The 109,805-nt window shown below is 37.3% G+C and overlaps 4 protein-coding genes and 1 long non-coding RNA gene across 7 annotated transcripts; 2 read left to right on the top strand and 3 right to left on the bottom strand.

The window, feature by feature from the left end:
* Nucleotides 1-3,566: 3,566 nt before the first annotated feature.
* Nucleotides 3,567-6,943, top strand: LOC121727506 (dnaJ homolog subfamily A member 1). The gene is made up of 8 exons (XM_042115396.1): nt 3,567-3,754; nt 4,170-4,374; nt 4,477-4,724; nt 4,828-4,986; nt 5,213-5,368; nt 5,473-5,644; nt 5,757-5,884; nt 6,567-6,943. Exons 2-8 carry the CDS (start codon nt 4,176-4,178, stop codon nt 6,714-6,716), a joined length of 1,212 nt encoding a protein of 403 aa, XP_041971330.1. The 5' UTR covers nt 3,567-3,754; nt 4,170-4,175; the 3' UTR covers nt 6,717-6,943.
* Nucleotides 6,944-14,098: 7,155 nt separating this feature from the next.
* Nucleotides 14,099-15,799, bottom strand: LOC121727504 (U3 small nucleolar RNA-associated protein 18 homolog). The gene is made up of 2 exons (XM_042115393.1): nt 15,654-15,799; nt 14,099-15,397 (listed from the first exon to the last, which is right to left on the bottom strand). The coding sequence occupies exons 1-2, from the start codon at nt 15,692-15,694 to the stop codon at nt 14,125-14,127; spliced, it is 1,314 nt and encodes a 437-aa protein (XP_041971327.1). The 5' UTR covers nt 15,695-15,799; the 3' UTR covers nt 14,099-14,124.
* Nucleotides 15,800-18,732: 2,933 nt separating this feature from the next.
* Nucleotides 18,733-82,043, top strand: LOC121727488 (mucin-5AC-like). Of its 3 annotated transcripts, XM_042115367.1 has the most exons (9): nt 18,733-20,403; nt 43,062-43,185; nt 65,304-65,442; nt 70,652-70,764; nt 71,166-75,353; nt 78,512-78,617; nt 78,981-79,289; nt 80,631-80,991; nt 81,570-82,043. In XM_042115367.1, the coding sequence occupies exons 1-9, from the start codon at nt 19,481-19,483 to the stop codon at nt 81,781-81,783; spliced, it is 6,477 nt and encodes a 2,158-aa protein (XP_041971301.1). In that variant the 5' UTR covers nt 18,733-19,480; the 3' UTR covers nt 81,784-82,043. The 3 variants fall into 3 exon arrangements, with proteins under 3 accessions (XP_041971301.1, XP_041971302.1, XP_041971303.1); XM_042115368.1 differs by lacking the exon at nt 80,631-80,991 and having other exon boundaries at nt 81,570-81,680; XM_042115369.1 differs by lacking the exons at nt 80,631-80,991; nt 81,570-82,043 and adding an exon at nt 79,810-80,099.
* LOC121727507 (putative nuclease HARBI1) lies at nt 46,308-48,224 on the bottom strand. The gene is made up of 6 exons (XM_042115397.1): nt 47,853-48,224; nt 47,534-47,730; nt 47,314-47,446; nt 46,989-47,133; nt 46,595-46,896; nt 46,308-46,506 (listed from the first exon to the last, which is right to left on the bottom strand). The coding sequence occupies exons 1-6, from the start codon at nt 48,081-48,083 to the stop codon at nt 46,402-46,404; spliced, it is 1,113 nt and encodes a 370-aa protein (XP_041971331.1). The 5' UTR covers nt 48,084-48,224; the 3' UTR covers nt 46,308-46,401.
* Nucleotides 82,044-83,232: 1,189 nt separating the features above from the next.
* LOC121727523 lies at nt 83,233-103,393 on the bottom strand. Its single transcript, XR_006035689.1, has 3 exons — nt 103,382-103,393; nt 88,709-88,713; nt 83,233-83,316 (listed from the first exon to the last, which is right to left on the bottom strand). It is a non-coding gene; the product is annotated as an uncharacterized LOC121727523 (long non-coding RNA).
* Nucleotides 103,394-109,805: the final 6,412 nt, after the last annotated feature.

Genomic DNA, 109,805 nt, shown 5'->3' with positions numbered 1-109,805 from the left:
TTCACGATGTTTTGTTTTTGAAGAAAACTCTTGCATGTTTTTGTCGGAGTATTAAAACTTCTTCTTTAATACTTACCGTACATCATGAAATATATTAGAAAATATAATTTAAACAAACAATTATCTTCATTTTCTTGAACTAAATTGTCCCTACTGTTTGTAAGTTTAAATATAATTTGATTTAAATGTTAAGTCAGCTGAAGTTCGAAGAAAACACTGTACAAATAGTCCGAAACTGTTTCTATCGTTTAAAAATAATTTACCCTATCCGGTAATATCTTACAGAAGACCTTAGGAATAAACTGTGTGAAACATTAATACTATCTAAATTAAATTATATATATATATATATATATATATATATATATATATATATATATATATATATATATATATATATATATATATATATATATATATATATATATAGATGTATACAGTATAGGTACAATATAATAGAACAAAAGTTATGATAAAAATACGTAGTCTAATTCAGCTATATTTTAATTTAACGAAATTATAAATAGCTTCTTTTAAAGTTTAAACACATTAACTTATAATTAGTAAGTTATTATATCGCAAAAGAAACACAAATAAGTACGAAATTTTGTACTTCTTTGCTACATATCCACCAATAAGAGGGCGAATTTGTGTACGAATTCCGACATCTACCGGTCCCTAGCACTCGTATGACTCGAGCGATCTTTACACGAAACATTTCTAGTGTGAAGTTCTGAGAATACACAAACTCACAGCAACAAATTGTATCGTGCAGAAACCGGTTTCCAATCGAACGTCTATCCACCAATAGGAGTGTAAATTGGTGTACGAATTCCGCCATCGTAGAAATAACCGGTCCTACTCGTTCGACTCGAGCGATCTTTGCACGGAATATCTCGAATGTGAAGTTTTGAGAATACACAAACTGTGTTACGTTCGTAAAAATCTCATAATTGGGTAATTTTTTCGAAGGTGAGATTTTCTCACGTTCTGAGAATTGGCTTCCTGTTATATATTTAACGGACCTCCCCAGCAGGAATTATGTCGGCTGTACACTCTCGCCGAGAGCTCTCGGGCGAGAGTCTCGTGCGAGCGCCCCTTGCCCGAGTGCGATCATGTACATTCTCGCTTAGTTCAATCGCAGTTATGAACTCAGAGAAGATGGACCATTATTTTTCTCTATGCATCGAAAGATATCATTGTAATCCAAAGATCTTTAATCAAATTTTATTTTATTTCTCACAGATAATGACTGATAATAACGTTTATTATTGTTATTTTTCTGTTCTGCCCCCGTAGACAAGTGGCAAAACGCTTACGCTAACGTTAACGCTAGCGCTACAAAATGTATGGATTTGACATTAGTATTCGCTAGCGAAGCGATGACTTATGTCAAATCGCATACATTTTGTAGCGCTAGCGTTAGCGTTAGCGTTAGCGCTTTGCCACTTGTCTACAGGCCCTGCACTGTCTAGCGGCGCGACTAGTAGTGAAAAACGCTAGAGTGTACAGTAATGCGCTCGCTTTCCTCGCGAGACCCTTTGTCTCGGGCGCAAAATACCGACACCGGACCGAGAGGGTCCGAGACAGGCGAGACGAGGCGAGCGCACCCATTTACACTCTCGCACTCGGGCCGCCTCGCTGTGTCTCGGCGAGAATGTACAACCGACATTAAAATTTAACACCGTGTTAGGCGATTTGACATGACATTAGCGTATGGTGGAACGCTCGATAGCTCTAACAGGCCGTTAACTGATTTAACAAGCCGTTATTTATTTAACATTGCTTGATGAAACTGGGTCTAAACAAGGTACCAAAGTCAAAATTTCTGCTTTCGACTTTTCCAAGCAGAATCATTCGTTTACTAGGGTATAGGGGGATATTAGATTATCATATATATTGGATCCGAGATCATTGAGTCAATGATATTGGATAATGTAATATAGACATATGATTCATTTCTTCCTTGATCATAGATTTTTGACATTTGCTGAGAGATTGAATCCAATAGGTACCAATGAGTTTCTAAAATATATTCGTTATGTCATTATGTATGTGAGATATGCCTGCAGGCATCTTCGAAGTGGCAACGCGTTGCTACCGTAAACTTCCAATCTAGTTACGTTAGTAACATAGAATATCATTGTCCAATACGGTCATAGAAATAAGTGTTGCCAGTTATTTAATATAAAAAAGAGTTTTTAATTTCTTGTTCTTTAATATGTTTCAAATAATATAATGTAATTATTTTTCTAATCATATACTTGGATAATCTTGCTGAAATAACAAAAAACAAGCCACATTTAAAATGACGATGCCTTATGACAAATCGAATTCTCTGAGATCTAGTAACCCTGACGTCAATACCTGTCAGCGTTAGCGCTCTCCATTGACTATTGAAACCACATATGACGTAAAATAGGATCAATGAAATATGTTAATGTAATACGCAGATATGATCAAATGATCATATACATTGGATCCTATAATTATATGATCATAGAAATGATCCAATATAAATGATAATCTAATACCCCCCTTATAAAGGTGTACAAGTCAAAAGCGTGTAATGTTATGTCCTACTTACTAGGACATGACAGGAGAGACAGGAAAGGAGTCGGTCTGCATATTTCATGTAATAAAAGTGTTAATGAAGGTTTTAGTGAACATTGAATGCTACATATTGTTGAGTTTTGTGGTTTCGCTAAATAATAAACCATAAGAATGGCCAAAGAATGCCTCAAACACGTGGATTTAACATTAAATACGTAAGTTTTGAACAACGTTTTTTGGGCTTTTCAATCGGTATTTTTGTAAGCAAAAAAGATAATTTATAAGTTTATTAATCCCTTATTCGTGCCATAGAAGGCATTAGTGCTAAAAATGTCACATCAATTAATAATTTGGCTATAAAAATTGCATAGCTTTTTACGTGTGTTTACGGATTCTCATCACTTGAACTATAATAATAGTAATCGATATCATGAACTAATTGTCTTTCTTTCCTGTATCATAATGTGCTTCGAAATAATCGACATATAGAAATATTCAAGAAAATAAACGCACACGACTTGTATGAAAATAAGCACAAAATGGCCACGCGATGACGGGCTAAGACTACATATTACTTTATCTATGGTCCCGACATTGGTCCCGACCGGGGTCCGGGACGAATCAAAAAAAAATTAAAGTAGTGATGTACCTATCTAATTAATATAAAACGAGTAGCGTATAGTCTGTCAAGAAAGTGAAGAAATTAAAAAGTGGCAACATCGTGGTGTCATCCCTTTCGCATCCTAAGAAAAAGGGATGACACTACGATTTTGCCACTTTTTAATTTCTTCACTTTCTTGACGGACTATGGTGATGCAGTAAAACGTTAAGCTAAATATAAAATACAAATAACATTCATGTATTATTTTTCCAATATTATGCAACATTATTTATTTAAATATATTAATAAGCATGCACGCTACTCTACTATGTCACTACTCAATCGTCTGAATATCGATAATAATCGATATCGACAAAAAATTAGACATCCCTAATGGACTGGAGAACGGAGAACCAGAATTTTCTCGAAAAAGCACGTTCTAATTCATTTCGACGTCATTCTAGTGATTCTACACTTGCCGATTGTGTTTCGCTGAAGTTGAAACGCGCTACTCAGTGAAATCTTGTGAAAAATAATACTTGAAATAACTTTTTGAATTTTGTAGCAGAAGAAAAGTGTTTGCATTTATTGGTGTGAAAGGTAAGATTAACATTCTATTTTAACCTTTTTGTGTGCCTTTCTATAAATATTAATAATTTGAATTGTAGTTTTGAACACGTCTAACGCATCAATCTTTCCACAATTTATATGCTCCTATAGCTATTTCGTTCTTTTTTGTGACTAGTAAGCAGTACGCCATTGTTAATTTAATTCATAACCCTGTCCGATTTCCTGATTTTTGTGAATAAAATAAACTGCTTGTCATTGTCACGCATTGTCCTAACATTAATGATGTTCTCAAATACTCAAAATAATTAGAATAGTCCTAGTTACGGTGAAGAAACTTAGGGACAACAATTTGAAAGATTTCTAGGTCTCACCATAGGCTTCACACTGTCATGCGCTAATGAAACTATTATATCAATAGGTTCATAACTGTTTTTTGTCCTTATAGGTAAAAATGGTGAAGGAGACTACCTTTTATGACATTTTGGGCGTCAAGCCAAGCTGCACTACAGATGAACTGAAAAAAGCTTACAGGAAATTAGCTTTAAAATACCATCCCGACAAAAATCCCAATGAAGGGGAGAGATTTAAGCAGATCTCTCAAGCCTATGAGGTGCTGTCAAACCCAGACAAGAGGAGGATTTATGATCAAGGTAAACATTTTTCTTTATACTATTGCTATTTAAGCAATTTTTAAAATGTAGTCAATTATTGTAATGTGTGAAAGAAAAAACTAACAAAGGAACTTATTGCAGGAGGTGAACAGGCTCTCAAAGAGGGAGGTGGCGGCGGTGGTGGCTACTCCTCGCCCATGGACTTGTTTGACATGTTCTTTGGAGGTGGATTCAGTGGTGGACGACGTGGACGTCGAGAAAGAAAAGGCAAAGATGTCATCCATCAACTCTCTGTCACTCTGGAAGATCTTTACAAAGGTGCAGTCCGAAAGTTGGCTCTTCAAAAGAATGTAATCTGTGATAAGTGTGAAGGACGAGGTGGAAAGAAGGTATGTTGTGTTAAGTTTTTGCAATCTTACTTTTTTTCTTTATAAAATATTTTAATTTTAATGAGAATTGTTATATAACATATTTTTATCTTGTAAATTATAGGGAGCAGTGCAAACTTGTACCACCTGTCGTGGTTCTGGAATGCAAGTGCAGATTCAACAGCTCGGTCCTGGTATGCTTCAACAAATCCAAACTGTGTGCTCAGAGTGCCGTGGTCAACGAGAAATTATTGATCCCAAAGACCGCTGCAAAGTTTGTCAGGTTGGTATCATATTGCTTTTGTAAATAAAACTTATACATGAAAATCAATCTACATACAATGTTCAACAAATCTAAAAACAATTCTTGTTAAGAGTAAATCTTTCTTGCACATTTTTTCTATAATAATTATTCTTGCTATCACACCAATTAGAGCATAATATATAGATTCTTATCTTTCACAATGTATTTTATTTTCATTTATTAAAACAATTTCCAAACATTACAGGGACGCAAAACTGTCAGAGAGCGTAAGATTCTAGAAGTGCACATTGATAAGGGTATGAATGATGGTCAGAAAATAGTATTTAGTGGAGAAGGTGACCAGGAACCGGAGCTAGAACCTGGTGATCTTATTATTGTCCTGGACGAGAAAGAACATGAGGTAAATATCATCTGATTGATATTTTTCCTATACTATCTCAAAAATCTTTCTTACTTATCATCACAGGGGGATTTTTACTTTACTGAACATTTTATGTCTTCTAGGTATTCAAGCGATCTGGAAATGATTTGATAATCAGAATGAATATTGAGTTGGTTGAAGCGTTGTGTGGTTTCCAAAAAGTAATAAGAACTTTGGATGACAGGGATATAGTTGTAACTGTATTACCTGGAGAGGTGACCAAACATGGCGATGTCAAGTGTGTTATGAATGAAGGTGAGCTTTCTATTACTATTAATTTTAATTAATTATTATTTTAAAAGAAAGAATCCCTAAAAACAGAGCAATAACTTTTTTTGTGAAAAATACTCAAACGAATTTTTTTCAGGTATGCCCATGTACAAAAATCCATTTGAAAAGGGACAACTCATAATGCAATTCTTAGTTAATTTCCCGAACCGCATTCCACCTGAAGTCATTCCAGCATTAGAAAATTGCCTTCCACCTAGACCTGTGGTAAGAACCATATTTAAGATATTTTAAATTCATCTTTTAATTTTAGATAAAACTCACCTTTCATTCCGTTTTTCCAATTTAAGAAAAGTCAACTAGAAGAGCTTTTTTTTTAATTTTTGAAGAGGCTTATAAATGCATTTGGCATCTATGACAGCCTCATAGTATTATTCAAAATTAGTTTAAAAATTAAACTATGCGACCCTTCATTGACAATAAATAGAATTTGATTATAGTATGGGCCTCTTGCGAAAGAGGCAACACCAAAATAATTTTCTGGCGTCACCTCTTTCTCAACTGGCTTCTGCGATCACGATTTTGTCCACAATCCACCAACAATTGCATTAAGTCTTCTGTAACCCTATAGTGAATACAATTCTTTTTTTTTTTTCAATAAAACCCTTTCTACTTGTTGAGTGGAATGTGTCCTGATCGCATCCTCATAGCCGCAACCAAGCTAGTCCTAGAAATATTAGCACCCTCAAACCATGGGCTCAAGGTTCACAATTTAATATCCTGTACCAGATACCTTTGAAGGAAGAACAATCAATAAAAAATTTGCTCCACCTATCAATACAAATTTTCTACTAGAAGAGATTATAGTATATTATCTTACTACATATTGAATATTCATTTGTTTTTTTTTTTATTATATAAATCTTACCAAATGCAATTTGTGTGGCAGGTCGAAATTCCCGAGTTGGCTGAGGAGTGTCAGCTGATGGACTTGGATCCAGAAATGGAGAACAGACGACGACGCGCCCACGCCGGGGCAGCTTATGACGAGGACGATGACCAGCCTGGCATGAACAGAGTACAGTGCGCCACTGGCTAAACTACTTACATCATATTATGCACCTTCTATGGACCTATGTAACAGGATCTTTGGCTTCATTCCTAGAGCTGTATATTGGTTTACAACTGTTGTAATGTGTTTCATGTCACTTGCAATTTACATAGTTTATTTTGTAATCTTACTCATTTGAGTATAACAAAATATTCTGTAAACTGTTCATGCACTGGTTCTGTATTTCTGTCTCACAATAAACTTATTTATTTTAATTTCATTGTCGTATTTTTAGTCTTATTAAAACACATACAATTACTGTAAAGATAATGCTGCGTTTCCATGCATGCCAAGGCTTGATTAGCGTCCTCAAGCACAAGCCTGTAAAGAGAGTATCTGGCTTGGCTTGCGTGAGCTTGTGGACGCTTGTATCTGATCTGGTGTAGTGTCGGTTTTTGGACACATCAAAGGGCGCTTGCATGGATGTACGTACACATGCGTGTAAACGACTTCCAAATGCCAAGTGAGATTTGTGGTCGCTTGTGCCTTGTGGATGCTTGCCAAGCCTTGGATGGCAGCATATTATCTGTTATTTCAATAGAGAAATTAATGTTGTCGAGAACTACATAGTAGCAAATTGGTTTTATGTGTGAGTTCCAACATGTCTGAAATAAATATACAAAATTATTTTTAGTCAATATAAGATACAATTAACATGGTTTTATGTGTGAGTTCCAACATGTCTGAAATAAATATACAAAATTATTTTTAGTCAATATAAGATACAATTAACATTAATGACGATTTTGTATCAAATATGACGTAATTTTGTTGCAATAAAACCCCTGGGTTTAGAATTAGAATATTGTCAGCATCAGTTTATAATTATTTGAGTTCTACATTGTCTGTCACGCATTGATATCATCATATTAATTGTGCTTTTAATTGAAAAAAAAAAAAAAACATAATATAATTGCTACTCAATATTAGCTCAGGTCCATACTGAATGCTTAGATAAAACAAAGTACCTAAGTACATAATATTAATATGCAAGTTGCAACACCTGTGATTATGTTATAATCATATTTTGTTTACTTACATACTTACAGAACATATTTTATTACTGTAGTAGTGGAAACACAAACAAATGTCAGTTATTTATTTCAATTTTCAATAACAAAATTGTACAACAGTGATAACTAAGTTTTAACTCAATATTATTTATACATAGGTCATAGCCCCATAGGTACTGGTTATAGAAACTGTAGTAATAATTATTATCCATGTAATACATAGCTTCAAATTTTCATCATAATAAAAGTTTTGTCTCCAATTACCTACAGTGTTTGATTTATAAAATTACTAGCTGTTGCCCGCGACTTCGTCCGCGTGGACTTCAGTTTATAGCGCGCGATGTCAACAAAATTTGTGTCAAAGCTTTTAAGAGCCAAAAAAGAGTTAAGAAAGCTTTAATAAATGTCATTTCCGATTAAAATTAATCAGCGACATCTTTGGGAGAATTTTGCAGTTTGTGAACGTGTTTTAAAAATAGTCTACTAGATGGTGCATTTACTTGTATTTTTTATTTGTTAGGCTAATTTGATACACTCAACGCCATCTATCGTTCAGGTGAGAACTAAAAGCTGCAGACACGCTGGTTTTTTATGGGATTCAAGAGTTTTATGTATAATTGGTCTGTGGTGTGATGGTAGTGATGATGATGATGATGAATGTAATTTACATAGTTGCATAATAATATGCTTTCTTCGTAAAACAACGCCGGAACCCCCAAACTTTTATCTATAAGGAATCCGGAGTTCTCTTATTATCTTCGGAACCATAGCATACCTTGGTGCAAAATCTTACTTTTTGGTAGCATATGCTTAGGATCATAGACTTAATATATACTGTCGTATAGACCACCTGACAACCCGAAAATGCGTGACCATTTTCGATCTGTCAATGTGTGCGTGTGCTAGTGATGTACATTTTACTATCGATAGTATGGTATTTTGCTATCGATAGTATAGTCCGTTCGAGTAATTATTTTACCTGAGTTTCTATAAGAAATAAATAATATGCAACTTTGACAGATTTGTATTTCAAATTAGGTATCATAAATTTTAATTGGCAAAAAAAGGTGACGATTGAAAAGTAGATACATATTTTCTTTTGGAATGATTTTTCAATCGTCGGATATGTTATGACATGAGGTTCTTAGAGGGGTAAATAATATACACATAACACATTATAAAGTTACTTATTTATTACTCAGGTAAAATCTATCTGGTAAATCAGCCCTTACATTGAAAGTAAACAACACACTATACTAGTATATTATATTTTATTCTTATTATCATAATATTTTTTATTACAATTATTTTTAACCGACTTCCAAACAGGAGGAGTCTAGACGTTCGGCTCTGGATATATTTTTTTTGTATGTTCAACGATTACTCCGCCATTTATGAACCGATTTTCAAAATTTTTCTTTTGTTGTGCATTGTATTGTTTCGAGTAGGTATCATGTTCACAAAAGTGGTGGTCTCTTGACTCCTTGATATTCAAATGGGAACATATGGTCCCAGAAAACGTTCAAAATCTTTCGATTAATAACCTTCTTGGGATTCCAACCAACACGCCCAATTAATTTCAGCCATTTTCCTCTTATTAGAGGATCTTGAGGGAATCTGTAAAACAAATGATTATGATATATAAATATAAACCTTTCTCTAGTTTTAGAGTCACTCTATATTATAGTAGTTATATTATATTAGCTATATTATACTATACTATATTATATTAGTTAAAATAAGATAATATGTCCTTTTTAGTCCGGCCGCACATTATCCGAATTTCTGATATCAAAAATTCGGACGCCCCGCCCCGCTCATACATTTTGACACGTCAGAAATTCTTTTAGTATGATAGGTCTACAACAAAATGTATGAACAGAGTGCGTTCCGCCGGGCGTCCGACGGGCCGTCCGTCGTGACCATTCATGTTCAGACTTGACCGTGCCCGCGAAATGCGATCTCGCGGGCAGGCTGCGGGCTCGGGCCAACGGGCATGTCTGTGCCCGTACCTAGGAATTGACGAGCAGACATGCAACAGACCTGCCCCTGGCGGGCGGCCCGGTACCTACACAGTGGATCGAAAATCGAGTTTCATAGACATAGGAACTTGAGTTTCCAGATGTAATTTTTTTGGGCTGAAATATGTTCTCCTAGTTGTTATTACATAACAAAATGTAAAAAGACTCAGCTGTGTGTAATAATAAGGGAGCTATAATTTTTTAAGAAATTTTTGTATGGAGCCGACAGGAAAAATGAGCATATCTCTGGAATCGCATGGTTGGCCGTTGTATCCTCACACACTATTATAGTACTAATTATTACTCACATTTTGGCATATTTTGTATTACGGCACCATTTGCGATTTTTTTTTCTAAAATTCATAAAAATTAAAATTATTTATTCTATTTGTATTTGTTGCAAAAGTTTATGTTGTGGTTAAATGAGGTCTCTTTCATAATATTTTAAAACCATAGGATCACATAATTGGCCAAGTGCGAGTCGGACTCGCGCACGAAGGGTTCCGTACCATTATAGAGCAAAATTAGGCCATAAATTGTGTTTCTCTATGAGAGTCCCACTTAATTTTATATTTTAGTGTAATATTATAGTTAAATATGAAAGTACACATATAACTAAGGATTGTGTAAAAAATTCAAGAACCTATCTTTTGCCATTATTGATATATCTAAGAGCAAAAAAGCCCAAAATTCACGTTTGTTGTATGGGAGCCTCCCTTAAATATTAATTTTATTTTGTTTTAGGGTTCCGTAGTCGACAAGGAACTTTTATAGTTTTGGTCTGTCCGTCCGTCTGTCCGTCTGTCTGTCTATCTGTCCGTCTGTCTGTCTGTCTATCCGCGGTTTTGCTCAGAGACTATAGCACCTACAAAGCTGTAATGGGGGCTACCGTTTTCTTGCTCATTAGATGGCGCAACTGTCGACTAAGGTCCGAAGTATAGCTATTAAAGTCGACTTTATAATAATCTAAAATCCTATTTATTAAATAATATCTCCTTTACTTTTGCTATTTTTAATAACCATAAGGTTATTAAAAAAATAGAAAATAACAAAAATATACATTTATTTTCTTAATTTCACTCTCAAAGCATTTACATTTATCGCTAAATAATACTTTTTGGGATAATTTTACGAAGGAGATCACTTTTCAACAGGTAAATTGCATAAATAATAATTTATGTCACGAAAACCTAGTACAAAATAGACGTTTTTGGACCTCGCGCGACACTAGCGCCTCTAGCGGAAAATTCACACGCGGTAGCCCCCATTTGGCATGAATGCACATATTAATGATGCCGACAAAATGGTACCTACATGAAATCTTAAAAAAAATAAATATTGTCTTTAACTTCCCTACACATCAAGCGGGGATTTTTTTTCGCGTCCACTCTATCGTATGGATAGGTTTTTTTAAAATATTATTAATATTCATAGTTTTTTTTCCGATTTAGGGATCCGTTTGTGAAATATTAAGTTTTAAAGTGGAAGAAGTTCTAAGAAGACTTCATAAGTTATTGAGTCGATCAACTAAAAAAAATGTATTCGGCGAAGTATAAAGGAACTTTTCGTTAAAATTTCTTTGGAAGTAACTGAGATGATGTTTTTAGTATGTTAAGATTGTACGTTCACTGACCATACAAAAAATTTCAAAAACTAGCGGTACTACGGAACCAATTACGGAACCCTATATTGTGCGTGGCCCGACACACACTTGGCCGGTTTTTCAGTATTTGTTGTTGTAACGGAAATAGATATTACATATTAAATAATTATACACTTTCCTTGCACTTATTCCACTTTATTTTAATATATTTATTACACACCTGATGATGATTTTTTCGAAACCGGTCGTGAATTTAACAATTTTGTAATAGGTAAATATATTAAAATAAAGTGGAATAAGTGCAAGGAAAGTGTATAATTATTTAATTGAAGATGAATTTCCACCAAGAAGTGACAGTAGGTACATTCAATATCATAGATATATACATTCAACTATCTAGCTATATTACCGTTCCTGAGTTACAGCCTGGAGACAGACAGACGGATAGACAATGAAGTCTCAGTAATAGGGTCCCGTTTTTACCCTTTGGGTACGGAACCCTAATAAATAGTTTAAACGGTTCAACAACACTGTACTTAGCTTTATTAATCATCTACTCTTTGAGTATAATATAGCTAGATACCTAGTTGAAATTTTCGCAGGACGCAGATTATGTAATATCTATTTTCGCTACAACAACAAAATATACTAAAAACAAAATAAATGTAATATTTAAGGGAGGCTCCCATACAACAAACGTGAATTTTGGGCTTTTTTGCTCTTAGATATCAATAATGGCAACAGATAGGTTCTTGAATTTTTTACACAATCCTTAGTTAAAAGTGTACTTTCATATTTAACTATAATATTACACTAAAATATAAAATTAAGTGGGACTCTCATAGAAAAACACAATTTATGGCCTAATTTTGCTCTATAATGGTACGGAACCCTTTTTGCGCGAGTCTGACTCGCACTTGGCCAATTATGTGATCCTATGGTTTAAAAATAATATGAAAGAGACCTCATTTAACCACTAGCCCCGCGTTCCAGATGACGTTAAAAACGCTCACGCTCAAGACCGTAGTTTTTCCCGTTCCACTAGCATGTGAGCGTCAGTGATACAAACCCAAGTGGAACGGATTATGGAGCGTTTTGAGAAAAGTTTAAAAAAAGAACTATAATTTTTTTTATACATAAGTACTTACATTGAACAGAACTTGGATATTCATCCTTTTCTTCAAATCGTAAATAAAAGTAATTGTTTATACTTAGTTACATTTATTTTACAAATAAAATACATAATATAATATTTGTTTCGTTTTTAGTATTACATTTTTTTTACTGAAGTAATCATATTATTTTTTATTTAGTTAAACTTTTATTTTATTTCAGTTTCCACATTGAATCATATTTTAATGAAAAAACCAAATACTTTGAATATTGACTATTGTCACATAAACGTTAGGTAACAATACCGCGTAATGCTAAGTCAAGTACGAGTAAGTCAACAGGTACAGGAGAAATGAAAATTAGTAATAAATTTTATAAGAAATCATTTGACCTTTCATTTAAAACAATTTCTTTTCCAATCAAAATATTTTATTAAATCTTATTTAATATAATATGTATTTCAATTAAAATATTATTTGTAATGAAATAATATGAAGCTTTTTTGTCTCTACTCTCTCTTCAATACTTTCCGAACATGGCTTTCGCGATAAATTACATTAAAATTAAAAAAATAACTAGAACGCCCACTTTGACCCATCTTCGTCGAGGGTCGTTTTGAGCGAAAATGATGACGTCATGAGTGACGTCATAGCTGCGATCAAAACGACCGCGGTCGTCAAATGGAACGGCAGAAGAGGACGTTTTGAGCGTTTTGGTCAAAATTAACGTCTTCTGGAACGCAGCCAACATGAACTTTTGCAACAAATACTTAGAATAAATATTTTTAATTTTGATGAATTTTAGAAAAAAAATCGCAAATGGTGCCGTAATACAAAATATGACAAAATGTGAGTAATAATTAGTACTATAATAGTGTGTGAGGATATAACGGCCAACCATGCGATTCCAGAGATATGCTCATTTTTCCTGTCGGCTCCATACAAAAATTTCTTTAAAAAATTATAACTCCCTTATTATTACACACAGCTGAGTCTTTTTAAATTTTGTTATATAATAACAACTAGGAGAACATATTTCAGCCCAAAAAAATTACATCTGGAAACTCAAGTTCCTATGTCTATGAAACTCGATTTTCGATCCACTGTGCGGTAGCCAATTCCCCGCTTTAGGTTAAAATATGGTGTCCATTTTTTACTTTAACCAAAGATTTGACATTTTGCATTGTAGTTATTGTTAAAGTGTGTTGGTGCAACCCACCCTTGAAGCGCTTTGCGGACGACGGGGCGGACCGAGTAGACAGAATCAGAGTAAACGTAGTTATGTCTATTGTGGGGCGGGGCAGGCCGGTCAATTTCGCCGCGTACGCCCGTCGATGTCTGCGGCTGCCCGCGCCGCGTACACAAAGCGCACGCCGTCTGCGATACTGCATGTAAACTGGTTTGTGTGATCCACGGCGGGCAGCCGTGGACATGCGCCGCCAGTGCCCGCCGGGCACCAGCGGCGCGGTCTTTTTGCCCGCCGTGTGCGTTTGTAATTGTACGATCGTCCGCGGCGAAATTGACCGGCCCGCCCCGCCCCATCGTCTGCAAAGCGCCTAATAAAATACAGTTCTATGTTTAAAACAACTTTATTACTTAAAAATTAAAATCATAATGATTCAATAAATGATGATAATATATTATATATTAGTAGTTTTTGTAATGCTTTAATCTGTAAAGGTATGCACTACCCTTGTTATTACCCAAAGCCAAATATCCACTATTAGGTGAAAAGCTTACTGTTTGGATTTGATGCAAATTTTCACTGGGAAAATTAGAGAAAACAGTATATGATGGAATGTGAATTAATTTCAAAGCGTTTGGATACACATAAGAATTTGCCGATAATATTTCCGTTGTCGGATTAAACTTTAAGTGGGAAACCTTTGTTCTCAAATTTGAAATAATTTTCTGTGGTAGTGGCTCTTCTGAATCAATTTTTGTGGTATCATATATATTTACTATGCCTTCGCCGCTACCTGTTGCTATTAATCTTCCACAATGACTAGTGGTAATGCAAGAGGCTGTAACACACCCATGATCAAAAAACTTATTCTTTGCTCTGTAAGTTGATAGGTCCCAGAATGTAACCTCTCCTTGAACACCATAGGTAAACAGCTGGGATGAATCGTTACTGAAGCATAAAGATTGAACCTTACTGTTGTGTTTTAAAGATCTTATGAGTTCCCTAGACTCTATACATACAATATAAACTTCATCAAATCCATCACTTGTTGCAATAAGTTTGCCATCTGGTGACAATGTAAAATTAGTTGGTTTCTTTACTACTCTAGGTAGCTGCACTAGTTTAGGTTCCGCCTTGACTAAATTGTAAACACAGTAATCATGGCTTATGTTAGAAGCTATGTATGCCTCAGTACCGTCAGGGTTAAACTGAGCAGTTGTAACTTTCCATTTCTTTAAATTGAAGCTATGTAATTTATGGTTAGTTTCTCCTCCAATTGAAAATAGCGACACAATTCCTGAATGTCCAGCAACTAGAGCAACACTCATTTTTGGATGAAATTCTGTGCAACTTATTATGGCACCCTCATTGCGAGTTTCAGAATTGATTTTGGGAAATGATCTTACTTCTAAATATTCTTTTTTAAGACCCTTGGTGGTCGCACGTTTCAAATGACCAACAGATTTAAGCAATTTGTCTTCTTCAGTTCTTTCTTGTTTCTCCGATTTTAAAATTTTAGCCCAGCTTGGAGTTCCAACTAAAGTTTCATATCTCTGTTTGAGTTTTTGTACATAGAGGCCATCATTTTTAGCTTTAGGGACAATACTTGTTTTCAAAGTTTCATCATCTTCATCAACCCATACCGGTTTTATATCTATTTCACATTCAATTTTAGTTTGCTGGGCTAAGTTATTTGATAATTTTTTAGATTTATTGAACAGAATTGAAGATAAGCTGAAAGAAATAATGCTTTTATTATGATTACACTTAAGCATTATATTATGGTATATACAAATTATGACAATATGTTAATACTAGCTGTCCCGGTGAACTTCGTGTCACTTTAAAACCTTCCCTGGACTTCTACAAATATTTTAAGACTAAAATTAGCCCAAACCGTTCAGCCGTTTTCGAGTTTTAGCGTTACTAACACATTTGAAAATCCATTTTTATATAGATAGATTTAATAGTAATAAGCAAAATGTATTACCCTGCCTCCTCTTCATCAATTGTTGAAGTTTTTCGTTTCATTTTTAAGTATTGTATTGTTATCAAAAGCACTGGTTACAGTTATTATAAAATTTTGTATAATTATTTAAAGAAATATAAAAACTTTAATAACCCCACATCTTAAGCACCAAACATGTGTTTATATTTTTGACATTGTGATTTTTGACAGAAATGACAGTGACTGTTTAAATACTTTATCTATGGTTTAAATCTATGGAGCCCATAGATAATACCGTATATATATTCTTTAACTACTAATCTAGTGAAGTGAAACACACACAATCCATCGACTAAAGAGATGCATCCGTTCAGCCGTTTTCGAGTTTTAGCGTTACTAACACAATTGAAATTCCATTTTTATATATTATATAGATGTTCGCACAGAAATAAATCAAGATAGAACGGCTAAGCGGGTGGAGTACGCGTGTTTCAATCTTGCACAAGTGAGCAAGATTTGTTGAACGTTCATTTAGTCAGCGCGCACGTCTCGACTTGATTACACCGGAGCGGTTGTGCAAAAATGCCTCACTGTGCAGTGTCTAATTGTAAAAACAGAAGTACGAAAGTGAATCAGTCAAAAGGAGGTATTTCTTTTCACGGGTAGGTAAGTTATTTGTTCTAACTAAATGCAAAGTAAAAATTGACACGATCGATTCCTTAGCAACGCACGCACGTCGCCGTTCTATCTTGATTTATTTCTGTGGATGTTCGTTTATTCGATTACATGCATTGAAGATTTCAAATATTCGATTACATGCATTGAAGATTTCAAAAACTGGGCAGTGGGCACTGGATAAGCTTTGCTGTTTTGCTAAAAATACATACTTACTTTGAGGGTTAATATGAAGGCAGGGAGATTGATTTATAAGTACAGTGAAACCTGGTTAAGCGGGACCTGGCTTAGCGAGAAACCTCTATTATTGATAGTTGCAATGAGGTCCCGGCAGTATTTCATTAAATTACCTCTGTTAATGGTTTTTTTGAAACTGATTAAATGAAATTTGAATTCTAAGACTTTTTCGATATTTCACTTTATAATTAAGACTCTGTAGCTCATTAACCTGTATAAGTGAGACAAATTACGATCAAGTTTGTTTGTTTACATACATTTCGCGTCGCATGCGTTTTTGTCAGTACTATCTCAGTTTTTGATCTCAAAAAACAAAAGAAAACAAAAGCACTCTGACATTGGCAACTCACTGAGGCCGCCATAACTTAAAGAAGAAGAAAAGAAGAAGAACAAAAGAATTAAAGAGTAAAATATGTTGAAACGAAAATATAAAACGTTATCAGTATAAACGTCTATCAGATTAAGCATAATCTGGGCAAATTGCCCAGGTTCTGGTGCCAGAAAATTAATAATTTTTTGTTGTAAAAATATTGTATTGCAAACAAATAGCAAAAATTCGTTCTTAATTTTTTATTTTTATAGATAAAAGTACTAGATAATATACTTAGTAGGGACGTCAACATGATCCAGGGGGGGGCGGCTGCCCCCCCCCCCCCCCCCCTCGGTACGCCCATGACTGGACTATTGGGAGCCCTTAATAGTTGGTATAAAAGTCTTGGTCCCTTAAGATCCCAATTAACCAGGTTTCACTGTAATAAGTAATAACAATAACATCTGCGGACGCTTCACACCACGTCAAGTCATCAATAATGTAATGGAATTCTCAACATCTGGAGGGCAGCCCCCCTGGATCATGTTGACGTCCCTACTAAGTATATTAGATAATATACTTAGTAGGGACGTCAACATGATCCAGTACTTTATCTATGAAAATTAAGAAAACAAATTTTTGCCATTTGTTTGCAATACAATATTTTTACAACAAAAGATTATTAATTTTTTATTCTTTATAAACACCTAGCTTATAAAAAATCTGATTTGCCCCCCTCTGGCCCAGAACCTGGGTAATTTGTTAATTAATGTAAATTAAAGTAAAATTAATTAGTGTGTAATTTTACTTTAATTTACATTATTAATTTTTTTTTATGAAATAAGGGGGCAAACGAGCAAACGGGTCACCTGATGGAAAGCAACTTCCGTCGCCCATTGAACACTCTCAGCATCAGAAGAGCTGCAGGTGCGTTGCCAGCCTTTTAAGAGGGAATAGGGTAATAGGGGAGGGTAGGGATGGGAAGGGAATAGGGGAGGGTAGGGAAGGGGATAGGGTAGGTGATTGGGCCTCCAGTAAACTCACTCGGCGAAACACAGCGCTAGCGCTGTTTCACGCCGGTTTTCTGTGAGAACGTGGTATTTCTCCGGTCAAGCCGGCCCATTTGTGCCGAAGCATGGCTCTCCCACATATAAAAAATTAAGTTTATTTTTTGTACCTGAAACAGATTCAGAAATTGGCATAGGCGCAGAGCTGAAACGGCTCAAGTAAATAGCCTAGTACCTGGATGACCGAGCTTTGCTCGGTATAGCAAACACTTATTGACTTCGTGTTACTTAATAACGCCATCTGCTGGTCGTTAAAACATTTAGTTGCTAACAAAATAGTATTATTATTCGCCAATAGATGTCAGGAAGAGTCATATTTTTCAGTTTATCAATTATCGATAAAACACGAATATAAATACATTTTCTGAAAATGATCGATTTATCACCCCCGAAACCCCCTATATACTAAATTTCATGAAAATCGTTGGAGCCGATTCCGAGATTCCATTTATATATATATATGGAATCTCGGAATCGGCTCCAACGATTTTCATGAAATTTAGTATATACAAGTTACGTAACTTAAAAATATTTGTAAAAAGGTACACATTTTTTCCATTAAAAGCTAAGGTGGCGGCATCTACGAAAAGTTTCGACCGGCCTTCCCCATTGCTCGTTTAAAGATATAAGATAACATTTTATGAAAATAGTAACTTCTCGATTTTTTTAAGATTTTAAATCGATTCATGTGTATCGGTTTAGTTTTCAATAGCTCGCGTAGCACATCACTAGATATCATTGCTTCTCTTTTCTTCGCATACTCTTCTATCTCGTTCTTCCTGTACAATAATTTACAGCGTCTTATTCATCCCTGTGTAGTAAATCTAACCAATCAGAGTTACGAGTGTATCACAACAAGAACTCTATTATTGGTCGAATACGCTAAAAGAGTAGGCTAACTTTAATATAATCCGACTGAACGTAAGATCCATTAAATATCATATAAAGAAACAATTTTAAGAACCTCTATTATTTTGTCGTTTTAATAACAGTTTAGTGATTTCGTTCGTTCATCGTTGTGCTGAGAATTTCACTTGGATTTGGAAAGCTTCTCTCTCTGGAATAGATACTCGAGGTTTTAGGCAGTGAACAAAACAATTAAAAATATACTAGGTGCATTACGTTGTATTTGTGAGATTTCCTAAAAGTTGAGTGGAACGTGAGTGGAACGATTCAAGAGCAAAGATGAAGAAAACATATTTTAATCGGTGACCTTTTTACATTAGAAGTGTCAATATGGATACCAAATAAAAAATATCCTGCACTTTAATTGCTGTGCAATTAACAGGAGCATTTTAACAATGGGATACAAAAAGGCACCGCCATAAAACTACCGACCTACCATTTGTTTTGGTCGTCATAAAACCATTAGCGATTGATGACTTCCATACATAAAAAACGAAGGGCCGAGAATGGTGCATCTGTTCCAGCACATAGCGAGGGCATCCAGCGATGATCAGGTGGGGGAGAGCGATGCAAGGTGGAGATTCCCGTGGCCAGCTGGTGGATCGGCCTCGATCGTCCCGGCGGCGTTCAGCTAGTGAGCACGTCGCTTATGTGGCGTGTGATGTGTTTGCGAGATGTCCGGCAAGCCGGCGAGTGTGGGCGCGGGGCGAGCGGGCGGGGCTGGCGCGCCGCGCGTGCTGGTGTACGTGGCGGAGGCGCGCCAGCTAGAGGCGGCTGCCGCGGGGCCCGACCCGCCGCCGCTCCCGCATCCACCACTTGATGCGCGTTACCTTCATGATAATCTACCCCAGCAGCTCTCGCTCTCTAGGACAAGCGTCTATAGATCACCACCTGATGCGGCTGACCAACGCGGTGCATCTGGTTTTCATTATAAGCATTTTAATGATATTGATAGCAGAGTGAACGCATATGGCGCATCCAATAGTATATTGGCTTCTGCCACCGATGTCTACCCCCAATTCCTGAAGGAATCTCGTCTCCAAAGTGAAGATAACATTGACGAGGTGTCGAGTGACACTATACTGAAGAGGGAGTGCGGTAGTACATCAGACTGGGACAGCGGAGATGCATACCATGTCACCATACCAGATACGAGGGATGTGGCCTCTTACCGAGGTAGATGTCAGGGGAATCCAGATAGTATGTCATCTGTGCAAGTAAATCATGGAAGCAGCCTGTATACTGAAAACGGTGTAGTGCAAAGTGACGGGGAGGGAATTGATTGCAATGACAGGGAGTCAATAAATAAGAGTTTTGTGAATTACCAATTGTTAGAACAGAGTGAATCGCATCAATCTATAGTGAATCAAAGTATAAACATATTGAATCAGCAAGTGGGTGTGAGTAGGTCTCTAGTGAGTGAAGCTAGTGGGGGAGGAGGTGCACAGCTGGTGAGGACCGCTGAGGGTGTAGTGCTGGCTGTGCTGCCGCCCTCCAGTGAGACAGAAGTTAGGGCAGTGCAGTGTGAACCACAAACTATTACTGTACCGCTCGGCTGGCGGAGGATTGTTAATGGCACCTCTGTTGTTTACATAAGGTAAGAATCACTAATTTCATAAAATTGAATTTTAAACTATTTTAATTCAGTTTCTTGTCTGCAATAATTCAAATAAAATAATAATATTCATAAATACAAAAATCTTATTGTATGAATTATAATAATACATGTACAAACACAACACTGCTTTTTGGTATTGACTTTGATTTGCTACATTGTGAGGCACAGTAAAAAACAAAACTACTGTTACATAGACCATAGTAAATTATGGTCATTCCTTAATGGTAGAAGTTTGCCTATTTACTTTGCATTGATGCATTACTCTGATGGGAAGTTAGGACCACCATAGACATAGTTTGACTAATCATAATATATCATCATCATTGGCCTCTTCATCAATTACTGATGATTTAGGTAGGGGTCATATGGGTGCAGACTGCAAGCTTCTGTTTCAGACACTTCTTTTGATGACTATAGAGTCCAATTCTCGATCAACAAGGCCATCCGCAATTTGTACACAAGAGAGCTTTGTTTGATGGATGAGGTTGTGAATTATCTAGTTTAGCTGTTCTACCATACACACTCTACATAACATCACTCCCACTCTCAATAGCGACAAAATCACAACGATTGATTAATAAAAAGTACCTTTTAAGTTACTAAAATTAGTTAAAAATGCACAGCTATGCACGTTTTTTTGTCGCATTGTTATCCTAGCCCGCAATAAACTCGACTTTCGGCATCATGCATTCCGAACTTTCTAAGAAATTCGTTCTTTTGTTTACAAATTGGGATTGCTTGCATGTGTAGGCTGTTTTTGACCATAACTATTAGGAGAAGGAGTCATGGCTTATTATCTGTCGTGTATGGTAACTTTTTGGCCACCCTGTAGTTACATACTCATAAACTTTACTAAGTTCTGAATCATTTCGGGTATGGAATGCTATATCTCTAAAATCCAATGGTGGGTTTTCAGTAAAACTTAAAAAATTTAAAGTGTCATCAACTTCGGCTTCTTCTGGCAAAGGTAAACTTGATAATGCATCAGCATTTCCTAACAAGGTTCCCTTCCTGTAGACAATATCATAAGTATAACCAGACAGCAAAAGAGCCCTCCTCTGAAGTCTGGCATTAGCAGTGACTGGTATTCTTTTTAAAGGATCAAAAATAAACTTCAAAGGTTGATGATCAGTTACTAAAATAAAGCTTCGTCCATATAAAAATTTATGGAATTTTTTAATTGCAAAAATTATGGCTAATGCCTCTTTCTCTATGCTCGTAGCAATCTAAAATACTGTTTTCTTTAATTACCTTACCTAAATTACATCGTCGATAAAACATTTGACATTTTTCAATCCTAGTAAAATTTGGTCCATGGCACATTGCACAGGCCCGCTGGATACCCCAAATTGCAAATGATTTGGTCTAAATAAACCCAGATGAGTATTTATAGTTGTAGTAGTAAAAGTAACTGTTGGTACGCCCCTGTTAAATCTAAAACACAAAAAACACTACCCCCGGTCAACTCAGTGAAAATGTCCTCTGGTAGAGGCAGAGGGTAATGTTCGGTATCCAGTACTTGATTTAAAGTTACTTTATAATCTACGCACACTCTTAATTTCTTATCATTCCTATGCACTAATACTATTGGACTAGCCCACCTACTGTGCTTAACTCTTTCAATAATACCTGCCTTTTCTAATTTTATAATTTCTTTTTCGACCTCCTCTTTTTTTGAGTAAGGAATAGTATAAGCTTTATGAAAGATAGGCTCTGCCCCAGGTTTTAGCTTTAGATTTGCTTTAAAATTTAATATATGGGAGGACCGATCCTTCTCAAACACTTTTTTAAAATTATTTCTTACCTCATCAATCAATTTCTTAATTAAATGTTTTTCATTTTCATCCCCTACAATTTTCTTAATTTCAAAATACTTTTGCCAACTTGGAAAAATAATCTTTAGCCAATTTCTACCAATAAGAGGTTGAAAATACTTATCACAATCTATAACTGTCAAATACAATTCTTTCCCGTCACTCTCTAACTTGATAGATCCCATAACCCTTAATGGCTCTCCTGATACAGATTTTAACTTATAACTACATTTCCTGAGCACATTTTTATCAAAATACTTTTCAAAATCACTTTTATGTATGACTGTTTTGCAGGCACCAGTATCCACTTGTACTTTGATAGATTTTCCATTTTTGAGTGATAATGTTACCCAGGCAGCCTCTTCTTCACCCATAATATGCTGAATACTGCCCAGAACTACATCCTCCTCCTCAGGTTGTTCTATTTCCAAATTCTTCACCACATTTCTGTCCCTCGGACGAAAAAACACTTTGCTGCTACATGTCCCTGCCTTTTGCAAGTGTAACACGTCCAAGTCTTCTTATAACATTTGTCAGCAACATGGTTTCCCCCGCATCTACTGCATTCAGCCTTTTCCTGTCTAGATGGGGAACGCCTCTGCCATGTAACTGTGGCATTTGTCCTTTTTTCTGTACTATCTGAATTTCGCGCTCTGCTACCTTTGGCTGCATATTCTTTGATTCTCTTTCAGCGGTCTCATATGCTCTGGTTATTTTTACCGCTTCCTCAAACGAAAGAGTATCGCCCTCCGTTAATAACTTTTTTATAACTTTTTCATCCGACAATCCACAAACAAGCCTGTCCCTTAGGGCTTCATCCAAAAAGGATCCAAAATTACACAAAGCCGACTTCTTTTTTATTTCGACGATAAAATCATTTATACTTTGATTTTGCCTTCTTTTAAAATTGTAAAACTCGTATCGACCCGCAATGGCTGACTTCCTCACAGTGTAGTGCTTTGATAGAACTGATATAATTTCAGTGTAACTTTTCTTCGCAGGTGTTTTCGGCGACACTAAATTTTTCAGCACGTTATAATATGTTTCCGGCCCGATTAACGTGAGGAGCATGGGTACTTTCATTTTCTCTTCGACAGCATTCACGATTAAGAATTGTTCCATTCTTTCACTGTAATCATTGAAATCCTGTTTTTCTGGATTAAATTGTTCCATTTGCCCAATTGGAGCCATTTTGTCGTTGCCTTTTTTCTCGTCGCCAGTAATATATACTGTGTTAGTAATAAAACCAATGTAAATATATTTGCGTTCTTTATTTTATAACCAATTTCAGATTTTTTCTGTTCACTTGCACACTTTTATCTAAACGTGTTCTGAACCAAAGATTACAACTGTCAACGTGACTTAAACCCAAAAAGTTGCCATACACAGCATTATCTATCCATTATCATATTCTCAGTTGAACATAAACTTTCAAACTGTAAATTATGGTTAGTAAAAGAAAATCACTATAATATATTGACGAAAAAGTTTCGATTTTTCTTCTCTCCATTTAACGACAACTCTATATAACGTCATAAAATGCACAGTCCTTTCAGTGTCGTTATATAGAGTTTACACTGTATATAGCCTTCCTCAATAAATGGACTATCTAACACTGCAATAATTTTTCAAATTGGACCAGCAGTTCCTGAGAATAGCGCGTTCATGTTAGCCCTTTCAAATAATTTTACCCGTTTTTTCCAAATTTTCCTTTATTTCTTCGCTCCTATTAGTCTTAGCGTGATAAAATATAGCCTATAGCCTTCCTCGATAAATGGGCTATCTAACACTAAAAGTAGCATCAAAATCCTTTGCGTAGTTTTAAAGATTAAAGGGAACAAAGGGACATGAAGGAAAAAAGCGACTTTGTTTTATAATATGTATAGAAGTAAAAGAAAAGAAGTGTTTGTTTGCTTTTTGTAGTAGGTATGATAAGGTAATTTTAGTATTAACTTTTTTTACTTTAAAAGAATGTGCTCGGTTCCGCGGGCCACAAGGTAACAGATGGCGGGCCGCATGTGGCCCACGGGCCGCGTGTTGGCCACCCTTGATGTAGTCTGTAGACTAGAGTGTAGAGTATAGAACCAGGATTTTGCCTTTTGATGAGCCACTGGCCAGTTTCATCTGTTGATTTAACTCTCATTTAAGTGTTATGGTGAATTCTGGTGTGTTTCTGCGACCTGCGACCTGCGTCCCTGAGCAAACCCAGTAGGGTTTGCTCAGGGACACAGGTCGCAGGCTCGCAGCCACTATGTTTATTTAGATTGTCCATTATGACATAACATTTTTGGAGCTGGTAGAAAATCCGATAGATGTATCTAGGTAATCTTACTAAAATGCAAAAATATTACATAATATTATGCCAATATATATATATATATATATATATATATATATATATATATATATATATATATATATATATATATATATATATATATATATATATATATAATATGGCTATGTATAAAGGCACCTGAATATTGAGGTTCTTATTACAAATCCTACAAGCTTGAACTTTCAAGTCTTCTTATTGAAGTGATAAATAGATTGATCAAATAATAATAATTAGTAAAGGATAAGATGCGAGCTTAAGGAGCTGTGATCTCGCGGTTGCGTTTAATCAATCCTGCGCAAGTGGATAAACCAGTCGGGCAGCTGCGCGGACGCATGTATCGCCAAGTGACGACACCAAATCACTATATAGTATATTGAGTATTATTTGTTTGGATATCATTCATTTTTATATATCATATCCTTGTTTAATATCTAGGCACTGCCATCGCGCAAGAAGTATTAAACATTCGAGGTTTTAATAATTTGTAAATGAAATCAAAAATTCCGTCAAAATTGGTGTGATCAAATCTATATATTCTATAATATACTATATATTAATACGTGAGAGAAAAACTTTGTAACCCTTTTTACGAAAAATGGGGAAACGTAGGTGCATGAAATTTCGCACAGTTATAGTTTATATGGTGAAGGAGTGCATCGAGCTAATATTATTTTAAAATTGTTTTTATCATATATATTTTTAACAAATAAAACGTTACACACACTACTCAAGAATCTGTCATGTTCTAAGGAAAATGACAGATTCTTGAGTGACAAGCCTATACTTACGAATTATACTCTTTTATTTATGGATGAAGTCTGTTGACAACAAGTTGACAAATCGAAAATGGATTATAGTTTTTTTTATTGAATTTAAGATACTATTAGACAATGCTTAAACGGCCAGTATGAGATCAGATGAGTCCCAGAGACAAGAGTTGAAAAAATATACTATGATAAAGTTAATATTTTTTTACAAAATATAGGTAGTTATAGTCCTAATGTCGTTGCAAGTAAGGTCGAATTTCGACCATTGGGCGATCTCTAGTAATAATAAATCGGTATTTCAGAATTTAATATTTTGGTAATAATAACCATTCCATATTTATACTCCGTGATAGTTGGTTATCTTGGTTAATAAGAAAAATATTGGACCGCAAATTCTATGCTACCTATATACTATAATAGAATAATATCTCGCTTTGTATGAGGAATACAGTAATTTCAATTGATCAGTTTATCCACTCACAGCGAATTACTTAACATTGTTGAGTTTAATACTGTTTACGACTCGGTACGAATGAAATGAAATAAACCTTGAAGAATTATTTGCTCAATGTTAAATATTAATATAATTTTACTCGACACTTTCCTGTTACTTTTTGTACTAAGAATAGACTGTCGGACTCGGAGCTAGCAATTTTTTGCAGCACATAACTAGTAGCTGCCATCCAATATCGACCTAAAATTAACTTAAAAGTTCTGGTTTTAGGTGCATTTTCCATAGTTTTAAATTTCGGTCTATCATTTAGAACAGTGGTACTCAACCTTTTTTAATACGGGCTATAAATGCGTTTTGATTGTCGTATCGCGGGCCGCAGCCCGCAACCAACATTTTTCAGAATAACGTTTTAAAAGTGGAAAATTGTCCACGACTTTCACAACTAAGTTTGCACCATTTTGCCGGTGATAGTACGGGAGCCTTAGAACTTTTTTTTATTACTATCAAGCTAATTTTTTGTGAGTAGCTTCATTTTGACAATTCGAACAACATTTTTATTTGCGAAAAATCTCGAAAGTGGTAGCTAACAGAGATAGAAAGGATTTTATACTTTGAATCGATGGTCTTAAAATATGGACTGTTTTATTTGTAGGACAATGTTACTCTTAAATTACATGACTATTAATCTATCAATATACAAAAGATCAGCTCGTTAGGGTTCCGTTATATAGGGTTCTGTAATCAACAAAACTTGGTTGACTTGGCTAAGCTTGAATTTCAAATTGGTTTAACTTCACGCGGGCCACTGAAAAAGTTCCAGCAGGCCGCAGGTAAGTATAGCTCTGCTTTAGAATATTCATGTAACATACTTTTTTGCGAATCGCAGCATTTTTTGTGACATACAGTACGAGAAAACTTAATATCCTACTTAAAATTATCACGGTTGAAGGTACTTAATAGAGAAAACTTAATATCCTACTTAAAATTATCACGGTTGAAGGTACTTAAGCCTTTTGACAGATATGTAACATAAGGACTGACAGAGGACGAAGTCTCAATAGGGCTGTTTTTTACCCTTTGCGTAGGTTCCGTACCTTTTAAACAAGAATTGCTTCTGGGTACCTATATGTAGAATGTTCGTGCTCATTACCTCGTGTCCCTTATCTGTCATTGGCAGCACAATATCTCACTAAACAATGGCGTTGCCCGTTCCGTTAGCAACCGCCTTGGGTGGCTTAAAATTTCCCCATAATTTACTACACGGTTAACAGCTACGCGATAACAGAGTTAATACCTGAACTTACATACGGCACATCACGATCCCCGTGAACTCGCCCTGGTCATTGTGACGACGAAAAAATTTGTAAAGTAACCCATATATTTACGGCCGACTGTTATTCGTTTATTGATTTACAACTAAGCCGACGTGCCGTTCGCTCTAAAAGGGATTTTATTTAACAGAACTATACCGTCTTTTGTCGGAGGTTGCATAACACCGGCTCGCAGCTCGCAGCTGATTGTTTCGACGTATTCGATGGGCGTCGCCGGCCATTCTGATCCGATTTACAATTCGTTCCGACTTTCTTTACAGACCTCACAATGGATCGTCTGCACTCTGCAGTTTTGTTGCGTCCACCACCCGCCGACACATTCTTCTCGCTTGCGTCCGAATTGCGGAACAGAAGGCGCAGATATAAGCTATTGTTCTTTATGGACGGTTACACTTCGAATTCATCATTTTTGAGAGGTCGTAAATTATTAAGTAATTTATTGAAATTTTAAATTGACTTGAATATGTAAGGTAATTACTAATTATTCTTAAATAGATTCAAATCCAATATTATATAATTTGCCGAAAATCCAAAACAGGATCTTTACATTTCAAAGAGTCAATAAAAAAATAACAATGTTTCTAATTTGAGTTTTAAAACTCGGTCCCATGATGAATGGCTATTGTGAAATATTATTATGTATACGGTATACCCAACAAAACAAAAGATGAATGTCGAATGGACCAAAACAAAACCACATTAGTACCTACTTATCGGCTTCAAATTTCAATGTCTTTATTGTTGTATTTGTTTACCGCTTTTCTTTATTTGAATATTGTGTAGGTACTAGGTACCTGCTCTATAAATATTCCCATGAACCTGCTGCTGAAGCATGCTTATTATATTCTAGCAAAGACATTAGAAGAACTTGAGAAGAATTCATAATTAAGAAATTATGAATATTGTTGCATCTTCTTTGAAAAACTGTAAGGATGCAACAAGAATTATAAGGCTTTCGTGGTTGAAAATTGATATGCGTTGAACATTCCTCATTTTCTACCTAGAGCTACGTCGATGTAATAACGTTTTAGGAGAGCACCAACGAGTACAGACAAATACTTCAAAGACAAGATCATACGCTCGTTGACCCAAGAGCTGCTGTGATGCGGAAATAATATGGAGGATTACGTAAGCGAAGTCGAACATTTTTTATTGCCCCATTAAATGAGGCACACCGCCCACGCTGGGTGGAGAGACTGTAAACACGCAGTGTAAACGATCTCTGGAATACGATTAGCTGTAGATGCAATTTGTCTTGAAATTTATAATCTATACTTTTTAATATTATTTATGATATTAAAAAGCGGCCAAGTGCGAGTTGGACTCGCCCATGAAGGGTTCCGCAGCAGTAACAAGGTTTATTTTAATTAAATTAAAAGGTTTTTGATTTATTTTTATATTTCAGTTGATTTAAATGAAAATTAATTTAAGGTTTACCATATATGACGTATAAAAAAAACTACTTGCTAGATCTCGTTCAAACCAATTTTCGTTGGTAGTTTTTATAGTAATGTACATCATATATTATTTTTAGACTTATCATGCCCCTACTTTAGAAGTTAGAGGGGGGCGGACACACATTTTACCACTTTGGAAGAGTCTCTCTCGCAAACTATTCAGGTTAGAAAAAAATGACATGAGAAACCTCAATATGATTTTTGAAGACCTATTCATAGATACCCCACACGTATAGGTTAGATGAAAAAAAAAATTTTTGTTTCAGTTGTACCCATGGGGACCCCTAAAATTTTTAATAATTTTTCCACTTTTGTATCAAAATCTTAATGCGGTTTACAGATCACATCTAGTTACCAATTTTCAATGGTATAGCTCTAATAGTTTCGGAGGAAAGTGGCTGTGACATACGGACGGACAGACAGACAGTCAGACAGACAGACATGGCGAATCTATAAGGGTTCCGTTTTTTGCCATTTGGCTACGGAACCCTAAAAAGTATAGATTATAGAAGCTTTAGCGGAAGAGTTTTTTAGTTTGTTTGTTTGAACGCGCTAATCTCAGGAACTATTGGTCCGATTTGAAAAAATCTTTCAGTGTTAGATAGCTCATTTATCGAGGAAGGTCATAGGCTATATTTTATCACGCTAAGACTAATAGGAGCGAAGAAATAGAGGAAAATATGTAAAAAACCGGGGAAATTGGCTTCCCAGTTCGATCCTTTTTTCACCTTTTTGGTACCACGGAGTTAGAGATTAATTTTATTTTTAATGCCTTTTGTAGTGTAACCAGCCTATTTCAGGTCCTAGGTCCTTTTGTTGCTTTTTTATTTTTAAAATGAACCTTACCTAATTTTCGTATTATTTATCAGATCATGTGTTGTTTTTTACTGGCCATTATGATTATCTCCATCTATCATGAGTCATGACCATAGAGAAAATAGTAATCTAGGCCAATTTATCAAATCAAAAATAAATAACTTTACCTACCTCAATTCATTGCAATGCATTGCTATGAAACCGGAGTCGTAACTATTAAAACATAAGCCGTGCAGATGAGCTTCGTATCAGCCGTTTAATGTTTTACATGTGCCTTTAATTACTATTTAAATGTCTACTTGACACATTAGTCACAATGTAATTCTGGTAATGTTGAGTGTTGAGAAGTACTTAAAATAGATGAATCAGGTTTCAGTTAGTACCTATAAAAACATCCATACTCGTTTTAATCTTGCGACTCGCAAATTCGCAATCAACATACACTCAATTAATTTATCATGATGTAATACATTTTTAAATACCGCAGCATCATTTTAACACAGACCGTACAGATTTTGACTCGACAAAATGAGTACCAGACTCGAAGTTCAAACCTTAGAATCAACAAAAAGGACCCCATCGTCCATGAGATCCATACGTAATGATCCCAGAATTGTTAGTTTAGTTTAGTAGACATAAGAATTAAGTGCGGTGTGTAGAGGGCTATTAATCATGTAAGTTACAGAGCTTGAGAAATAAAGTGTGTAAAGTGAGGGATAATACACGAATCTGCCGGATGCGCCGAGCGGCGCACTCACATGGCCCCCAGACGGACACAACGAAATGTGGCGATCTCGTTCGTTCCCACACGTTACAAAAGGGAATGAGTCAAGGCTGCTATGCGATTCTAACAAAAAGTATTGAAACTTGCTCCCTCGTATTGCAACTTCGATGATATCTCGATAGTCGATAGTCGATAAACTGAGCCTCGGCAGGTGTTATTGAAAAACTTGACTAGACTGCATTTTTGAGTCACTTTATTGATGCTTTATGAAATGAAGCGAGCTATTTAAAGACGCGTTGCACATCGATATGCGCCTATCTAATTGGTTTTTGTCTCCACATATCTACAAGTCTATCTCGGTGTTTTGCTAAGACGCTAATTAATAATCAATAATTATTATTGATCGTTATCGATATCTCGGCGTGGAGGGCCTGTGGGGATCGGAGCCAATTCGATTTGCTCGGTGCGGACTGCGGAGTATAGGTGTAATCGCGTTGCGGATATTAGCTCTATTCGTGCTTTGATTGAGCATTCCGATTCAGTTGAGACAACTGCCACAGCCCACAGTTACGTATCTCGTGTGAGATTTCACGACGCGGGAAGACATATGGTTCACCAGTTGCCACATTTCAAAACTCAAACTCAAAACTCAAACTCAAACTCAAAATTTTTTATTCAGAATAAATTTTTTCAAATATTCTCTGAACGTCGGGGCTACACAGATGCCTACCACCGGTTCGGGAACTAACCCGGCGAGAAGAACCGGCGTAAGAAACTCGCACGGGGCCATCTTTTTCTAAAAAGATGGAAAATTACAAAAAATATATTATAAAATAACAGTGTCATTATGACTAAATAAAATACAACGAGTGTACAATTATTATACATATTATAATGAAACAGCTCTGCAGGGGGCGACCTTATTCCCATGGTGTACTATCATTCATGAAATCAGTAACTTTATAGTACGCTTTGGTACACAAACGTTCTTTAACAACTTTTTTAAATCTATTAATTGATAGATTTTGAACGATTTCTGGGATCTTATTATAAAGGCGTATACATTGACCTTTAAAAGAATTTTTGACTTTAGTAAGTCTAGTCACCGGAATTTCAAGCTTATGTTTATTACGAGTATTTCTCCCATGGGTATCACATTTTTTCGTGAATTGATATATATTCTTTTTAACATAAATAATACATTTGATAGGACATATTGAGAAGCAACAGTTAAGATTCCAGTTTCCTTAAATTTTTCTCTAAGTGAAGTATTATGGGCCAACTTGTAGATCGCATCAGGCTATTATGCAATCACAGATTCTGAACTACATAATTTAAAGAGAGTGGCAAAATTGCTTCAGAATATTTCAGGAAGAATGAAAGAAATTCTATGACCCCTTAGGTCATAGAATTTCTTTCATAATATTATAGTTTGTTGTTTTGCAACTTTGTGTAGGTATTTTATGTTACTTTTCAAATATTATATTTTAACTAATTATGTTTTGACTCGATGGACAGGAACCGACAGTGATATATTATATTAAATATGAAAATGGATTTTGACTACAAATTACCATTTGTATTAAATTAACAAATGTCCAGGGGTTCCCAATCTTTTTATATATACCACAATATTTTATATTATAAATACCACGTTCTCACAGAAAACCGGTGTGAAACAGCGCTTGCGCTGTGTTTCGCCGAGTGAGTGAGTTTACCGGAGGCCCAATCCTCTACCCTATTCCACTTCCTACCCTCCCCTATTCCCTTCCCTTCCCATCCCTACCCTCCCCTATTACACTATTCCCTCTTAAAAGGCCGGCAATGCACCTGCAGCTCTTTTGATGCTGCGAGTGTCCATGGGCGACGGAAGTTGCTTTCTATCAGGTGACCCGTTTGCTCGTTTGCCCCCTTATTTCATAAAAAAAAACACCTTTAATGATTATAGTTAGGTTAAGCAAGTAAATAATAATAAACAAATATTTAATCATCTGCCTGCTTTGTACAATTCACAATATTATTATTTTATTTTATAATATTTGTGATTATGGATAATGAATAATGATGGAGGATCGACTCACGGCGCCCCTCTTGCCTTTCCACGGCGCGGCACCAGGGCGCCGCCGCGGCGCACAGTTTGGGAACCCCTGGTCTAGACTCTAGAAATTAGTTTCTAGATATTGGTTACGTCTAATTGAAACAAGACTTAAATCAAGTAGTTATCAGTGTTTTACGGTCGTAGAATGTGTGATAATGTGTGAATGAGTGTGGGTACAGAAGACATTAGCGAGTGTATGTAAGTTGGCAGTAGTGCAGCGCGGCTCGCTCGGTCTAGGGCCATTCACCTGAGCGATAACTGGCCTGCTTATTACGTTAACGTGTATTTAGTTCACAGTTATTATGAACTACTTGTCGGTTATTCTAAATTCATCAGCCCGCTCTATTTTCTACTGTTTTGTGTCTTTAGAACCAAATTTTAAATTGGTAAGAGCAAGAAAAATGCACATAATATAATTTATTCTATTTTATATCATATACATAGTATGGTTTTGTCAGAAAATTTTATTATACATCCGCACTATTCATCTCAAATCTTGCCTACCAGGACTTTTTTCAATAAGTACAAAATATACAGTAATGAATCAGCAATATTAAATGTAATGAATAATGATGGATGTTAACGCCTGTCAATCGTCATAATAGCACTACATAGTGATGTTAATTCTCATCGAATGGACGTGATATATTTCTCTAATAGGTGTAACCAAATAATACCGAGTGTTTACTCTGAATGGTGTATTTATCGTTTGATTGGGGTGCAATTCAATATGTTGCGGGGAAGCGATACCTTTGCTTCTCCCCTATTTAACTTCCTTTAATGCCTATTTACGCTGCCACTCGGTTTATACACAGACAATTTATTATGATAAACAATTATCTTTATAAGCCTTCTATTCCCCTATCTTGTAAATGATTTGTGTGCATTTAAGGCTTTATTAATTGTCTTGAGGTTAAATGGAACTTCGTTAATGCGACGCCTTGATAATTTGACTGTAGCGATATCGATTTTTCTCAACAATGACTATAAAGCTAAGAAATTTAAGTCGATTGTCAGTATTCATCATGTCTTTGTCTTTGAATTACCCTTAGCATAACACGATTGGTCAACTTTTATAACATAGAATAATCAATCAAAAAGACCTCTGTAAAAAAAGGGATTCTAATAATTTTGCCAACAGAGGAAGGAGAGTGATTTAAGCTTCCAAAATTTTTACATAGATTATTCCTTTAATTTAGAAGCTTCCTTTAATTTGCCCAGCTTACATGAATTATATTTATTATTTATGGTTTTTACGCTTTAAATTACGCGACAAAAACCATTTTGTCGCTTATGTCCTTTCCATTTCTTGCTGTTCAATTTCTATCATTATACTACAGTACAATACAGTCATTTTAGTGACACTGTAGTGTCGCATCCACGCCTCAATGACAATATAATTATTCCACGTAACTTACTAGTATCCTTGATTTTTAATAAAATCGAAAAAACCAACTGCTTCTTGAGTGATGTGACACAGCGTCACACTCACAAACCACAATCCCCTCCATAATGATACTCCTCAAATGCCAACATACCGTATGGCTCTAGCTAGAGTTCGAGATAATACAGCTTGTCGTCGTCGTGTGTTTCAACTTTAACAAGTTTTGTAAAGTTTGATATGCCACATTCAGTTTGTTTTAACCGCCAAACTATAAAAAAATCACTAAAATTGCAGCCAAACTTTCCGTGTAGACTGTAGAGCTTTTTGTGATATACTTAATTATTTATTAAAAGTGTTGTGGTATATTATCAAGTACGCCATTACTTTAGCAGTTGTTGTACATAAAAGTTTAATGGATAGTATGGTTATAACCGGGCGAATACAAATTGAGTCACGGAAGGGTTTCCCTGCGTGAGTCACTCGCTAGTCGCTGGCCAGCCGCGTGCCGGGGACTCGATAACTTTATCGAAAACAACAGTAACCTTGTTAAAAGAAATGGTTTTAATATAATTGCAAACTTAATGAGCGTCTTAAAGTTATTGATGACTTAAGGAAACCTCAGAGGCAGATCAAGCCAATATCCAATATCCATACTTAAGGCCTGTTTCACCACTTCTTGATAAGTGCCAAATAGGCTATCCACCAGTTAGCTTGACAGGTAAAGTATGGAGAATCTGTTAAAAGCCTATTCGTCACTTTATCAGAAAGTGGTGAAACAGGCCCTTAGGTAGGTTAGAAGAGGTAACAGACATACAGACATACTTTCGTTTGTCTGTATGTCTGTTACCTCTTCACGTCCTAATCGCTAAACCGATTCTGCTAAAATTTGGTATGGAGATAGTGAGATTAGAGTTACTTTGAGTCCCGAGATTAGAGATACTTTTGAGTTTTGGTGCACAGTGCATGTTGCAACGGAGTTGCGGGCGTCAGCCGTCATCTAGTATGATTATAATTTTATCTTAATCCATCAAGCCCCATAAGTTCACCGGTGAGCGAGACACGATAGAATAACAATAGATTTCCAAGAATCCACGATCGAACGATTAATGCCTAATGGCTACTGAGACTGACGCTACTGTCTATGAAAATTTAAAACATCGCATAGTTAAAAATTAAAGTTTGTCTCGTCTTTTATTGTCATTTGACGTCGTGCTTTCTCTCGACCCTGAATCCCTGGCTCGAGATCAGTAGGTGTTTCGATTTCAATTCTTTTCATCCATACAACCCAGGTCTTGTCATAATATCTGCCTTTCGGAAAATTAAAGGTTTTCAAAGAAACTAAAAGATTAACACAGAAACTTAATTGGTACCCAATCCACTTACGCAACTTAAAGACTAGTCGGAACATTAAACAAATTTAATAATGGACGTCTAAAACAAATTGATTAATAGTAGGGAGTTACATGTCAAGTAGAAGGACAGGTCACGTCATCGCTAATTCCCCCACGGTAATGTGAGTAGGGCGACATGTATCGCGGACCTCTGTCCTGGCTGGTTATCTTGATACTTACTGGCTTGTTCAAAATATGTTTCTACAATTATATGTTACAATGACACATGTTTTTATCGCCCCCATCGTTATTTTAACGATGCCTTATTGAGTAAGAATGCCTACTTGAAATTTTGTTTAGTGGAGGTAGAGCTAAGTCCTGGCAGTTGGCACCAAGTCCACGGATTCATAGTTTCGTATTTTCGTTCGTTCGAAAAAAACCCAACTTTAAGCAGATCCTTTATACCATTGTTTTTCAACCTTTTTATGATGCGACCCCCCCGTTGCGTCAATCAGAACAATGCACCAAGTTGTGTTAACGGGTAACACTACGTACTAGACGTCAAAAAAACGTATTATAAGGTTAACAGATAACCAAAATCACGTTACATAAAGCCTTTAAAGCTATCGTGATGTCAAAGAATTGTTCAAAATCGATTATCCCTTTGAAGTTTGAACAATCGCAAAGTCAACATTCTGTCGCATATCGGAGTATATCGGGGAAGCTCATTTAAGTCCGGGCGGGCTCGCAGCGCGGCGTTATTTAAGCGCGCGAGCTACAAATTGAGCCTTTATTTATTCATACAAGGGGAGCGAGGTTGATATGGGTCGGGGTCGTTTGATAAAGAACGCTCGCCGGCCCATCGCTGTATTTCCAGACCCGTGTCAAACGTTCCGCCAAGAATATCAATCAGCGTATACGTGGTCACTGGGCAATAATCGTCACCCTTCACTAATGCTATTCAGTGTGTGATTTTAATCTTTGTCATGTAGATGTCTCGTTCGCGAGGTTTGTTGTTGTAAATACTTCTATTGCTTTTAGGTAGGTAATACATGATTTATGAATGCGTAATTATTTTATTTTTATTCAGCTGTGGGGGATATAAATTACTCAGAAGTAGACAAAACAAACAAGAGTAAGTTCGAGTGTGAGCGAGCATGTTTATAAATTAAAATAGAATAAGAATCCTGGAACTCGAACAAGGAAACAACAAACAATATCTTATTATGACATACGTCTACTTTTTTTGCAAAATTGGGCTTCCACGGTAAATGAATTCGGAGAAGAGCGACACTGAATCATCAAAGCCCGAGTTTTTAATAACTTAATATTATAATTGTGGTATGGTAGGCTGCTAGGAATTCTTATGTTCTCTCGTTATTCATTAAAATTCATTGAACATTCTTGTTAAAATAACGTAAATATTTTCCTGGTCTTAAATCATTAACAGTGGCCAATTCTTTAACAGAGCTCAGTAATCGGTTTTGTGAAAAAATCTACCACATATACTCTAAATACTTTTAGTGGGCTTTCGTTACGAGTAATAACCAATAACACTTCAGGGTAGGGAGATAGCGGTTGCAAGGTGCAAAAGAGTTGGCGTGCTAAGTAATTATCACCACCTGCCTACACAGTACACAGTACACACGCTACCCCAAACGCGGCGAGCAGAACGCGAATCGCGCTAACCGATATCGGGCTCGGTGCTCAGCGGACGAAACCGCAGCCGCGTGTATCATTAAAAAGCAAACAAAATCTGTTTGCGGTCGCGGTCTACCTTAGCGGGCACCAGACCGTGAACGATCGCCGTGAATTATCATGTGAAGCGCTTATAGAGGAGGTCGTTTGCGGAGGCCGAGGTGTAGTAATGTTCCCGAGGCATGCACCACTCTGTCGCCGTAAACGGAATGTTTTATCTGCAAATTGAACTTAATTGCTCCCGGAGGCGCATTGACGCTTATCTTTACTCAAATCGCGTTTCCTACTGCAATGCGGCAATTTCAATCTATCGTTAGCGCACTGCGGATAATTAGATATTTTTACCTTTTCATTGCCGTGTTATTAAATTTGAAATGTGCCTCTGTTGATGTCGGTGTATAATTTTATTAGCTCGATAGGTCGTAACTAACTCGCTACTCGGTTATTATCGTAAATCGTAGCATATACACCTTTGTTAGGTATTAACGATTTTATTTATTTGCTTTATTTTTTGTCATCGTAATCTCACCTTGTTTCAACACCGCTGGGTAATTGTTATCCACCTAATAACATAATATAACAACATTGTACGGTAATAAAATAAAATTAAGAAATAAAAAAAAAACCCCGCCAAACAACATTAATCCTGCTGCAGCATCACCTGGATTCTATAGGTGACCAGCTTCGTATGAATCCAAAGTGGAGGTTTTATGTTTGGGCTCATATTAACGGCCTCATCAAAAAGGACATTGATAGAAATAGTAAACATGAGTATATGATTCTGTTGATAGGAATTATTCTGCGCTATGACCCACAAGTTTAAAAAGCATGAAATAAAATTACATTAAGAAATAAAAAAAAAACCCCGCCAAACAACTTTAAAAAGTAATGAAATAATATTTACTGCCTTTAAGTTCAAATAGGTAATTCTTAACTTGTGTAAAGTAATATTTTAGTCCTTAATTCTTGTCACGGTGTGTCGGGGGACCGCCAAGTAAACTACAACCTACAACTGCCAAGTCGTTGATTATCTCGATTCGGTTCGATCCTTAAACTATAATGTTATGTGAAATCAAACATCTACATAATAGCGGTCCCCCGACACACCTTGACAACCATTAAAGACTAAAATATTACTTTACACAAGTTAGGAATTACCGATTTGAACTAAAAGGCAGTAAATATTATATTGTACGAGGGCTGCTATTTATGTATCCGGAACTGGCCACTTACAAGAACAATATTTAAAAAGTAATTACAACATTTGAAAATAGAACTCTTTGGTTGAAGAATACATTTTGTTTCATGTGACTGTCAATTATTTTTCCATTGTGGCGTCATTTTGAAAATTGCGTGTCTTCATTTGCCATGGATTTAACGCGTGAACATTTTCGTGCAATGATTTACTACGATTTTTGGCGTGGGCTAAATCAACAACAGTGCTTTATTCAACTCACCGCAACTTTTGGAGATGAAGCACCATCAAAAACCACTGTTTATCACTGGTACAGTGAGTTTAATCGTGGGCGGTCTATGCTCACGGATGAAAATAAAGAAGGTCGCCCAAAAACAGCTGTTGTCCCACAAAATATAGATGCTGTGCGGGAACTAATAATGCGTGATCGTCATGTTACATATCGCGAGATAGAGGCGTCCTTAGGCATAAGTATGACGAGCATACATAAGATATTACACGAACATTTGGCTGTAAAAAAAATATGTTCGCGTTGGATTCCGCACAACTTGACAATCGATCAAAAACGGGCTCGTGTCGATTGGTGCAAAAAAATGATAAAAAAATACAACCGTGGTACGTCAAAAGCCGTTTATAATATCTACACAGGTGATGAATCTTGGATCTATGCATATGACCCCGAAACTAAACAACAGTCAACGGTGTGGGTGTTCCAAGATGAGCCGAAACCAACAAAAGTTACTCGTGCAAAAAGTACTTTGAAGCAAATGGTCGCCGGTTTTTTGGAATTAATGGACATGTGGCTACAGTGCCATTAGAGAATCGTAAAACGGTTAATTCTGAATGGTATACGACCATTTGTTTACCAGAAGTCTTCGAAGAAATAAGAAAGGACAACCGACAACGCAGAATCATATTACATCACGACAATGCTAGCTGTCACACCTCAGCTGAAACAACTCAGTTTTTGGATGGTCAAAAGATCGAATTGACTGGTCATCCGCCGTACAGCCCTGATTTGGCACCTAACGATTTCTTTTTATTTCCATACGCGAAGAACAAATTACGTGGTCAACGTTTTTCGAGCCGCGAAGAGGCTGTTGATGCGTTCAAAATGCACGTTTTGGAGATACCTCAATCAGAATGGAAAAAGTGCTATGAAAATTGGTTCCAGCGTATGCAAAAGTGTGTCGATCATCGCGGCGAATATTTTGAAAAGCAATAAAACCATATTAAATGATATATGTTTGTTTCTTTTTTTAATTCCGGATACATAAATAGCAGCCCTCGTATATTCACAAATGTCACGAACTAAAATTAAATATAAAACCCATCAAACGACTACAAGTTGCTAAGGGCATTTCATGAACCAGATAAATCCTGATTGTCCAGCACTGAGCAGGTTGATGATGATGAATTATAGCTAAGAAGACTCTCGATCATGTCAGCTTTCAAACAAAAAAAACTAGATCAAAATCGGTCCACCTGTTTGGATGCTACGATGCCACGGACATATACATACACACACAGACAAACAGACAGACATACAGACAGACACGTCAAACTTATAAAGTTGTAACACCCCTCTTTTTGTCGGGGGTTAATTATTCGAATTAATCCTTATTTATAGTACGTAATGAGGTAGTTACTATGCATATTGCATGTAGTGTTGTATCTGTAAGTGGCTGCTGTGAGCCTTTAATCAAATTAAATATTGATTGACTGAACAGCAGTCAGCGAACCAGGAGGCAGGATCACAGGCGGGCAGCGGGCTGCGAGGGCACGGTTGACTAGCATGCTCTAACGTTCGCTTTTCAGCAAATGTGCTTTCAATCGTTCTCACGAATCACTGCTCGGGGCCCCCGCCAGCCCTCGTCAGTGCACACTCTATTAATTGCTCCCTTGATTATCGACTGTACTTTATGCGAGAGCTCTTAATTTGCACACAGTCGGTATAAGGATTGTAATTGATGCTGCAGTTCAAAACATTTTGGACATTTCATAAATTGAATCTTTTTTAAGCATATTTCACCTTTTAGTTACACGACTTACGTGATATGTCTAAGTTAATTTGGGTTTATTATTAAGATTCTTTTTAACGGGCGATTGGAACACATTCCCAGCATTGCATATCCTGTAGCGCCAGGGCCCAGGATCAGCAGTGGTTCGAATATTCAATATGTCGACTGAATTTCTGGGATAAAATCAAATATGTAGCATGTTATGTAGCATTCAGGACTATCAGATATTATGTACCTCTACAAAAAGAAGGAACCTAATTATAGGTATCTCTTTTTTCTAGAGCTAATCCCCACTTGTTTCACATAGCTTTATTTGCCAAATTGCTAATTAGCTCTACTATAAAATGTTATAATTTGTTACATAGTGTTAATAGGTGGTAATAGGGAGAGCGGTACTGATAGACATTATTTTTTATTGTGGTTGTTTGCATTATAAGTGGGTTAACAAGCCATATTTAGCAGCAAATATGCAACGGTAAAACCGTTGTAGCCATATTTATTCAATTCTTAGTTTTTTTTTTGATATTATACCTACAACAGCTGACATGGTATTTAAATACAATACATATATCGCTGCCCTAGTTCAATAGTAAGATATCTTAAAAAAATCAAAATTGAGATAAGTTTTGTTTCATGTAATAAATATGCTCTTCTGTCCGGTTCACAAATCGGATATTTGGAAAACGCAACCAAAGTGCCTAAATTTCAAGACATTTCAACATATTTTTAGCGACCTTTAGTTCAAGATTCTGACATCTTAAGATATTTCTAAAGTCAGGAAGATTTTTACTTTTCTTTTAGTTCTACACAGAGACTTGTTCAAATGTCCTTATATGAAATTATAAAAATAATTCTATGTTGAGACATCTTAAATTGTATAGGGTGACATCAAATGTATCCAAGTACAAAAAACGGGCAAGTGCTAGTTGGACTCGCCCATGAAGGGTTCCGCAGCAGCAATGAGGTTTATTTTTATAAAATTAAAAATATTTTTGATTTATTTTTATATAGTTTCAGTTGATTTAATGAAAGTTAAATTAAGGTTGCTAGATCTCGTTCAAACCAATTTTCGTTGGTAGTTTTTATAGAATTGTACATCATATATATTTTTTAGACTTATCATGCCCCAACTTCAGAAGTTAGAGGGGGAGGGGACACATTTTACCACTTTGGAAGAGTCTCTCTCGTAAATTATTCAAGTTAAAAAAAAATGATATTAAAAACCTCAATATAATTTTTGAAGACCTATCCATAGATACCCCACACGCATAGCTTACATGAAATATTATTTTTTTTGTTTCAGTTGTACAGACTTAAAATTTTTAATATATTTTCCATTTTTGTATAAAAATCTTAATGTTGACCTACAGACAGACAGACATGACGAATCTATAAGGGTTCCGTTTTTGCCATTTGGCTACGGAATAACGGAACCCTAAAAAGAGGATCCATACAAATTTGGCTACAAATCTTCATTTTCAGAGCTTGCTTTTAAAATGGTGAATACTAGAAGGAAACCAAGGGGCTGCATCTCAGAAAATATAACTCTGGAACGTGCTTATGATGAAGCACCAGCAATGCCAAATCACAAATAGGAAATTGATTTCATTATGTACCTACTGCCTATTTGATACCTAAATGTCATCACAGTTTTTACGAAAGTGTTAAAATTAAGTACAAATAACCAGGAAAATGAAAGCGACAATAGTGATGATGAATGCCTGTAACGTACGTTCAATATGATATTAGAATTAATTAATTTTAATTTTATTTTAAAATTAATAATATAAAACAGCCAAAATTTACTTTTATAATAAAATTATTATAAAAGTTGGCTGTTTTATAAAACTTACCAATTTGTGCCACTATGATCACTATAACATTTAAATAACACCGACTGATTATTATAATAGTTGAACTGACTTGTGCAATAATAATAATAATAAGATTTTAACTGATAATATGAGACTTATTTGTGCAATTCTGATATTAGATAATAAATAATACATTTCTTTACCAAACGTTTCCCCGTATTTCGTCGGACAACTTACATTCTCAAACGTCGATGTGGTGTAATACTAAGATATCTTTAAATTTTGTCGATCTGTGTCTATTTTCCATAAATTTAGAAGCTTGGTTGAATAAATCATTAGTATTTCTTAAACAAAACGAAAAATAGAACTCTATGAGTTACGATATAGACATAATTTTTAAGAAACCATTTTAGAGACAACATTAAAATCACAAAACATTTTTATTTAGTCTGAGTTCAATATAAGGTTATCTCACTATTAAAAAGCCTTAAAACTATTATACAAATATTTTATTTAAATTTAAATATAAACAACTCCCTAAGACATTAAACTAAACTATACTTTTGAAAAATCAACCACATTTCAAATAACAACGAGTTGATTAATGAAAGTAAAATCATAAAAGTATGAATAACTCGAAACATACTTTGTTCAACATATCTTACTGTTGAACTAGGGCAGCGATATATTACATACTTAATTCGAAAATAGTAAGACATAAAAGTACTGTGAACATAGAGCAATTATACCTATGCCTTTTTTTTAATGTTGTGCGTATGTTTAAAGTGTATACTGATTTAAAACCATGAATAAATCGATGTAAAATTAATTTCAGAATAGAAATTTGAGTAATCCATTCAGTAGTAAGAACGTATACATATTTTTATCCTAAAAATATGGGGTAATAGAATACGAGCGCGTTGAACTCGTTTTCTTCGATTCTTGGTGAAAATCTTTTAAAAAATTACATCGCGAAGAATAAGCTAAGGGCGCATACATAGGAAGTTAAGTTAATTGTTTATATTATAATAAATATTTCTGTATGTTATAAACTTTATAACATACAGAAATATAATACATAGATATTTTTAGAGTACACATTTTCTCCCGATTCACCAGAAGAAAGGCGTATGTTTTAATGTCTATGTCTAAAGATCGTTCCAAAAAAACTATAATTAAGGAACTACAGCAAATGGATACAATGTTTTGTATCTGTCAAGGATGTTTGAAAAAAACGCTCGACAGACTTAACTATTTTATAACGCAGTCTAAAAGGGCCCTATTACATTTTCGTGAGTCAACTGGACACATGTTTTTTTTTGTTTTCTATTGTTATTATACTTTTTTTTATTAAAGAGTAGGTAGTAATAACTAATAAGATGTAATTTTGTGCAGCCCCAGCGGCACGGCTCTGAGCACGCTGCCGCAGCTCCGGGACTACCTGCAGACGGCGGGCACGTGCAAGTGCGGCCTGCCCTGCCCGCTACGACCGGAGACCGCCTTCAACTTCGACCCTAAGGTAAGTGGTAGTACCTGTTTTTTTGGTGGTCTGGGGTGGGCCACCAGGGTTTGTGGGACCCTGGGGGCGGTGAAGGCCGCGCCCGGCTACTCTCACTAAAACCCCAACGGTGTTCCTGCTCTTCCGCTTAAGGCAGAGCAACAGGATACGTGGAATACACAACCGCGACCCTGCCAATAGTAGAAACTAGTACCTTAGAGGTGTAAGACGAGTGAGTGGGTGTAAGAGAGAGTGAGTATCTAGAGAAGGAGCCAAATTATGATAACAAGTCGTTGGTTGGGCAGCGGGCTCTTCGTCAGCGGTGCAGTTCTATTGTTAAGACACATTATCAAATCAAATCAAAATACATAATTTTATTCAGAGTGAATTTTTTACGAAACCTTTTCTGAAATATTAATATAGTACTGCGCAGTTCAGTCATACTCACAGAAGAGATAAAAGACGCTTGAGGATAGATACTGCGACTGAAGCCACCGATCAGCGGGCCTAAAAAGGCCACATTACGCAATACTGCTAAAAAGAATTCAATTATCGAATTCTTAGCAGTTCCTCTAAAATTTCGTAAAATGGACGCATTCTCTATCAATACTGCTCCAATTCAATTCATCCGTAGATTCATATTTCTGGCATATGTTGCCACATAAAAATAATTTAATCGATTTTAAGCGACCTTACCGATTATCTGTATTTGTATTAAAATTGTGAGTCAAAAATGTTTTGTCATATAAAGTAATAATATTTCTTGTTAAAAATCGATGAAAGCGATCAAATGTACGGTAAAAAACTCGAGTTTAAAGTAAAAAATATCAGAAAAAGTTTCGTTTTATACGACTGGCAAGAAATAAACGTCTTAAGTGTCATAATCTTCTAATTGTCAAATGTCAACCATAAAAATGCAATTTTATTTGTTTACGTTGGTCATTGGTGTTGAGAACTAAAATTTTTTGTGAAAAAAATCTACGACTTCAACCACCAATGTTAAAACTGCATTAGGGCGAAACACTTGAGTTTTGAGCAATAAATCTCGGTTAATTTGGTGGCTCACACAAGCTGCGTTGTGGGAAGTTTATGGAAACTCACCAAGACGAAAAAAATTAAGTTTTACGATGGAATTCGATTTTAGCAAAGTTTTTTACTGCTCTCGTTTTGTTAGGATTGTGTTGTTCTTCAAATCAGTGGCTCTTTGCATCGCAAGGCGTAAAGTCTCGAAATTTTTGAACTTGCATAAAGTTTTTGGAATTACTGAGTAAGTACACTTATCTTAATTCATAAATAGGAAATATACATTTACTTGTACAATTATATTACTACATGTGGTAGATTAATAATCAATATTATAATTAATTTATATGTACTTAGTTATATTGAAAAAAAGAAGAAAATTATTTGTAATGAATTGCTAACATTTTGATATACGTAATTCAATTGTTTGATTTTATTACATTTGATAAGAAGAGTAATTGTTCTGTCTGTTACCTCTTCATGTCCAAACCGCTGAAGCGATTTTGCTTAAATTTGACATGGAGATACTTAGAGTCCTGAGGAAGGAAATAGGATAGTTTTTATCCCGAAAAATGTACGGTTCCCGCGCGATAAACGAGTTTTGGCGCAATGGAGTTGCGGACGTCATCTAGTAGTTATTATTTCTATTAAATGTAACATTTTAATGTTTTAGAACATCGGAGGAAGCAGTTCCAGTGGAAATTGAAGAGGAACTTCTAGTACTACCTTCGGAGATACCTAATAATGACAACAGGCCATTATTGCCTAGACAAAGAAGGCAAAAAAGGGTTCGCAGTAAGTTTTACCTTTTGATTGTAGGTATATAGTGCAAAAGAGATATTCATTTATTAGTGTTATGCAAAGAGAGATTCATTAGCTGTACAACCGATAAAAAATAAAATTTATTGTTTAGTTGAAAAAATGGCCAAGTGCGAGTCGGGCTCGCGTACGAAGGGTTCCGTACCATTTAAGAGCAAAAGTGGGCAAATAAATTGTATTTTTGTATGGGAGCCCCCTTTAAATATTTATTTTATTTTAATTTTATTATTAATTATTAAAATTGTAATACTATTAAGAACTTTGTAAAACTCAACTCTCTAGCTATTACCGTTCTTGCGATACAGCCTGGGGAGACAGACAGACAGACATTGAAGTCTTAGTAATAGGGTCCCGTTTTTACCCTTTGGGTATGGAACCCTAAAAATAAGAACAAATTGATAACTTTATAGCCATGATAAACAATACTTTGCTCTTCTTATGTGTTGCTAAGGATATTTTTCAGTCTATTTCAGTATATTATTAATCTAAACTCTTTTGTTTCAGCTCGGCCACTAGCTTCTTTAGATGAGGCACAGAGAATACTCTCCCAAGTTGAGATGCAGCGTGCTGCAGCAGATGCTGCTAGTGCTGAAGGTCTTCAAAATATAGGACTTAATTTAGGACGTTTAGCTAATATAGCTGAGCAATACTTTCAATACATAGTTTCTCTTAGACCTGCATAAAAGGTCTAATGATAAAATATGATATCGGCAGGTTTCTGTTTCCTTGATAATTAGTACTTAACCATTATATTTTCATAACGATTTTAAAATTGAAATGTTATACTTTATATTTGATATCTTGGGATTAAAAATATGGACATTACTTTACTTACTTTTTTCTTTTAGAACATCATAATTACAAAATTTTAACTTGTAGACGTGTATTTGTTTTCATAGTTGTATTTAAATATTTTTATGTCATTACTAATTAGTAAGTAAGTCTCTTTTATGATTCCTTGTGTTATAGTAAGTACTTTGAATATTATTATCAACCATTAAAAATAAAAACAATTTCACTCAGCAAATTCACATTTTTATTTAAAAAAAACCTGCACATAACTTTCTATAGAATAATTTATTGCATAAATGTGTTATGATATAAAGGTCTTACAATATTGGTACATACATGGATCCAACATTCTGCCTTTAAGTGGCGTGCAAAATAATTTAAAATTTTACAGGGCATATTAACAAAATACTAAAATTAAATAATAAAGTCATTACACAAAAGATAACATTATTTAAATCAAAAATTAAAAAAAAAAAAATTAAATTTTATCCTTACATGTACAAGTGAAATATAACAGGGTGATAAAATTTAAAAAATACTTAATATTATGTGAACAACAAGATCCATCCCTAATTAGTTGAGTAAAAGCCATTATAGATTATATTATCGCTCTGACCAAAGTCTCTCCACAAGGGTATTCCGCACTGATTCTCCGGCAGCTAAGTGATCTCTCCTCGCTGGCAATCTCGCTGGTGTTTCTGGACTTATCTAAAAACATTTACATATTGTATGTTTTTTATTTCATAAAATATGTATTAAGTTTTGAAATATTGTATCATAAAAAATAGTTTCATACTTGCATGTTGATTTCATTTTCTTCCTCCTGTGGTGTTAGTGGTGTGACAGGCATTCTAGCTGCATTACAAATATTGTGTAAAACTACACAAGCATTCACAATTAATCCAGCTGTTGTAGGATGGTAATGCAACTTGCGATCCACCAAAAGACAGCGCCAGCGAGATTTAAGTAGCCCGATGCACCTCTCCACAGTATTACGAGCTCGACAATGTAGATCAGAGTAATACCTTTGTGGAGAATCAGGCTCTGTGTTTAGAATTGGTGTCATCATGGTAGGGCGTAGGGCATAACCTGAATCACCTATAAGAAATTAATAAGAACATAATATATTACTATGTAAGTAAATATGTATATTGTATATAGCATACTTAAATATAATAATTTATACTGACCTAAGAACCATAAAGTATCATTTTGGACTTGATGTAGGTTCTCTAGATGTGATTTCAATGGATGGTGATTCCAAATAAATGAGTCATGTGTTGCCCCACCATGGCTAGCATCCACACTGAGTATATTTAACTCAGAATCACATATCTGAAAAATATGACTGTACAGAAAGAGAATAAATAAAAAGGGGAATGTAAAATTTATACTAAGTATCTCTTTTAAAAATAAGTAGTGACCTATACCCAAGGTAGGTATAGGTACCTACTTATTTTTACCTACAATTTCAACGAACTTAATAACTTAGTTATATTATGAATACCTACTTACAATTTGAGTATTCAATGAATGGTACCTCTTGCGATTGAAAAACCTTTCTTCATTTTGAGAAGGCCTTACAATGGCTATATGTGTACCATCTATGCATCCTATCACTCCGGGAATACGAAACTTTTGATAAAATCTGGAAAAAATTATTAATTAAGTAAGTATTTATTATGGACTATCAAACCCCAAATGCATCAATTACACATTATACATAAGTACCTACCCATTTTTTATTATATTTCGTTCTTCACGTGAGTGTGGGAAATGAATATATTTCCTCCGAAAATGCTCATTGTTAAGGGCTTGTGTCACAGCCCTCACGCAGTTGGATACACTCACTTGGTGCATCTTGTGATGTGCACTAGCACCTATAGTTCTCTGGTAAGATCCAGATGCGTAAAAACTTAATGTACTTAATACCTAAAAGTAATAAAGCAGATTATTAATTGAGTGTAGGCAGGTAGGTACAGTTACAACAATCTTATTGGAAACTATGAGTAGGTACTTCATAATATTCAGTTAATAAATAATTATTTACTTAACTTTGAGGAAGTACTAATCCCACTACGGGCTCCAGGCATATGAGGTTCCAATTCTTGTATGAGGTCACGACACAAGCTCTTGTTGAGGCGAAATAATCCCACAAACTCAGGCTCCGGTATTTCGAAAGCTATATCCATTTCCCTAAATATAGTGCTTTGCCTACGATATAAAAGACTCTCCGTAATACGGGCATGCTCCAAAAAGTTTTCATATAAGCCTAAATCAGCCATAACTATTTTTATTAATTAAAAAGAACAAAATACGAATTACGAGATGTACCACTGCAGTAACTTTTTATGAATCTGCTAATTGACACATGATTGAGACTAAAAGAATTCATATTTAGGGGCCATTTTAGGAACTCTCATAGAAAAGTGTCATATGGATGAATTGCCGAAAAAGAATTGTATCCGAATCAAAATATGAATTGTCGCTTATGCGGCCATTTTGTGGTTTATGATTCAATTCCTAGTAAGACTGTAATTAGAATTGCCAAATGTGGCCTTTTTAGGCCTCCTGCGCAGTTATAATGTTGCGTTGTATAATGCACGTCATAGGAGATTTGAGATTAAACGGTTGACCATCAATTGTAGAGCTATGTGCAGCTATAGGGTACAAGACCCTTAATATGTAGGAAGGAACTGCAACATTACACCTTTATATTTTTATTCCATTTCTTACCCTTTTTAACCGACTTCCAAAAAGGAGGAGGTTATAATATGTTCGGCTGTGGATTTTGTATGTTCAACTATAATTACTCCGCCGTTTGTGAACCGATTTTCAAAATTTTTGTTTTGTTATATTAGATTTCACTCCAATTTTGTCCCATTTTTACCCGACTACGGCGAAGCAAAAAGGAGGGTTATGATTTTAGCTTGTATGTATGTATGTGGGTATGGATGTTCATCTGTTCCCTCGTAACTTTAAAACTACATATCGTATAATAAAAACAAACAAATGAGGTGTCGTTAGAAGCCTCTTAATTGTCCGCTGGTTATAGGCTACATGACATCACGTTAAATTGACTGAAGCGCACTTATCACAAAAGTGGTGATCTGATGATGGGATCCATGAGTAATCGAGGGAACTCCTAAAAATTTATATGGAAACATATGGTGATTTTGGTTTTATGAGAAGTATCCTAAGCATATGCTACCAAAACGCAACATTTTGCACCAAGGTGTATTATGGTTCCGAAGATACTAAGAGAACTCCGGATTCCTTATTGTTTGGGGGTTTAGGCGCTGTTTTGAAAACTGAAAGTTTCAAATATTCTGCCAGATTGAAGATTCAGCTATCTGGAACCGACTTCAAAATGATGAAGATTGAGTACAGAAACAGTTGAGGCTTAGCCGAATTCGAAAAAAGGCACTATTAGATAGGAACAATTATTTAATACTTTTTAGTTCATATTATAAGGATGTTATTATTGTTTTTACCTTGGAAGTCGGTTTTAATTTTTTGTTAGAAATAATAATTCGTATCTTAGTCAATGTAACATTGTGATTTGTGAGTCATGGGCTCGCTTCTTAGTTCTTAACCACGATAGGTTTGATGACCAAGACTTTCCACCTAAAGTTGACTCATTTATTATCTTTGGAGTGATCAACAGCTACCGAAATCAAAGACAAAATGTTAAAAAATTCTGGTATTTGGGAAATATTTAGGCCCGAGATAACCACATTTTTTTTATATCATATGAATTTGTTTACATCTTAGAGATGGATCTGCAAAATGGTTTATTTTAGTATCCATTTAACTTATTAAAGCTAATTATTAAATAAAACGGAAAGTAAAGGTTATCAAAATATAGTCAGTTAAATTGTGCTTAATTATTTTCTTAATGGGACATGTTTTTATTTTTAAAACGTGAGTTGTCAAACATCATTTTTATTAATTAACTATTATAATTGGCGAAGAAATATAAATAAAGCAATAAAAGAGCTACACATAATAAGAATACATCATAACATCATATAGAAATTGGTTATAAAAATAGTTTGATGGCTTCGTAGAGGGAAAAACAATGGGTCCTTCCCGTTTCATACCACTTATTTTTCATACCGCGGTATGAAACAGCGAAGTACTGTTTTTGAATTGCCTGTTTCGTACCGCGGTGCTTTGAGTGGTATGAAACGACGAATTCTTTTTTGGTATGGGTGGATCCGTACCATGAATTTTATTAAATATTTTTAGTCTAATCACTTATTTATACTGGCGTATAGAAAAGTGGTAACAAGAAGATATAAAAAAATATTTTGTATAAAGAAATGTCATTTCTTTCAAAATCAAAAAATATATTGTATACTATCAGACTTCTAACAATAGAATCACAGCTTGATTACACATAGAACTTTAAAATTAACCTAACACTATATAATTAATTTTAAATTATCAAAAATAATATAAATGTACTTATGGTCCGGGAGCTGTCAATCTCAAAAGTGCCCTCATAGCGTGCATTGATTTTTTTGATAAAAATAGATAGTTTAGAAAATACAAATAAAAAAACGGCCAAGTGAGTGTCGGGCCACGCGCAATATAGGTAGGGTTCCGTAGTACCGCTAGTTTTTTTTAATTGTTGTATGGCTGTGACGTGGGAGAGCCATGTTTCGGCACGAATGGGCGGGCTCAATCGGAGAAATACCACGGGCTCACAGAAAACCGGCGTGAAACAGCGCTTGCGCTGTGTTTCGCCGAGTGAGTGAGTTTACCGAAGGCCCACCGCCCAATCCCCTACTCTATTCTCTTCCCTACTCTTCCCTGCCCTATTACCCTATTCCCTCTTAAAAGGATGGCAACGCAACTGCAGCTCTTCTGATGTTGCGAGTGTCCATGGGCGAAGGAAGTTGCTTTCCATCTGGTGACCCGTTTGCTCGTTTCATATTCTTTGATTTATTTCAATTGAATGTGTTGATCTTTTTGATTTTTTTACATCATCAGGTTTTTTTAATAAAGTACAATAATACTTTTCGTACACCATCAATAAATTGCCCAATATGTATTTGGTTTCTCTAGGATGAATTTATTGAATTTAAATAATCAAATAAAATAATAATATGTAATAAATAATAATAATAAATAATAAAATAAAATTAAATAATTTATTATTTTATAATTTATATATATTTTGAGCTTGACTGTACTAAAATCTACGCTGCGGTACGAATCGACTAATTCAAAAAAGGTCTTCGCTGTTTCATACCGCGGTATGAAAAATTTGTGGTATGAAACGGGAAGGACCCAAAACAATAAACGTAAAGGCTTCTATGAATATTTATTATAGGTAATAAATAATGACCAGTATTCCTACATTAGGTCTGTAACGTGACACACGGCATATACATAAATCCATTGGTGACAGCGAAGTTTACAAAATATGCCTTTCGTATGAATATTTATAATTTACGTATCCTATCGGGACGTATCTACTGTCTACCTAAACATAATAAGTATTAATTTATGTGCACATATTTAGCTGTGCATTATCATATTATGTGTAAGTAACTGATACTTCATGGCAAAATTATAAGTTTTTATTACTTATAATTACAATTAGAAAACTTGTCTTTAGCCTTTAAGACAAGTTTTCTAATTTAATCTCACACAGTTGCTACACATAACACTACGTTTCTAATGTAGTTAAATCAAAGCCCTTGCGCTTCGATAAGGCAATTTAGATAAATATAAGCCTGATCAAAACGCACAGATAAGTAGAACGGAACTATAAAGTTGAAGGACATTAAACGAGTTTTCTGATTGAAACATAAGATTAAACATTCATTGATACTGCATAATGTTAATACATTAAAGTTTATTAGTAGGTGTCAATCGGCGTTTAAACCGCTGTATTCGGTGTGAAATAAGTAACGGTGTCTCGGCGCAGGTTTAAGGCGGTGCGCGGAGCCTCCGCAGTCGTGCGACAGACAAGTTAATTCTGTCAAAGCTTGTAGCGACCTCGCCCTGCCTTTGTGTGCACTTGAAATGTACAAATTGCACCGCGGCCCGCGAGGGGAGGTCGCTGCACTCGCCCCCGCCCGCCCGCCGCCGCCCCCGCGCGCCTCTCGCATCGATTCCTCTTTGTTCCGAGCATTCGTCTTGAGATGCACTCCACGAGATCTCGATTTCACATTCAGCGATAGCGCAGAATCGATCCGAATGGATCTCTTCGCGTCGTAGATGGATTGAAGCCTTGGGACGTAACTAGTTTCCGACGTCGCCATCTATCTCGATTTAAAATACGTTCAGCGTTTGAATTGAATATATACCTTTGTTGCTGATATCTTCTTGCAGTCCCACGATTGCGGATATCTTATGTGTTATGTCTTCACTAGAAAATGCCCTTTTTGATTTGTCAGCCAAAAATGTTTTGAATTACGTATAATATGTGCATTGTGCGTGTCCTTGTTTTGTTCTTAATTTTATGCTATTGGGCTAAGGCTTTCTAATGCTTATTCTTTATGAATTACAAATTACAATGATTAAGGGGCCGTTTCACCACTTACTGATTAGTGCCGGATAGGCTATCCACAACTTATCTGACAGATACTCTTTACTCTATTTTTGGTAGAGATAATAAAATGTCAAACATTCCCGAACCACTCACTGCTAAAGTAAATTATTATTTACTAGTGCGCCGAAGCAGTGAAGCGATTTTTTGATACCACGGCACGCCAAGTTAGATAAATTGGTCCAAAAACAAACCACAGATCGTGATACATTCGTCTCCTGACGTGCATCCATCACCCTGTCAATCTCGTCGTGACGGCCATACAAATCCGTGGAAGTCGTGAGCTCGACGACGACCCTTCGTCGTTGCTCGTCAACTGTACGTACTTGCAAATTGTTGTGATCATGCGTCTCGTTTAGCTTCATACGATTTATTACTCTCAACATCTGCGTGCCATCAGCGTTTAAGAAGTATTCGAACGATGAAGTAGGTACTAAGGCTTTTGGAAATTGGGAAACTTATGTAACACTAGATGATGCCCCCAACTCCGTTGCTACGAAAGTCATATATCGCGCGGGAACCGTACATTTTTCCGGGATAAATAGTAGCATATGTCCTTTCCCGGGACTCAAATTATTATCCCCATACCAAGTTGCAGCAAAATCGGTTCAGCGGTTTGGGCGTGAAGAGGTAACAGACAGACAGACAGACAGATAAACTTTGCATTTATAATATTAAATAGTAAATATGGATCCGACTTTTAAATTGTAGGAACTGATATGAAACTGATCTTTGAAAAAAAAATTAAAAATTGAATAAAGTAGGTTATTGATAGTCCGATTAAGGAAGATCTGCTGTACTATTAAGTATTAAATTACTTTAAAGTTTAAACTATCTTTAAACAACAAAATATGACCTTAAACTATGCTTAAAAAACTTCTTTCGCTACTGAAGTAATGAAGACCATACAATGGATTAATTTGAGTACCTACCTATGTGCAAGACTCATTATAACAATACCTTCAGCTAACAAGCTAATTAAAGCTAACCTGGCCGTGTTGTATGCTGCATAACCCAAGTACTTAACCTTTTCATAATTAATATGTCGTGGAGAAGGGAACTAATAGGTTGGGGAAAAAATCTTTTCGCATTATAGTATGTATGAACTTGTCATAAAATCTCTTGGGTTATACCAATTATTGTATCTGGCTGATTTTGGTACTTATCATTAAAAGTTTTAATTACAGAAGACAATTCCAAATTCAAATTAGGTAAATGTGAGATTTTTATATTTTTTTCATATTGTTAAAATGAGTGATTCTAATGAAGAAATTACTTAAATACATTTTAAAATTTTATTAAAAAAAAGGTAAAAATGCAACACAAGCCGGGAAAAAAAATTGTGATGTTTATGGACCTAAACCTAATGCAGTATCTGTGAGAGTAGCGCAAATTTGGTTTAAGCGTTTTCAATCCGAAAATTTAGATATCAAAGATGCACGTCGCTCTGGTCGCCCTGTTACGGACTAAACTGATGCCATTTTTGAAAAAGTGGAGCAAGATCGGCATATTAGTATTTACCATGTAGCTGAAGAACTGGGGATTGACCACAAAACGGTTCTGGCGCATTTGAAAAAAGCTGGGTACACAAAAAAACTCGATATTTGGGTGCCTCATGAGCTCACTGAAAGAAACTTAATGAACCGTGTACTCATTTGTTATTCTTTATTACGACGTAATGAAACCCAACCATTTTTGAAGAAGCTGATAACTGGTGATGAAAAGTGGATCACGTACGAAAAGAACGTGCGAAAAAGATCGTGGTCAAAGGCCGGTCAGGCTTCACAGACTGTGGCGAAACCCGGGTTAACTCGCAACAAGGTGATGCTGTGTGTGTGTGGTGAAGGGATTGGAAGGGCATTATTCGTTATAAGCTGTTACCGCCAGGCCACGCCAACAGAAGGGGTGTGGTTTTTCACCATGATAACGCTAGACCTTACACATCTTTAGCCACTTAGCAAAAATTACGGGAGTTTGGCTGGGAGATGTTAATGCATCCGCGGTATAGTCCTGACCTTGCATCTTCAGATTTCCACCTGTTTCGGTCGCTGCAGAATTTCTTAGGCAGTGTCAGGAGGACTGCGAAAACCACTTGTCGCAATTTTTTCATCAGAAGCCCCAAAATTTTTATAGCAATGGGATCATGTCCCTACACCAACAAGATAACAAAAAGTTATCGAACAAAATGGCACGTCTATACTTTAGTCTAAGTAGTTGTAAATAAAACTTTAGTAATTGTAAATATACAAAAACCTTTTAATTTTTTTTTTAATGCGAAGAAACTTTTTCCTCAACCTAATATGAACTTATAATTACAGTAAACTAGACTATTTTTGTGCGGTAATTACAAGTTTTATAGTAATTGTACTAAAACTTGGTAAGAAAAAACCCGATTCCGAATCCAAATTCCGAATCACAGTTATACAAATTGATGAATTATCCTTACGTCTTGACTACTTACACGAATTCAAACCCGACGGGTTTGCGTAATGCGTTGTTTCCTCAGAGAGAGTTGTGGGTAGATTTGAAAGGTAAAAGCTAGCTTACTATCATAAAAAAATTTCACTGAAAGTGTTCAAAATTTTTGTTGTTGTTCAAAAGTTATATATATTTGGAATTAATTGTTGATTAATGATTACAATCAAGAAACAGTATTATCGTTGAAACAATCAATAGTATCTTAACATCTTAAATCTTCCTGTATGTAATGCAATCTTGTAATTCCTGTATGTACAGTCTGTCAAAAAAGTCATGAAATTAAAAACTGGCACCATCGTAGTGTCATTCCTTTTTTACCGACTTCCACAGAGGAGGAGGTTATTTATACGTTCGGCTGTATGTATCTTTTTTTTTTTCGTATGTTCAACGATAACTCAGCTGTTTGTGATCCGATTTTCAAAATTCTTTTAGTGTTGTATAGGGTTTAACTCAAATTTGGTACCACGTTCACAAAAGTGGTGATCTGATGATGGGATCCTAGAGGAATCGAGGGGACTCCTTGAAATTTGTACGGAAACATATAGTGATTTCAATTTTTTCTGAAGCATTCAAGGTAAATGCTATCAAAAAGTAAGTTTTCGTACCAGGTTATACTCTGGATCCGAAGGTACCCAACAGAACTTTTGAATCCTTATAGATACAGGTTCGGGGATTTCGGCGTTGTTTAAACAACTGAAAGCATAAGCCAACACATAAATTTATTTGATCATCATCATCAAAATCATAATTATGCCATGGGTTAATTATTGATGCTTTTCGTGATACTTTGCATCGAAGCAGATGTTTTTGTTGATTATTTCGCTGTTTGTGGACCGATTTTCAAAATTCTTGTGTTTTTGTATAAGGCATAATCTTGATTTTGTATAATTACGAAAGTGATGAGCTGATGATGGTATCTATGAGCAATCGAGGGAAATCCTTGAAATTTATCAAAAGACTCATAGTGGTTTAAATGTTGTTTCTAGTATCTTAAACATATGTTACGAATAAGAGAAAGTTCATACAAAGGTGTCTCTTGGTCCAAAGGCACTGTACAGAACTCCTGAACCTTTAAAGATAAAAGTTTTTAAATTGCAGCATCGCTTAGATAACTGCAACCATTTACCACAATTTCGCTTACAGTATCATAATGTGAATAGTTAACATTCGTAGTGGTTATTTAAGCATAAAGCCTTATCTTGTAAATAACTAAAAAGAGTGAAATTATTATTTTTAACTAAAAATTAAAACCGACTTCCAAGGTAAAAACAATAATAATATGAACTAAAAAGTATTAAATAACTCTTACTCTATAATAGTGCCTTTTTCAGAATTCGTCTAAATCTCAACTATTTCTGTACATACTACAGTCTTCATTACTTTGAAGTCGGTACCAGTCCTAAAAGCTTCAGATATTCTGACATTGACTGAACTCACGATAAAATTAGCTGGTACCGACTTCAAATAATGAAGACTGTAGTATGTACAGAAATAGTTGAGATTTAGACGAATTCTGAAAAAGGCACTATTATAGAGTTATTTAATACTTTTTAGTTCATATTATTATTGTTTTTACCTTGGAAGTCGGTTTTAACCCATCAAGCCCCATAAGTTCACCGGTGAGCGAGACACAATAGATTTCCAAGAATTCACGATCGAAGGATTAATTTTTTGTTAAAAATAATAATTCTTAGATTAATTTGAAAGGGATGACACTACGATGTTGCCACTTTTTAATTTCATAACTTTTTGACAGACTGTAATCTTCCTATATGTTCCAACTTCCACGATAAATGTATTTTGTGTATACTATATTATGCCTGTAAGGATTCCTCAGTTATTTTAAACGGCCACATAATATTTTAATAGGTTATGTCACGTATAAACCACGTTACAATATTTTCTATAACCTTTCACCTTTGTAATTCTTCTTCTTCTTCTTCTTCTTTGTCCTAGACGTCAAACTGCAAACGTCATAGACAATTGTCAGTTTTTTTTCTCTTTCTCATATTTTGGCACAATGTATATATGTATCTTTTATGAATTGTACACTTTTATTTTTTATTTAAATTTTTTTCCTTTCATTTTTTTTTCATGTTCAATTTATTAATTTAGTATGCTTCTTGTTTTGTTTTGTATTTGTACTACCTAACTATATTATTGTGATGTCACATTTTGGTCCCAGCAGAATATCAGTGCAGCAGACTTGCTGCTAAATGCTAATGCTGAGCTGGGGTCCATTTTTGGCATCACACAATATAATTTTAAATTAATTATACTTTGTCCTTGTTGTCTTTTGTAAATATTGTATTGTGTGATGTGCAAAATAAATGTTTCTTATTCTTATTAGTAGTAAATAAATCGGATGAAGTCCGTGCGAAAGTTGAAGATTGCGGGCTAAGTCGCAGCGCGGGGCCCATTGTATTGTTTTTACAGAACAAAGCGTCTCGGCTCGCTTCCGCGTGGTAACCCCATTACAAGTGACATTTAAACGATCGATCAAGGTCTCCCAGCGACTCCGTATCCGAAACCTCATTTTAATCTTCAAATTTAATTTGGGTTTTGCAACTGTTTTCGAAAGTTGGGATAAAACGTGAATCATAAATGATCATGCTTATCAAAACTTGGTTGATGAAAGTTCAATCAAATCGCCATATTGTAAATAAAATCTGAATAAGTATAATATATTGTAACAACTTCCTACACGGTGCTTTAATGTATTAGAATTTAGATAGTCATACAGTATTATTCTCTTATTAATACATGTTTAAAAATGTACAATCGTACATTTTCCTGTTTAATTAACTGTGCCTTGACATTTTAAAATAGCCTTACGCAATCTTCCGCAATATTAATTTTTGTTGTGTTCGTGGTAAGCATCAACTTAAAACACGCTTGTATTTCGTATTATTGTTTTGTAAACAAGAAAAATAAGTTCTCTATGTTAAACTGTAAACTCTAAATGATAGTAACTACATATTTAGTAATCTGTGTCTGAACATTACAACTAAGAAAACAAAACATTTTCGTTATGGCGACGCCTTCATAATTTGGCTGTGGCGATATCGATTTTTCTCAGCAATGACTAAAGCTAAGAAATTTAAGTTCATTGTCAGTATTCGTCATGTCTTTGTCTTTGAATTACCCATAGCATAACGCGATTGGTCAACTTCTATAACACAGAATAATCAATTGTCTTCTATGAGAGCCGGGCCGGCCTCTCATAGAAAATAAGCAATCCAAAACATATCCAACACGGTTTTTTTTACTTTACCGCGGCGTCACCTTAACACAAATCTAGTTACCTCAATTTCACCAATGTATGAAATTTGTACCTCATTTATATTGTTCCACATAACTCGCCAGCGACGGGGAAGTGACGATAAATTATAAAAGGTTAGAGTCGTTTTCTAAACGCCAGCGACTTTCTCAGCCGGTGAAAGTGACCGGCCGCGGCGGGGCGGGCGGCCCGAGCTCTAACATTCCGATCTGATACAAACTTTGTTTGGATAGCACCGCGTACTCGGTACTGCCTGCAACAATAACTTATGACCCCTTTGTTGGGAACCTTTCTCTTATTTAGAAGTCTGTCAATACATAAATACCAGTGCGGTTCATAAACAAGCTCACGAACATGGGAAGAATTCAAATGGTATGGTATCGAGAACATAAAAACATTCGAATATGTTTACCATGAATAAAAATGGTCGAGGAATGACTCAGGAAACTCAGTTATTCTTCTTAATTGATAGCAATAAATTAGCCTTCAATTGTTTCGATTGTGCTTTATTCAACGTGGGTATCGATAACAAGATAATGAACGGGGTTCGTGAAATTAGTATGGCGTGCATAAAAACGTCGGTTAGCACGGGCGCGCATGGCACAATAAAATGTATTTACAGACAGTTGTTGTTGCGCCACGCTCCGCCGCGCGCCGACATACGTGGCACCACGGCTTTGTTCGCCTCCACACCACTGTATATTACAACATTGTAAGCACGACACCAGCTTCCGATGGCCGCTAGATGCGGACAGCCTGAGTCCTATCTGGCGGATTGATCGGATCCGCCGTCGCCAGTCAGTTTCCCGAGCCCAGACAAAAGCCGATAGACCTCAACTAAACAGAATCACAAAATGTAGAGTCAATAGAGGCAAGCTTAGTACGAACGTTCGGTATCTATGTTTTGGTTTTTTGATCAACCTTGAAGTGTAGATAACCAGTCAAGGCCAACCGAATCACGAGTACAAAACGAGAAACATATTTTGCATAAAAAAAGTAAAAAAAAAAACATTTGCATCGACGACCAATTAATAGACTCTTCTTCTAAAGTTACTACTCCTTACATAGAATAAACGATCAAAACAATGGCCATAAAGCGATTCTATAAAACGTATCCGCTGTAATCCGAGCTGTAGTTGTAACGAATACAACGTTGTCGGAATTTTAATTAAAAGTTAAAACGACGCTACGAGATAATGATTTACTGAGTCTGCCGCGGCTGTCGACGGAATGAAACGTTCCGAGGAAAGTAAAGACTATAAAACTATACATATTAGTTCGATTAACTTAATGTTAAACAAATATCGAGTCCTGCCAATTTGAGAGTCAATTAAATATTAATAACCCGTATTCGTAAATCGTATCGTCGAAGGGTGTGCCGTGTGACCAGCCATTAGCTGGAACGAATACCAGGCGATAACGAGACGTGAAGATGAATTTCGCTGAATGATATTAAGCCTTTGATGGGACGAGCTGAATAATGCATGTGTTGCACGTGTAGCTATCAATTAGTGCAATTCATAGGATGTGCGAGGCCGGGGGCTGCGCCTGACTTCGCCCGCCGCCGCCCCGACGCCGCGACGCCGTCCATCAACTTGATTGGTTTCATATTGAAATGTAGTATTGCATTGTTCCCATAATGTCCCCGTTCGCTCTGTGTTCTGCGGTCGGTCTATTATGTGTACGACTTGCGTCCATTCTTCACGTTAATGCGAATTGTGCAGCTCATTTATTCATCTTTGTTCGCTAAAATCTATACGCAGATTGCAATCCTCAAATATCCTGCTCGCGTAATGAGTACCTTGTTAGCTCGTAGCGAATTTTGGCAATTAAAAGTATCGTTTCTTTTTGCTCCACGTTTCCGCTTCTAAATTAGCTCAAGAGTCGAGCGGAGTACGAATTCCGTCGGTAATTGCTTGTGCACTATGTGCGAAATGTTGGCATTGCACAATTTACCGCGGCCGCCGAATGTTTTGGGTAAATCTATGTACCCTTTGTTAAAGTGGAATACTCACTACTTCACTAGTCAGTGCTCAGTAGATGCCGATGTCAGCCACGTTGCGTTAAATGTGCATTTAACATGTAGGTACTGGTGAAGCTTTCATGACGTGAGTTGATTAAATTTTGTGGTAATTAAAGCTTTATTACTGCAATATTTACATATATCTACAGGCTGCTCTCTATATTATTTAGGGCCCGTTTCACTACTTCATGATCAGTGACGAATAGGCTATCCACCAATTAACTTGACAGATCAAGTATGGAGAATCTATCAAAAAAGTTGTGAATAGCCTATTTGGCACTTTATCAGAAAGTGGTGAAACAGGCCCTTAATGTAGCCTCTCTTGATCACTTTTCTGTATCTAGCTGTGTGTATCTCTTAACATGGAATTAATTGGTAAATTGAACGGCATTTTAATTTTTAAAGTGTTTTCAGCTTTAATAGTAAGTTCTATTGATACAATAAAATATATGTCTAGTACGCGTACGTCGGTGAGTAGTAGTCGTTCATTAATTGATGGTTTGCAACAAATGCGAGTGATCGCTAAGGAGCACAAGGGCGTGTGTTCGCTGCGTGAAGGTCCGACAGTCGCAACACACGTACATTGTCTACACTCTACACTTAGTACAGAGTACTGTTTGCTTTTGTAAAATAGACTATGCGATAATACCTTAGTGGCAAAAGCTGGTTCTTTCACATTGCGGTCTGAATTGACCCTAAGGTTTCTAAATTTACATGGATTTGACAGATTCGCAAGACGTCTCATGCAATTGAAATCTGTCAAATCCATACAAATTTATGCCGCGCCGCGCCTCGCCGCGCCGTGCCTCGCCTCGCCTCGGCCCTCGTCGCGTTGCGGTCTGAATTAACCCTAAGACGTATTAGTGAAGTCGGTAGGAGTTGAGTTTTAGGGACTCTTCGTCGCTGATGTTCCTATGAATTTATAATTTCATAATGATTAATGTCACTAATAACATTTTTCCAATGGTTGAGTTTGCACTTCTTTCATTACAGCACACATGGCATTTGCGTTCGAAATCAATATTATCCCGTGCTTTAAAAATATAAAATATTTATAGAAGTAAATAGTTAAAAAAAAAATAGTCTTTAAAAAGTAGAGCTATTGCACTTCGGTTTATAAAATATAAAGATTAGGTCTACATGAGTGATTTTATCTTTCAATTTTCAACACTGCTTTAAAAATATAAAATATTTATAGATGTAAATAGTTAAAGCAAAAAAATATAGTCTTTAAAAAGTAGAGCTATTGCACTTCGGTTTATAAAATATAAAGATTAGGTCTACATGAGTGATTTTAACTTTCAATTTTCAACACTGCGAGTGTTTTTCAAGTCAATAATTTACTAAAATATGTAATTTAAGTCGTGTGATATTTAACATCGTAATATCTTGCTCGCTCGCTATAAATACAGTTTAATATCCATTCTATTAATTGGATGGCGTTGGCGCGTCCTTGTGATTGATTTGCGTGAAACGGAGCAGCAGGCCGCCGGCGACGGCACAGAAGCCGGGTAATACGTTTAGCGTTTATGTAAATACAACACACCCACACCAGATTAATAGCTTATCCACGTTACGAGTTAGACTTAGCTTATAATGTTTTATAAAACTCACTAGATGACGCCCGCAACTCCGTTGCGCCAAAATTCGTTTATCGCGTAGGAACCGTACATTTGTCCGGGATAAAAAGTAGCCTATGTCTTTTCCCGGGACTCAAAGTAACTCCATACCAAATTTCAGCAAAATCGGTTCAGCGGTTCGGGCGTGAAAAGGTAACAGACAGACAGACAGACAGACGTACACACTTTCGCATTTATAATATTAGTATGGATTGGAATACTCAGATGGAACAAGGTCCAAATTCTAAAGTGTATTTAAGAATTTAATATATTACTAGATGTCCCGCGCGGCTTCGCCCGCGTAAATTAGAAATTTTACAGAATCCGTAGGTACATATTTCCCCCGTTTTTCCCACATTTTCCTGAGTTTCTTCTGTCGTATTAGTCTTAGAGTAATAATATAATATAACCTTCTCGATAAATGATGAGTCTTACTCGATAAATGATCTATCTAACACTGAGATAAGTTTTTAAATCGGACCTGTAGTTTCTGAGATTGACGCGTTCAAGCAAACATACTCTTCAGGTTTATAATATTAGGTAGATATAGATTTTTTTTAATTATCGCTTGACAAACTCGAGTCTCGATCTAAAAGACTATGAAATGGTATAATATGGTAGTGATGATGATGATGATGATGATGAAGAATGTAATTTGCATAGTAGCATATGCTTTCTGTTCTTAAAACAACGCCGAAACTCCCAAACTTGTATCTATAAAGAATCAGGAATTCTCTCAGCACCTTCCGAACCACGGTATACCAGGTATATCTCGGTGCAAAATCTTACTTGTTGGTAGCATATGCTTAGAATACTTCTCACGAAACCGAAGTCACCATATGTTTCCCTATAAGTTTTGAGGAGTTCCCTCGATTACTTATGGATCCTTCATCAGATCACCACTTTTCTGAATATAATACCAAATTGGGATGATACCCTATATACCAAAAGAAAAATTTTGAAAATCGGTTAACAAACGGCGGAGAAATCGTTGAATATAAGAAAACGAACATAACACCTCCCCCATTTTGAAAGTCGGTTAAAATTGTAGCCTATGTGTTATTTATTTAATATTTTAATCAGCACATGAATTGAATAACAAAATTTTTTTCAAATTAATCGTAGCACCATCTGTCAGGACAAACTAAAATTGAAATAGAATAATATTGAATGCGATGATAGCGCCGTCCGCCGGATCTAATGTAAAACATTCCAAAATCAACAACTCCTTATAAATAAGAAATTAATTGAAAAAACATTTTCCAGTAGACCAAACTGGAAATCTAAACCATTCTCGAATCTCCACGAACACACACAAAAAATTTCATCAAAATTGGTCCAGTCGTTTAGGAGGAGTTCAGTCACATACACACGCACACAAGAAATATATATATTAAGATATGTTTAGGTTAAATTTAAAATGTATATGTATCGTATTTATCTCAGTCTTCCAATTTCTTTGCAATGAATTATAAATAACTAATAAGTCGCAATAAGCGAGTTAATTTGATTGGTCCAAACTGAAAATCAGTTTATCTTTTAAGGAAAATCTAAAGATTCATTTATAATTCATTAAAATTAAATTGAAAACCTGAGTTAACGCAAAAATTGATGTTTAGATCCAAACTCAGGAGTCAGAATGTTTTTCGCAACAAACGTAAATTGCTAAGGGCGGTTTGCGAAATATGAGGGCCGTACCTTTTGCTTTCGAACTGAGACTAAACACTGAACGTCTATTACACTTAACATACTCTACATTGTAGAGGGTGCGTATTGGGATCGTAGGATGATTGAAATGTGCAACAGCGCGAACCCTATTATATGAATAATTGCATAAGAGTAATTTCCTTGAATAGACCAAACATTGTAGTGCAGGCACGCAGCTATGTCAGCAAGTATCGAATGCAATTTGTGCGTGCAGCGATGCACGGTAGGTGTCCGGCCGTAATGAACGCTGCGCCGCGCCGCGCCGCGCTGCGCCGCGCCGCGCCGCGTCGCCCGCGACCACGACACATCTGTGAACAAACTGCCCTCTGCACTTTATTAGCGTTCACACTAAAGCTGCATGATTTATGCGACGGCTTACACGGTTATGACACACTCTACGTAACGGTGCCGGTAACTGCTCACTCGCCGCGATCACGCCCACCGGGCACCGATCCCGCGCCTCGTAATGATAAAATGTGTGAAACGACGAATGTCATAAACAGTTGGGTAATTCTGATCGCCCACATAATAATATCTTCGTTCTCCCGTTAGCGGTAGCGTGTCAAGCCAAGTTCAAGTATAACAGAACTGCCCTAGTAGACAAGTGCTAAGCGTTTATCGCAAACGCTAACAAAATGTATGCGATTTGACATCAGTCATCGCTTCGCTAGCGAATACTAATGTCAAATCCCATACATTTTGTGGCATTGGCGTTGGCGTTTACGATAATCGCTGGCCAGTTTTTACCACAATTAAAATGTTCAATAACTTTATGAAATGACTGATGTAATGAAAACTGGCTAAGTTAAATCTAATCTACTTTAAGATCTCATATTATTTAAATAACAGCATTTTTTTATAGATATTCAATAAAGCAAAGAAATAGACTTTATTATTTATTCATAATGTTATTGGTTCCATAAATATTCCATATAAATACATATTTCGATTTTCCATAGAACTTGGCACTCATTTAGATCCCCATTCTTTTTACGGCGAAGTCCTTAGACAAGCATACCTAATGTTTGTATTGAACTTGGCTCTCCTTTTTTACATTTATGTTTTTGGTGGGATATTAATGACGTGACGCAACGTTTACAATGATATAGCTTTGTAAAAATGACGGCCACACTCGGACCCTATTAATATAAATTATATATCGACGTTAATACGTCTCATATTATGTTAACCCGAACATAAATCCAGATCGACCGACTGACTGGCCCAGTCGGATTACGATAAGCCAAATCTTATGCCCCGAATAAAATTATTTATGATTCCAATAAATTATGCTAATGTTTTCTTTGGTAATTTCCGTACAATGAGGTAAACAATATATCAGGAAAATCTTTATAATATTATTCTAGGAGATTTATTACGTTGACCTTAATTCGTTTTCATTTCAAATTACTATGATATGAAATACAGTGGCATATCAGCCAATTCTTAATAAACTTCATTGCTTGGTCATAAATCATAATTTTACGTTTATAATATTTAAATTGAATTTAAAAAGTTCTAACGTCAAAATTGTGACCATAAGCAATGAAGTTCATGTTCATCAAAGTCACATATTACATTACATATTACAGGATGTAACAAAACTAAGTGATAATACTTTAGGGTGTGTAAGTGTCCCTTGTATAGAGTTCACTGTGAAAGTAGCAACGCTGAAAAATGATTATTTTTTGTGATTTGTATGGGCAAGCGCCACAGTATTGTCACTTACTTTTGATACTCGTTGTATAACTAGAGGGCAGAATCCTACATCATCGATGTAACGAGTAACCGGCTCACGAGTCACGAGTCACGATGTACCGTTGTCATTCCCAGGTGGTGAGCAAGCCGTACCAGGCGTCGGGCGCGGAGTCGGGCAAGTTGTGCAACCACAAGCGGAAACTGCTGGCCACGCTCCAGTCCAGGGCGCAGTCGCCCGCCGCATCGCCGCCGCCCACGATAGAACAGAAAAAAGGTAAATATTATTAGTGTGTTTGAATACTTAATAGAAATATACATACATAGTATAAACTATGTATGTATATTTCTATTAAGTATTCAAACAACCACCCTCAGAGATATTTAATGATTACTAATTTAACAGATAATGCATATTTATGTAAGTACTTATATCAAAAACTTTTAAGTAATCATTAAATTTAACTAAGTGTCGACATTAGTATTTGCATAGTTTAACTTCGATTAAATTGTGTCGTTTTCAACATAGATGTTATGTGTCATTTCAGCACCCAGATTATTTTTTACAGTATGTCGCGTAAACATAAGAAGGCCTTAATCCAGCTGAAAGCTTTCAACCAGGAAGGGCGAGCCTTTGCTTACAAGTTGCTATGTCGAAAGAGGCAAAAGAGTAAAAGGGACAAAATATGATCGTCGATGTGTAATCTCGTAACGATCGCGATATAGTCCCAATGGTTAAGACATTAAAGTTTAAACAATCGTAAAACATAACCTTCCTACTTTCGCTTTTGCGTAACAAGGCTCGACTCATCATAACACGAAAACGCTGTAAACCGTTTATATCACGCACTCAAAACGCGTTAATCGCTACACGCTCATTATGTGTATGGCTTTACCGGGTAGCCTTACTAAATATGGTTATATAATAGTTGCTTGTTTTCGAATCGGCTATCCATTTTTTAAGGAAATTAAAAGTTCTATCTGGATTTGCAAACACGTTTGTGCCGTAAAAATCAATTTAAAATTTCAAAGCTTCTAAAAAAGGTAACGAACCTAAACGAAATGAAAATGATATTCAAAAGCAACAGAGTGAGGCTCGGAAAGATGAGCAGATTTCCGACTCTCCGCGAGTAACTCAATATAATGGCTATTAAGACGCCGCGACCGTCTCGAGGTCTGCCTTCATTCTTGAACGTTTTAAATTGAATGTTTTTAGATAAAATAGAATAACAAGAATCGAGGGTTCGAATATCTCTCATAATGTCAATGTAAAATTTTGTGTAAGGTCTTTTGAACTTGACATAATTTGAGTCTATTGTAGTCTCTTTAAAAAACATGACAATGTTTTACTTTTTATCGACGCTGAGTACGTAAATTGACATGCGTTGTCCTTCTAGCGGAAGTCACGTACATCGACACGACGAAGTGATACTGCGTGCCTTAAATGTTTCCACTGGCACTCGATGATTGTGCCAAGGTTATAATGCCAAAGTTTAAATAAATGGGACGTTTCTAAGATCGAGCAACAGTGATGTATGGATTTTGAGTTGCGTCTTTACGTCTCTAGTGGTTTCCATTTGTTATATTAAGGGAATGGCGGTAGACTAATAATAATTTGTTTTAGATGTAGGAGCCGAGGAGGTCATAGCACTGACTTGCTCTATACAATATATATGTCTTATCTCTCAAACACACAATTTATAGAGCTAATGCTAACCTCATTTTCCTCTAATCCAAGTCTTACTGATGATGTTTCTGAAACGTCTACAGTTGCAGTACAATCTAAAGTTTAAACGATAGCCAAGTGCGCTAAGTTTTGCGAAATAACGACGTTATTAAAGTGGAGTCTCCACTCGTAACATGTTCGCCACGCAAGTGACGCAGCTCGCTCCCCATGGCATTCCGCTTAAATTAAAAGCTTGTATGTTTCAGTCGGTTTCACTTCACGATGTGGTTACAGAGATTTCCGTCCGACCGTTTCACTTTAAATGTTTGCTATTCCTAAATTTGGAGCTGAATTGAAAATCTTTTGCGTAAACGTTCAGCGCTTAGACGGTAGGGCCTGTCCACATCTCCACGTCACGACGTCGTCAACGTGGAACGGTGCGGTAACGTGGCACGGTACGTTGACGTGACGTGAAAATTTACGTCAACGTAAGGTAAAAATGCACATTTTTTATATCTTTCTGTCTTTTTAATAATAGGAGGAGCAGAATACGTATTTTGCGGTCCATTATATTTAGATAAGTAGTGAAGAATGTAGCACTTTTACAAGGCATGGTGACGTACCATGTTGCTACATCGTGACGTGCATTTGTACATTAGACGATGGCTACGTCTTTATCTTATATATATATATATATATATATATATATATATATATATATATATATTATATGTCGTCTTTAGGTACGTCGACACGGCTTGGTTTTGATTTTTAAGTATTGGACATTAGTCTTTCTCATTAGTGAGGGTGAGGTCTTGATTTTCTCCAAAGTATTACATTTCAGCAAATCTACAAGAGCAGTTGTTTTTACCATAAACGCCTTACAGCTTTCAACTAGTGCACTGCCGCCTGTAAGTTTTAACGAAAGCTTAATAATTACAGTGATCAACAATAACAAAAGAATAAAATATTTTATCTAAAGTTGTAAGTGTATGAAGTGCACACTGCATTGTGCATTGTGCAATGAACACTGCTATTTGCTCACATTAGAGTGAAGTTGGGTTTAGTTGCAAAACATTATTATCGTATTAGCGGGCGGGCGGGCGGGTGGCGGGCGAACCGGCGCAATCTCCGCTCCCTCCTTCATCCAATTACGCGAGTGTGAACCCAACGGGATTAGCCGGTATGGGCCCGATACCTGTCCCGCGCAGCCCGGACCGACTCCATACAGCCTTTTACAGCGACTATAATTATCACCTAATGGCTCTATTTATCACTCGTCCTGCTACATCGATAGATAAATGCTAAACCCGACCTCGCTAAGCCTGCGTTGATCTCCTCGCAGTAGAATGTACGCGAGACATACTCGGTCGGTCTAGATCAATTTTAATAAATTGTAAATATGTTATGTTATCACGTAATATACCATTACACGGCTCCCCGCGATCATTAAATGAGCTATTGTTATGGTAATTCGCGGAAGCCTTTTGTACCCCGAACGCGAGTCTAAAAATAAATTAGATATACTTCGTCGATAAGTCGAATTAAATTGCGCAGACATTCGGAGACCGCGCCCGAAAGTAATTACCATTACCGAATCGAAGCGGCCATCTGCTGTTTTAATTTGATAATTAAATGATCGTATCAATTGATATTTTGATAGCATGTTGGCGTGTACTGTCATTTACATACGACAATAGGGCCCGGTGAGCGGCGGGCGGCGCGGAGGGTCGGGCGGCGGGCCGGCGGGCCGCACACCGACGTGTTACCACGTTACTTATGACACGTTACGTGAAGCCTTTGATCGAATTTAATGACATCGTTAGGGCGGAACGGAATAATATATCATCAACGTATTATGTCCGCCGCTAAATATTTTGATAATATTCAGCGGGTCGAAGGAAAACGAGTAATTACGCCTTTTATACCTTTTACGAGGGGTCGATGTCGAAACTCCTTTTTCGGCGTAAGAGCATGTTAAATATTGGTCGGGACCGCAAACAGGACAACAAACAATGTATGTATTATGTAACCTATTACATATACACAGAAATACATTTAAAATGTTATGTACGTTGCTAACATTATTCTGTAGTTTATTTTTAAATTAAAAGGAAAACTCTACAAACGGGGCTCGTGCTGTACAAAGCGAAGGCGTAAAAAGCGATTAACGCGGGTTAATTCAATGCGTTTTATTCGCTGGAGTAAAGCAACACAGCAAAAGTGGTCGCTCGCTAGGAGTTGTTTCTTGTAACAAAGAGGGTACAGCGGTCTCTTTGTTGTTAAGTGGCGAGGGTGTGGGGGTGCATTTAGTGCTGCATGAATAGCGGGTAACTGCACTTCGTCAGCGGTCCGGCGCACGGGGGCCCCGGGGGCCAAGGGGGGTCCGCCGCGACCCCCCACACCTGTGCTGCACAACCGCGGTGGCCGGCTTTAATGATGTTTTAATGAATTTGTGCGGCGCAATACAGACACAATCGGAAGTAGCCGCTCTCATCGACACATAATTACTTCGGGAACTTCCCGGGCGTATTCATTTCGAGTGGACCCCGCTTTGAACTTAAATTAACTATTGTTTGAGGGTATTTTGACTTTTCGAATTCAATCATGAATATCATGTATAGAATTAACTCTCCAGATGTATTTTCAACAAAGTTTGTAATTATACAAAGTAATTGGATAATGCTATAGTAATTTTTTAAATAAGTATTGCTAGCGCATTATTTTAATATATTTAAACAGTCCGAGGAAAAGGATTTTCCCTCGCTCGGAAGTGCGCTAAGGAGAATACGGGGTCGAGAGCCGAGGCCCGAGACCCGCGCGGGGTGCGAGCCTCAAACCGGCGAGTTGCGAGTGGCGAGCCGCTGAATTGTATAATTACCGTTGAGGAAGTCGGCCGGCCGGGCCAAACAAAAACGCAGGCGACTCGATCGGCGGCGGGAACAAAGGGCCGCCGTAATTTGAAACAATCGGCGGTGGTGCAGGGCGGGCGCGCACCCCGCCGACTATTGATCTGACAGCGCCGCCCGCCCTCCGCGCCGCCGCCCACGCCGCCCGCCCCCGCTGCGCCCACCGCGCCCACCCCGCCCGCCGACTCCCATTTTAATTGCAAATCTGCTAGATAATGTGCAAATAGATAACGGTATTATACCCGCTCGCTAACTAATTATGAGGAGCTATCGTATTACCCGCCCCCGTACTTTTTAACTTGTCAGTCACGTTCGAGTGGCGTTCTATCGTTCCCTCAATTATCGCATTATATTGCTCAATATTATCGTCGCGGGCCCGGACACCCCGATTATCGGTAAACGATATATTCACGGAGTCGAGAGGCTCGCGAGGGCTCTATAGCGACGACTGACCGAAGCGACATTGTTTCGAATTTATAGCCCGAGATTGGGAAATTTCATTATATTAAAACCGCTTTAATACAATTTATGAAATGAGAAAGTAATGCTATTAAACGAATTCATGCTCCGCTCTGTTTGGAAGTTTTAGTACGCTCGTTAAATATTCATGACTCCGCCGAATCAGTTTTATAGATGTTATTTCAATAGATGACATTGTATCTTCGTCGTTTGAACGTTTAGATGCGGGGGCGTCTGGAGAGCGGCACAAAGTCGACCACCGCCCGTCCTTTGACCTCTCCTTATGAAACTCTTTTATTGATGTATCAAACTGTTTGTGCCAACGTTTTATTTTTATGCCTTATATACCTTCAACATTCTGCAAAATTGTATCCAACTCGTTTCCAATACTACTACAATGTAGATAGCGTTTTATTATTCATTTTAATGAAACCGTCGTACAAAATTTACAGGACCGGGTGCGGAAGCGACGAAAAAGAAAATGAAGAAGCGGGCCGGTTTCGCCGCCAACATGAGCGTGTCCCAAATGATGGTGCAAAGGGAGCGACCCCACAGCGAGCTCAAGGTACACACTACACACACTATTACGTATTCATGGTAGTGATAACAGTTGAACCCTTGCCAGCCGCCCGCACCGCCTCTAGGTGCGCTTTACTTTTATTACCCATATCGACTTTGGAAACGTTGGCTGCTCCCCTGACATATTACTTTGTTGTTGTAACGTTTTATGCCTGTAATACTGTCGTTCGTACAGTTTATTGGATGTGATTTTTTTATGAATAGGTATTTTGCTATTGACCGAAAAGTCCTTACGTTCAGTTTATATGTAGCACTCAATGCGTTTCAATGTTTTTGCGTTACAACGTATCTAAAATATTTAGATACGTTGTATGTCTTTATTTTTTCAAACACCGTTGATAGATAATAATTTTACTTAGCTAATATGGGAATTTATTACATTTTCAGGGTAACGAAAATGAGCAGAAAATGAGCAATTCTTTCGGTGTGACTTTACAACGAGCAGGGAATGCTCAGCCGAATGCTCCTTACGCGCAAAATATGAATGTTCAGGAGGACATCAAGCAGGAGTCGCACGTCCAAAGAGGGCCGCATTATCTCACAGTCAACAGCGGCTGGATAACCCAACACCCGGAAAACATTGACGTCGCACAGAAAACGAACGCGCCGGGACTCATGAACGCTCTGAGCGTCGGCGGCATGCCCGTGCTGGGAACTAACGGCCAAATAATTGGCGTCAACACCGGCTACAATAAACACGCAGCGAACAAAAACATTGTAACTGTTACACAGCAAAATACTATCGATCAGGATCAAAAGTCGGAGGAAAAAGACATGCTACAATCGGTTAAACGGGCGAAAGATGAGGAGCCTCAAATATTTTGCGGCCTCAATCAACCGCTCACGCCGGAGGTCATGAAGAAAATTAACGAGCAGCAGCAGATATTCATTCAACGGAACCAAAAACAAATAGAAGTCATGAAGGGATACAAGTCGCAGGCGACTGAAGGATACCCGAACAAATCCCAGGGTCAGTTCCCACCTCAAGGGCAGCTAGTAATACAGAACGGAGCCGTCATGAAAACGAGCTCCGTGAAAACCCCGCCGTGGCAGGTGAAGAGAAATGATCTCTTGAGCCCGAATCCAAAGCAGCTAAAGACGGAGGGAGATCACGAGGACGCGGTCCCAGCGGATGACGGCGGAGCCATGACCTTCGCGAACGACCAAATGGGCCCAGGAATGTGCTCCCGGGTGCCTCCACTGCCGCAGCACTACAGTGCCATGGGCCCCGGCCAGCAGTGGAACAACATGGACGCGAGCAAGAAAAAGACCAAAGGTAGTAAAGGCGGCAAAAAGAAATCGATCGCCGATAATAAATTGGTATTCAACAGCAGCGGTGCCAGATATTTACAAGACGGGAAAACAAAGGCGTGCGAAGACATGATCGGTAACAATCTGCCCTCGTTTATGGACGATCCGAATGGCTATTTAGCGCAGCAGACTGTTTTGTTGAACAACACGATTTCCAGGCAGGTCGGTCTCAATGCTACCTTCGAAGGAAATCATACGGATAGTAGTAGTTTACCTTACGCGTCTATGCATCAGATCGACAAAACTAAAAATTTAACGAAAGCGGGTGAAACGGTAAACACGTTTAGAAATAATATGGTTTCGAATGCCTCCCCCTCGCCTAACAATACCCCGGACAGCAGTCTCGCCTCCGTAGAAAATTCGCAGTGTTGTAAAGGATGCAATCCCTCAATTAAAGGGGGCTGCACCGAAACTGAACATCTGACGAGACATAAATACGTGAAGCAGCCCACGCTGTACAATTTAGAATCGGACGGGGGAGTGCTGGGTATGTCTAGTCCAAAGAGCGGATTCGACGAGAATCCTGTAACGTCCTCGACGTTCATCGACAGAGGAATGATGATGAACGAAAACTACGGCCCCATTCAGGCGGGCATCGTAAGTACGAGTAACGTCTCCCCCGAAACGTTGCAGCAGCCCGAGCCGTCGCCGACTCTGTCGAACAGCTCCCGTAGCACCGACACGCCGCAGAGTAGCCAGGGTAACAACTCCCACGTGCAGAACAACTGCTCGTACCCGCTGCCGAGCCCGGCCTTCCCCAACCCCGGCCCCGGCAGAGATCATTTCAACAGCAATCCGTCTACCCCGGGAAGTAATCCGACCTACCCGTACAATTCGCCGGGACCGCCTAGCGCGCAGCCCCTCTGCGGAAATCAGATGATGCACTTCATATCCAATCATAATGTTAACAAAAATCTGATGGAAGTCGACAACATATCGATGGTCGGCGTGAGACCGGCGCTGAAGAACCAGGAGATGCTCAAACTGGATAGCAAGAAAAGAATGGAGAACAATATGCCCGGCTACTGCCCGCCGCCGCATCTAGGAGGAGGACCCGCCCACTCCCTAATACAGACCTACTACGTCCAGACCTTCGTCACCACCATGGCGAGCGGCTTCTCGGTGACGAGGGACACCGTGACGTCCGTTTTAGCCGGTAAAGCTAATACGGCCACCACCTCCATAAACTCCTCGCAGGCCAACTTCGTGAGGCCCCCGCCGCCCCCCAGCGTCAACTTGGCGACCACATACGCCATCCCCAACAACCAGCCCGACCCCTTCTTCAACTCGGTCAACCTGCCGACCAGCTACCCTCTTCACATCGCCGGCACGAGGGCTCAAAATATGATATCCAAGTCCCCGCTGGAGATGGTCCAGAACGTCATAAGTAGTCTACCAACGAAACCGGAGACGAGCGTCCCGCAAACTGTTTCCACGCCCCCGAAAAGAACCTGCTCGACGCCCGGCCAGATCCTGATATCGTCTACCGGACAAATTTTGGTTTCGAACAACACGATGCCGCCGCCTCCGCCGAAGAATAGCAGCACGTCCCCGGTGTCGAGCTCGTCGACCAGCGTCGCGACTTCCGTGACGCACGTCCCGGGGCCGGGCGGCGTGCCTTCGCTCGTGAACCCGCCCACGGTCGTGGTCAACACGCTGCCGGCGCCCTTCGTGATACCCCCCATGATGGCGGTCGACGGGCAAGTCGTCCAGCAGAACAACGTGCTGCCGCAGATGGTCGCCGGCGGCCTAGTTTCTAGTCATCACTCCAACGACAACTCCCGCCAGGTCGAGGTTAAAAACGGGCAAACGTTTGTCCAGGGGGTGGCTATGCTATCGCCGGAGAGCATCAAGAGGAGAAGCAAGAAAAAGAAGAGTACGTCCACCAATATCACGAACGTCCTTCAAATAACAGCCCCACAACAGACTTCGAATAATATTATGGTCCATCATACCTCCCCCCAGCACAACTCGAACCCTCAGTTTTCGCCCCGGGGCTTCCAGTTGTCGCCGACTAACAACATATCGCCGACGCCGATGCTCCAGGCTCTGACGATAGTGCCCGGCAAGTCCGGGACCCCGGCGCACATAGTAATGAACGGCCAGGGGGCGGCGGCGGGCGGCTTCCCATCTCAACAGATCATCACGAACACGTCGCCCTCGCAGCCCATTAACTTGCTGCAGCCCGTCAACTTGATCAACAACGCGAGCAACATGATGTCGAATTTCCCGGCGTTTCAACAGTTCATCCTGCCCAACCTGAGCGGAATGGTCGTGACGCCGGACGGGACCATAATTCAAGACAACTCCACCGGCATGCCCATGCAGCTGCAGTTGCAGACCGTTAACGGGCAGAACGTTCTCACGCCGGTGCAAAACACCAGCGTGTTTCCCGGGGCGAACAGCGGCGTAGTTATCCGAGCTCAGAACCAGTCGGGCAAGATCATTCAGTCCCAGCACAGCCCCGGCGCTCAATTCCTGTCACCAAACAGCCAGGTGATGGTCAACAGCCCGAACTTCAACGGCCAGCTCAGTCCGTTGCTCGCGAACCTGAGCCCGACGAGCGTGACGTTCAACACGAGCCCCCACCAGGTGCGGTCGGGGAACGTGCAGACGCAGGAGTTCATTCAGACTAACCAGATGGGCCAGACGCTGGTGGTGCCGCTGTCGCCTAGTAAAGTATCCGCAAACGGAAATAGGAGCAACTCGACGTTCGTGCAGCAGAACACGACGATCGTCCAGCAGCAGACCACGCTCGTGTCCAACTCCCAGAACACTCAGATGTCCGCCATATCCACCAACCTATCGGGCGGGAACTCCTCTCGGATGAGCGTAGACCATAACGCGGTGGCGACGCAGAGGCCGGCGACCAATCAGAGGAGTCGAAACTTCGTTCAGATAGCCCAGGAGAACCAGATCATCGAGACGAAGGAGGAGAAACATTACCGGGCGCAATCGAACGAGACGGACGAAACCAACTCCGAGGCATACAAGTTCCTGAACGATTTCAACGCCCTGGATGGTATAAATAGCGTGCGGCACTCGGTGTCGACGCAGACGCTGGTGAACCAGCAACGCGGCAAGTCGCCGAGCAGCCAGGCGGTCTCGGGCAGCAGCCCGCCGGACACGACCACGCACAGCCCGCTGGGGGCGCTCGAGACCGCCGCCAGCCCGCGCCTCTACGGCCCGCGGTGCGTCTCCACGCAGGGCAACTACGCCGACACCACCACTAAGTCCCCCGAGCCCAATGACGTCAACTCATCCGTAAGTCACCGTGTTTTTATTTTTCATTTTATTATATCTTGACAGGAAGACAACAGCTATAAATTATGAAAAGTAAATAGCGTAACTAGATACTACGTAGCCAATTTATTATAGGTCTTCACAAATAGAAACTGAACAAGTTAATTTAAACATGGTAGGCACCACATACTACTAAACTATAACACATAGCTTAGGCGTAAAGTGATACTAAACGATCACAATTAATCAAAGTAAAAAATTCGGTATACAACGTGTAACAAAACTAAGTGATAATACTTTAGAGTGTGTATGTGTCCCTTACATAGAGTTCACTGTGAAAGTAGCAGTGCTGAAAGACATTTTTTTGCTTGCATACATTTTTATTTAAATACTGTATTGTAAAAAAAATTGTCAACCCTAGTACTAGCGCGATCACAATGACCTCGATCAGGTGATCGAAGCCGCTGGAAGTTAGGGATCAGTAACGAAAGATATTTTATTTTTAAAGATAAGCGTGCTAGATGCATTATGACCTTAAAATTTAAAAAGTGTAACACATTTAAATATTTAATTTCTCATTTAAAAGAATGTAAAAGTAATAGAATTTATATCATTTTATACTCAAAATAATATTTTTTATTACTTATATTATAATAAAATTATTTCATAACATTAATCCAGAACAAAAATTTAAAAAATACATTTAAGTAAAATCATGCGGAACCACAAAATTAAAAACCGGGTGGAGCTAGTAGCCTTGAATGAAAAATTTTCGACGCATTGATTGGTTCATGCGATCAAGCGGTCCGCCTGCGTTCGATCGATGCGTTCGAATTTGAGTCAATGAATGAAAGTCAGTAGTGTACAGTAATGGCACAGTATAGCAATATGACATATTCCTACAGTAGTGAAACGAGCCTACAGTTGTGCAGAGCAACGGACCCGCGCATACAAACTCGCGGAGTTTGTATACCTGCGCGCACAGGGGTGACGTTGGCGCGTTGTCTACGAATTTTGTGTTGTAAAACGATAACTTATCTTATAAGCAATGGGATATTATAATAAATGTTCAGTGTACGGATGTAAATCTGATTCAAAAAACAAAAAGGATTTAAATTTTCATAAATATCGGCTCACAGTTTACACTAATATTGTGTTGGCCTTGGCGGCATTTATTTGCATCTCTGTTTTATTGTTTACGTTGTAAGAAGTGTAACAAGGAGAGAAACAATAATAGAATAAATTAAAAATCTGTCAAATATCCTGTTACATACTAATTAGTGCCTACCTAGCTAGGTACACACACCAGGTGTAACATTTTGTCCTTTGGACCGCCCTTACCCCGCTCGTAATAAGAGTTTTGAAGTGCTTCTGTTACACCTGTGATTAATTATTGGATATTTTATATATTCGAAATTTCGAATGCGTCTTCATTATTTTAATCCTTCGATCGTGATTCGTGGATCCTTGGAAATCTATTGTTATTCTATTGTGTCTCACTCACCGGTGAGCTTATGGGGCTTGATGGGTTAATTAAATTTTTAAATAGAGAACTAAAATCATGTAAAAATAAAGTTTCACGTAAATATCTGGCAGTACGACATATGTAAATATAACACGCTGATTAAACAGATTAAATGATAATATTTGCATTACAAGCACAATATTTTATTTTTATTTTATTTCCCGTTCCGTGGCAACCCTGGCATATCTGCTCGGTACCTACATCGGTCACAACTCACAATAGACATAACTACCAGTAGTTCGACTGCAAAGAAACGGACAGGTTTCAATATCTGTCAAATTCATCGGGTTTCACTAGGATTATAAATGGAATGTGCCCCATGCTGGCTGATATAATTTATTTTTAAATATTTAAAATAAAGATTTCAAAATTGGATTCTGACAATTTTAATCGCATGTGCCAAAACACAAACAACAATACGACCAAAGAGGAACACGTCCAGCGAATATGTCATAGTTTTAAATTCGTTGGTAACAATTTAACAACCCTAGCGACGATTTTCGTCGTAATACGTCAAATTTAAAAAATTCAACATCAGTTCTAAGTCGGCATACTCTATAATTCTGTCTACTCTGCATCGGTGGCGGCATCGTGCGACATCAAAGGTGTTTCGTTACTGTAGGGACTAATATTTCTATACTGTGATAATGGACAGGGCTGTAACTAATTTCAAAGATTTCAAATGCTTTTTCCTCCAAAATCGGGCTGTGTACAAAAGTTTAGTACTGCTTTTTATTCATAATTCATTTATTTGCTCATAATATGGTACAAAAAGGTGTTACAATTTTTCTGCTTGGACTTAAGCATATTCTACTATTTACATAGTGTGCAAATATCATTAACATTGATTCATTAAAACATTACTGTATATATTTAAGATTAATTTACTTATAAATAATAATAATATATTTTAGCATATTATTTTAACATAGGCTGCACAAAGTATAATACAATTCATATATAATACATTTCAAATTTATATTACAAATTGGATACACCTTAACCCAAGAATTACCTCAGTTAATTATTATCACTTCGTTTTTTTTACACTCTGTATAAATAATAAGAAATAACTAATAACAAATAAATATAAGAATAAAGGTATGTTCTTAGTAACAATAAAATGTTAATAATGTAACAGTCAAAACTCATAACCGATAACTACCACTTTTGACTGCACGATTCAGGCAAAAGTGGTTTTGACCAATGCCCTTACTCAAAATCAGTATTAGGCATTAGGCAATCATTATCAGTCAAAATTCATAAAAAGTTAGGATGTTCAGCGAAAATTACGACGAAAATCATGAAAATAGTGTTACTAAACAATTTAATTTGACACAACATTTTATTATTAACACTTTGATATGATTTGTGAGCATATCAGGGAATGTAACAGACAATTACAACAATCTTATTTTTATATTTAATACAAGCTGTGCTCCGCGGTGTTACCCGCGGTTTATTAGGGAAAATAAATTGTGATTTTTTCCACAGTAAAATGTAGCCTATGCGTTAATCCAGGGTATCAACTAACTCCATACCAAATTTTATTAAAATCGTTTCAGCCGTTTAGACGTGAAGAAGTAACAAATATACATACTTACTTTCGCCTTTAATTGACAATTTAAAAAACAAAATGTGATGTCGATTTCAGGGTATGGTGCAATGTGTGTCAAGCAGCGAGCAGGACATGGCGGAGTCTCGCGAGCGCACCTGGGCCGCGCCGCGCGCCGACAACACATCCGATACTGAGTCACACAGTATGTTATACATTACGTTGGGGAGGGGAAGAGGGCATTTCGGGAGTAGCTCGAGCGTGTCAGATTAAGCTTAGGCTTTCGACATGTGTCTAATTATCATGTTATAGAAATCAGATTTCTCACGTGGTGGGTAAAAAAAATGTTTTTTTTTTAATATTGAAATGTCGTCGGATCTGTCAGATTAAGATAGGGGGTGTTTAGTATACCCCAAAGAAGCTTCCATAGAAAGCACTGACGATTCAAATTGAAAGGCGACCTTTGTTAAATAGGGTTTCTGAAAGCTAATGAAGTGTAGTAATAAGTATTAATATGGTAACATAAAACTTTAATATGGTAATATAAAGCTTTGCCCGCATTTTACAGATATGATGTCAAACATCCAACTGATGCGGTTAAACCGCCACTTGCCGGTCGAGTCGACGGAGTACGGTCAGGCCAACAGCCAAGCGCTGCCCGTGACGTCACACCTGTACGACAGACACGGGTACAAGCGGAAAAACGACTTCGGGGACGGGTCCTCGTACAGGACCGACAAAATAATGCGGACCAACTACACGGTGGGGGCCAAAAACGTGTACGACTTGGGCAACCCTCAGGATAAGAGGCACTACGCCCCCGGCAACAGCGCCGAGGGTAACAAAGTGTACGACAGGCATTTGGGGCCGCGAGACGGTGAGTACCGCATACGTTGGCTAAGCTTCCGCTCCTTACCGCTTAACTACTCCAAATATTTATCCCCTTACTATTAAAGGCATCCGCAGTGTGTGTACTGTTATGGTACCGTATGTTTATGTCTTTTTCTTCTTTTTCAACATAACATCAGATTAGGACAAAACATACATTATCTCGAGTCTGTATACATACTGTAGACATTTATTGGCAAGGGGGGAATATAACGTAATGTTCTTATAATAAAACTTTGTGTACATACTCTTTCAACATATATTTTGAGATTTGATTTAATTTCGTATCTCTATTACACGTTTAACAAAGCGCACCGAGTCTCTCGCTTGTCGAATACTAATTATATCCAGAACCATCTCACGCTTGAGTCACAGCTAACAAAATTCAAAATTGTACCGTAATGTTGTGTCTTGTATTGGTTTTGGATTGTATCTGCTCATACGAAATTGAATTAGTTCCTACTCGTATGTAATGCGGTCGGCCTGATGTGTTGTGTGGTATATTTCAGCTGCCTCGTAATGCGATACTATCGGTCGTTGGTTTTGTTTCGGTTGGGTTAATACAAGATACAGCTGTGCAAGGGTGTACTGGAAACTAATCAGAAACTCCGCAGCGCGACCGCTCTCGCTACCGCCTTTCTGTCGCTTTCCATTGCACCACTCTCCAAGTAACAAAATTGGCTCACGAATTGGGATTCATTACTAACGCATCATTGTAAAGCCATCATATCATCCGATCATCGTTGTAAGTAAAGCACGATTCATATGCTGTAACTGTCCATTGTGCAATAAGATCGCGGAAAATATTATAGCTTTGTTGAACACACTCCTTATTCTTCGGAGTAAAAATATTATATAAATATTAAAATAAAAAATAAAAGTATTTTTTTTTCACAATACGTTGTAATCGATGTAACGACTTTTATTTTTTCCTCGATCTTATTTTACCTTGACCAAATTTTTTGCTTAGAAATTTCATAAATATAAAATATTATTTTGTAAATAACTGTGTAATTTTTAGTAATGTAATTCTTGTTTTTAAAATAATCTAAAAAGTACTAAATTAACTTATTCAAGTCTATAAAAGGATGGTTAAATTCATTGTCCTCAATTATTGCACGCCAGATTAAAATTGATCAGATTGAAAATTATTTTCAATTATTTTGTCTCAGTCACAAAAAGAAACAGAAATAATATGTGAGTCAAAATATTATTTTCGACCCAGTTAAAGTTAGAGAAGAAAACACTTGAATTTAACTCACCTTTTATTTACTACGTCTTTAAACTGGTGTCGGGAAACTGGACGTCGATGACATGTAATGGTCGGTAGATGTGGGCGAGTCGGGCCGACCGAGCACGCTCGGTGCGGGCGATACGGACAGGCCGAGCAAGTGCGGCGCGGGCGAGTCGGACCGGCCGAGCAGGTTCGGCGCGGGCGAATCGGACCGGCCGAGCAGGTTCGCGGGTGAATCGGACCGGCCGAGCAAATTCAGCGCTGGTGACCTCGTTTGGGGCCCAGTCAAAGGTTACGCGTCGTGGCCGGGAAAGCTGCAGGCGCGCGGCGCAGACGGGCGCTGGCGCGTGCGCTGGTTCGGGGCCGACCGCGCGACCGGCGCCGTCGACGACGACCGCCTGCTGACGCTCAGCGAGGGGCTGGAGGCGCACCACGCCGCACGCACCAAGCACAGGAAGTGAGTGCGACAGAGATACACCGAGAGAGAGAGAGAGGAACGGAAAACAACCACATCGCGCTCGCTCCGACGAACAATGTTTAGTTCGCGTCAAACGTTTGGCCGCCGCCCGATTTGTTGCAGATGAAGAATGTGTACCATATTGGAATGGCAATAAAAGTACAATACACCTCACGTCACATACGCGATATGTCACCCCGGATTTCGGTAGCATCAGTAGCTTTTTTAAAGTTCTAAGAATAAAAATATCATTGTGCCTCCGAATCACCTTTTGTCCACTCTTACGAGTGTACAACTAGTTCCTCCTTGTTGTTATTTCACAGTCGGCGGCGGACAAAACGTTCGGTGTGAACTATGGTAATTTATTAAATAACCGTTTTTCGTCATTTAGATCATTTAAATATCTGTAGAGTTCGCTGTGGTTTTTTTCTTATTTTAGATGTTCAACAATGTGATATTAACCCAACCCAAAAAAAACATAACGAGCGTAAATTTGACATCATTATTTCCAAATTATAAAGTGAACGTTCGAGAGTTCCTAAAATTGCCTATTTTAACATAATAATTAACGTTTTCAGGAGCAGAAAGCTAAATACACTTCTGGAGAACGCCATTCAGGAGGCGATGGCGGAGTTGGACAAGACGAGCGACGGCGAGCCCGGCCCCGAGCCGGCCCCGGCGTGCGGCGACATGCCCGACACGCCCAAGCGGACCAACACCAAGGACAAGAGAACCAAACTCTACAAGAAAAGTAGCAAAGTCGACGCCACGCGCCTGCGCGCCGCGCGATGACGCGACCTCGGTGTATTCTGTGTTAGCTGTTCGTAATCTTACCTCGTAATCATCACGATAATATACATTCTACATTCTTTACGAGTATAACTTAGCTGTCAGATTAGTCGTTTGTGTTTTATCTATGAACCGTGCAATAGTGGCACTCCCGTTGGGTGTACTGATCTTAAAGATACGATAGAGTTCGACCGCGGTGAATGTTTTATTAATATAATGATGTAGAGTTAAGTGCTGCCAGTGATCGAATCACTCGCGTCTATGTAGGTCTCTCGTTGATAAATTTGAACAAAATTGTGGCATACCATGTAGACTATTTATAGAGATAGCGAAGCCCTCTAGGCGGAGGTAGTAGTGTTTCATATCATTTCTTTATTTACAAAAATATACAAGGAATTTATTTAGAGCCTCTATTGCAGTACAATGACCGAACGTAAAATTCTTAGCACATTCTTAGATAACAGCGGAGAAATTAGTTTCCTACGTCTCTAAACTACGACAGCGTGTTTCAATTTTCAAGTCACATCCATGAATGAACATTATTGACTGATAAAAGTATTTGAGTAAACTAAGGTCTAAGCCTCTTTAGTCAACATAATGAAAATTGGTAGCTCAAAACATTCATCAATTTTCAAATCGATGCTGCTATCTGCATCATTGAACCCAAGGAACACTATTCCCTCTGATATATCGACGTCCAAATTTGCTAAAAATTTTACGCGCGGCAATCGCATTGTTCGACGCCTAATACTCGAGAGGAGTAGATTTTCTATTTCGATTGATATGTTGTACAATTTTAGTGACGTGTAAATTAAATGAAAATATCAAATATATTATTATATATTGTGTACATTACTACGTTTTGTTAGAAAGTTGTAACTTGATTTCTAGTCAAAATATTGAGCATATTAAAATGTAGATCTCGCGATTGAGATAATTGACAATAAAACTGGCCTGGCGACCTACAGTCTTTACATGATAATAATTAAGTACAGTATTTATTTACTTTGAACAATATGGTGATCTTTTATGATAACTTAGTTACTTTCGTTAGTAAGTTATAAGGACGTAGTTGATATGTCACAAGTCCGAAACAGTCTTCAATCTCTAGAGTGCACCTGGAGCCTTATTCATAATGACGTTCGACTAGGATTCAGACTGCGCGGTTATTGGTCAACGCTAAGTCGCGAGTAAATGTTTACCAATCACCGCGCGGTAGATTTTGATTTCGAGTCGAACGAGTATTGTGAATGAATGCTCACAATTGCACCTATTTCACCACAAACCGCGTTTCAATGTTAGGTTAAAACTTCAAATCGTCAATTTCAAATAACCTATTCGGTGATTCCTCTTTATTATTTTTAATCACATTTGTATTGAATTTTTAATATATTCGCTAACTGTTATAATATTGCATTAGATTTAACGGTTAATGTGTATAATAGGCCTATACGTTGTTGATTAGTTTCCATGACATTTATAATAGGTAATATTAGTTAAGCCAATAATATGTGTCATCGATTCATGAAAATCATACTAGTGTTAATGTAAAATATTGTTTTGATTATTATTGCATTGCTTGTGTTCGTTTTTTCCGGGACATGTAACCCAAACTGGGTTCCAAAAAACACCTTCAGTCTATCGTTTAGTTGGAGGCCTCGTATAGTGCGTGAATTATTCTTATCTTCTTCGTATTGGGGAGGGTTAAGGTTAGTCGTGACTGTCAAAATAGTCGGACAACAGACACACCCGTGATGAATAACTTGTATGTCGTGACATGATCAAGTATCCACATCTATTTAAAACAAACAGTACTTACAGTTTACACACACTTCTGAAATATGGCCTCACGCTTTAGTCCTCCAACTAAACTATCAGCAGTTACAAAGTTTTCGGTGTGAGATAACTGAATGTAGTCCAAAATATTATTCCTCATCTTCCTTGCTGTGCTCATGCACATATTGATTTAATATTTTTAACTGTTCGACGGGAAAGCGAACCAACATCGAACGTACATCACTATCATTGGAGATTCTTTAACTTTACTGATATTAACTAACCATCACATGTTAGGTACCTTGATATTTTTGATTTTGTTGTATTATAATATAGGAGTATCACTTTAAGTGTCGCTTACTTAAGATTCGTTTGTGGTATATGGGAGATTACAAAGAAACATTTCTAAAATGCTTAGAATCGCGCTAATCGGAAATAAAATATGATTTTATAGTAGATAGGATGTTAGGTCGTGTGAGAGAGAGTACCTCTCGATAGGTAATTTGTTATCGACGGTAATATAATTGTTAGATAATATTAACTACGTGTAAAATTATTTTATGTGATCTTTGAAATTTATATAATTATCGAAGAATAATAATGATAGCTTACTGTTTTATATTATCGTAACGTAAGAATCGACGGTTTGTCCTAAATGAATGTGACTAGATATCATCGTAATATTTAAATAGATATTGTTTATTAAATTATCAGATAGCACTTCCCTGTGAAACGGTATTATGTAAATAATCTAACTGTAGTTATGTATAGTATTTTATTTCTTTGAAATTAATGTTTTATAGACTAATATACAATATAAGATTATTTATTTGTTTTGCTGTGTACATATTTTTTTCAATAAAATGTACCTGTTTTTATTCGAGTTTTTCATTTGCGTACCTATAACCTATTATTTTCTGGTTGAGTCGGTTTAATGTGCGAATACCCTTACACTGAGGACGCAAGCTGCAATACGTATATACGATCCCACCAAAAACATTTTCATGTAAAAATGTTGCCAAGATGAGAAAAACTAGTGAGATCTCATGTAGAGCCAAGTTTCTAACCTTACATACTCAACCCTAAATCTAAAAACCTTAATTTTACCCTAAAGCACGGCAAAATATTTGATAATAATATTATAATGTGTCAGCCGCACGAGAAGAATCTAAAACTCTACACATTAGTCAAAATCGGTGGCCTGGCCATTTATCATTACTGTGTATTTTAGTTTAGTTTAGTATTAAGTTCAAAGCCCTGGCGAATAACAAAATGGCCAAGCCACCGATTTTGACTAATGTGTAGAGTTTTTAGATTCTTCTCGTGCGGCTGACACATTATAATATTATTATCAAATATTTTGCCGTGCTTTAGGGTAAAATTAAGGTTTTTAGATTTAGGGTTGAGTATGTAAGGTTAGAAACTTGGCTCTACATGAGATCTCACTATTTTTTGACACGACGAACTATAATATTATGTTCTCATCTTGGCAACATTATTACATGAAAATGTTTTTGGTGGGATTTCATTTCTTTTTGTAAGCTGGTTTACGTTGTTTTTTCTTTTGGTTTATTTTTTAGGGTTCCGTACCCATAGGGTAGAAACGGGACCCTATTACTGAGACTTCGATGTCTGTCCGTCTGTCTGTCTCCAGGCTGTAACTTAAGAATGGTAATAGCTAGAGAGTTGAAATTTTCACAGATTATGTATATCTGTTGTCGCTGTAACAACAAATACTAAAAACAAAATGAAATTTATATTTAAGGGGGGCTCCCATACAAACATTTTTTTGGCCTTTTTTGCCCTATATAAATAATGGCAACAGGTAGGTACTTGATTTTTTCTCAAAGTCCTTAGTTATATAATAAATTACGTTCAATCGACAAAAACAAATAAGTATTTCCTTTAAAAATATTGTAAATGAACAAAAATAAAAAACTGCTAACTGTTATTAAAATATTATATTAATTGTGAGTTAAAAGTAAAAAAATTACGTAAGTTTTTTAATTTCAATTCTGTAATAACACATATATTTTTGTAATCTGAAAACGTCTTCTCTAGGTGCTCGGACAGTTTTAGATTCGCCCGAGTCGTAAGTACAAGGTTTGTTCATAATTATTACATGTATATTATAATTATTATCAACTAGCTGTTGCCCGCGACTTCGTCCGCGTCAGCAAAATGTGATAAAAAAAGAAAATGAAAAAGAGAGAAATTTTCCCCTTCTTTACCCAAATAGTAAAAATGGGATGTTGTTAAGTAGTTGATAGAGAGTCCGTCTATCTCCAGGCTGTAACTCAAGGACAGTAATAGCTAGAGAGTTGAAATTTTCACAGATTATGTATATCTGCTGCCGTTATAAAAACAAGTACTAAAAATAAAATAAATTTAATATTTAAGGGGGGCTCCGATACAACAAACGTGATTTTTTAAACATTTTTTGCTCGTTATTAATGATGACAACAGATGGCCACCTGAAATGTTCATAAAATACTCAGTTTTATTTGTGCTTTAATATTTCATAATAAAATTTATAATTAAGGGGGGCTCCCATACAAAAACACTATTTTTTTCTTGTTTAGCTCTAAAGTGGTACGGAACCTTCGTGCGCGAGTCCGACTCGTACTTGGCCGATTAGTTTTTGGTAGTTTAAGCTTAAAATCCTTCAGAAAAACGTTAAATCACTATATGTTTCCATATAAATTTTAAGGAGTCCTGTCGATTTCTCATGGATTGCATCATCAGATCACCACTTTTGTGATCATGTTACCAAATTCGGGCTACATCTCACACAACAACAAAAGAATTTTGAAAATCGGTCTACAAACGATGGAGTTGTCCGCGAACCAATATAAAAAAAGTGAAATATATCCTCCTCCTTTTTATGTTTAAGTTATGCCTTACTACATCAGCTATGTGCCAAAAAAAGTCCCGTCAAAATCGCTCCAGCCATTTCAGAGATAAGCCGGAACAAACAGACAGACAGACAGACATACAGACAAAAATTGTAAAAAATGTTGTTTTGGTGTATGTACACTATATAAATTCATATGCATCTAGTAAAAAACGGTTCTTTCAATATTACAAACAGACACTCCAATTTTATTTATATGTATAGATGTATATCTATACATATAAATAACATATAAATAAAATTGGAGTGTCTGTTGTTAGATGTCTTATAAGTATCAGAGGAAAATGTTTGATTTTAAAATTATAATTATGTGCTCGTTTCTTCGTGATAGTAGATGTGCTTGGTGTATACTGCATTATGCATAATACTCTCCGCTTTTAACAATTATTTGTTTCATAACTATGACAATGACAATAACCGCGCAGGCTGTCGTCCGGCGCGCAATATTATGATACGTTACCTGGGATACGACCTTGGCGAAAATCTGAATTGTCATATTTTAGTGTTCGAAAAGGAGCCAAATTTAAAACGGTTGAAGCACAATAGACATAACGACTCTGTCTACTCTGGTTGAAGCATAAACCTATAATGCTAATATTAAGTCTATGGGTTGAAGTATGGGAGTTACGTTCCCTTAGTTTTTATCATAGACATAATATTTTATTATTCGTAGAGTACTAATCAAATTTCGATTTGCGATTTCAACGGTTTCTTGACACTTTAGCCATCTAAAATATGTCTAAAAAATGACAAAAAACCGTTGAAATCGAAAATCGAAATCGACATCAGTTTCGGGAGTAAGGTACCTGGTGCCTTACTCCCGAAACTGATATCGATTTCGATTTGCGATTTCAACGGTTTTTTGACACTTTAGCCATCTAAAATATGTCTAAAAAATGACAAAAAACCGTTGAAATCGAAAATCGAAATCGATATCAGTTTCGGGAGTAAGCCACCAGGTCAGGAATTTTTTACAACTTAAACATAGTAACTTGTGCATATATTTATGTGTAGTATGCGGTTTGTTTGTAACAAATTGGTTTATTTGCTATGTTTGTGTATTTTTTTTTATCTTTTTTTTTGTATTTCAAAGTCTTAAATTACTTTATTGAAATAGATCTTTGACTTTTTTCAATTGTTCAGATTTTCACAGAAGAGTCACAGCTCAAGCCTTGCTTTAATTCTAAATGAAAAAAATACTTAAATCGGATAAGTTTTGGAGAAGGAATCAGCGGACAACGAATCGAAGATTTTCTGTTCTTTTATTAGAACTTTTGGCGTGTGGTCTCTATCGCGCTCTGCGGTGGGAGACTAGAGATTGGTGAGACAGCAATACATTTTCAAATACCTATTTTCAATTTCTCTCGCCCCTGGTGAATCCTCTTAAATCAGTAGGTACGTAGATATATGCGACGAAAAAATCTTGCGCGCGCGTCACTGCTCGCTTGTGAGTCCCTTGTGATCTGCCCCTTTAAAGGGGTACTTACAGTTCGATACCTAAGTGCGCGAGTAGGACAGGCCTGCTACCGTCTCTATTTTTTCAGGATTCTTCAAATTACATTACAGCTTAGAATCAACGACGATAAAATCTTATACCTAAATTGTCACCAGCACTCCGCCTCCGACGCAAAACTGCGGGTCAGTATATTATTTTGATATTTTTACATTTTTCTGTACAAATAAAATGTTAAAATTTTAGAAAAGCATTGTACATAATGTGATGAATGTGAGTTCCTAGACAGTCAATATTGTGATAGCAGCTGACATCCATTTCAGAAAGCTATCCACGATATCAGTTTACACTATAAACAGAAACTGAAATAGCGTCCTAGAAAAGATGACGCCTGCAATATGTCGGGATTAAAAAATAATATCGCCATGTTTGCTCCCACATGAATGTGGCCGTTTGCCTTCGCCAATATGTCCCTGGCGAGTATTGACAAAGAAGGAATTATCATCCTTTTCATAAATTGTTATAAGGTGAATATTTTCAGCTGGTCTTTTATATTTTTTATCTACTTACATAATGCAAAAAGTCTTATATCCCCCAGAAGTGATAATCATTACCTACTCAATTACCAAATACCATCTTGCGGTAATTTCTGGGTACAAAGTGTCTAAACCAAGTCTTCTAAAGCAAGTCTAGCCGAAATTCGGCATAGTGTGTAATAGACACTTAGGTAGATATATAGATTTATAATATTATACTGGTAGATATGCAACAATAAGTTTGGCGACTTTTACTAAACGTCATACTTACACGAACTCAAACTTTTTTATTGAGAATATTTTTTTACAAATATTTTCTAAACGTGGAAACTATAGTGCCTACCACCGGGGCACTGGACACTAAAACATATTTTATCTTATTATATCTCTTTTTGTAAAAATATTGAAAATCTTCATTTCGTAACTTACCGTTGTCCGTTATAAATGTGGTTATAATATAGTTCTATATAACTTTCCTGCCGACAGTAGCGACGACTAGGCGACCGGCCAGGGCGCCGGATATAAAGAGGCGCTGAAGGCAAACAAAGGGGCGCCCAATTTTTTCAGCACTATCAGCACCCGAAGAAATCTCGCCCAGGCCCCAGGGCACTGGTAGTGCTAAAACCGGCCCTGCCTGCCGATTCAATTTCAATTCATAAGTAAGTATAATTTACATTTAATGGATATGGAGTTCTAGACTTTCAATCGCTATCTAAAGTTAAGAGTTGTTTTATCATAAAGACCTTCTGTATTAATATTAGGCCGTAGGTACTCATTGTAAATATAAGAACTTAAAGGTACCTACCCAGTACCTACTTCTGTTTCAGTCAATACCTATTTTGCTGTACTTTTAGCACAAATATAGCGCTAATAGACAAAGAATGATAAGTAGCCGAGAAATCATTTTATGTCTTTAATGGTTGCTTAATTTTTCAAGTCCTTAGCTACGTTATATAAGTACAGGGTTAAAGGTGAAGTCGACTGTCGATGTTTATCCTTTAAAGCCCAGTAGTTGGGGAGCCGAAGGAGGGATTTGGAACATGCTCGAGTAGCTCAGATTAATAAAGCACTTGGCGTTTGTCGTCTTCCATAAAATACTAATAATATTGTCCATGTGAATAAACATTTTGCGAGATTTCAGAATTTTACTTTTAAAATAAGTATATTAAATACTGATACTAAAATTGAGTCACATAACACAATTAATTTTATATCTTTTGACAACATAATAGTATAAGTTCTTATATTATTATTTATTAGATACCTAGGTGGGTACCACCAACAATGCCAAGTGTCCACACTGTGCACTTTCATCTTCAATTTTCGTCATCAACTTTCATAATTGGGGCCAATGAGTTTCTAAAATACGTTAGTAACATAGAATATCATTGATTGGGGCATTCGATAATTGAATGCGTCAAAGAACGCAACGTCAATATTGTCATTTCTGAAGTTTTGGATACGGTCAGAACTCAGAGGGCATGCGTCGCGGGCATGCCTGACGTTCGCTGTTGACTGCGCTATAACGCATGCCCTTGACGTGACGGCACAGCGTGGACAAAGCTATTCTTTGATTCATTTTCTTTGTTATCTTAGTTCCAACTATTTGTTTTAGTAGAGTTGCATTGTGCAGTGTGCACATCTGTAAGGATTGCGAGAGCGACTGATTTGGACGAGTCGTCGACAGCTACAGCTACTATCGGTTGACTTTAGACAAAGCGGATACTGGGTCTTCGGATTAAGAGTTAGCTCAGACTCAGAGTAGACGATTTGACGACCAAGATTTAAATGAAAAGTGAGAACGACTGTAGGTACCATCGAGGAAGTTGATTCCTATGCAAGTCAGACCAACGTCATTTGGTCGAATACATTGACTTGGTCGAATATGTCAATTCAATGTTAATTGTGATCTGTCAGCTGGGTTGGACGTAACGCAACCAAACTACTTAGGTCCCCGATTTGCATAGGAATCAACTTCTCTGATAGTACATATTTTTACTGACCGGCGGCTTATATTCATTATAAAATTTTTCAACCGCGTTAAGTTTATAGTGGGACACAAATATCGAATTTGAACAATGGCACACATAATTTTAAATGAAATTGAATTGCTTGATATTTGAACTCTTATTTCACTGATAGTCCACTGTTTTCCGATTTTAGGGCGGTTTACTATACAACCCGAAACAAACAGAAAGTAAATCGTCGATGAAGATACACATCATTCCGACACTTTGTTTTGTTCCTTCTTTTGGTGCATGTTTTAGTGAGTATTTATTTCCTTCCCGGAACTAGTGGGGCCACCAACTAAATATCGTGAAATATATTCTGTTTTTTTAACTTATTATTTACCAAACACCGAAATACGGCTGATTAACTAAGACTTACACCTATTGAAATAAGTCATTAATTTAAACTAACTAAACCACATGACGTATATTCAAGTTTAAAACCTGGAAAAAGGTACAAATCGTAAGTATTAAAAAAAAATCGGCCAAGTGCGAGTTGGACTCGCGCACGAAGGGTTCCGTACCATTATAAAACAAAAATAATTTGTTGTATAGGAGCCATGGTCGTACTTACCCAGGATTTTAGCATACCTGTTTCGAGAAGATGGTCGGTCTGGTACCTATATTGAAACAAAAATCATGAAAATTTACTTTAAACAGACGGACACGGGACAGACAACCTCGTCGTGTGACGTGTCCCATCCCTCCCACCCATCGTGTAAGTCCGATACTGCTGGCTTAATTGTATTGCGTAATGGAATGTCATCTGTAGGGACTAGTGATATGGCTGTACTGGATTACTGTCTGTTCATGGACATTAGTGGGCTGTGAGACGTTGGCAACGCGTTGTATCTGAGATTTATCGCTCGGTTACGCCCAGTGACTCGAGTTTTTCGACTTCGCTTTTTTACTATTACAGATATTATCGGCGATTTATGTCCCGAAGTTTATTTTTATTGGGATGCGTATTTTTTATACTAAAATCGTAGCACATTTTCCAGATCGCATGCTCTGTTAAATCTCAAGCTACGAATTCACTACGCTGTAGCGTCACAGTGCTATCTACGCTACCATGCTACAATTTGCCTGACAGCTATGTGATACCGCTTTTAGAGAGATTTAATGATTCCTTATGTTTAAGAATTAAATTAAGTTTTTATTTTAAGTTAATCAATTTTCTAAATGACTCTATAACAATATGATCTCAATAAATTAAAGTTATGTAATTTTTAAATGTTTGTAAGGACGGCTGTAATAATTTATACCTATTGATATGAAGTGTGAGATAATAGTATTACGATTACGACCCTATATTTCAATATAGGGTCGTAAGATAAAAATAACTCGAAATACTGAATAAGTCCAAAACACTGTAACTACACTGAGTGTAACACCCAATTGTTATCGCTGTGACGTAACACGTAACGTCCTATTTCTTAATAAACACTTTGCTTAAAATGTTGATTGTAAAATCTGGCGCTATTTACGAAATTCTAAGATAAAACGTTAGACAAGGGAAAATTTTATGAATGTCTGCCAAACTCGGCCGAGCGGGTCATCAAAAACTCGTAAATGTTGCATATTTGCTACCACCAGGGATATTTTCCACTTGAACGATCTCGCTATTTAAGAAACATGCATTTTATGATTCTTGACGACTTCTTTTGTTTTACAGCTTTGTTTAAATATTTAGATGGTCGTTAAAATACTTTCGGGGCAAATTGCTTAAAACTTAAAAGATTTGTTTTCGAGATAGTTTCAGATACTCGTAGATGGCAAATTAACATTTGGAAATTACAAATACTAGTATAAGTACAAGAAGAAATTGTTAGTAAGAGTACAATCGCACTCGGGTAAAAAAATTAAGAAAGGGTTAAGGAAATATTATATTAATGAAAATCAAATGAAAGGAATCTTAATTCTAAGCAGAATACTGAATAGTATAAACAAATATTCAAGTAAAAGTGCTAAAAATAGAAACCATCATAAGAAAATTTCTGTCTGAGAGTTACATTTATACCTACACTAGAATTTAAATCAAATTGCAGCTGATAAATTCTGTTCATTCTTCAGAGTTTTAAAGAAATTAACATCGTAAATCAAATACAATAATAAAGGATACGAATACAAAGGGACGCGACAATGGAGTAATTGTGAAGGAAATTGTGTTTAAATTAAAATCAGGCTCGACACCTAATTGGCAAAATAATAACTTTCATTCTTTGTCGAGAATCACGAAACATTAATTTATCGACACCTCAATAGGTATCCATACTTGCGTCTCCAAAGTTTTATATTAGCGACACATAGATATTATTATGTACTACCAAGTATCAGAGAAGTTGATTCCTAGGCAGATGGCGGACCTATATTTTCGTATATATTTTCGTATTGTAAATGAACATTTTGCAGTCGTTGTCGACCACTTGTCAGATAACTTGTCAGAAGCAACCACGGCCGACCACATCGCAACCACATCGCAACCACGTTGCAACCACATCGCAACCACAACGTTGCGTCGATGCAACGACAGTGTGCACACACCGCCCGCGCTCTTCCCCCCCTCCGTTTTATTGACTTTCGTACGTAACCACATCGCAACCACTGACGACAACGTAACCACGTCGGCATTTTGTCGATACCACAACGCAACCACAAAATGCTGCAGCGACACCATTCACACGTAACCACTGCTCGACGACATTTTGTCGTTGCGATGTCGTGTGGTTGTGGTACGTGTGGGTTGGCACTAAATTGACATGATCCAACCAAATGACGTTGGTCTGTCAACTGCATAGGAATCAATTTCCTCGATGGTACATTGTTTCCATATTTGTTACTTCTATTTACCATATTATATACTTGCGTGTACACGAAATAATTATAGACAGACGGATACTCCTACTTTTAGGTTTATTTAATCGGAGTACCAATTTCATGCTGGAAAATATTCCAAAAATGTTCTCTGCTTTTTGAATTTAAATTCAAACCGACTAAAAACTGGTGGAAAATGCACATTTATAACAAAGTCGTTGGGGCCGAGTGCACACGGTTAGCACACGCAAATTTCCAATACAGCTACAGTACACCACACACCAGATGCATGTAGTAAAACTGTACGAGGTTTAATAACAGCGGCCGCATTCTCATAAACATGGACAATCAGTTAGGAATAGGTCAGATAGCTGAAATCGCGCGGTTCCCGTCCTTAGGGCATCCACTAGCTAAGCCGTAACAGCGCTGAGGCCCTGCGTGGTGAAAATTCAAAATTGTAATACAACGCCTTTGTCAGAAGCTGTGTGCCATAACAGTTCTCAGACGCACGGTTTCGGTGGTGAAAACGCGCGGTATAGTGTGAACATTGTATAACTACGCCTTTATAAGTTGGGCGGGATAAGAAGCACGGTGATAACTGCGCGGTTCCGTGTCTCTGAACTCTGAACTAGCTCTATTACACAAATTAACTCGTTGTTGAGACGTGTGTACGATACGACGTGTGTACGTTTCGACAGTGTTATAAAACGAATAACAAAAAAGTATATATTTCATTCATTGACGACCTCTGTGGCTCAATTGGTTGACTGTGTGCCAGCTCAAGCCGGGGGTCGCGGGTTCGAATCCCGCCGACGGAACAAAAAAGACATACAGACGGACAGGCTGAAATATCTTTGTTATCGGGTCCCGTTTTTACCCTTTGGGTAAGGAAACAGGAAAAAATTGTCTATCTTTGTTATTATACTATGCAATATGCTGACACGGACAAAGTCGCGGGCAACAGCTAGTAGAAAATAAATTCTTGCAATATCGTATTGTTTTCTAAGGTGTTATATTAATTTATAAAATAAAAATAATGCCTTTGAAAAAAAATATAGCAACAAAGTTACTTTTAAAACGTCTGACAATAATTTTGGTCATTGAAAAGTGTCTTACACTACATGATACTAGTTCAGAACAATAATCTACAAATTATATATAAATATTAGCCATTTGAAAATAAGTAAAGTAAGACTCATTTTTAGTCCACTTTGGTTCCTGGTACCTGACCAGGTGTCACAGTTAGAGCTACACAAATTCGCAGGTATTCTAAGTACACGAGGCACTACTAATAACCTATGGTTTCATCCATCAGAGAGTATGTTATGTCTTATCCTTCTGGGATCCAGGTCTAATAAAACATGATAATGATTTTACTACGTTCTCTCAGAACAAGCTTATATACCTACCTACCTAACCGAAAATGTCATTTATTATTCATATCATGTCTAAATATATTTATATGTATCTGATTCTATAATTAAGTGTAGCGCGTAATCAATTTAATTAGCATGTCCAGGTGTTGTGTTGATTGTTTTGGCTTTAATTGAATTGTTGTCGGTATCGCAGGCTCCTCCGATCGATGCGAGGTGTCTCAATACGCCAATACACACGGCGAGCGCTATACTTGCTATGTGTTACAGCCTTTTTCACGGCTATTTCGTCAATTCATTACAACCGTCGGTGTCTGTATGTACTATGCACCTATGTATAAGATTTTTCCGGAGTGTGATAATGTAAAGCGATTTCCAATTCATATTCTTTCCAAAACAAGTATTTAGTTTTAATTTTTAAATATAGACGTGAGCCTATCGTCCCACTTCCTAACCTTTCATATTATGAGGGCGTATAAAGTAAAAAACAAACATCGTCCCTCTCTCTTCACACTTACGCCTGTCTTTCAAATTCCAAGTGAAAAAGAGCGACGCGGAATCGGCGCCAAGTATTTTTGTTTTGTTTTGCAACATGAAACAATTCGTAGTATGATCAAGTATTAAAATGAATTTAAATATTGATCTTTTTTGGTTTAGTCTATTGCTCCGCGCTATTGCTCCCAACCTTGGTGATTCCTTTAGTTTCCACCTTTCTGGAGAGTGTTATAATAATAATAATAATAGCTCCCACACCGGTTTCGGTGACGGTGGCCAGTTTCATTGAAACCAGCTACGCAGGAGTAATTTTATAGTGCCCAAGTGTGTGCGCAGTACACAAGAGCACTCTCTATTCCTTTCCTCTTATAACCCAGTGGGACGGAAGTACGACACGACCGGCGCTGGCGCAGGACCGACTTTTTACATGCCCATCCGACGCATGGATCATCTTACTTGTCAGACAATCAGGTGATCAGCCTGCATTGTCCTAACCAAACTTGGAAATAACATGTTTCCAACGCGGGAATCGAACCCACGACCTCCGAGTCAAGAGCCGCGCTCTATACCACTAGACCACGGAGGTGAGTGTGAGTACTTTTCTAACACTAAAAACTCACGACTCACAAGGTATTGAAGCGATCTTCAGGCAATTGCCTTTCTAGGGAGAATCATATTATAAGTTTTTAAAGTAGCGGAATAATGCAGTGACCAGTAATATTATTACACTGCCACAATGTAAAATTAACATTAAGTATACTTATTACAATTGTTTAAAAAAACTCTATTGAAATTAACTCAACTAATTTCATTCGCAACTTTAATTCAATAATATTATGATTTAATTAAAAACTTTTGTGGAAACTGGAAATACAAATTTCGTATTGAAAATTCCGGTCCAAAAAGAAAACTATTTCCATTATATTTTACGGTCATATGTGGGTGCAATATTATAATATTATTAACATTAGAAATGAGTTTGTACGTACTCAACGCTTAACGAGCTTATGATGAGTAGGGATGTTGTTAAACATACATAAATTATATTATTGATTATGATGAGCTTAGAAAAAATATATTAAAACTAGCTGTTCCGGCAAACGTTGTTTTGCCGTATAAAGTATTTCGATTTTCGCCCATATTATTTAATATGTATGTCACCACGGCAACGTCCATCGCTATCCCGTCGCACAAACAATGGTCGCCGTCAGTCTTGAGTTGTAATAATTTACTATTATTTATTCAACAAATTCACTTATCAATATGAAAAGTAGATGTCCGATTTTCAACCCTATGCTCGTTAAGATTCACGAAAATCGGTCGAGCCGTTTCAGATGAGTACAACGACGCACCCCGTGACACGAGAATTTTATATGTATATTAGATTAATGACTATTTTATTGTGATGACTAGTGATTTTTTTAATTAAAAAAATTAATAAAGTTAAAATCTAAATTTTCTAAGATAGAATCATTTTACTCCGGGAAAACAACCATTAAAATTTCATGCAGTATAACGCGAACACTTCGATGTCCATCATGGTTTGCACTACAAAAGTTGTTATATTCTAGTAATTAAATATCTTTTATACTTAGACGTGTACGTGACGTGATGCTATTATATTTAGATGTGGGAGAGCCATGCTTCGGTACGAATGGGCCGGCTCGACTGGAGAAATACCACGTTCTCACAGAAAACCGGCGTGAAACAGCGCTTGCGCTGTGTTTCGCCGAGTGAGTTTACCGGAGGCCCCATCCCGGGCTACCCTATTCCCTTACCTATCCTCCCCTATTCCCTTCCCTTCCCATTCCTACCCTCCCCTATTACCCTATTCCCTCTTAAAAGGCCGACAACGCACCTGCATCTTTTCTGATGCTGAGTGTCCATGGGCGACGGAAGTTGCTTTCCATCAGGTGACCCGTTTGCTCGTTTTCCCCCTTATTTCGTAAAAAAATAATTATTAAGATAATTATGATTTATTATAAAAATAATTATTAAGATAATAAAACAGTTTTATGTAACTACCTTCGAATTAATTTATTCATAGGCAGTTGACGGACCTGCGTCATTTGGTTGAGTTTAAATATCAATCCAATATTCGTCGTGATCTGCCGACTGAGTTCGACATAACGCAACCAAATTATGTAGGTCCGCAATCTGCTTATGAATCAACTTCTCTGTTATTACCATCGAAGAAATTGATTCATAGGCAGTCGAAGGGCCTAAGTCATTTGGTCGGATTATGTCACCATAATGTAAGTCATCTGTTGGCTGGGTTTGACAAAACGCTACCAAAATAAGTTAGTCCGCCATCCGCCTATGAATCAACTTCTCTGATAGTATACGGTGCTGTCAGCTGATGATGATCATAATGTGGTATGTGTCTCAGCTAGTCCCATCACATAGCCCGGCGGATGGCGATACATCATAATAAATCACATTAAGCGAGCTTAAGGCTGCGATTCCACCAGAGATGTGTTGCGAGAAATGTGTTTCTAAAATCCAATAGAATCGCTTTGCTGAGCGAGGTCACGTCCATGAAGCGATTCTATTGGTTCTCAAAAACGTATATTTCCTCGCAACACATCTCTGGTGGAAACGCAGCCTTACACGGTGCAGCATCTCCGACTCGGGGATCCTAATTTCCGTCCGTCGTATATAGCCAGATTTTCTGTGTAATAGGTACAAGTTCCTTGGAGTTTAAAATCTGTAAAACGCTGTCGGATAGGGTTCTATTCCTTTTATGAATATTCAAATAATTTATTTAACTTCTTCTATTCGATTGTAAAAAGTAGGCGAAGTCAAAGACATATTTTCAACTCTTTGACCATAATCATTCATTATCTGTGTAAGCCTTTACTAAATTAAAATTTATGAATAATGAATTTATGAAATATGAATAATGAGCTGAATAATGAGTATGTGAACAAGAGTTACTGATTATAATTTCATTAATATCTTATATCACCATGGTAATGAATTTATAATGAGCGAGATTTGCTGCCCGGGTGACGATTAGCGACGGTAATATTGCTTCAGGAACACCTGACGTTTTTAAAATATATGGAACACGGCGAAGGAAGGCGGGGGTCATGACACACACCTCGTGTGAAGACACCGACCTTATCCCGTGCCATCGCCTACTGGCTATCGATTAATGGTGCCTTCTCACGGCGCGTATTATCGCAAGCCGCACCGCGCCCGCTCGAGCCACGCGCCGTGTGAAGGGGTGGCTCGGGCTGGCTCGAGCAGGCGCGTTTAATATCACGCGCCAGCTCGAGCCACGCGCCCTAAGGAAGTGGTGGCGTGGTTGCGTTCTCACGGCGCGTGCTACCACGAGCCGCGCCGCGCCCGCTCGAGCCACGCGCCGTGTGAAGGGGTAGCGTAACATTCATTGTAACGTGAATCGTGATAATATAGAGAAGAAAAAAGTTGTCAAATTTGTAAAGTACCTATTGTGTAACTAGATGAAGCCCGCAACTCCGTTGCGTCAAAATTCGTTTGTCACGCGGAAACCGTACATTTTTCCGGGACAAAAGTATCCTATGTCCTTTTCCGGGGCTCAGAGTGTCTCTAATAACGTTGTTAGTGGCGGCCGAAATGGAAGATCTTCCGACCGAGAGAGATAGCCACGGAGCTCATACAAAGAGGAGCTGGCCTAAGCAACTGTGCACTGTGATTTTCAACTAGGTCCTGACGTCATCATTGTGGGCGGGGCTTAAGTCAGTACACTTTCAGCGTTTGTCAGGTGCACACGTAACGAGACTCCCAATAAATTGGTGTTTTCTGTGTATTTAACAAGGAAAGGATGACGTATTGTGTTTTACAATGTCGAAAACACTCAGACAGACGTTCTGATAATATAAATACCATCACATTTCATTTGGAAATAATTTTAAATGTAATTTAAATATAAAAGTTCTAGAACATTTCAGCTTTCAGCGTTAATTATACTACTTGACACTAGGTGGCCAAACCTTTAAAAGATAATACAGACGTAAATGCGTATAATTTTGCATAAGTTTATTACAATAATCATACTTGAATACTGAAAACCGTTATACATTTAGTCTTAAACACATTTAATAGCTAAAACCGTGATAATATAGCTTTTATTATTTTATTACTTATAAACCGCCATCTGTCGTCACCTATGATAACTATTTGAAACGTAAAAAATCTCCAGGGTCGTAGTACATCCCATAATATTCAAGACAAAACGACATCTAGTGTAAGATAGTTGAACTACGTAGTAACATCAACATCGACCTAAGCTAGTAGTTTTGCTTTTAGCCGATAGATGAAATATTGAGAAGTGGGCGGAGCTTGACACCCCCTCACCCCGCAAATTGTCACGCGTCTTTTTATAAGGAAACTTGATTACAACACCTCCTCTTAGTATTAGCTCCGTGGAGATAGCATACTCGGTCAGACCGAAGCCCACTGACGTCATTTCAGACGTTGTATATACGAGTATCTTGCCGTTCTCCGAAACTTCGATAGCGCGATGCAGGATTGTTAGGCGAATTGTGGGTACCGCCACATCACTCCCCCCCGAAGACCTGTGGTCCGAGGACCGATTTTGCTGTGCCAAAAAAATCACGTTTGTTGTATGGGAGCCCCCCTTAAATATTAATGTTATTTTGTTCTTAGTATTTGTTGTTATAGCGGCAACAGATATACATTATCTGTGAAAATTTCAACTCTCAAGCTATTACCGTTCTTGAGTTACAGCCTGGACACAGACAGACAGACAGACAGACAGACGGACAGACAACGAAGTCTTAGTAATAGGGTCCCGTTTTTACCCTTTGGGTACGGAATCCCCAAAATCAGCTGGTTAGGGTTCCGTTTTAGTTTTTCCACCAGAGATGTATTGCGGGGAATGTGTTTTAAGACCCAATAGAATCGTTGCACTGAGCGAGGTCACGTCAATGAAGCGATTCTATTTCGTTCTCAAAACACATTCCTCGCAACCCATCTCTGGTGGAAACGCAGCCGTAGGGTTACGTAGTCAACGAGGACTTGTTGTTGTAAATTTTAGAGCAGGTCGGGCCAAGGAATCGCGTTGTCCCATACAAACTATTACTACTTTTTTCACCACCTTATGAGATGAATATACATATAACCAAGGGCGTCGCCAGCTGATAGCGCAGGGGGGGCAAGTTGACTTTACCTACTACAATTCATACTTTTCTCATTCTCTACGAATGAGAAAAGTAGGTATGAATTTTAGGTAAAGTTGACAGCACATGAAGGTTTTCACTTGTACTACGAGCCTTACATCTACAGCGATTGTAAAAACAGTATCTTAGTACTATATAAATATATATTCTGTGACAGTACAGAGTCCAATGTGTAAAGCTACAAGCACGAGCTCTTGACTATGCAATAAAAAACTTGTAAATAAGTTATAATAACATTGTATTTTTTTTTTATTACCAGATTTATATTTATAGTGGTCGTTGTTTGCAATTATATTTGGCAACTTTTTTAGAATCTCTGGGGGGGGGGGGGAGCTGCCCCTCTTTGCCCCCCCTTGGCGACGCCCTTGTATATAACAAAAACTTCTAACAGCCTACAACCCAACCCTACAGCTACACACACTCCACACCGTAGTCGAAATACGTGGCTTAGCCGTTTCTTTACATTCACGAGGGCGTAAGGCGAAAAAACGGGGTTCATTAATTCTTTTATTCTGTACAAAGGTTTATGTACTACGGTGAATGGTGATCATATATTATACGAAACCTATTTGTCTGTTCTACGTTGTGCCCAAGGTTTAACAAAAACGTAAACGTAAAGTCAAGCCTAGAATGCCTTTTAAGCATTCCTCGTTCGAAAAGGATGAACGCTTTCGTGAATCGTGATATAATTCGCTTCAGAAGGCGACAGCTAAAACCGTAAATAAAATAAGATCAGTCTCCTTACGCTCGGGCGGGCGATGTCGGCTCTTTAAGCGCTGCTCAGTCATTAGTGCGACAGTGCGGGTAGTCGGGGAACTATTGAATGTTTAATCGATTAGCGATAATTCAAACGAGTGCACGGAACCATGAATGTGCGATATTTTAAATGTAATGGCCCGGCCGGGCGGCGGCCAATCATAATAAATTACATCGCATTTATTTAACCCTCTATTGGCTTTGTTAATTGGCTGCTTGACCCCATATATCGGCTTTATTAATAAACACCTGACCCTCTTTAAAAGTTTAACGGATTGACAGTAGAGGGCGATAGGGGCATGCCCCTCACACATATGATATTACCTATATTATTAATTTGAGGACTAATGAAAGAGGTTCAGGAATCAGGAGTCTTTAAGCTAAATATCAATATTGTACTAATCTAATATATAAAAATAAGTCAGGTTTTCCTTCTTGACGCTATAACTCCAGTACGCACAAACCGATTTCCACGGTTTTGCATTCGTTGGAAAGGTCTCGGGCCACGTGAGGTCTATAGAAAAAAAAACAGAAAAAACTTCAAGAGAAAAGCAGGAAAACAGGGAAAATCATTTTATGGCAAAACAACGTTTGCCGGCACAGCTAGTATCTTTCTAAGTACGGAGCCAATAATTTTATAATTTTATTAGAGGTTGTACTCAACACAGTTTAGCTGCAGTACTGAGTGTTAAAACCATAGAAAAAATGCGATTTTATATGGTGCAATTGATATGACGTGATTATTGCGGTTCGATCATGCAATGACCTGTTAAATCGAAATTGCAGGCATCAGAGAGTTCATTGAATGTGCAATTACATAGCATAATAACATAGTTACACGTTCCTATAATATATACGTAATAAATACAAAACACATTCACCCGCATAATGCTGATCCCTTTATCTAGATTCATTACGCTATGAATACTCAATATTAATGATGCCTCCGATATTAGTATGAATAACGGCAACGATACACTTCTATTTACATAAATAAACACAGCCAGCTATAACTATGTGAACGACAAAACGGTGTAATTTATATATTAGTAGCTGTTGCCCGCGACTTCGTCCGCGTCAACATAGTATAATAACAAAGATGGATAGTCCGCTAACAAATATGAAAAAAGTAAAATATAACCTCCTCCTTTTTGGAAGTCGGTTAAAAAGTAGCCCGAGTTACACCTTACTACATCAGCTATCTACCAAAGAAAGTCCCGGCAAAATAGCTCCAGCCGTATTAGAGATTAGCCGGAACAAACAGACAGACATACAGACAAAAATTGTAAAAAATGTTGTTTTGGTGTATGTATCGTATATAGATTCATATGCATGTAGTAAAAAACGGTTCCTTCAATATTACAAACATACACTCCAATTTTATTTATATGTATGTATGTATAGATGTATAGATATATAGATATATGTATAGATTGTTTTCCATTGGCTCGTCAGTTGTCACATGTAAATAGAGTACAGTCGCGAGTAAAATGATAAATTGTTTTTATTTTTTTCTGCTTTAAGCTACGAATGTTGACGTATCGTCCGCGCCATGAAAAACTGACTGCAAGAGCTTCACACTATAAGTTACGGATTCAAAAGCTATAACATTAAAGAGTACATCTGTATATAATTGTCCCCCCTGAGGCGCAATATATCACCCTGCGTGATATATAATTTATATGACAGATAAGTTCGGAAAGCACGATAAAAAATATTTACGATACATTTTCCCGTATCTCGGCAGCCGGCAGACGGCAGCTGAGTCAGCGCGCCAAGTTTCCTCTGTTAATATATCCGACTGGATGTTGAAAAATCATTCCTCGCGTCATAAATTGTAGCAGCAGGGGTGGCCAACATTGAAAAATTACAGTCGCCTTGTAATCGGCGTGTCGAGCCGCGCGGCCCGCGCCGGGGGCGCTAATGTTGTAAGTTAAATTTATCTTATACAACATTTATTATATCCGAGAGTGGAATGGTTTCTATCAATGACTCAGCGCCGCTCGTGAAAGCGTGAAAAGTTAGATTTTTCGTTCCAATATACGAGTTCGGGGAAATTTGATGATAAAGTTACCGAGAAACTCCCACAATATTCGGGGCAGGAATAATTATTTTTCAGAGCCGGTATGATATCGCTTACGGCTTAACATTTTCAAAGTAAAACATGCCTATTATGATAGCGAAAAACCGATACAATTATCGATGCTTGGCGAACTGCCAGGGACCCATTGTACATACATTTATTAGTCCGCCGTGTAGAGTCATTAATATTTGCAAATATTGCGAAACTACATTCAAAAGAAGCGAAATAAAAGATTTTACGTTAAAATTGTTTACAACGAAATGCACTTCATAAGATTATATCACCGCGAGCTCTAACGTAGATGAAATAGGTCCCCTCGTACCTAGGTGCATTGATCGGATCAATACTCGGCTGTACGGTGTATCTGAACGCATTGTCTTCGATATAATTGCCTTTTAATTGTGATAATTGACCTGCAGGCGGGGCGGGAGGGAACAGTGCAAACAATCGAATTAACTACACTAGTGTACTAATCACGTTCGGCTAGATTATGCGAGTTTGCGGCCGGCCTGGATTCGATTATTTCATTACGTCGAATGTTTCACAAGATGACAGAAATATCTCGGGGAGGGCCGCGCGTCTGAGGTTCGTACCCTTCGCGAGCTCCCGCCGGCGAATTACGAGCGTCGGCCCTTGAATACTAAGAGGGCGTGTAAAAGTCCGGGCTCAGGTAATCCTCGCCTCGCCGTGTCCGCGGAGCACGCGTCACGCGGTAAATCGGAAGGTACAAATCGAACCGCGCGTGGAATTATAGATCAATGGGACGGGTAAATAACATCGCTACGCGGCTCGCTGATCCCTCACTAACAATGTGAAAATAGGGAATAAAGCCGCGTTTGTGACTTCAGAAGCCAGATTATAAAGAAATAAATTGCCTTCTTTGTAACGCTACACTTCTACAAATAATAATAATCAAAGTCTTTTAGAGTATGAAATATATAATGTGATAAGAATACAGATACAACATAAATACTTTTTCGTGTTGAAATATTCCCTGATTAATACATGTTAGTTGGTGGTAAATATTGCACTAATTCAGCGGTGGTTATGTTAGAAATTAGAATGAATATGTAATTCGCGACATTGTTCGCTAATACACCTTTAATGCGTTTAAAGTGGCCTATGCGTTAATGTCACACTCAAACATATTATACAACACCTTAGGAGGATTAGTAAGGATCACGGTTCAAGGATTTTTTCCCTAGATAATTCGTTAATTTTTTTTAAACATAATATAACGTAACGCTCAAATGTTCATTCATACCAACAATGTTGGTTAACATTACAAGTTATATATCAAGATTGAAACACTAGTGGTAATGCGCGGATCAGGTATAGAACATGTACTGTACGACCTGTACGGGCTGTACCAACGGGCCGGCACAGACCGCGTTTCGACCGCCCTTTAATCTCTGACGGGCTCTAATGACTCCGGTGTGTACGGCCATCCATTCCCAATGTAATGACGGTCGAAACATCTTTCGATTCAGATAACTTGTTGTTATTTAGCTTGCTACCTGTATAAGGCTTTTTAAGTAGATTATTTTTCACATATACTTTAAAAGTAGTTGTTATGAGTCTCAATTAGTTAACAAAACTTTTGTTTACCGACAATACTTTTCTTGTATTGTGAAAAATGTGAGAACTACCCTTGTAAGGATGTCGTAGGTAGGTAGATAAAAATAATTTCGGAACGATTTTGTATCAATAATGATTTTGATACGATGTTTAAGATATTCAAATAGAATATACGGTTGCCAAGGTTACGGAGATCGATTCCCGCTTCCCCAGTGCCGAGCGCGGGAAAATTTAGTGACAAGCAAGAAAAAGTTTCCGGGGGACGAAAAGATATTTAAATACATCAGTGAGACGTTACGAATAGAATCTTGGAGCTAAAAAGTCATTATCCTTCCCGGGGCGGGCTCCGAGAGGGCTGTTGCAAGATTTAATGCTTATTGGAAGTAAACGGTGCATGTAAAATAGTCTCCTAAAAAATAGCAGTAAAAAGTTCGCCGGGACGTGTGCGGCGTCCGCGCGACACACGTTTTGTTTCGCCCAGATACGCCGCATGCGAGCTCCCACTGACACAATTTCTTTGTTACTGTCACTCTGAAGATGCCTCCACAAAATATGGAACTAGGATTTACGGTCTCGCGTAATACGTGCGCGTCTCGTTAGGGAAAAATGATTAAACCACGAGGATTTGTTCGGAATGGAAACATTAAATCAACAGAATTTTATCCTTTCATCGCTCGCTCCTTTTCTATTCCAGTGGTACACGTGTACAAATCGAGCTCCACAGACTCAGTAGTTACGTAACCTACGACGTCCAATTTTTGCGAAGACTTGGAAAATATTAGTTACCTCAGTACTTACAATTCTCATGAGTTACTGTATATTTATTACAAACGTGCTTGTATTCTTACATATAATATTTTTTACATTTTGCTAATGCATACGACATTGATATCTAAATAATAATGCCCTATATAAAATGTACATTAAGTCGATTTTCAATTTCCACAACATTAAAATAAGAACCCGATAACAGCGACCCGTAAATAGAAACGCTAATGACGGCAGTGACATCGAATACTGCTACCGCTGAAGACATCGCAGAGCTACTAATGAAGCGACGACCCAACGAATAAAAATATATTCCGGTGTCCATTCGAACCGTTAAAAAACATTAGCGCCGGTTCGTTATAATCGTATTAGTGTGCAGCTCTCGTCGGAGAGAATTGAGGTCTGAATTTATTTAAGAGTTAAATAATGAGGTTGTGAGCGTTCCCGATGCACTTCGCCAACTAATTGGCCGGCGTAACTTCAGCTGAATAAAAATCTATTTTGTTGGTGAACTAAAGCCGCTCTAGTGCTGTCCATTTTTCGCTTCATTTATTTCACGAGTAAATTTCGTATTCCCTCGTGTGTTAAACTTTTGGAATTGTCTATTCTATGTTTATTCCAATTGTACCTATTAAGGGTTAGGTATATATTGTTTTGTGATTTTCGTATTTCTGTATTTTTAGATAGAGTTAAATTATGAAAAGTGTTTACAATAGTAATAGATTCATAATTCTAGTTAGGTATGCGAATTGCGATACATAGTTCCTAGGAGAAGGGTTTACTATTAAACCTCTCAAGTTGCAGTACGCTCGCATTGTGTTCGAAATTTGAATAGTGCGCAGTCATACGTAGGTTGTGCAATGTGCGATCATTTATGCAGCACCATTACGGCGGAGCAGGACTGGCAGACGGCAATATTTTAAACCAATCGATAGTCCACTATCAAAGATCTGGCGAAGTGAGCGGACATGTAAATGCGTTCTATGCCGAGAGCCTTTGACATTCAATTAGTTCAGTCGATCCATTAGCGCGCCCGCTCTGCCCCGCTCGCCCCGGACAAACAAATAAAACCAGTTTTATGAAAAGTGTCGATATTCGCAATCCAATGATTACTTTCGGCTCGCCCTCTATTGACGGCAGTTTACATAACGCGTGTAAAAGTATTTTATGTGCTTTTGTATAAATGTAAATACAATTGCAATGTATTTACATTTATACAAATGTAATTATTCAATTTTGTATATTATATTTATTCCAGTTTGGTTGCTTCAGTTGTATTAAGTTAGAGCGAGGCCGCTTTAATTCTTTGTCCCAATATTGATTTTTCAAACTTTCAGATTGTCTTAAGTATGCAAATCACGAGCCTGTTAAGATTATGCTAAGTATTTAAATACTGCTCATAATTCTCTTTTAATCTGGAGCGTAATTTGTAATTTGAATATAAAATATTCTAATGCTTGATCTCTGAATTAACTTTGTTCTAAAAATACAATATTAAGGGCCTGTTTCACCACTTTTTGATAAAGTGCCTAATAGGCTATTCACAACTTTTTTGACAGATTCTCCATACTTGATCTGTCAAGTTAATTGGTGGATAGCCTTATCAGGAAGTGGTGAAACAGGTCCTAAGTGTTGAAAGTAAATTTTATGAGTATTCTACCTCCAGTAAAGATTTGATTGTTAATTTGTTCGTACGTTCATATAAATTTTTAAAGCACTCGGACAATTTTGATAAAATTGTGCAAGTAAAGAACCAATTATTTTAGTCGTAGTAAAGCGTATGATTCGTGCGATTAAAAGATCTATATTCTACACTTATAAATATTTTTTCATTGCTAACAAATTTTTTATTCGTAATGTAAAATAATATATAGCACAAAAATACAAAATAAGCTGTATAATAAAGTATTATAATGATACAAACTTTAAACGCTTTAGTATAATTTCCGTCGTTTTTAACGTTGTACATTTAAACGAGTCCCCTCGTCGCACTCTTTCGGTTCGTTGTCTGGATGCGTCCCCCGGGGTCGCTTGGCCCAAGTTTTATGGCCCACGAGCTCTATTTGTTTAGAATTTTGCTAAGATTTACAAGAATTGAATGACCCATCGCCTATTATTTCGTCATGTTTTTATAACTTTTACGGTTCCAAGATATCGTTTTGTTTTTTGTGCCATCGTTGATAATGCTTTACGACTTTGGCATAATCAGAATAATGGTAACATTTTTGAATTTGTATTTTCAGGGGTCCTATCTCCTTTTTCTAACATTATTTTAGTACCGTATTTAGTTATTATTACATAATACGCTATTTTAAATACATATTTCAATTATTTTATTAAGCAATTTGACTTTAATATCTAAAGTCGTTTAACACAAGCACTGCTTTGCTAATATCAGACAAGTAGTGCTGACGTGTAATTGAAAACACATAGATGAAGTTGAATCCGTAGCAAAGCTCTACGGCGTAGCGCTTCGTAGCCGTCTACAACAATGCACCGTAGCCGGTGCTACGCCGCGCCGGCAGCCTTGAGCAACATCACAAGGAATGCGGATTTGTAGCCAACCCAAACTTAGACCCATCACTCAAACGCTTTATTGAATAGCTCACCGTCTGCTGTCTAGTATATAAAAGGTTTTACTTCTGGTTATTGCAGAGACGACGCCTGTGGGTTATTGTAAGGTATGATGGGTTATAATATAAAAAAAAGTTTTATTTCTCTATAAATTTAAATAAAATTGTTTTCAGAACGTACTACGTATTCGGTGTTGCCTACCACCGGTTCGGGAACTAATTGAAGATTAAAAATTTTTGATTAAAAAAGTACCCAACAAAGGGCATTACTGGGTCAAACAGGTTATTAGGAACTCATTAACAGAACTTGCTTTCGTCCCTTCACCTATCGCCGCAGTTAATTTAACGATTTAATTAAAATGTTTGCCTCAATTTACTTTCCGATTACGTTTTGAGCGTCCATTTTTGTAGGAAGCGACACTCTGTAATCTACCTTCCTGAGGATTAACGTAAAACCGGTGAAACCAACGGCGGCGGGAGGCGGCGAGCGGAGCGGACAGCGGACAGCGACGAGCCGAGCGGGTATCGGCGCCGGTTAATTACTCTTGAATATTTATTGGTCGTTTGAATAAATCGCTCGCGGCGGATGAGCCTTTAACTTGCGTTATATTTTTTAAACCACTTTTACGCGCGCGTAATATTAAAATTGAGTCTCTTTGGTATCAATTACTTTTAGACTTTCGGTCCATTCCTTACGAGTGACTTAGTGTGCCCTTACTTTGTATCAGTGTTGTCTAAGAAACTAGACAATACCGTTACAGGATACACCAAGTCCCAAAAATACTTTCAAATAAAAGTTTTAACACCATAAAGTTATATAATATGAAACAGAAAGAAAAAAGCTGGCCAGGTGCCTTACTCCCGAAACTGATATCGATTTCGATTTGCGATTTCAACGGTTTTTTGACACTTTAGCCGTCTAAAATATTTCTAAAAAATGTCAAAAAACCGTTGAAATCGATATCAGTTTCGGGAGTAATTAAGACCATCTTTAAGGTAGTGACATATTATATGTGATTTTTATTTAATATTATAATATAATTATTATGGTGAGAAAATAAATGAATTATTATTATATAGAATCGTGTACATTTAAAACGAGTTATTAACTCTGGTGAATGGTGATTGATCAAAGTGCTCCGCCCATGACAATATTTTGATCTCGACCCCCGTTACCAGCCGCGTCTCAAGTCATGAACAAGTTGAACAACCGACGACTTGATTGCACTGCTTTGTATTTCATTATATTGTGCAAAATGTAAACACGAACATGTAGTTTGGGCATTGGCACGAACATGTAGTTTGGGCATTGGCATATGGCAAATTATAGTGTTCTCGAACGGGAGTTCCAAAAAAACCGATTTAATTTAAATCATTTATTTAAAATAGAATTACAATTATTTTTATAACTTAATCACTTTTTGTAACAGAACTATTCTGTATAAAAATACTATATCCTAAATTACAAGTACCGACCTCGATCGATGTAAGATCTAAAGTGAGCTAACTAACTACCAAAATCAGGTCCCACGCAGTTGGGACCACTTCGATGATGCGGCGACAGCATCTCCAGTATTCCGTCTTTTTTCGCAATTTTATTAAGAAACTGCTTGAGTGGTCTTATCTGTATAGTCGGAGAGGCGGCACCACTTTATGTATCCTTCAGGTTTATTATAGTCCAAGAGATGTTTTGACTGCAGCTGACTGATGA

Source organism: Aricia agestis, chromosome 5 (genome assembly GCF_905147365.1).
Source record: "Aricia agestis chromosome 5, ilAriAges1.1, whole genome shotgun sequence".
In the NCBI taxonomy this organism is placed as follows: domain Eukaryota; kingdom Metazoa; phylum Arthropoda; class Insecta; order Lepidoptera; family Lycaenidae; genus Aricia; species Aricia agestis.
Note: the sequence above shows the minus strand (reverse complement) of the source record. Positions and strands in the feature narration are given on the sequence as shown.

What these genes read in the sequence shown, in the direction of transcription:
- LOC121727504 (XM_042115393.1), bottom strand. Translation starts at nt 15,694, where the DNA reads ATGAAACGAAAAACTTCAACAATTGATGAAGAGGAGGCAGG. An exon ending in ATTGATGAAGAGGAGGCAGG is followed by an intron (nt 15,398 to 15,653) that starts GTAATACATTTT and finishes TATTTCTTTCAG; the next exon opens with CTTATCTTCAATTCTGTTCA.
- LOC121727506 (XM_042115396.1), top strand. Translation starts at nt 4,176, where the DNA reads ATGGTGAAGGAGACTACCTTTTATGACATTTTGGGCGTCAAGCCAAGC. An exon ending in ACCGCTGCAAAGTTTGTCAG is followed by an intron (nt 4,987 to 5,212) that starts GTTGGTATCATA and finishes CAAACATTACAG; the next exon opens with GGACGCAAAACTGTCAGAGA. An exon ending in CAAGTGTGTTATGAATGAAG is followed by an intron (nt 5,645 to 5,756) that starts GTGAGCTTTCTA and finishes AATTTTTTTCAG; the next exon opens with GTATGCCCATGTACAAAAAT.
- LOC121727507 (XM_042115397.1), bottom strand. Translation starts at nt 48,083, where the DNA reads ATGGCTGATTTAGGCTTATATGAAAACTTTTTGGAGCATGCCCGTATT. An exon ending in CGAAATATAATAAAAAATGG is followed by an intron (nt 47,447 to 47,533) that starts GTAGGTACTTAT and finishes AATTTTTTCCAG; the next exon opens with ATTTTATCAAAAGTTTCGTA. An exon ending in ATTCATTGAATACTCAAATT is followed by an intron (nt 47,134 to 47,313) that starts GTAAGTAGGTAT and finishes CATATTTTTCAG; the next exon opens with ATATGTGATTCTGAGTTAAA.
- LOC121727488 (XM_042115367.1), top strand. Translation starts at nt 19,481, where the DNA reads ATGTCCGGCAAGCCGGCGAGTGTGGGCGCGGGGCGAGCGGGCGGGGCT. An exon ending in CCTTCAACTTCGACCCTAAG is followed by an intron (nt 43,186 to 65,303) that starts GTAAGTGGTAGT and finishes TGTCATTCCCAG; the next exon opens with GTGGTGAGCAAGCCGTACCA. An exon ending in ATCCGATACTGAGTCACACA is followed by an intron (nt 78,618 to 78,980) that starts GTATGTTATACA and finishes CGCATTTTACAG; the next exon opens with ATATGATGTCAAACATCCAA.